General features: G+C 41.1%; 8 protein-coding genes and 1 long non-coding RNA gene across 20 annotated transcripts; 3 read left to right on the plus strand and 6 right to left on the minus strand.

Annotated features, from left to right (window-relative positions):
• Nucleotides 1-4,488: 4,488 nt before the first annotated feature.
• zbtb42 (zinc finger and BTB domain containing 42) lies at nucleotides 4,489-12,320 on the plus strand. Its single transcript, XM_044375728.1, has 2 exons — nucleotides 4,489-5,086; nucleotides 6,348-12,320. Exon 2 carries the CDS (start codon nucleotides 6,362-6,364, stop codon nucleotides 7,955-7,957), a length of 1,596 nt encoding a protein of 531 aa, XP_044231663.1. The 5' UTR covers nucleotides 4,489-5,086; nucleotides 6,348-6,361; the 3' UTR covers nucleotides 7,958-12,320.
• Nucleotides 12,321-16,858: 4,538 nt separating this feature from the next.
• Nucleotides 16,859-22,164, minus strand: siva1 (SIVA1, apoptosis-inducing factor). Its single transcript, XM_044374175.1, has 4 exons — nucleotides 21,944-22,164; nucleotides 21,384-21,572; nucleotides 18,154-18,307; nucleotides 16,859-17,095 (listed from the first exon to the last, which is right to left on the minus strand). The coding sequence occupies exons 1-4, from the start codon at nucleotides 22,062-22,064 to the stop codon at nucleotides 17,047-17,049; spliced, it is 513 nt and encodes a 170-aa protein (XP_044230110.1). The 5' UTR covers nucleotides 22,065-22,164; the 3' UTR covers nucleotides 16,859-17,046.
• Nucleotides 22,165-22,646: 482 nt separating this feature from the next.
• On the minus strand, nucleotides 22,647-27,021 carry adss1 (adenylosuccinate synthase 1). Its single transcript, XM_044374172.1, has 13 exons — nucleotides 26,730-27,021; nucleotides 25,687-25,789; nucleotides 25,538-25,600; nucleotides 25,399-25,449; nucleotides 25,209-25,275; nucleotides 24,933-25,040; nucleotides 24,774-24,855; nucleotides 24,557-24,683; nucleotides 24,292-24,446; nucleotides 23,575-23,699; nucleotides 23,310-23,407; nucleotides 23,037-23,186; nucleotides 22,647-22,805 (listed from the first exon to the last, which is right to left on the minus strand). The coding sequence occupies exons 1-13, from the start codon at nucleotides 26,916-26,918 to the stop codon at nucleotides 22,753-22,755; spliced, it is 1,371 nt and encodes a 456-aa protein (XP_044230107.1). The 5' UTR covers nucleotides 26,919-27,021; the 3' UTR covers nucleotides 22,647-22,752.
• Nucleotides 27,022-27,255: 234 nt separating this feature from the next.
• Nucleotides 27,256-35,077, minus strand: LOC122997863 (inverted formin-2-like). 3 transcript variants are annotated; one of them, XM_044374170.1, is made up of 19 exons: nucleotides 34,938-35,077; nucleotides 34,502-34,636; nucleotides 34,099-34,231; nucleotides 33,235-33,855; nucleotides 32,591-32,736; nucleotides 32,411-32,472; nucleotides 32,220-32,322; nucleotides 32,013-32,098; nucleotides 31,785-31,885; nucleotides 31,594-31,664; nucleotides 31,400-31,507; nucleotides 31,232-31,302; nucleotides 31,007-31,127; nucleotides 30,736-30,900; nucleotides 30,351-30,453; nucleotides 30,088-30,240; nucleotides 28,984-29,847; nucleotides 28,643-28,696; nucleotides 27,256-27,811 (listed from the first exon to the last, which is right to left on the minus strand). In XM_044374170.1, exons 2-18 carry the CDS (start codon nucleotides 34,589-34,591, stop codon nucleotides 28,644-28,646), a joined length of 3,051 nt encoding a protein of 1,016 aa, XP_044230105.1. In that variant the 5' UTR covers nucleotides 34,592-34,636; nucleotides 34,938-35,077; the 3' UTR covers nucleotides 27,256-27,811; nucleotide 28,643. The 3 variants fall into 3 exon arrangements, with proteins under 3 accessions (XP_044230105.1, XP_044230104.1, XP_044230106.1); XM_044374169.1 differs by having other exon boundaries at nucleotides 34,502-34,643; XM_044374171.1 differs by lacking the exons at nucleotides 34,502-34,636; nucleotides 34,938-35,077 and having other exon boundaries at nucleotides 33,235-33,850; nucleotides 34,099-34,175.
• On the minus strand, nucleotides 34,934-41,169 carry inf2 (inverted formin 2). The gene is made up of 5 exons (XM_044374173.1): nucleotides 40,525-41,169; nucleotides 36,959-37,369; nucleotides 36,168-36,283; nucleotides 35,794-35,953; nucleotides 34,934-34,971 (listed from the first exon to the last, which is right to left on the minus strand). Exons 2-5 carry the CDS (start codon nucleotides 37,353-37,355, stop codon nucleotides 34,934-34,936), a joined length of 711 nt encoding a protein of 236 aa, XP_044230108.1. The 5' UTR covers nucleotides 37,356-37,369; nucleotides 40,525-41,169.
• Nucleotides 35,206-43,784, plus strand: LOC122997867. Of its 2 annotated transcripts, XR_006407278.1 has the most exons (4): nucleotides 35,206-35,403; nucleotides 35,831-35,970; nucleotides 36,175-36,317; nucleotides 42,016-43,784. It is a non-coding gene; the product is annotated as an uncharacterized LOC122997867 (long non-coding RNA). The 2 variants fall into 2 exon arrangements; XR_006407279.1 differs by lacking the exon at nucleotides 35,831-35,970.
• A 2,301-nt stretch (nucleotides 43,785-46,085) lies between these two features.
• Nucleotides 46,086-99,356, plus strand: dnajc17 (DnaJ (Hsp40) homolog, subfamily C, member 17). Of its 8 annotated transcripts, none has more exons than XR_006407300.1 (16): nucleotides 46,086-46,317; nucleotides 53,679-53,748; nucleotides 55,345-55,403; nucleotides 55,498-55,585; nucleotides 55,787-55,863; nucleotides 56,560-56,683; nucleotides 57,489-57,538; nucleotides 59,682-59,759; nucleotides 61,748-61,828; nucleotides 62,555-62,674; nucleotides 80,151-80,286; nucleotides 80,475-80,562; nucleotides 89,228-94,031; nucleotides 94,460-94,620; nucleotides 94,836-94,942; nucleotides 95,055-99,356. XR_006407300.1 is itself a non-coding variant. In XM_044374468.1 (12 exons), the coding sequence occupies exons 1-11, from the start codon at nucleotides 46,237-46,239 to the stop codon at nucleotides 80,265-80,267; spliced, it is 945 nt and encodes a 314-aa protein (XP_044230403.1). In that variant the 5' UTR covers nucleotides 46,086-46,236; the 3' UTR covers nucleotides 80,268-80,286; nucleotides 80,475-83,911. The 8 variants fall into 8 exon arrangements, 2 of the variants coding, with proteins under 2 accessions (XP_044230403.1, XP_044230402.1); XR_006407301.1 differs by having other exon boundaries at nucleotides 94,460-94,568; XR_006407302.1 differs by having other exon boundaries at nucleotides 94,460-94,515.
• LOC122998006 (cdc42 effector protein 3) lies at nucleotides 66,764-74,827 on the minus strand. Of its 2 annotated transcripts, XM_044374471.1 has the most exons (3): nucleotides 71,348-74,827; nucleotides 71,064-71,222; nucleotides 66,764-69,689 (listed from the first exon to the last, which is right to left on the minus strand). In XM_044374471.1, the coding sequence occupies exon 3, from the start codon at nucleotides 69,552-69,554 to the stop codon at nucleotides 68,940-68,942; it is 615 nt and encodes a 204-aa protein (XP_044230406.1). In that variant the 5' UTR covers nucleotides 69,555-69,689; nucleotides 71,064-71,222; nucleotides 71,348-74,827; the 3' UTR covers nucleotides 66,764-68,939. The 2 variants fall into 2 exon arrangements, with proteins under 2 accessions (XP_044230406.1, XP_044230405.1); XM_044374470.1 differs by having other exon boundaries at nucleotides 71,064-74,827.
• On the minus strand, nucleotides 83,581-85,704 carry gchfr (GTP cyclohydrolase I feedback regulator). The gene is made up of 3 exons (XM_044374472.1): nucleotides 85,540-85,704; nucleotides 84,910-85,004; nucleotides 83,581-84,233 (listed from the first exon to the last, which is right to left on the minus strand). Exons 1-3 carry the CDS (start codon nucleotides 85,573-85,575, stop codon nucleotides 84,104-84,106), a joined length of 261 nt encoding a protein of 86 aa, XP_044230407.1. The 5' UTR covers nucleotides 85,576-85,704; the 3' UTR covers nucleotides 83,581-84,103.
• Nucleotides 99,357-109,679: the final 10,323 nt, after the last annotated feature.

Consider the following 109,679-nt stretch of genomic DNA (forward strand, 5'->3'; position numbering starts at 1 on the left):
CTGAAGATAAATGTAACGGAGAAAAAGTACATTTCCCTCAGAAATATAATAGAGTAAAAGTAAATAAGGTAAATGTGTTCAGTTCAATCATTCAGTCAAATTTGATTGATAAAGTACCTTTCATACAGGTCTACACAGTTCAAAGAGCTTTAAAGGAAAAGAAAAGTAACTGATACTAAATTATTTCAAGTAAGAACAGTAAATCAGTGCAGACTACAGTTTATTATAGAAGGCTAAATGACATGTGGTGAATAAAAATATCCACAATGAAACGGTGTACAAAGGGGGGTTTCCAAAAGGTAAAAAATATATCAATAAAGGAGAAGTGTGGTTTAACTGCTGCTGTACAGCCTGGATATAAAGTCATTTTTGTGTTCTATGCATAAAAACTTTATCCGTGAGATATCTGAGCAGTCAGAAATGTTTATCTTTGCTTATTCTTATCTATCTAAAAAATGCACAAGTATAAAATTTAAATATTAAAACTCAAAATAAAGAAGAAAACAGCAAAATAAGACATGCCAGATGAATGGCAGGCTTTCAGACATGCACTCTTTCATGCTCTAGTCAAATAATATTAAAAATCAATTTAAAAAACTTACGCGTAATCACTGTAAGCAGCGTAGGAATAGATGCGATGCTGCTCTCCTGTTGCTTTTTAAGCAGCAGTTTTGATTTGTCTGTTTATGACTTATTTCCGGGGTCACCTGATTGGAGAGAATTACAAAAATCTGCTCATGAAAAAAAAGAAAAAGAAAAGAAAAAAGCTCTCTCTCCAAGTTGCTGTGAGGTGGAAAGGGCTATTGACATTTCCAAGAAAAAGCCACCTAAACCATGAAGTAACCTAACCATAACCTTTAGTAGTGGCCAGATATGTCCCACATGTACTTTTGCAGCTTTGTTCTCTCTTTTTTAGCACTTCATTTTTCCTGGTTGAGATGTAGAAAAGTATTTTTCCCATGCTTATATTAATAACTTAAATACTGCTCATTTAAAAATGACATTAAGGGGTCTTGTGTCACCAGGAGATGCAGCAACCTTAAGTTACACAACATCAGGAGAGCTTTGTCCTGATAAAACTGCCACAGGAAATATAAAGGCCTTAAGAGTTATCCTTGCGGTTGTAACAGAATTTTATAGCTATAACAGTCATCTGCAGCCACAAAGAACTCCCTGCCGGAAAAGTAGGAGTTAAACCAGTTTAGGACAGGTACAGACAGGCCAGCTTAGTCTGTTCAAAGAAGTCATGGATCCTCTTTATCAAATGAAGCCCTCAGTTGACGCGGTTGACTTGGTCAAAGAGTCTCAACAGTAGTTTACAGGAAATTAGTTTATTTACTGTGATATTTGTGATCTTTTCTCACTTTTGAAGACACAACAATTATTCTTCTATCTGTGCGTATAACATAGCCTTGATTATCATGTTCAATTTTAAGTGGGGCAGTAAATTATAAATGCGTGTGATGTCAAAATGCAAAGCAGTGATTGTTGCGCAATATATGATAAAAAATTGTTGCAAGAACAGGATAGCAGGGACAGCTGGCAGCGCTCTCGCAGTGATGAAAAACTTATTGGCCTCTGCCCTCCGTCTCTCAGCCTCCTCTGTTGTCATTTCCCCTCTTTGTCACTTACACTGTAATGTGTTCCCCACTGCTACTATGCGTCAGCCTTGCCAAGCTGTTCCTGTCATACAAACAGAGCTGACTGAGGGTATCCCATATCTTCTGCTGTTATTCAGCCCTCCTCCTCCTCCTCCTCCTCCCCATCCTCCTTCGCCGCCGCCGCCTCCTCCTCGCCTGTCTCTGGTCTGGTGATGGGAATGCCTACCCTGTGGTTTTTGAAGGTTCAAAGCAACAAGTAACAAGATCAAAGTCCTGTCCAGAGTTGCTCTGTTTAGTTTGTGAGTTAATAATGTCTTTCCCATCAAAGACTCATCTGATCTCTTTTCTTGTCTTCTTGCAGTTTCACAGAATGTTACGAACCACAGACCTTAATGGGTTGTTGAAGGAGAATGGATGTTGTGCAGTAGCAACAATTAGACACAGAAGGGCAGGAGGGCCATAATAGGGAGGAGGCGGGGGGTCTTACCAGCACAGCATCTCCCGGCAACTGCAGTGCAATGTTGATAGTACTGTCACATTATTTTCCAGGATCTTTAATCCACCTGCAGCTTTGCCTACAGCACTGAAATTCCAAAGCTCTATTGTCATTTGCACAGGAATTAAGATGCATTGCACACTTAAATTCTTACCTTGCTGTCCTCTCTGATTTCCATATATAGAAAAAAATACTTAAAAGTCAAGTCAGTTGAATTTATATAGTTTAAAATCACCAATTTGCCTCAAAGGATTTTTCAGTCTGTAAAACACATCATATCCTCTATGTTTAGATCCCATATTTGGATGCGGAAAAAATTACACTGTACAGAGGAGTCGCATGTAAAAAAGTTGTGTCCGACAGTTGTGCAAATCTCTACCATAACCAGTGGTGGAAGATGTATTCAAATCCTTTACTTAAGTACAAGTCATACTATAGTATAAAAATTCTCTGCTACAAGTAAAAGTACACAAGCATTATCAGCCAGATGTACTCACAAAGTAAAAGTATTCATTATAAAGGCCCCTTTTTAAAAATTGTATCATTGTTGATGCATTAATGAGTGAGCAGGTCAAGGTGGAGCTAATTTCTACTAATTTGTTAGATAGTCTAATTTCTAAACTGCCATCATATCTAATAAGTAATGCAAATACAAAATGTGTTTTGTATTTCAAATGTTAATCTTGAAAGTAACTATTGTTGTCAGATGAATGTAGTGAAGTAAAAAGTACAATATTTGAAGTACCGTCCAATTAATTACAGTTAATACTTAATGTTAAAGCTTAATGACAGTGCTTGAGTAAACTTTCCACAACTCGGGTGTGCAACAGTAGAATGAGACTGTACAGTGTATTTAGACGTGTGTGTAAAAGAGTTCAAGAAAAACTACACAAACCAATATATTTCATTAATTGGTATAAATCAATCTTAACTTGCTGCAGGTGATTTTTTAATCAGGATGCATTACAAGCATCCTCAGACAAACACCTACAACGCAGCTGAATCTCACCCCTGTGATGAGACTTGGGTCCAGTGGGGAGAGGGATGTGGTTCAACTGTGTGGCTGGATGGCTGGCTGGTTGGCCGGTCAGGCTACACTGGAATGCGGGGTCTTTTGTTTGTCTGAGAGAGGAGTGGGTCAGGGGGAGAATGCCATTGATGATTGCAGAGAGGAAGAATGAACCTCCAGGAAGTGTTCTCTCTCTCTGCCCGCTCCCCCACTCTCCCACTCTCATTCTCTCTCCCTCTTTCTCTATCTTTTTCTGTGTGTGAGAACCTTCACCGTGCTGAGCCTCACTCTCTGAGGCCACGGTCCCCAGGCACAACCACTGCTTTGTCTTGCCCTGTGAACACACACCCCTCCTCTACTGGGCGCCTACGTTTGCCAGGGCCAGAGAAACACAGGGCCACTGCTCCTATTCTTATCCACATCGCTGCTCCTGCGTGGATGGTGTGTGTGTGTGCGTCAGCGCTGAATGGTAAATTGTTTTTCATGTGGCACACACATCAGTATAAACATTTAGTTTACTGGCATTTTGTGACAAGTAAGAAGTCATTTATCATTTTGTTTCTTGCTCTGTGCACCATAATTTACTAGCATCCAATTACGCTTTCAGACCAAATAAAAGGAAATGCCTAATTTTATTTAGAGAGCATGACACTGCCTTGCTTATGATCATCTGGACATGAACAGAGTGAAGATATCCACCCTCTGTAACATAACAGCCGGACTAAAAATGGAATAAAGCAGTAAGTGGATAAGAATCTAGCCAGTGGCCCCTTCCGACCAGTGGCTGCCGCCTCCCGTCACATTGCTCATTCCCCTCTGTGTCAGAAGGTTGTGAGGAGCTGCAAATGGCCCTTTCAAAACACACGACAGCTGGAACACAGGGCAAAGGTGACCGAGGCAGTTGGGGGAGCACAGTGAGGGACAGGATGAGGAGGAGGGGGTTGGGAGGTGGGGTATGGAGGGGGTGGGGGGGGGCACGAGATGAGCAGCTGCAACCTCGAGCCTGTTTCTCCACTGTGCCGCCACCTCTAGCGTTAACAATTACTGAACAGACTCTGCTGGTAAAAAAAAAAAAAAAAAAAAAAAAAAGTATCGATTTTTCAAACTTTCTCCACTTAAATCAGCATCATTCCTGTCCAATTTAGGCTAAATAAATCCCAGCCAGGACCTGGTGTGGTCTGGGAAAACAAAGGCGCTGGGTGGTTTGGTGCCAGGGAATTCCACAACTCAAAGAAGGATTAGAAAGCACAGACCTTTAAAGTTCCCAAAAGCACTGACACTCCAAATCACAATGCGTGATTTATAATTCTTTTATCAATTTAGATACTTTAGATACAAAAACGTGCTTCTTTCATCCACAGGCAACATTGTGGGAAGCTTGTTAGGTTAATCAAATTAACATTCTGGATTTGAACTTTATAAATCCCAGTATCTTCAAACAGGTCTGGATAACCCTGAGAAAAGGAAAAAGCAAACAGTTTCCTCAGTCAAAACAACACAATTTAGAGTTTTTTAATGATTAGAAAAGAGAGCAAAATAGCCAGACATATAACCACATCCATTTCTTAAAAATACATGACTAATCTTTAGTCTAAAACTCAGCAGTTGCTCCACTCGTCCGCTTCCTTCTCTTTGCCACACTTGAGGACTCTCTGCACTGAAATCCCTCCTCCCCCCCTCTGTTCATGGGACAGGTGTTGTAATTCGACAGCCAATTGATGTTCCCAATGTACACTGCTACTTGCTGCCGCTGTGTGAATTCACGGAGTAGTACAGAACTTATTGTGGCCGGGTGATATCGCGAGACTTGTGCCATTATCAACCTGCTTGACACACAGCAGCGCTGAGTGCAGCCTGCCTTGCCAGGGTCGGACTGTGAAGCTCAAGAAACGACAAGGAGAAGCGAACATCTGGCCGCACATCATGAAAGGACATCGGGGCTTCTAGGAAAAAAACACGACGAACTGGGGGGAAATAAATGTAAGTACTGCGTTTTTTGTGCTTTGAAACGGGGAAAGCGAAAGTTAAAGAGTGTCCCCCCTCGCCGCTTCGTTCAGCGCAATTGGCTTTGCTGTGAGTTCCTCTGCTGTTTAAAAGGCTCCCAGCAATGCGTTTCCCAACACGGACATGGAGCTCGGTTTACTGCGCCCTTGGCCCTGCTGTCTCTTACTTGCACTTTTCCTTTTCCTTTAAAATAATCTTAACTGCTGCGCGCAATAGTATTACGCTGCTGCACTGTGGGCTCGGCAGCATCAAACTTTAATATCTAATTGACTCGAGTTAAAAAAAAACAAAAAACATCTGCATTTTCTATTGTGAAATAACCCCTTTAAACAAATATTTCACAGTTGTGCGCGTGTGTCTGATGAGTGCGTAAAAGCGTTTTATTCTCATCCACGGTTGTCGGCTGCAGTTTTCTTTGGTGATACATTACTCGATTAAAAAAAAAAAGTTGGAGATGCCATGCAATCTTTTGACACTTATATATCTACCCTTTATCTATTTTTTTTTTTTTTTTTACTAGTTGTGTCTTTTTTGGACCGCGTCGCCCGGTGTTAACATATGGCATAAAGGGGAGCACAGCTGGAGGTAGCGTTTCCATTGCGGTGATGTCAGAGCAGCTGACTCCACAGCTTGCAGTGTAATTAGCAAACAGAGCACCAGTTTACTCACTCTGCACTGGTCTTATTTTTTCACGTTTAGCCTCCTTCCCTGATGGACGGCTGGTATCATTCCCAGTCTCACTTGCTTGTTCTGTAAACACCGCTGTTTTGTGTGCGCTTGGAAACGCGCCGGTGCGTCACTTTTCGCAAATTTTGGAAGCTCTAGAAGTAAGCTGCCCACTACAAACCGGAATACTTTGAGTAATTTGGAGAGTGGATCCCTTTACACCGTGATACATGGGTGGGTGAGCGCAGCGTAGCGTATCCTGCACCACTGGAAAGAATGTAAAACTAATGTTTTCAAGTTGGAGAAACTTATTATAAAAGACTATTAGATCATTTATAAATCTTTCAAAATTCAAATGTGAAAGTGAGAATTATCTTTAGGAACTTTAATTGAAAATATGAGAGTTTTAAGAGACGGTATGTTTGCTGACACTTTGAAATCATTTGCGCTATTTGGCTCAAGTTACTCCTCACGTTTTCTCTGGTTTTGGTGAGTTCGTGTTCGTGCTCCGCTTTACCCTCTAAATGGCATTTCGTTTATCCAGTATCCTGTTTTTCCTGTTTTTCATCAGGTTATGAAGGAAGAATGGAGTTTCCAGACCATAGCCGCCAGTTGCTGCAGTGTCTGAGTCAGCAGCGTCACCAAGGTTTCCTCTGTGACTGCACTGTTCTTGTCGGGGAGGCTCGATTCAAAGCGCACAGAGCAGTGCTGGCCTCCTGCAGCATGTACTTCCATCTCTTCTACAGGGACCAGCTAGACAAAAGGGACGTTGTGCATCTCAACAGTGACATTGTGACAGCCCCGGCTTTCAGTCTGCTCCTTGAATTTATGTATGAGGGGAAGTTGGAATTCAGCACTCTGCCGGTGGAGGATGTCCTAGCAGCAGCCAGTTACCTCCACATGTATGATATAGTCAAAGTGTGTAAAGGCAAGCTTAAAGATAAGGAACTTTCCTCCCTTGATGAAAAGATGGGTGAGGGTTTTGGACTCAGCTGTCTGGACAGGGAATATTCCTCGGATGGCGAGCTGCACAGTAAGCAGCTCGGCCGGCGACAGCCCCAGACACAGTCTCAGGGGCTTCACAGGCCCCCCCCAGCAGAGGAGTTTGACATGGACAACAGCGAAGTCAGGCTGGCTGTCACAAATTGTGATAGGTCTACACAGAGCAGGCAGAAGGCAAACGGTCACTCTGGCAGGTCCCCGGACCTTGTAGGTGTCAATTATGTGTCAGCAGAGGCCGAGCCCTGCGTCCAAACAGCTGGAAAAACAAAAGCTGATGTCAGTAGTTCCACCGTATCGCTGTCCCAGAGGTCCCGGGCTTCAGATGACATGGACTGTGCACTGGATTTGTCTTTCAAGCCTCTGTCTAGCAGAGATCCCTTACACCCCTCCTACGTCTCGGGACAGCTGGCCCTCGACAGCCAGCAGCAGGGCACTGAGCCACTTGTTAAAGACGAACACGACTTGCTGTCAGAGCAGGAGGACAGTGAGCCGATGAGCCCTGAGAGCCAGCGCTTTGGGAATAGTGCCAGGAGCTCAGTGGTGACAGGGTTCGCTGCCCTCTTCCCAGGCAACAACGGCTCCACAGCCGCCCTGCTCTCCCAGGAGGAGGACCTGATGGACGAGGAGGGGGAGGCCTGCAGAGGGAGGGAGGGCGCCCCGGGAAGGGAGGTAGAGGAGAGGAGGGGTAGGCTGCTGGGGGACAGCGAGGAGGAGGAGGAGGACGACTTGGCCTCTTCAGACATCTCCACCTCCAGCGGGGTGCTCCTGCCCCCGGGGCAACAGGTGTGTGTGTGCCCCCTTTGCAGTAAAGTCTTCCCCAGCCCCCATGTGCTGCAACTGCACCTCAGCTCACACTTCCGTGAGAAGGACAGCGCTCGCTCCAAGTTGTCCCCCGACGGCTCGGTTCCCACCTGCATGCAGTGCAACAAGACCTTCTCCTGCATGTATACCCTTAAGCGCCACGAGCGCACACACTCTGGCGAGAAGCCATACACCTGTGGCCAGTGTGGCAAGAGCTTCCAGTACTCCCATAACTTGAGTCGGCACGCTGTAGTTCACACACGTGAGAAGCCTCACGCTTGTAAGTGGTGCGAACGGCGTTTCACCCAGTCTGGGGACCTCTACCGCCACATCAGGAAGTTTCACTGTGGCCTTGTCAAGACTCTTGCCATTGGATAAAACACCTCTCACCAGTGCCATGACATTAGACAGAATGTCTTTTCATACACTGAATACTACTACTGAACAATCTTCCCATTAGTATACACATGTTGGCAGTCTGCTGGAGACATATCTTTTGGATTCTACCCCATGTGGTATTTCTCATGTTTTAAAGATGTAGCAACTTAAAAACTGGAGCTGTTTTCTGAGCTGGACTGTGTCATAGGTGTACATGATGGTCAGAGGCTGACAGTTGAAGGTGCACAGGCTGTTCAGATTAACATGGGTGCTGTGAAACTCAAGCTGGATCAGTGTCTGGAAGGTGAACAAATCAGATGATGCACTTGTTTGTTTCTGTCTTGTTTGTGTCAATCTGTTTGAGTTTATTTGAGGAGTATATTTGCTGAAAGAAAGGCATCTTATGTTCATACCCTATGGGGGATAGCTAATGCTAACATATGTTAATACAATCGTCAAGAGTGAGTGAGACTTTATTTGTGCACATGGGAGATCAGAACCGTCCATGAGTAGCAATATATGATTTTTTTTTTTTAACTCCTACATTATTATTATTATTATTTTATTATTATTATTATTATTATTATTTATTTTGGGATTTGTTTAGTCCTTAACAAGTAAACTATCATAAGGCAGCAAAACTAATGAAGTTTGACTACTGGAAGTATGATTATTTTTTCATGGAAGTAGAATTTTTTGTTCGGTTGAAATGAAGTTGGTTACAGTTTTATGTTCAATGAAAGGCAAGAAAACCATCATATCACCAACGTTTTTTTTTTGTTTTTGTTTTTTTTTTTTTGCCTTGGAGAGAATTACCAGCTCTTTGGTTGCTAATGTGAGCAGGCGCATATCAATGGAATGACCCTCTAATTGCTACTTTAAAAAGAAGTTGTATAATCAGAGGAGGGATGGAGAGTAGTGAAAAGCTACAGCTAATGCCTGTAACACTGGTGCCTACTGAAATTCTTAACACTTCACCTAGTGTACTTACTTAAACAAGATTGAGACATATTGCCATGCCTTCTTGTCATAATCAGTGAGTTTCCAAGGCCTTTTTTTAAAAAAAAAAAAAATCTGGATTAGACTGACTCCGCATACCAGGTGGTAACAAAGGTGATTGTCTACTCTGAAATGCCAATTGATCCATGAGTGCCCTTAATTAAATCATTTACAAGAATGTGGGGGAAAAAAAAATGTAAATCACGCTCCTGTCAATTAAATCTTTAGACTCATTTGGTTAAAAAAGGAAATAGGTGCCAGTAAATTACCTTGTTATTTCCTGGTATAAAGAAAAGGGTACACTGACACGGTGTTTTGGGCAAACCCTCAGGAGGCAGGGAGGGGACAGAGAGGAGACAGGTGGATATTCAGTGCTGTGTGCGAGTGTCTCAGCCAAGGATGTCTACGTCTGTTGGTTCATCAGAGCCGTGCTCCACGTGCCATTCTGCTCAACCTACTGACTTTCTTTCTTTCAATTAACCTTTTCACATTATCGACTCTTCTTACTGTATGCGTGTACGTTACTACTGATGAAGTTGGAGCCTTTAGTGATAGCTGTCCTCGGAAAAAAAAAAAAAAGAGTCTTTGGGCAGAGAGGAGCGTTTTGAAGAGCTCAGTCTGTTCAAGTAGTTGCTAAGTGGATTCTTAACAGGGGCGTAGCACTAAAAGTTTGTGATATTTGTCTAATCTGTCCTGAGAAGACTTGATCAGAATTTATTTATTAGTTTGACTTGGTTCAGGGTTTACTATAGGTGTAGTTCTTATTTCTATAAGCTTGAAAGATGTTGCGTCTTGCCTAGCGATCTTGGTACTCATTAACTGGTATTGGGGCTGTCTGTTCATTTTCTCTGTGCAAATCGAGTTACTGTAATTGTATGTAGAAAATCTCCACGGAGCATTCAAGATTTGTCACATGGAACATAGAGAAGCACTTGTTTTTAGCATGCATATAGTTTCAACACTATTGTCTAGGCTGCTATTTCTTACTATTTGTATATTTAATGTAAATATATATTCTATTTATCAAGCTGTTTTGTTTTCCGTGTTACAACACACGTAAGGTCGAGAGAGAGAGAGAGAGAGAGAGAGAGAGAGAGAGTCAGGTGTCTTATTAAGGCTGCGGTCCTCTTAAAGCGTCACGTCTTCCCAAGAGAGTTCTGGTTCCTTTTTCCATATCCAAGACTTGATTGAATTCCGCCTCACTACAAATCACAACAGTTAACACCGCCCCGACTGCTGTTCTGCCACAGGAAACAGTTGTTCACAAGCACAGCCGCTCTGATACGGCGTAGGCTACCTATAGAAATGAGACAATACAGGCATTGTCCCCCCACGCCCCAACACCCCCCCCCCCCCCCCCCCCCCAAGTCCCAGGTAGTTCTCAAGGGATCATTGTGTATCTCTCTCCTAGCTGTGGGGAGAAAACGCAACGCAAGTCTCTCTTTGCACTTTTCTGTATTGAATGGAGCTGTTGGAATGTGAGAAATGTATTTAGCAAAGGGAGACCAAGGAGACTGTAAACAGGTGTATTGTTTGGAGGCATCAAAGAACAGCCCCTCCCCTCTATCCCAGCATGCAGTAGATAAACGCCTCATTGTTCTTCTACATGGAGGAGATACCACGGTGATTTGATTGCACATCTATCACGAGAATATCATAATTATCACAGTATTGTTTTTCCAAGTGCTAGATTTAGAAATGTTGAGACTGACAATAACATATCTGGCAACTGTGATTTTATTAACAGTAGAAGTCAGATGTACAGTAGGTGTTGATTACCTGTTCATTTCAACATAGACACCTTAAGGTGTTTTTTTTTTTTCTTTCTTTTCATTCATTTTTTTTTCTTTTACATTCATCACCAAGACTTCTTTCAGGACACAGTAATGAATTCATTTGTGATTTCTCTGCATTTGCAGTGGTTTGTCAGCATTTTTTAATGGAGGAGCCCAAGTCAAGATTTCATTCTATTCCCTAAACCTGCTGTCAGCAATGAGGCTTGAATGATTGGGGCTTGCGTGTAATTCTACAAGAAATGTGATCCGGCTCCCTGTTTACTTGCACAAACACTCCGGTTGCAAAAAAAACATAACCGTGGTAGTTTAATCACTTCGGTTAGCCAACAAAACAACAGATTTATTTCAGATTCATAGTGGTCGTGTTGTGTTGATACTGTACATTTCAATCAGAACACACAGGAATGTAGTTTTTGTCACAATTTCAGTTGTTTTTTTTTTTTTGTTTTTTTTTAAAGGAACATTTCTAATGTGGCGCAAGTTACATTGCTTGATTCTCTAATGTACATGTGTACAAAGGTAGAAAAACTAACAATATGTAAAGAATTTGTTTTCTTTTTATTGTTTCAAGTCTTTATTTATACCTCCAGGATGATCACCAAATGTGCCTTGTAGACACACTAATAGGTGTTGCATCTGGAGAAGCCCTTTTTCTATATTGTACATTCTGCCCTCGACTGCGGTGGTAAAGTTCACATCACAGCAACAGTGGCCCACTGATACGAAACAATTCACATCTGTTGTTCCTGTTTTTTTTTGTTTTTTTTTATCCTATCAAAATGTTAAATCAGACAAACTAAAAGTTGGAAGTCCATTTATTTTTTGCTGCTTTGCGGGAGATTACATTGAGGTTTTGAGATTTATTTGACCATTTTTGTTTTTGTGAATAAATCAGTTTTGGACATGTTAAACTGAAGACAAGCATCTTTGTGTTTTGGCTTGTATTAGCCAATACAATTGGGAACTAACAGTCTGTTCCTTAGTTAATGTCACTGTTGAATGTGAAACACTGAGATTTTGATTGTTGACTTTTATGGAAACAGTGCTACTCTTGATTGAGGGCTATGTTTGCCTAACTCATGCTGTATGATCTTTAAGTCTAAAAATGACTTTATACTGATACTGGAATTTTGTCCTCTGCAGGTTACAACTGTGAAATTGTGTATAATCATGAGAAATATTTATTATTTGCTTCTTGTGCAACATTTGACGGTCTCAGTTTTAATTTGGTTAAAAAAAAAACAAACTTCTAAATGTCAAACGAAAATCTTTTTAATAGAATTTGTAGAAGTGCCATTAGAATTTAATATAATTTTTTAATAAGAAAGGTATATTTTATAGTAATCAATTGCTTCAGTGTTAGTGGTGTAGAGATTAGTGGACAATCTTTATGCAGAATTGACATTGCTTAGATATTGAGGCAATTTACTTTGATCTATAACTGTATGTGCATTTCATTTGTTTGCGCTTTTGGAGTGTGCTTGTGTGTGTGTGCTGTGGAAATGTGACAATCTTGATTTAGGTCTTTATTAAGATTATGCATAGAATTAAATGGAACAACTTTCTTCCTTTTGTGTGGATTTCATTCATTTCTGTCACACTGATTTCACACTTAAGTAGTTGATTTTTTTGTCATACTTGTGTGTGTATGTATATATATATCAGACAAAAAACCCAAACCTGATTAGAAGCACAAGATGAGTTTTTAATTTAATTGAAGTAGAGTCTGATATACTAACAACCTAAGAATATTATAGAAGAGCCTTCGTCTGAGACACAGCAGCAACAATCAGCCAGACGGTGTGTGTGGGCAGCGCTGCAATGTGTACAGAGACAACAGAATGTGATAATACTGCTGGTCTTACAGGCCCTATCCCTCTGAAACCATAAACTGAGCTCAAGGACAGAGTGATTTCAGGATGGGCCCCCATTGTTCCAGATCTGTTGCCAACACTATCTGAATGAGATAAACCTGGTATAACAAAGCCAGTTGACTTTGACATGTAATTATTACTAACACTCAGCTTGATTGTATCTGCTACAACAAACTAAACTGCATACACACACACACACACACATCTATTTAGAAATAAACAAATAGCAAATATGTGTGTCTAATTGAGGAACTTCATGCCAATTCCCTGGACATTTTCAATGGCGAGAACTTTTAATTATTTCCCCGCTGCACCATGAAAGAAATCCAGCTGCTCTGCTACGTGATCCCAATGGGGATGGACTCGGGTTCCCACCACCCTCCCCCCAATCCCAGTACACCCGTTCTGGGAACACCATATAGACAAGGGCCGCATCTAACTGCCCCTGCCCCCCATCTATCCTACCTCCACCCCCACGGCCCCCAAAACCACGGCCCCCAAACCTCGGCCTCATCCCACCACTCTATTGTGTGCGTGGGTAGTAGCTCAGCCAGGCTATTGTCTGGCCCAGCTCCCCAGCACGTACTTTATGCACAAACAGACGACACAGCGGCGCTAGCCAGGCAGCTCCAACATAAAGAAAACAATGTCCTCCCAAGATCATTCATAAACACCCTGAACAGCCCCAGCCAGCTCACAGTAAATAAGGTCCCTCTGCAATGCTGAGGCCGCCTCACACTGTAAACATCCACAGCAGCAGGCCTCAGCGCGCTCACTGGCACCAACATCTCACATCTGCCTAACGGGATACAGGGCTCGGGCTGCCTGGTGTGAGCGTTTTCTTATGGACCAAAACCTTCACATGGAAAGTAGGGACCATGTGATAGGGCTTAGCTGCAGGGTGACGAGCTGGGATATGTGCAGTGTAACTCGATGGTGTAATAAAACATTCCTCTCTCTGAGGCTCAAAGCCTGGCTCATTTAGCTGCAAGCGAGGGTTTTGTGTGTGTGTGTGTGTGTGTGTGTTTGTATGTGTGTGTTTAGAGGTACTTGAGAGAAGTTGAGAGGAAAGTTGTAAGTGTCCACCACCTCAACAAGGCCAGCGGTGGGAGCCCTTGACCTCTGAAGGGACGGACTGCCAGGGACAGCTGGTGTGGCCTGTGTTTATTTATTTATTTCTTAACAAAAGACAGGTGGTCACACTTGAAAAGGGCACACAAACACAGACACACAACGCGCTTGTGTACAGACACACACACACACACACACACACACACATGCTCTGGTAGCTTTCTTTTCCTCTCTCCATATTAACGCACACGCATATGGTTATCATCCACTTAATGTGTGAGGAGCCATTCTTTTGACTTTCAGAAAATCCAAATCACATTGCTCCCAAGAAGAAACAGTATTAATTGAATTCTTAATTAGTAATATAATAGTCTGATGTCAAAACCAAAACAAAAAAATCTCAAAAAGCAGCCATTATTGTCAGATTGTACAGCTACATCCACATTTCAACCAGTATTTAAGTTCTTAATCACAATCTACAACTTAAACCTGGTTTCCTATCAAGTGCTACAAGTGCATAAATACATATCAACTAGTGCTCTCACACTGGGTTTGCCTTTTTTGGAGTGGCTCGCCCTGACAGTGCCAAGACAGTGTGTCCTTGGTCCACTGTACAGCTGTCACTTACTCACACTCGTTGACGCATATTTATAGCAGCAGCATCATTGGGCTTGACGCTCGCCACACTCAGACCACAGCTGGTCCCCAAAAGAATGGGTGAAAGACAAAGCCACGTGCTCCCGCTGGCCGACTGCAGTTGGTCCTATCTGGAGCGCTGTGGGTGATTATGTGGCCCCTTCTCCCGTGCAGACACCCAGACGTACATGCACCAGGGAGAAGATGAGGACCATTCTTGGGGAGGTGGTGATGGTGGGGGGGTGGGGGGGTTGGTGGGAAGCACACTGTGACCATTTTTTTCCTTTTGGGTGTCACGGATGGGGATGTGCTGAAAACCTTGACAGCTGCGCTCTCCTGTTTTGAGCGGTACATAAACTCATCACATCATTATGGAGTTAACAGAGAGCGGAGCATCAGCATCCGCCCCTCTAATAAGTCTACAGTGAACATAGTAAATATTTTAGATGAGAGACAGACATGTCTGATACTTCTGAATAGGATTTGCTCATCATTTCTCAGGTTTAGGAAAGAAAAAATGACACCGGTAACCTCTATGACCAATACTTTCTGATTTAACTATCAAGACAATGACTGACATGATAAGAAGGAAATATCAGAGTGAATGAAAAGTGGCTGAAGAGGGTAGGAGATGGCTCATGAGATGCTGTTCTTTGTGGACATTCTTTTCTCCACTGTTACGCACTGAAATCCTACATTTCCCCCAGATACTAGGGTAATAAAGTAAAGTCTGATGCTATGATGGATCACAGGAAATTAGCTGCAACAACTGGATAGTGAAGTTACTTTAGGATATGTGAAACAAGGCTCCAGATATTTGTGGATTACTTTGATTCATAATTCCCCACAATGTTACTCATCTTATTACGACAAACTCATCTCCCAGGTCAAAAATCTGCCATCTGATATTAACAGACAGATTTGATATGATCAGGGTGAATGAGTTCTCTTTTGTGCTCTACCTGTAAACCGTTCCTGAGTTCAGAATACATTCAGTGGGCTCAACACAAAAAGTCTAGAGTGAGACTTCTTGTCATGTAAGAAGTTATCATTGGGCTGCACAGTTTAGAATTCTGGTATCATGGATTAAATCAGACATATGGGTACAGACAGGAGGGGTCATGAGTTATTTTAAAACTTCACTATTAAATTCAGTTTTTGACAATAAATATAATCAACTTTATTGGAGATGTTGTGGGCTATTTAAAAATAAGGGCCAGGGAAATAAGAGTTTTTAAAATGGACTTACTGTTTGAATCTTTTCATTTATGTATGTTCAGGGACATTTTAGAGAGCTCTAGTTCTAATAACTCATCAGGGCTGCAAGAAGATAATTTTCATTATTATTTAATCTGTCGATTATCTTTACAATAGTTCGTTTAATCGTAACATCTTCAAATGTCTTGTTTTGTCTGACCAACTGTCCACAAAGATATATTCACAATTCTTACATTCGAGAAGCAGGATATAACCAATATTTGGTATTTTTCCTTGATAAATGATGATCAACTATTAAAATTCTCTGCTAATGGACTAATCATTTCCATCCCATAACTCACAATATGCTAACTATTCATGGGCACAAACCACATCCACCTGTTTCAGAGTTATGGATGTGCAATTTCAAAAGTATGTCTTCCTTAAAAGTGTACATGTCCACCTCTGAGTTCCTTAAATCCTTATCAAGAAATGTGCAGACAACTTGACGCCTGGCTCGCCAGCAGCTGCCTGTTCACTCAGCCAGAAATCAAGCGGTGCCCTCGGACACCAACTGCAGAGCTCCCCAAAGACTGGAGCCACAACTGGCCCACTGAGCAGGGGATGTGACTCAACAGCTCATAGGCGCATTTGCAATAAGCTCCAGGAAGTGCACTCATCCAAGCTAATATCTATAACACCATGTCATGTGATTGATTTCTATAAAGCAGTGCTGAGGACTTGTGCCACCAAGAACAATTACTCACAGTGTACAATACCTGACCCTGAAACCAGTCATCATCAGTGATGAGCCAGAGCCAAGAGAAAGTGATGACTACACCTCAAGGTCATGTCCAGCAGGGATAATTGTAGCCAAACTGTCTGCTGCAAAGGCCTGGTTTTGTGTAACCTCTGGCTTTACTTGTTTTAATAAATAAATTTGATAGCGGATTCTCAAGGTCAGTCTAGACAAGCTGGATTGGAATTTCATTATCTTCAAGCAAAGACAAAACTTTCATACTTGTGCTAAAAAAAGGTTAAATTTGTGCTTTTTTGGCATAGTGAGATAAATGTGTTCTTCCACTGACAAGAGGAGGGTTTACTCTGAATACAGCCCAGTCTGAAAAAAACTCCTCTTTTCAACCGAGTCCTTGAAGTGTGCTGCCATCTGCTGATCTATGCATCTACAACACATGGAGACAGCTGGGTAACCTTTTAGGTAATTGGCAGATATTTGTTCAGACACTCAGTTTTCATTGCAGCTCCTCTTATTAGAATATATTCACTGTGAATGTACTAAAGCAAAAAATAAAAAATCTGTCACAATATTTAAGTTTATACAAAAGTGTTCAAGTTTATTTCAGTTACTTTTGGAATGAATTACATATATACAAGAAAACATTTGGATCACATAAAAAAACAACAACAACAACAACAACACAGGTATAAAATGCAGTCTTAGTATATCTCATGTGAGGCAACTATATAAATGTTCAAACTTCTGCATGAGCGTCCTTTACGTCGAACAACTGCAGCACAGTACTTCATCGTATCGTCCGCTGTAACTGTGGAAGAGAGAGAGAAAAGAGAATGTTAAAAAAAAACAAAAAAAACAACTTCTGCAGCAAAAATTGCAAAATTTGTATTCATTGGCAACGATTTCAACGCTCAAGTAAGCAACTCCCAAAATAGCTTGACAGTCATTTCCTCATCATTGTCTGCAGTGATAATAAATATATCCTGATCAGTCTGACAGAAACATACAGCATGTTTGCTAAAAAAAATGACTGTTGTGCTGAGATCCAAACTTCTTAATAAAAGAGACTCCAAAAATCTTTGTTTTGAGGATCAAATACTCACCCCCTGCTAGCTTGTGAGTAGTTTGCTTCTCTTCATACTCAAAAAGCTGAATAAGCAGCTAGTAATACTTCCTGCTTTCTGATGTTTTAACATTCAGCAGATTCATCTTAAGGAGGCCCGTTTGCAACTTGCTGGTATTTGCAGCCGACTAGAACATTTAGAGTTAAGTGGGGTCATGGTTTTGGCCTGCCTATCAGTTATGTAAGTGTCCAATTTCCTTTATGTCAAATGCAATAAATCTAAAAGGACGTTTTTTTGTCCTGTGACATTGATGCACACAACCCTACAGTACTGCAGTCTACAGTTCAGAGTGTCCCCATAGCACACTATTCAGAGTACAAGCACAAGAGGAATGCCTTTTACAGAACAGATGAAAAACAACCCCCCCCTCTTTCCTCCCCCATCTCACATAAACACATCTTTAATGCTAAAGCAAGTGATTTTCCAACTGGCACCTAATTAACCTCAGCATGCACACACACTCAGTTTAACAGGATCCATTGACATTTGAAGCTGGGACTAGTTGGGGGAGGAAAAACCCGCTGCAGCTGGATTCCAGCTAGGAAACACTGATATGTTTTGAGGCTAATATCTGCCTGTCTACATTAGCTGACAGGAATTTGCATTTTAATTAGTTGACACACAAATACAGGTGCAGGAGAGGTGAAGCTTTGCAGACACATGACTACTCTTTGAAGACCTTTGGGTTAAATTAAAAAAAAAAAAAAAAAAAAGCTGAAAGGGAAATCAGACTGTGACCTACTCTATGGTGGTACAGACAGAGCAGCAGAGGCTGGAACAGCTGGAGCACTGTCGGGTACAGGAGGAACAGGCTAGACGGTCACATTGGGAGCATGGTGTCCGGGACCCCAGGCTCTTCTGACACACGCAGCAGCCGGTAGGAGCTGTTGGTGCACCTAAAAAACAAAGCACACACCCGTACAGCACACTGGATGAGTATTTTCAAAAGCGCTTCGGTTTAAAAAGTAAACAAAGTGTACATCCAAACATGTGACAACGCTGACATCTGCTGGTGAAAGACATGAACTGAGCTAACCAAGCCACCTTTTGTATTTTTTTGTTGTATTCAGTTGCTGTGTTTCTATCCAGATGCTTGATGCCTCAACGTTTCTATTTCTTGTTGGCTGACTCGTCAACTTGTAAAGTCTGGATAATGTGACCACTTCATATCTACCATGCTTATGGGTTTAAGCCGGGGGTGTCAAACTCAATTTCATCCCAGGCCACATTAATAATAATAATAATAATAATAATAATAATAAAAAACTTTATTTATATAGTGCTTTTCAAAAACAAGTTTACAAAGTGCTTCACAGACATAAAAGAAAATACACAATGCAATTAGCTACATATCGAAAAGTTACAAGACAATAAGAAATGGAAAAAAAAGGTGAGACCATTAAAATAACTAACTAAATCAATCAATAAATAAAAAAGCAAAGTATTAGCATTATGGTTGCCCTCAAAGGGTCTGTTGTAGATATAAGACTATATAAATATATCTACTCATTATCATTTTACATAATTGCCTCTGCATTCAATTATTATTGGTTTTAGTAATAACTTAATTAATAATTAGCTCTAAAAGCAGAATTCTAGAAAAAAAATTATGGCAAGCAGACATTCAAGTGTACAACTATTATACAATATACTAAAAAAAAAAAAAAAAAATATACGGTAAGTATTGGTAAGTAATAAAGTCAAAATAACAATGGATAGTTTTGTTCAAAACAGGCATGTTTGGTGTCATGGTGGGGTTTTACATTCCTGCTCTTCATCACGACCACTGTTTGATTGCATTTCAAGCACAGTGGTCTCACACTTCCTTCAGGCAAAATGAACATGTATTTCTCAGTGCAGTCTTTTTCCACTGTCAACCTATTTTTTTTATATGATGACTAGTTTTGAACAAGACATTTTATTTTATCAACCGGGGCTCCTACATTCCTCAACAACCTTGCTAACCGTGGCGACTGGTGGCAGCTGAATGACGATAGCGATGTGTCTCTCAAAAGCGGTCCGGGTCAGGTTGCGGTTAAATTTTGTTCTCAGTCCGGATTTAATTGTTTTTCGTCCAGACCAGAGTCCATCTATTATTTATGTGTATATGATATAACCATTCTCCTAAATTGTGGACTCAATATCAACAAGTCAGTTTAGAGCTCGTAATTCCTGAACACCTGAGATGACATATACTCACACATTTATACACGTACATACCAACACATGTTGGGCAAATTATATTCTTTGCAAGCTCTCACGGGCAACATAAAATGAGGTGACATGTGGTTTAGGTGGTTATCGATCACTGGTAATGTATCACATTATAGGTTCACAGCTTTTCAAGTCTGTTCTAAAGCAACAGTCAGGTGCCCAAATGAACATTGACATGTTTTTCTTATTGTAATCATTCCTCTTGTTCATACAGACCATTAAGAGATCTCTTCATAATGCACTTATACTGGAAGCTTTCCTCCTCCTGTGCAAAAATATATTGAAAAGTTTATTTGAAGATAATTTGAGACTTCAGCCAGCCAAATTAGTCAAATCAAGTCAGTATCTTTCAAAAGTTTGTCTTTTTAGTGCCTAATTCCCCATTTTTGTTATGATCCTTCCACTGCAGCTGAACAGGAAAGCACTGTCCGTTGAGACAAACATGTTTGTACTGTAGAATATATCCACTTTATTTGATTCATTCAGATGGCTGAAGCTTTATATTATCTTCAGATTAACTCCTAAATACATTTTTGTTCAAAACAAGGGCTGGATTTTGTCCGCTATCACTTATGTTGAAAGCATATTATGAGGTGGATCTTTTAATAGCCGGTATGAACAGGAGGAATGATTACAGCGAGCAAAACCTCTTTCAGTGTTCATTGGGCACCTGACTGTTCTTTAAAGACAGAAACCTCTCATTTAACTACACTCATAAAAAAGCCACTTCAAGATGTACATAAAGTAAGCCAGGCAGAAGCTCCACCGCTTGTCTTTGTTAGCAGCCTGGATGTGTTACTATTGACAGTATGTACTAGATAAACACAAGTTATGTGGATATATTTATGATTAATCTGGTCCACTGTTTTCTATTATGTGTTACAGTGTAACTTAGTCTTAATTGGGGTGTAATGAAATTTCTTGAAGTAACACTGAAATGTTCCCTTTGTCAGCTGTTTAAGGGCAGCCACAACTTTTAATTTACATGGTTAACAATTTTTTTTAAAAAACATTATAGGTTCCTGAGGGCTGCTGAGCTACTTAGTTTTGGTCTTCAAGAGATCTTTTTTGGGAAGGAGATGCGTCAGTGTTTCCTTCAGGTCCTCCAAAGGAGCCACTTTCACATGCTGTGTCAGTGGACTTCACAGTACCAGCCCCTCATGAGATACAGCTTATATGATCTGAAACGTAAGATCAGCTACTTTTATTGTAGAGCTGCAATGATTAGTTGATCATCAAAAAATGTATTGCAACTATTTTGATAACTGATTAGTCGTTTCAGTCGTTTGTCAAGCAAAAATGCTGAACATCTGATGGTTCCAGCCTCTCAAATGTGAAGATTTGCTGTTTTTCCGAGTTAATTGAATACCTCAACATTTTAGACCATTAGTTATTCAAAACAAGAAAATTAAAAGACATCTGTGGCCTCTGAGAAATTGTGAATGGCATTTTGTTTCACAACTTTTTAACATTTCATAAACTAAATAATTAGCCTAATGAACTTATCGAAAAATTAATCCGCAAATTGATCGATAATGAAAATTAGTTGCAGCCCTATTTTAGTGCTCTGTTTGAATCAGTAGAGGTCCCCTATTTGGATTTATTTATTCAGTTACTGGCACTCCTATTGAGGTTTCAGCAACTGCTATCTATCCTGTCATCGACTCAGGACATATTCCAGGTGTACCTTGGATCTCGCCCAATGTGTTTTTTGGGGTGGGGGGGTTAGAGTAAACTTTAACGCTGGATTTGGCTCACCTGGTGCTCTGGTTGCTTTTGTCAGCCTGCCATCATAACCAATCAGTGTCTGTCCTCTCAGCAATGACTGGCCGCTCGCAGGTGTCTCAGCTGGTCTGGTGGGCTGCGGGTCTGCGCACTTCTCCTCCCCAGTCCATATTGTGCCCACCACTGCCTTGGCACCGTTGAAAAGTAGGCTCTTTGTCTTCTCTGTGAGGAGAATGATGCCAGTGATTAAACATGGAAATAATGTGAGGAAGCTGTTTCTTCGGTTCATAAAATGCAGTCTCTGATTTCACGCCAGCAGGCGCTGATGACAAACATGACTATTTAACTCAACAATCGCATTACTTATCGTTATTAAATAGGTAAGACGACCAAACTACTGAGATGACATGAACTGTATATGGCTAGTCCTTATCATTAGCGATCATTAACAAATGCGTCAAAACAACAAATGAAACTGTTTTATAGGTGTTTAAGGACTTGTTTGCATCGAAACACTGAAGCTGACTAACAAATGTCCGTATCGACGACGCTAACGCTGCAATGCAGCGATATATCCGCTAGCATGCACTTACCGTAGATTTCTTGTCTGTATTTGTTCCCAAACACGCTGTATTGATTCAACTCCTGCTGCCCGACATGTACTTTGTATTGTGAAGAGAACGTTTCCGAAAAAGGACACGCTCGTTTCGGCATTTTGGCTGTGAAAAAGTCCGAACTGCTCCCGCTGCTCGGCGTAGCAGTACACTTGTTTGTTGCGGGAAAAATGCAAGGGCGGAATCAAGGAGCCAATCACACGAGTCCTTTATTGTCACGTGAAAATCTGAAGCCAATCGACAACTGTTTCACTGTAACGTCACTCTTTAGTTCTATAACTTCGTCCACATGATGTTGCTTTCACGGACTGTCGGGAATATTGGAATTTACGCCTTTGAAATGTTAGAACTCAATAGCCGGAACCTCAAGGCTGGATGTTTAACTTGAACTAATGATCATTACACATCTCTCTAACGAGGCTTTATGGTTTCATGTGAAGTATTATCAGTTGATCATGTTCACTTGCATACAGTCAAGTTTGGCTTTACAAATCAAAACAATATGATGGATGATCTATGACCATTATGAATCTATTCTTTTTTATTTGTAAACATTTGTGCTGGTTTAATTAACAGATTTACAGCTTAAAATCAAACCTTATAATTTAACCAAAGAACAGAAACATTTAATTGCAAAAAAAAAAAAAAAAAGAAGAACACCCAAAGTCTTAGCCACCACTGCTAAGAAGTTACATAGTTGTATTGTTTATTAACTGATGGTCATTTTAGGTGATGAGAATATGCCACATCATCTGTGCTTCCATCAGTGTGGAGGTAAAGTTTCCCCTCTAGAACATCTGGATCATGCACTCTCTGGACTTTCCAACGCCGACCCACTTGACTAAAAAGACAAAGAGAAAGACATTAGAAAAGTTAAAAACTTTGCCATTAACCCACTGTAAAAGTCATAATAACCATCCAAAGATTCTGAGAAAGGAAACAGTGCCATCTAATGGAAATGTTCATTCTAGTTTGGGAATCGCTGACAATTGTTTGCTCCATTCTTGCATATTATGTTTGTGTGTTGTGCAAGGTAAACATGTGCGTGCTTGTTGTATTGTGTCAAACCTACTGGGAACTCCAATGTGGTTCTCAATGAAGCGGATGTAGTTTTGTGCCTTGGCTGGGAGGTCGTTCCACTTCCTGGCAGCAGATGTGTCCGTCTTCCAACCAGGGAAGGTCTCATACTCAACCTCCACTTTCTGCAAAACGTCCATGTTGGCTATGAGTAAAAGAAAATATTTCAATATTGGGTCTTGAATGCCATCCCCGCATACATCTACGTTATCTGCGATCCAACTAGGCAAACGGGCTTGTGAGTTATATTTTACCTATTGCTAGTTACCTGGGAAATGGGGAATTCTTTTTCCATTGAGTTTGTATGCGACTCCAACTTTAATTTCATCCAGCACATCCAGAATGTCAAGTTTTGTCAGAGCAATGCTGTCGGAAAGGTAACATGTTATAGGAGAACTGCTTAACATGTGCTGACTATCATTCTCATCATATGGTTTACTCTGTGATGGTGCAGATAAATGCTTCAATATTCAAACATAATAACCATAATACACCTGTTGATTTAATTTGGTTTAACTGTTCTAGACACTCACGCGGTGAAGCCATTGATCATGTGAGCGTATCTCACAATAACAAGATCCAACCACCCGCAACGCCGCTTCCTTCCTGTGGTTACACCCACCTCATGACCCCTCGTCTGCAGCAGTTCGCCTACTGCCTACAAACAAAAGGAAAACAAAGCTTACCTGTTACCTTGGTGCTCATGGACTCAAATTATATCAGACATTAAACAAGCCTATAAAAAAACTTCAAAACATGATACTAGTGCATTATTAATATACACAGCAGAGTACAATAAAACATCACAGGGGTTGGGGGACAAAGTTTGAACATCTTAACTTACATCACTATGGTCAGTTCTCGTGACAAGTAACATAACCCCGGCTCACACAGTAAATATATCCTGAACCCACACTCTGGCCCTAAATTTATCCCTGTGAACATGTGACCTGCATAAGAGGTAAAGAGTGTTTGACCCGTCTCTCGCAAAATTTGACAGCTGCACTCAGTCAGCAAACGCGCCCCCCTCCTCCTCCTCCTCCGCCAGCCCCTCTGCCTGTGTGTCAGCCACATGACCAGGAATAAAATATACATGTCAAGCTCAGTATCTGTGTGTTACATAACATGTCATGTGTTTCTTCCTCATACAATAAGACACGGCTGGCGAGGAAGACACGTGAGAACATCTAGTTTACACATCCCAAACACTATTGTTGATTTACTTAAGTGATGTGATACCAAGATCTTACATTGAGTTGTTCTGTGGGGAAGGCTCCAATTCCCACCCTGGTGGTGTAGGCCTTTGCTACACCAAACACATCACCAATATTCAGCGGAGGGATGCCAAGACCAGTGCATGCCCCTCCCACGGTGCAGTTTGATGATGTCACAAAAGGATATGTGCCTAAAGAGAAGAATTTAGCTCGTTACAATAGCTTGAACTACTTTGCAAATCCAAAATATCACATATACATGTCAAACTAAATCCATCTCATAATCCGCTGATAATCCTACCAAAGTCGATGTCGAGGAGAGCAGCATTGGCCCCTTCAACCAGAATTTTCTTTGCGGATCCATGAAGAGCTTCATACATGTAATAGACCCCATCTCTAACCATCGGCCGCAATCTCTCAGCATATTCCTGCACGAAACAAGGAAACAGAAATATGTTTTCCTGTCGGGAGCAGTGACAATAAATCACCTTTTAACAATCCCTTTCATCAGTGTCTACCTTGAGTTTTTTCAGTTGGTCCTCAACGTCAACTGTCAAGGATGGATACATGGACTGAAACTGATGGACAAGGTTCTTGAATCTGAAAGGATCCAAAAAGAAAACTCATCAATCACGTCACACGGCTGGGGCCGAATTAGTCAGAGGTTGTTTCCCTACTTGGTAGAGAAGTCCTTAAAGTCACCCAGGAGGTCACAAACACGTAGGCCAGTGCGAGATGCTTTGCTGGAGTATGCAGGGCCGACGCCCTTCTTGGTTGTTCCAATGCTGTCATAATAAAACAAGTGATTTGAAAACACATTTGGAGTTATCATAGATTTTGGTTATCATAGATTTGTATTCATTGTAAAAACACATTGGTGTATTTCGTAGCTTTGGGCAAAATTTTGGAAGGTCTGAACCTTCTCCTGCCCTCATCGCCATCCCCATACTTACTTCTTTCCCTCTTGTGCCTGTCTTTCAGTTTCCTGTAAGCCATCGACAACCTGGTGGAAATCAAACACTGTGGAGAGACATGAACAAAACATAACTTTCACAGACTCTTAGAAAATGATGATTTATGCAGGCTTTTCATATTTTAATGAAGTAAACCTCCATAAATAACTAACTACACAACTGTACGTACCAATGTGCGCTCTGTCTGAGACAATTAGTCTCTTCTCCCAGCCTTTCAGACCTGACCGAAGAATGCAAACAACATGAGTTTACACCAGTCTTTAACACCAATGTCATATGTGTTTAAGTGTATCTTTTACTCAAAATACCTTTCTTCTCATTTTTATCGCCCTCCTCAAACAAGCCAGGTAAATGTACGACCACACCGTTACCTACAAGAGCGAAAGGAGGAAATGTTAGTAAGAGTTGATGGTAGACTCATTTTCTTTAACACTACAGATGCTTCTCATTTTTTTACCGATGAGTGATGTGCTTTTGGGGTTGATGATTCCACTGGGGAGGAGGTGGAAGTCGTACTCCTTGCCATCTACTACCACTGTGTGTCCTGCATTGTTTCCCCCCTGTAAATCAAAGTGTATAGTCTAAATGTTGAACAAATACAGTATGACGTTAACTCCCAAGGGCGCCACAGGAGATGAAGCCACATGCATATTTCTCCTCTTATTTCTGTGAGGCGGTGACAAGCAATCCTCTTTCCAATTCACACAGCTTTTCCAGCACCTATTTTAACAGACTTGGCTGGTGCTGGTGGATCCTCTACTCTGTTCCCCCCTGGCTAAGACCTGGCCTTCTCACATATCAAGCCACCCTGAGAATGTGACCTCTCTCTAGCCGAGTGGGCGGGGCTCTCAAGCCTCCAGAACACAGGGTGCTAGTCCTGTCAGGGGAGAAAGTACAACACAGCAACTGTTGGCAGGTTTCACTGTGTCAAAGTCCCGGAGTGACGTCCGATTTCTGACCAGTATTATGTGTCTTGTGTAGCCTTGGCGGACAGCAGCTGACCTGTCTGGAGTTGTTTTTATTATGAATTTAATGCACCTCAGAGTCATGCTTTGCTTCTATAATCTGTTTGATCAGTTGCATAATTCAGTCAGAGATTTACACCTGTTTTAATAGTAGGTACAAGAATCAACAGATAATTCAGGCTTATAAATCGCACTTGCTCACGATAAATGATGAGATTGGCATTCTGGATATGCAAAATGTTTTTGGGCTCCCCATTTTACATAACTTAAATTATTTAGTGCACAATCACAAAACTACAGCACATACTACAGTACATGATTTCTTATAACAGTCAAAGAGGTCTGCAGATAATAAATACAGCATGCTGTTCAATATTTCACAAATCACAGAGGTAAAACAAGTGTTTTCACTCGGTGCACCTGTTGCCGTCGGTAAATGCTGATTCTCTTTAGACATTACGCATCATACAGAAAATGGATAACACGAGCACACGTCCGTGAATGCTTCTCTTAAATCACGAATCCATACATTTACCTGACATCTGCACACAACGTCGGCTTCAGTCGCCAGTAAATCGACGACTTTTCCTTTGCCCTCATCGCCCCATTGCGCACCAAGCACCACCGTCACTTTGTTCCCCACGTCGTTGCGCGCTCGCTTCAGTCCAGTCGCGGCGGGCTGATTCGTGTTTTTGTGGTCTTTAGCCGACCAGGTGACCGACATGATGGTGGTGGCTTTAGGCTGTCCGTCTCAAGAAAGACTAAACCCTCTCCAAGAGTGGCATTGCCATATCTGTAACTCCATAGCCGATGATGTCAGAGACACACGCACAGAAGTACGTAGCTGTGTTCAGGCGTGTTGTTTCCAAGGCAATTAAAGCACTGAGAAACTAGCTTTAATACAACAAACACTGAAGTTGTATCATTTATTTTAAATCACCCTTTAAAATCCCGTTTTAACATTTATTATATGTAGCCTGCGTCTAGGACTTTCCGAACTGATTTTGTTCGCCTCATTACTGCCACCCATCTGCGTGCATTGGTTAAAATAAGACACTTGATGTAAATTTACGTTTATTAAAATATATTTAACATTAAAAGATACAATCCGGTATACATTGTCATTATATTTCCCGTTAGAGATCATTTGAATATTACATAAAGAAATTAAGACATAAGATCCAAGCAGTTTTGTTTTGATAAGTGAAATTAAATTATTTTTTTGCAAACACTGCATCTCTTCTTTCTATAGGTGCTGCAAGATAAATAGCAAAACACATTCACTGCATATTACAACAATTATACAAAGCAAAGGTCTATTCAACTTTTTTTTTGAATAGTTCAGAATCAAAACCACTCATATAGACCTTACACAAACTACAATTCATTTACATAAAGTGACATGTTTACATCCATGCTGTGAAGATCCCAGCCAGCCTTAGATGCGTTTACTCTTCTTCTAGAAAAACAAATCATTGCAAAAGGAAGACTTCTGCGTCTTCCTGAAGGAGTCAATGTTCATGTGGTCTCACAAAATATACTGTAGTCCTTCCAGTTGACAACTCCCGTGAAATTAACATTTTCTTTTTCCTCTTGATTTCCTTTTTCTGGAGTCACCTAGGGAAACAAAGACTAAAGTGAATAAATAGAATCAAAATATATCTAAATAAGATACTTTAATACATTTTAAAGTAATTATATTTACAGCAGAATTTAAAAAAATAGCTCAAAGGCACTTGGTAAAGTCATTTACTCACGTACTTGCTTAGCACTGAGAGAGTTTTGTTTTGAAAATATGACTACATCTGCTTTAAAATGTTCATTATTTTTTAGTCGTAAAGACATTTTTAATGCATTTACATCATGTACAGTATCTTTCATCCAAGTCAGATTAACAAAGCACAGTTTACAGGAAGCACACATAGACTGTATTATTAGTAGATTAAAAAACAACAAACAACAATAACAGCCCCAGTTGCAGATCTGGGGAATGGACAAGAAAATATGGAGAGAGAGACACAAAAGTGACAGCTTTCATGAAATAACTCAGTCCACGATGACGTCACGATGACTTCACAAACTGCAAGGCTGTTTGAGATCAGAAAACTGTGGTGTTAGATTTCTTACACACTTATTAAATTAGAGAGAATTAATTGTTGTACATAAGTTATTTAGGATTAGTTTACCTCAGGTTTGATGGACATTAGAATCACCTCAAGACAAATATGCAATAGGTCAAATGCTGTTAAGATTTTGGCCTGACACCATTGGATTGGAAAATTGTTAAAGAGATAGAAAGTGTTAAAAGCTGGACAACACAGACAAATGAAACCCAGATTCCAGTTAGACCGACAAATGACGTGTTATTTGGAACAAAGCTTTGATGGTGATTGAGTTCAGTAGGATGACATTCCTGCTTACAGTTTGCCATCCCATCGATTGACCTACCTCACTGCAACACACAGCCTTTTTTATGTTTAGTGTGTCCTTTTCCACTGTTACCTTGTGTTTTAGAGAGTCAGAACGGAAAACAGAGGATTCAAATGAACCGGCCATAGATTTCAGTCCATTCAACATCAAATCTGAACACCAATTGCTGCACACTGCATCCATACTCTTTAATAAAAATGCATGTTATCATGCAAAATACTCATGAACATAAGCTAAAATAACCCATACATAAAATATAAAATGCAATAAAAACAAAAACAACAAGGATTTCCCTTTAAAACACGTCAAGAGACTAGCATTCCAAACACAATCTTTATTTAAGTTAATGTATAGGTTACCTTGGTTACTCTTCCTTTTGCTTCGTTTAAAGAGGCTCTGCTGTTTCTTTGGTTCGGGGTTAAGGGATGGAGGATCTGCTTCAGACACTGATGGCAGATCTTCTGACTCCAGTCCATCTGGGACGTCACATGCCTGGATGCCCTCACTGAGTGTTTTCTCATTGCTTTTAGGGTCCGACTGTTTGCAACTCACAACCTCATCTTGGTCGGACGTTTTTGCAATAACGCATTCTCGCACGTCTAGACCTACAGTCTCTTTTGAATGGCTTATTTTATTAGTAGTTTCACCTTTCCCACCTCCCATTATATTGCTTTCACTACTCTCTGTAACATTAATGTCTATATCAGGAACAGGGCTTTCCTTGAGCTCAACATTCACACTAACGTCTACTGGCTCCTCAGGAATCAACTTCTCAGGTCCTAGGCTGGAAGTGCCATTCAACACGGCCTCGAGCAGGTCAGAATCTGAGAGGGAGGATGGGCTCAGGATGCTGGTCTCAGTTGAATCTACTGAAAAACCATTTGTGGGGAGACATGGTTGATGTTCCCCTTCTGCCTGAGGGTTAGAATGCGTCATATCTGGGGACGATACTGCAGGTTTCTTTGGGTGTTGCTCCTCCTGCAGTGATGCAGGTCTTTCCAGGGGTGCGACAGTTGTTGTGGCTGGTTCTCCTGGGGGTGTGTTTGCGGGAACAGCTTGTCCTTGCGCCGCACTCTGAGGTGCTGACAGAGTCTCTTCTGTTGGGCTGATGAGGCCGTTCACCTCGCCTGTGCTGACTTGGTGACCCCCTGTCTGAGATTTGGTGGGAGCGGAAATGGTGGCTATTTCTGCGGCTTCTTCGCCTGCAGGCTTCACACTTGATCCTGAGGGGGAGAAGTAGGTAGTATCGGTTAAGACAATTATCTTTGAAATGGTGTGAAATTTCAGAGTGAGCAAAAATGCATGTAAACCAAGGCTAATGTAGCTTAGTGAGATGGGAGTGGTGTTAAAGCACAAATTAAAAAAAAGAGCCTAGAGAAAGCAGCAAAGCTGTGGCTGGCAGTGAAGTGGCTTAGGAGCGGAGCTAGGAACTGCGGATGGAGGCCACAGTCTCTTGTCCTTACCAGGTGGGCAGGTATCCCTACGCATTTCACCTGAAGGGAGGCTTTCCGAATCGCACCTTGGCCTGGTCTTTCTTAGGCTGAAACCTTTCCTGATATCCGCCAGGAGATGGTCGATGATGCAGCCGTCGCTCTGTGGCACAAAGCCTTTCTTGACTGGTGATAGAAGGGTAAAAAGAACAGCTGACAACACAGTCTATTCAAAAATCACATCATGGTTAGGGATTTCCAGCACAATGAAAGAAAGGGGTACCATCACAACTCACTTATTTTTCCATTCTCTCCCTTCTGTCTCTTGGACTCTTCCTCTGCCAGCTGCTTCTTTCTCTTTTCAGCCTTGGCTGCCTGCTCTTTTCTGGTTTTGTTTTCCTGTTATTGTGAAAGAAGGGTGTCACTCACTGCCAAGCACAAGACGTACATAGCAATTTGTCTTTGTATCATTTGGGCAGAGACATCTTAACATCTGAGTTTTTCAAAGTATATGCAAGCATGCACAGTCTAACAGCACAGCAGGTTTTAAAATTACACCTACAGTGTATAAAATGCTACAATAATCATTCTCAGCTTTCATCAAATATAACTGTGATGAATAGTGGATGATCATAGGGATAACCATACAATGACTAAAATCAATAAAGTATCCTCCCTGACCTTCAGTGCCTTGATGAAAAATCCTCGGAAAGTCTTGATGGTTCCGAAGAGTTCCTCAAGCGAAAGCTTATTAGCATCTTCACATAGGTAGACAGCCAGTTCACTCCTCTGCTTGTCAATGTCAGTGAACCTTTCATTTAGAGCTCGACATGCCTCCAGACTTTCCTGCAGCAGAGAAACGCAAGGCATTTGGTGGATGGATCCAGATTCGAACACAGTTTTTAGTCATCCATTTTTAAAATTGGAAGCAAAGCAGAGATCATCATCTTACCTCGAGCACTTTTCCATATTGCTCCTTCACCTCTTCCACAGAGTTGGAGACCTTCTTGGCCGTCTCATTCAGCCGTTTTAGTAAGGCACTGGCTTCTGACTGAACAGAGTCCAGATTCACTCTGAGGACAAAGCGGAAAACCTTTATGTGTGTGTTACAGATCCACTGAGAATTGTATAAAAAAGGAAGAGCATGAGCAAGAGCAGATGTGAAAGGTTGCTGTACCCTGCTGCTTTTTCACAGATCTCTATATCATCTGGCAGTGCCAACAACTCCGGGTGGTTTGCCTCTGCTTCCTTTGCAAAACAAGCCACACAGTGGGTAATTAAAAAGGTTCATGACTGAGGGAGGGAAAAAAAAAAAGTTATGGCAGCTGTGAGCCAGTCTGTGTACCTCCAGGATGTGATGAAGCAGTGTAATGCGGGTCTTGTTGGCTTTGGTCTCTGTAAGCTTGAGCAGAGAGCTGATCTTGAACCCCTCAGCGTTCCCTGTGTGACTTCCCTGGAAGTAGACCGATCATTAAAAATGCAGGTTCCCTTTAAATGTCAGTTCAAGTGAAATATAAATGAGACGGTGCAAGTTCTTACATAGTTGAGAAAATTTCCCACGTCAAGTATGAGCCTGCAGAAACTGGGCATGAGTGTGCTCACCCTGAGAGCTGAAAAAGTTGTTACAGCTTGTCAGTTTTATTGGAAAATTATCTTGAATTGGACAGCAGCTACGATCAGACCAATTTGATATTTCAGCAAACAAAGCTGAAGGCATAGAGTTTACTTACACTGGCAGGCCTCCTCCACCAGCTTGACTTTGGGTTTGAGCATTTCCAACACTGATGCAGTCTCCTCACACAACAACATGCACTCAATCCTTAACTGATAGCTGGAGACAAGCAAGAAAGCAGAGTAAATAAGGAGCCAAGTATTGCAATATACATTAAATTGGGAACAAAAAAGCATGCAACATGTACATAATTAATAGTTAAACCAGAATTCAAGAAGAAAATTACCATGGCACAGCGATGAGAGAGGTGTAGAAGCGATCCACATTCGCCAACTTCTCTTTTTCTCCTTGGAAGGATTTCAAATTTTCAATCTAAATGAAGACACAACACTGTGACTCAGATATGCAATGTTATTTTAAAGTGGCATTAAATAATAGATAAGCGCGCATAAACCTCTATAGAAAAAGATGCAAAAGTGCTGATAGTACAAACCTCATGCTTCTCTGGTAGGAGCTTTAGAAGCTGTTTTAACACCTCTACATCAAACCTAGTTCGATCCCCATTCTGAATCATGGCTACAAAGTCCTCATTTGTGCTGGACAGAGAAAATGAAAAATATTAAGCTGGAAAACGGACTAAAATATATATTAAAAAAAACATCAAAACAATGTGTAATATCTTACCATTTGAACTGCTTTAGAAATATGTTCAAATTCAAGTTTTTCTTTGGATCAATGAATGAAATCTGTAGAGCAAAAAGAGAACATTTAGAGGCGTGTTGATAATTCAGCTTTGATAATCAGGTGTGTTTGTTTTCAGTGCTACAGCTCTGAGGAGCTGTGTCGAGTGTTGACCAAGCACACCTCTTTAGGCTCCTTCTTGACAGGAGCAGCTGCCCCCTTGTCTTTGTGCTCGGTCACTGGGAGACAGAACAGCTGCTCAATACTGCTGTAGTCCGGCTCCAGAGTAGGAGGCTCTTTCTGAACCGACGCCCACATGGAGTGACCATCTGTGCGTGCACGGGGAGAGAGTAACCTGTCATGAGCTCGTGCGGCACCATTTTGCATCATCAAAAAAAATCCTGGCTGAAAAAAAAAAAAAAAATCACTTCAAAGTGAGGTTCTTTCCTCTCTGAACATGGGGAATCCCACACTGGTTAACACCCAATTTTGGAATAGCGTTCCGTTTCATTTTCAGTATGAGTGCTCTTCATATCAACTTTCCATCCCTATAAGCCATTTTCTACCCAGGTGCCTTCCATCAATGTCTTAATTTGTATTTCCCTAAGCTCTTTCCTATTTAAAATCATACAAAATGGCCTGAAAGGGTTAATATAGATGGAGGCAAAACATTCTAAAAAAAAGATTTTACTTTTAAGTCGTAGAATATATCAAAGTTGGCTTTGAAACTCTTGAAATTAGATTCAAAGTTTGCTGCCTTCACAAAATAAATGACAGATTGGAGCTGAAATAATTGGAGCCTTCAGAAGAAAGCTTTCCCCACTCACCAGTTACAGCACGGAGTTTCTGCCAGTTGAGCTTTTTCATCCTCAAAGTGGGGTATCGGTTTGCCTTTGTGGGAGCACCACACCCCAGGGTGTGGCTGCTCTGAGCCACTATCATGCCTGCAGGAGGAGGCGGCGGAGGCGGCATGCCAGGTAAGGGAGGTGGTGGTGGTGGTCCGCCTCCCATCCCTGGCAAGGGTGGCGGAGGTGGCGGCGGAGGCATGCCTGGACCGCAGGGCAGTGGTGGTGGTGGTGGTGGCGGTGGCATTCCAGGCAAGGGAGGAGGCGGTGGAGGTCCACCGAATCCTCCAGGTAGCGGTGGAGGAGGAGGTGGAGGAGGTGGAGGTGGGCACTGGTTAGCACCTTGGAGTTGGAGCCCAGTCATACTTGGGGGTAGAGGAGGAGCAGGTGGAGGTGGAGGTGGAGGAGGAGGAGAGGCACACAGTGGCATCTGAGAGGACGTTGTGCTTTTGAGTGGCTTCTCTTTGTCCTGATGATCCACATCAGTCTGCACAGCCTTGTCCACTCTGACCAGCTGTGTGTCCACTTCATCACGACCTTCACAGCTCTTGCCTTTGGAGAACATCAGACGCTGCATGATCTTCTCACAGGACTCCATCTGAGCTGGAGCACAAATCCAAACAAACAAACTGATAAACCCCATTTGAATTGACTCTCACTAAAACAAAAGCTTTCAGCCATTCTGTCGTTAGTGATCCACAGCAGCCTCTGTTTCTACACTATGATCTATTTAACTGGATAATCACTCCCGCTTCACACATTAATCACTGAGGAGACCATTAGCTAGCCATTTGGCTCTTCAGAGTGTTGACCTAAAGTGAATATATTGTTGCAGTGCTGACTCACAATCCTGGGCCAACAGTATTGCTCTGTTAGTGATGGACTCCAGAGCCAGCCAGATATCCGAGCGGCCTGGCCCCAGAACCAACAATGTCTGCAGGATGGAGAGCAGCTGGAGAGAGGCTGGAGAGCTGCTCACCTGCACACAAACACATGCATATGCACAAATTAAGAAGGAACGTCATGGTTACATACCTAAGTATAATAATAACGTGTGCCAGCACATCAAAAAGTTCATGCACAAAGCTGTATTAAACCAGAAAGATAATGAGGTATTTACTTTTTATTGTGCACAATTGCAACTAAATTTTCATTCATCCAGTATTCAGTTTACTGAACCGTCTTAGTTCTTAAAAGGCATCTACATAGTGGTAGTTGATAAAAAAGCAGTCAGACAATCGGCTCTCACCTTGTTGAAGAGTGTAGTGAAGACCTCCAGGTGATTACTCATATCAATGCCACCATACACTCGCAGCAGCTCCTCCTCATCTTCAGCCATTGCCTCTTCAAAAGCTTCACATTGAATAATCAAGTCTTCATCCTCCTGCTCCCTGCACACCACACACATACAGATCACTGACAGGCAGAGGTTCACTTCACATCTCTTCGCATTTTAATGCCATTTTAATTAAAAAACAGGCTTTATCCAGGACCTTTGTGCATAATTCTGTCATCAATGAACACAAATGGCATTAAGTCTTCTCCTAAAAGCTTAATTTTACTTGCAATGATTGTTAACTTTAAATTGAAATCTCTACAATTCAGATTTATCTTATTGTATAAAATCTGCTTCAGAACTTAAGAGACTGACTACATCAAATGTGAACAATAGAGAGAAGACTCACCTTAATTTTGGCAGAATATCAAGTAACTGAAGCCCTGGAAGACAACAACAAAACACAGACCTGGGTATCACAACACTCAATTATCAGTTTTTAAGAAAAGTACATGTTAAGAGGGGCCACTCATGTCATCACAGTGGTATATGTTAGTTAGTTTAGGAATTGGCAGGAAGCCACAGGTGACTAATCACAAAAGAGGAGTGGCTAATCAAATTGCTGATTGGTCGAAGGTGGTGGGTGGCATTTGAATGAATTTAGGGTGGGTTTATATAGCTGCAAATATGAAATCGCACCGGCCTTTTAGGCAGCTTGGTAGTGGTGAACACTGGTGCCACATAGAAAAAAAATTTGTATTGTGTTCAAATCTGTGTCGCTCCTTTCTCTGTGGATTTCTCTCATTAACACAATAGAAAGTCATTTTGTCCAGTACATCCTAGAACACCATGGAAAATGCCTCCATGGATGATGAGTGAGTTTCAGTTTCAGTTGGCCCATTTTGTCTTCCACATATCATCAAAATCTCATTAGGTCAATGTGCTGTAATCAGTGTAGTCATGACATTTTCCAGAGCTATAAAATGTGACAGTCAAATGCATTACTTATGATGTAAAATACATGAATTGGCAATGTTTTATACACTTGGTTTGCTTTGTTCTCAGGCGTTTTGTCAAAAGGAGGCCATTAGACCTATTTTTGGACAGACCCAGTGACAGAGTTATTTGTAATACAACTCCACTGATGGCCTGTTCTCCCCATTGTATTCACTTTCAGCACAGATGGGAAACACCTTGTGACCTTCCTCATGATGTGGTCCCAGCTAGACTCCTAATTAATTGTTGAATAGCAGCTGAGAACCTACCGATAAACTCCTTTCTCATCTTATCTCTCTGCCTGAGGTCATCTGTCCCAAAAATGAGTGCGTTGATGACACTGAGGAGTGTGACCATGTAAGGGACATTATCTGTGGCCTGCAGCTCGTTCATGATCACACTAAAGCGATACTGCTGTGTCTTCACGCCCTGAAGGAGAAATCAAAGTCAGTGCAAGTAATTAACTCAGTTATCATTGAGGATGACTTTTACCCTGCAATACTTGTGCACACAACACTCCACTAGAGGGCATTGTTAAGGTTAAGGGCTTTATTAAGGGTGATGATGTAGGATCATATGAGGAAAATCCCACAGCAACTAAACTTTTCCAAAAAAAAAAGACTCTAAGAGTTCATCTACTTGCCTTGTAGTGGTCCAGGGCATCCAGAGCCAGGCGATGGCCATCTGAAGAAAACATGCTGAGGGCTGCAAGTAGCTCAAACACCTGCTTCTTCACCATGGTGTTGGAAGTGTCCAAGGCTGTGGAGCATCATGATCACACACATCAATACAGGTAGAGCGCTCATATTTCCATATTATGTCTCTTATAGGAAGCTTTTCTCTCTACTCTCTTTCCTCTTGTGTCTAGATCCAAGCAGGATGATTTGTTTCGTTGCCTTTTAGGCAGCACAACTTGAACTTTGCTCTCTAAAGATGTGGCGTTGTACTGTAGATAAAGATGTTTGTGTTTGAAATCCAATATGTACTACACATTATGACAGTACATTTATATGGTTGACCCAAAGCAAGCCTTAATGATTCATCTCTGTATGAGAAGCTGAACACATGGTTGGAAATTTCAACACAGCAAAGTGAGTCACAGACAACCACTAAATCATGTGAATTATGACGGATATAATATATTACAAATGTTACATTATATATGAAATTAGTGTCCTTAAACATGGGATGGCTTTCTTTTAAATCTGATTTATTCAAATGTATTGACCAAAATAGCAGTTATATTAGTTATTGTTAAAATTAGTATACTTAAAATATTTTCTTAAGCATCTGGGCCACTCTTTTCATGTGTGAGGTTCATCTGAGACATAATCAGACAAACAATCTGAGACATAATTAGACAAATACTATATGGAGAAAGTGGTAGATGACAATGTTTCACAAAATTAAAAGCTTGAAGCTTGTATAGTCGACCTTGAGAGAGCTTCCGAATGTATCCCTCATTGTCTATAATGAAGTGGATCCCTGCTGAGGAGTTCATGACTGCCCGGACGCAGCTGACACAGGTGAGTTGCAGAAGGGCATCGGCAATACGAGAGCACCCTCGCCCTGAGAGCCGGTCCAATGCCTCCAGGAGGAGATCCAGCCCACTCAGCTCCAGGAACTGGACCATCCATGTCTGGTCGCTGCCTTCCAGGCGACGCTTCAGCCCAGAATAGTTAACCACAGTGGGAACCTGCAGCAGTCTGATGCACAGCTCTGGGTCAGCACTCTCAAGGTTGGCCTCCGGCTGAGTATCGGAGTCCTGCGAGGAGCCCAGGCGACCCCGGACCGCTGCCCACTTCTTTTTCCCGTCTGACTTCCCTGACATGACTGCTGGTAGGACTGCGGAGGAGAGAAGGAACAAGCGTTCACAGTTGTGTCAGTATTAGTGTGGGCAGATGAAAAGAGACATTTTTTTAGCAATTATTTTTCAGGACAAAATTCAGCTTGCTTCAGGCTGCAGATGGTGTCTGTTTTGCACAGATATGCAATGATTACATCCACTATACTATACAAAGTCGTCATGGCTATCCAGAGCAGAGGAAGCAGGCCAAAACAAGGCCTTATCAGAAAAGGAAAAGTGAATAGGAAACGATAGCTCTGCACTTTGTCAGACGAGTAAAAGATATGTCAGCAGTCCAGTCATCACCAGCTCTGCCAAACATTCCAACTTAATCCTGCATGAAAAAGAAAGAGAGTCAATGTCAGCTCGTCAAAACTCCACAAAGGTAGGCTCAACGCTGTCTGGACAGTGCATATAGCAATTTACAGTATGAATAAATGCATTTTCAAGTTCATCATGGATTCTATCACCGATAACATGCACATTCACAAGGAACACTTGTGAAAACTACAACATAGAAACTACTGTGGACGAAGACCGCTTCACAAACATCATACCAACATATCTGACACTGACATGAATGCACACATTGATCCGACAAGTACCCTTTTCTGGCATTACCCCAGAGCACAGTCCCTTCTTTTAACCAACCTGACTCACCCCCACAGCTTCTAAGGAACATCCACCGCAAGTATAAGCACGTTCCCACACTCTAATAAAATCAACAGGATAAGAGTTCAGCCCAAAAAAGGGGAAAACCTTCTACAAAAGTCTAAAAATACTTCCTCTGCACTGGATTTGTGATATTAGGTGGCCCAACATAAAGGAACACAGTGTGAGTCGTTTGGTTCTTCTATCTCTTGTTGTTGATTTCCCGCTTGGCAAGGATAAGATTCACAGATGAGACATTGAGTGATGAGACTGAATAAACACAATGCTTGGCAAAAAGGTCACTCTCAGGCTTCGGCAAGCCTAATAATAATTATAGCTATTGCATTTCCCTTGTCCTTGATATGTAGACAACACAAAGCCCTACTAAGGATTCTTGCTTTTTCACACTGTTTCTTTTTGGAGATATATGTTAAGAGCTCAGTAAACTAAACACCACTACAAATCCATTTGCAAATTTCTTGGATGTCTCTCTTTTCAAAAGGCAATTTGCAGCGAACAGAAGTAATGACTTGTGAAAAATCTGATAAAATGGATTTCTATTCTCGCCGCAGAGTCGAGGTAAACTGATGTTCTTTTTTTCTGCCACATTCTGGCAAGGCATTTGTCGACTCTAGCTGCAGCATGAGTCCTGCTGCCAGTGTGAGAGTGTTACCGTGGCAGCAAGCAGAGAGACAATGCTGTTTTACAATAGGCCTTCTCAATACTCTTCAAAAGAGCAGTGTTCATTAGCCACGAAATGGATGGAATGCTCCCTGCCCCCTTTCAGACCAATAAGACTTATGCTCAACAACCATTGCAACACTTTCTGTCTCAGACTTACATTGTAATTTCATGTTCAGTGTGAGAAAGGAACAAAATGTTGCAAGTTTATACTTGTAATCTGGAGAATTTCACAGTCGCAGAGCACTTGTGAAGCTATTAGAGTTCATTAAAATGCACTGAGAGTTTTGTTGAATTCATTCTACTTAGAGGGAAGCCATAGTTATGACTAATACTTCGAAGAAGATGGCGTGTGTGTCGTGGGTGCTCAGGAACTTTTCGGGAGGAAGGAAAGGACTTTCCCGGGACAGGAAATTCAAGATAAACATGCTATTGTGACAGCTTATGTTCCTCTTTTGAAATTTCAGTTTCATTCCAAAGGATGTTCATTTGATTCCCATGAAAAGGGATATTCTGACAAATAGAAACAGCTGTACATGTCAAGCAAAAGTCAAAGATTAACTGTAATGGAAAAACAACATTTGCATATTTTTCTGTGCGCTGGTGTCTAAGCAACTTTCAATTTTTCGACCTTGTCTGCCAGAGCACCCACATGTACCGCTAATAGCAAGCTGATTCACTGCACACAGGACAAGCCCACTCATCTGTCCTCTGGTTCAGCCGCCCACACAGCAGCCCACTGTACTGTACAGCATCAACACTTATGAATACGCAGAAACATCTCCACTGATTTACTTCCTCTGAAACATATGCAAAGCTTGTGCAGGAGAACACATAATCCTCTCATCATCATCATCATCATAACTGAGTAATTCACTATAGATTTAGGAGATATGAATTCAATCTCATGGATCAGTTTAAACATTTTTCAAATCAATTTGTTTTCCTTCCACTGAAATGCCATATTTAGCAAGGAAATAAAAGATAGGGATACTAACTGTGAAAATAGATGGTACCTTTTGAGCACTGACACGATAATTGTCTTGATACACCTTAAAAATATGTTAACATGGATCATGTTGTGTAGAGATTGAATGATTATATATTATTAAAAAGACAGGATTCAAGTTATATCAAAGCCTCAAAATCTTGTACAGTATCACAACATCTGGGACTCATTGAAATGCCATCCTAACCTCCTCTTCCTCCCTTCTCTGCTATTTAAGGGAGTGATCGACATGCCTGTAAAGTCTACACAAGCACATTTTGGAGTTGCGATGTACTCTAATTTCCCGAAGAAGTTTAGTTCCAGGACTATTTGGGGATTTCTTCAGCATTATTGCCAGATTGATTCAACATCTGCACAGTGACAACAAACATAAGTGACAACCCATATGATCCAATTGCAGCCTTATAACTGTAAACCGCAGTTAAAGTGGGTTTTGGGAACACTGTTTATTTTTCCCATTACAGCCTTTTTCCCTTCATACTGTCTAAGACAAGAATATTTCGAGGGAACAGTCGATTACCACCTCAAGGATGCATCGACAAGGCTCTGACACCAGAATACAATTGCCACTTTGTCAATCTGCATCACCACTATGATTAAAAAGAATCAAATTGCGACATTACATCGTTACTTTGCGCTGCGATTTTTTCCACGTACCAGGGGATAAAACGGGACTCGTCTCCTTTACTGTGGCTTGAGGACATCAGAAAAAACACAACGACAACGCTTATTACTGTCGCTATTGGATGTGTTACATCTTAATGCACTGTTGCGCCGTTATTGATCACCTACCGGCTGAGTATGATACCTTACCTGGTTTTATTCCATAAAAATTCACTTGAAGAATCGCGTCCTCTTGTGTTTTTTAGATGGGAGAGCACTCAGCAGTCATCCAGGCGACGTTTTCTTTCTCAAAAAAGATGGAACATGAACCAATGAAAAATTCGGCACTATGTGGCAGGTCAAACCCTGTATGGTATGCGTATGGTACCGCTCTCAAAACGCTACGGCCCCTGAGCTTTCACTCACTTACTAATGAAAGACAGACAGTGTTAAGGCAGCAGCAACACTGAGCCAAAGCATCCGCTCACAGCTTTCACAATAATAAAACTCATGTTGGCGGAAAAGATGTTGCGCAATAAACAAAAGTTAACTTAAAGGTTAACAAAGTTCGTGTTTTTGTTACATTGTATACATTTGATCCTGTTAGTTTTGGTTTCACATTGCAATTATGTAAGCCATGCATGTATTATAAGAGCTGGTTACCCGACCAAAAATGGCACCCATACAGTTCAATAAGAATTGCTCAGCTGGCGCATACGCCAGCATTGTGATGAAGTCATATATGTTAAAAACGCTTTTCTTTACAAATGTAAAACCTCCGTGGATCAAAAATTCACGTCATAATTCATAGTCATAATTGACCTTGTTTGCAGTTTGAGGTGTCTTGTCAACAGTTTTACAATGGTGGTCTATAGGAAAAATGCGTTTCAGGCCGCAGGGGGATTTTTCGCTGTAATACCGTGTGTGACCACTGGGAAAAACTAGCTGCAAAGCTGAGCAGCGGAGCCGTATTCAGCTCTTACAATCATAGACTGTATGGTGCTACTGCAGATTGTTTTTCCTTTCTCCGGTACAGACAATAGTCTGCTGGAACTTTCTGTAATTGGTCCGAAAGTCCGAACTATCCAAAAAGTGTTTTCTCATTGGAAGCAAACCAAACCATGGTTCAGTTTGATCTAGACCTGGACCATCTCATTTGATTGGACAAAGATTTGGCTGTTTGGTTTGGACTGTGGTCCGGGGGAGGTTTTACACCTGTAATTTTGGTTTGAATCAAACTGAAAAGTTGGAAAGTCTGGACCAAACGAGGTAGGTGTGATACTGCCCTTAAACCAAAGGAATAGAGTTATAAACCTACTGTAGCAATGAAGCTAAATTGTAGCTAGAAGCTACATTTCAATGCTTTTTTAAAAAAATTTATTAACTCATTCATGAAGATGGCTACCTGGAAGAGGACTCGCTCTCTATGTAGTTATAAAGGGTTAAAAAGGTAACGAAAACACAACGATTCTTATTTGCAGGTGATTTTACTTAAATTAAAACATACTTATGAATATTATATTCAAATTCTGCCATGTCCATTCCACTAGATGACACTAAATTCTACACACTGCACCTAAATCAGCTGATTTATTCAAATAATTTTCATACCGAAAGGGGTTTCTATGCTCAATGTTTTATTTTGAAGGCATAATTGCCTAATTTCCGGTCTCGATGTGACTGTCGTTGTCTGACTTGCAGCTGGCTGTGATGCTGAATGCAGCCAGTGGTTGGGGCCTCCTCCCACACTCCCCATCCCATCAGCTGGACAAGACCTCAGGCTGGCAGCCGCTGTTGAAGGAAATTCTTCATGTCAATTAGTGACTCACAAGATTCCAGTCACAGTTTCAGATTATAGTTCTGAGTTAATGTGGCTTTATCTATAGCTGAAGACCCAATGCCTATAACCCTAAAGCATTTGTATGGGTCTGACTGCCCTGCAGAGGATTGTGGGACATTGGAACATACTCCAACAATTTTATTTTTTTTTATTATCATGTATTCATGTTATCTTTTATCTCTTAGGAGGGGCATGGGTCTACACTGTCATTCCTTCCATATCTACTAAATTCAAATTTGCCCTTTGAATGATTTAGATCACAACCCAGCATCCAGAAATAACCCGCAGACACCTAGATGTAATCTTTCCTCTATGATTTGTTTACATCGCTCCAGGGGTAATGAATTTAAAATCGTACACAAAGCACATTCGACGCACTACATTACTGATTAAAAAAATGGGGGATAAAGAGGCATGAGACAACTTGTAGTCTGTACCAACAGAACATGAAGATAATTCAGTCATTTTTTTAATGATCTTGGAATTTACGGTCAAAATGTCCCTAAATGAACAAAATTTTCCAGGAAATAAAAACACTTAAAGAATACAAAGTTAATGGAATTCATAACTGTCTTGAGTGTGTTTGCATTTTTCCTTAAGGACAGCGAAAATAAGCAAGTTGGGATGAAGCAACAGTGAACCTTTTGGTTATTGTGGCTTTTAATTATATAACGTTTCTGAGCTTGTCTTAACATGTTGTATGTTTGGTACATGCGTTGTTCTGCAAAATACAAAGGGATTGTTAAAATACTTTTTCATTTAGTATTTGAATCAGAATCAGTCATAGTGACTGAGGCTTTTGTTTGGATCTTGACTGGATTTTGTTGAAAAATTGTGGTACTGTATATCATTCCCCCTGTGACTTGGGGCTATTTAGCTTGCTAGAGTTTCACTGCCTCAGAGAAAGGTGGCTATTCTTTAGGTCCCCTGAGCCAAAGTGTTATCACCATAAAGTGTATTGTTAATCTAGAAGGAAATGGGGCAGCTATCAGAGAGACCACTGAGAAATCAACAGCATGAATTCGAGTTACAACAGAGTATATGCAGGACAGCTGCATTTCCAGCCTGTCACAGTGAAAACAATGGTTATACCTGAGACTGCTTTGTTTAAACTGAGCATCAAAAGCTACTGAGCAAATATTATCAGGTTATCATGATAATCCATAACCATCTAGCTGAGCTAGTTGAACAGGATCATGAAAGGATCATGAGAATTAAAAAAAAGACAACTGGGACACTTTATGTTCAAATGACTGTCACTATAAGAAACATGTATAGGATAAATAAGTAAGGTAAATTTACACTTAGGTGTAAACTAAGGTATCTGGTGACAGAAACTGATCCTGAACCTTAAAAAACTTCAAAAGCTGCTGCAAAACCTTTCACCTATGGTAAACAATAAGGGTGTGCCTTGGGTCAGTGATTATAGGATTTGCCACATACTGCACTAAATGTCCTGGAAGGAAAGAAAGATCACAAGTGACATGACGGGCTGAGCATACTCTCTATATGAGGCAGTAACACAGCCATTCTGGATGAACATCCGTCCTGAGATTATCTTAATATTTCAGTTTGCAAATAACAAATAACATCTAGCTTTTTCATAACCTTTAATTTCCCCACTAACTTTTATTTTTTCCCCTTCTTTTTTTTATCCAGGCCCCCCTCCCAAAAAATGGTGAAAAAAGAGGAAGAAAAAAAGGACAAAAACAATAACAATAAAAAAGGAAGAAAGAAATTTTAGTGATGAGGTCATGGGGTAAAGAAACTAAAGACTGAAGTGATCTTCAACATGTTCCAGGAAAGAGGGGCAAATGCGGTCAAATTAAGCAACTGTTCCTTGCGGATGATAATTTATCTTTTCTAACCTAACCTTTTCTAAAATACAATATATCTTGAATCCAGCAAGGGTGAGAGGGAGGATCAGAACTCTTCCAATGAAACAATATCAGACGTCTTGCAATAAAGGTCTGGAAAACAATAAAATCTAATTTGTGTCTGGGTACACCTTTTGCCTCAGGGAGGACCCCAGAAAGAGCAGTTAGTGACTGATGATATATAGATTGAGAATCCCACCTTCTCACCAAGTGATTCGAAAACAGACTTGCAATGCAAAGTTATGGAAGGACATTACCAGGGCAAGTGGTAAAGGTCAACTGGGCTCTGATGGTATCTGCTACATGTATGGTCAACTTCTGGATGTATTTACAAATGTCCACTGCACCTTGAGTACTATTTTGAGTACTATTTTGAGTACTATTTTGAGTACTATTTTGCACTGAATCCAACAATGTCTGGCACAGAGCGGAGAGTGTCAGACACAAGCAAGAACTGCAACCCAGTAGATAAGTAGATAGTAGTAGACAGTTGGATTAAAATCAAGAATCTGGTTGATGGAGGAGCCTTTAGAAAATGAGAGCTACTCCAACACATGTCAGGACATGTTCCTGATTCTGCATCACCATGGCTCTAAATGCTTACAGGAAATGTTGCAACAATACATTATCTTGGTGAAAAAGCTGGCTGGCTAATCATTAAGCCACAGATAGACCTATATCCGGAAAACCAAAAGACCACTTTATCTCTCTCTCTTTTTTTTTGCAATTTCATTAGCTTATTAAATACAAATGACTTCTAGACAAATCATACAATTTTTGCCCCAAGGGCCCTTATGTGAGATTCCATTTGTTGCTATGGTTTTGTACAGGATAGCTGAATGGCAAGAAACAGCTATTCTGATCTTTTTCACTGTTGTGTAGAGATAACAATATTTCATTTTGATATGTTTTCCCAAATAAAAGCAATATAATCTTTACTATTGAACTAAATGATTCCTCAACTTACTAGAGGTCCTCTGGAGCCTATCAAGGACCCCTCAAGAGTCTATAGAGACCAGTTTGTACATTGCACTGTCCTGCAACCTGATGCAAGCCTGAGAGGCCATAATTAAAAATCATCAAAATATTGCTAAAACTAGCTTAAAACAAACCACATGGAATCATGAATCAAAGGGGAAAATGTCCAAGTGGAAGTACTGCATTTTCAGTTGACATTTAACAATTAGTATAAGGTGTCAGCAAGTTTAACTGATGACTTACAGGCTTTACCATGATCCAAATGTAAACACAGGTGGAACCCTGCCCTTTGAAATAAAAACACAACATATACACTGTTATAATTCCTGTAGAGCCTGACTGATACATTGGTAGGTTGATATTATCAGCTGATATTGGCTTATCACAGATAGATCAGTATTGGTGTATATGTTGACGGCTATATACAAAGTAAATGCAATGTATAACTGCTGAAAATGTGCTTGAGGTGATTTAGAGACATGTCACAATTACATAATTTGTCCAGCAGAGAGCACCATGGACTGGTTACGACAATCTGATGTAGGAGAGTTGGCTGAGTACATTTCAGTTGGGCAGATAAGTTTATTATTCAAATATAAAATATGTTGCCTCAGACGAAGATATGTCACAACTCTTTAATAAGCAGGTTTGAAGGAGTCTTAACCTAACAAATATGTTTGTCTATGAGTATGTGTTGATGTGAAAAAATGATTTAAACCAATACATATTTTAGTTTCCTTTTTACTTTCACGTATGATATTTTTTATCAGCTTCAAAAATCAAGTAGCCTATTGTTGGGCTTAGTCTGATACTCTGAAAAGTTTGGTGACATGATAAAACAAGCCTATGTTTTTGAAAATTACATTTGTTTGAGAAACACAAAATATTATTTTTTCATCTAAAAAAAATCAATCTGTTCAATTATGCCATGAATATTCCTGAAACCACAATGTTTAAGATGTATAATTTCTACATTTAGATGCAGATACTACAGTAAAATGTTCAAAAGCTATCTAAGACAATCATTGTATAGCAACCGAGGACAAGCAGCACAGCAAAAACTACATTTCCCAGGTTGCAGTGCACATCCAAGGTGAAAGGTCGAGGAGCAGACGTCAAACTCATGCTGCCAACAACAACAAACAGTTGAATAAGCCAAACGCTAACGTTGTATTTGTTGAATTTGTTTTTTTTTCGTGTTAGTTCCAAGGCTCGTCGTCGACAGAAATGTCCGGAAAGGCAAAGGATATCTTACAGCTGGACCTGTATGGTCTACTTGGTATTGAAAGCACTGCTACAACGAAAGAGGTGTGTATATGCTAGCTGTGAAGATAGCTAGATAAAAACCTTTCACCACTGTTTAGTAACCTCTTTACATGCTTGTTGATGTTTTATTGACAGTTTAAAATTTAAAATGCAGTTGTGTTTGAACAGGGAGATGCTGTAAGCGCGTAAGGGACGTTTTAGCAAAGCAGGAGGCTAAATAGCTTGCTACCATGGAGCTAGTAGTAGTATGTGTGTTAGTATGTTTGTGTCGAGTGTGCGTGTAACGTTACACGAGATGTTTTTTTGGTTCAGAGCAACGTAAGTAAAGCGAGCAACGGGTTTTAGGACCAGTGACACCTAAGTTAGCAAAACACAGACAAACCGGCTAATGGCTATATCATGAAGGTGTGATGCATCGAAATGGACACTAGGTGGCGACGTTGCATCAGTTCAGTCTTTGGTCCACAAGAAGGACATTGAATTAGAGGTGATTTCAGGTAGTATGGATGTGATAGGAACCTAGGGCAAAATTGAAACAACCAACATAACTAATCACATAAGCAAAGAGTGGTAATACAATTATATTAGAGTATATATACAGTACCAATCAAGAGTTGGGACACACCTTCCCATTCACTTGAATGAGAGAATGAGTCAAATTTTGACAGGTACTATTTGTATATATATATATGAGATGAGGCCTGGAAAGTAATTTGGGTCAAAAATGTCATCTATTTATAAAAGGTCACATTTGTTTGCTCACCTCTGAATATTGCAGACATCAGAGCCAGAATGTGTTCATTGGCACAGTCTGCAAGCATACAAAGAATGTGTCTTGGCGTTTGCTCCCACAAATGCAACATAGAAGAAAAATATATCAAGAGTAAGCTAATAATAATAATGAAATAATAAAATAAATGAAGTAGTACTAAAATTAAATTAAATATTAAAATTTAAAATCTATTTACAGAATAGAATGATAATAGTTTTGAAATGGGATACAAAACTTGAAATGAAATATTGACTTTACAAAGGAAATATGGACTGTGCTACAGCCCAAGAAATGGTGACAAGTGCAAAACAATCAAAATTTTGCCCGAATAACACTTTGTGCTTGTATGGACTCTGAATTTTCTCTGGGAAGTTTCCTCCATTCTCCTCTCCATCTCGCTCCCCAGCCCAGAGCGGTTCACCATGATGTGCTGAATCTAGCCTTTTCCCCATGACCACCTCTCCCCACAGTTTCCAGCATCTAAAATCCACAGGCCAGAAGGGAAATTAAAATCGCTGCCAAAACGAGGGAAGAAGTTAATTTCTTAATTGGATTTCAAAGTCCTGTCTTCCCCAGAGGATTATGCTGCAGGAAGTTAGCGGTTGTGGCTTGGGCAGAAATGAGTCCCCAAGTGCAGAAGGTTGGTTCTGTGAGGTCTGTTGATGGTCGAGAGAGATAGCGAGGGTTTGTGTGTGTATTGCATTGAGTCCTGAGGGGCTCGGAAATCAATCAAGTGTGTGAAGACAGATGTCAGCAGATGGGCTACTTATCCCAGTTGTTTGGCCCGCTGCTCCACCACCACTATCAGGCACGTTGTTTATCACAGAGAAGGGAAGAGGCTCATCCCAGAGCCTGTTTATGTGGGCTTTGCCACAGCTTGTAAAACACTGCCTTGACGTAGTGGATCTGAGTTCTGCATCTCCTCCTGGTTCTATTTAGCATCTCTTTCTATTATCACCACTGTTGACCTTCCTCTGAGCATGGCTGGCTGATAAATGCTGGGGAAGCTGGGTATGTCAGAGCCTATGATTTAATGACAATGGATGACTGGGGTTTGCTTTATCCTTGTACTGCTAAGGGAGGCTGCTGTTGAAGGCTAGCTGCCCATTTAAAGAGCTGTGCTCATGCATATCAGTGGGGCTTGGGTAATAATTGCCTAAGTGAGTCTTCTACCTACCACAGATTGCTTGGTGAAACAATGTCAACAGCTGAGACCACACAAAATGTCTTGTGGTTTATTCAGCTTCTTAAATAGGGGTGTACCTGATGTGTTGCAGTTAATGCACCATGCCTGGATGATTTACTTGCAGACAGAAAGCATCCAAGGACAGGTGATCTTATTACAAAGTTACAGTGCATTTTGAATTGCTTGCAATGACAAGTAACTTCTTTACCTGCTTGAGCAGGGCACTTAGTTTGCAGTAAAGTTACTCTGTGCTGGCTGGCTGTAATTCTTTCTGCAGGTGCAGGCAGTTTAAGCGACCCATTGCAGGTGCTGCTTACAATGTGTTACCGTACCAAACAAATGTTATGGATGCCCAATATTCCTTTCAGAGAAGGCAGTGCCACTGGGTATACATCCTGGATCTTAAGGCTTGGTGATGTGGCTGAAATAAGTATCACAATATTCATGAGAATATTTTCCTCATATCAATACAAGTGTTCAAATTCACAAGTAAAAGCATCAGATTTTTGTTAACTGCAGTGATCTGTGTTTCACAGTTCTGAGAATTCCCCCTCTGTGCGCTGGGGCACATCATCAGTGATGTAATCTGGGGTCATGAGATGTTTCTGGTCTTTCAACACCAGACACCCTCATCCAGCTGATTTATGTTAAGTGCAATGATCTGTCTTCGACTGATATTTATTACACCAGACAAACCTCTTCCCATATGATGTAAGAATAAGAATGTTTGGTAGTTTTTAATTTCAAATTTCTTGTAATTTTGATCAACAGAATTTCGTAAAATGCTTAAAAAATATGGTCATCCCATTTCAATACAATCTAGTTAAAAGTTAACATAGGGAAATTATTGAAATAAATGCCCAGCCATAGTGGAAGTTTGGCCAGGTCACTAAACACACAAACATATGGAAAGTCGAACGCAGGTTAGCGGCAACGGTGTTTCATTGTGTCTCTTCATTAGAACAAAATTTTCTTCTCTTTTTTCACTGCCTTCTTCTATTGTCATGTCCTCTTTTCCCGTGTCCTTGCTCTTCTCTTTACCTCTCCCTGTTGTGCCTGTTAATATTTTCCTCCAGCTGATAATGTCCCATAAATGGCAGAGCATTGTAATTAAGGAGGATGGGCCCATGGCAGATCAGGCAGCTAATCAGCCACACAGGCTATAGGCCCTAATGGGGCAGTGCTGTGGCTGCACCAGGACTAGTTTGTCAACTATAATTGGCACCAAAGACTGGTGTAATGAGGACAAGATGTGGGCATGCAGTTACGACTGAAGCAGACAGTGATCAGGGCGTCACAGAGAGGCTGTTTTTCACCAGGCACTAACCATTAGGCTACTGTTGTCCTGCTGCTGCAAGATCGGAGGTTTTTCTTGATTCCTTTGGTTCCTCCCTCAGCAAACAAAAGCGTGGGAAATAGTTGAGATTTCCGCCATTCACTCACTGTCGTGTATGAGACAAGGAAAGCATGTGAAAATCTAGAATAATTCAAATAGCAAGAGATGGATAATTAGACCCTAACATTTCTGGTCATCTGTAAGCACAAGGACAAACACTTGGTTTTAGCCAAGGAGTTCGTATGGTTTTCTTTTCACATGGTCTTACTCATAATTGATTCAAGAGCCTATCCCAAAAGGTCATGGTGAACCGCACCAAGATAATTGCTACAGTAATTGACTGGATTAGTGTGTCCTCTAGGAAGATGTCACTCGATCTGAGAGCTCTTATCCACACATGTACTAACCTCTTCAAAAGTTGGCCTGCTTCGACTTCTAACATGTAGACCAAGGGGTTTCAAGGTCTTCTAGCATCAATTAAAGCTTGCGTGTTACGGCATTGACAGGAATAATCATGTATTAATTTAACAAAACAGCATCGGAGGCACGGTAGAGACAAGAATGGTGAAGGATGGAGTGAAAAGGAAAAGAAGGGACTGAAAAGGAAAATAAAGGAGGGAGGGGGGGATAAAAGGCAAAGCATGAGAGAAAATGAGGTAGGATAATGAACTGATATGCAGACAAGTGCGTGTGTTAAGTGGATCTTTAAACTGAAGCCAGTGAGACAAATATGATGATGTGCATTATGGCTGTGCTCCACCAGAGCAGCATCAATGATGACAGCTTGTACTTGTCAAACAGCTCAGCTGGCCAGACTTTTGTCCTGACAATGTCAAACATCTGCTGTGTTTATAACAGATGTGGAGACATGTTTATCTTGTCAGCTGGCTGCAGGTGATGAAGAACATGAGAAGTAGAGTGAGTGTGATCTGAGGACACAGGATGAGTTCTTTAAGGACCATACTGGTGGTTTTGCACGTTTTAGCCCAGTTACTATAAATCATGTGCACTTCATGTAACACAGTTAGAGAGATTTTTTTTAAACACTTGAGGCATCCATAGATTTTCAATGGTTTTGTACAGCATAAAAATCTGTTACTACACAAATATTGTGTGTTGCATTACAGTGAACAACAAGTTAGCATTAATTTTTTGTCAAAATTAAAGTCAAGTCTGTCTTAAAAAAAACAGTCAGGTGCCCAAATGAACATTGGTACAGTTTTTTCTTGCTGTAATCATTCCTCCTGTTCATACAGGCCATTAGAAGATCCCCTTCAAATATGCTTACAATATAAGTGATGGGGGTCAAAGTCCGCAGTCCTCGTTTTGAACAAAACGAAGGTAGTATGAGGCTTCAGCCATGAGAGTTAGTCATATAAAGTGGATATGTTCTACAGTTACAGTCTTTTATTAAAAATTTCTCTTTTTATGCCTCAACAGTGTTTTCCTGTTGAGCTACAGTGGAGGGATTGTAACAAAAAGAGGGAATCTGGCACTAAAACTGAGACTAAGACTGTAACTTTGAAATATGTTGACTCAATTTTGAAATTAGCTTCAGCTAAACTCTTAAATACATTTTTGAACAGGGGGAGGACTGTGGATTTTGTCCCCATCATTTACATTGAAAGTGCATTATGAAGGGATCTCTTAATGTCCCGTATGAACAGGAGGAACGATTATTACAAGAAAAAGCTGTGTCAGTGTTCATTTGGACACGTGACTATCATTTTAGGACAGACTTGAAAAATTGTGAACCTATCCTCTAAATTATTGTTGTGACTTGAATCAATCTGCTACACCATTACCAAGATTAATGCAAAACCGATGACAGAGGGCTCCATACTAATCAGAAGGTTGGTGTTTCGATCCCTGACTCTTCCTGTCCACATGTTGAGGTGTCCTTGGGCAGGATACCGCCATCAATGTATGAGAGTGAGTGTGGATGGGTGAATGAGTAGCACAAACATTGTAAAGTGCTTCGGATAAATGCCGTCACTTACCATTTACCAGAATTGATTTTCATACAGCATTGAAATGAATAGAAACTGCTAGAAACGAAAGGAAAAAAACATCCATAAATAAAAAACTAAAACTGTATAGTGTGCATTTGTAAATGGTTTGCAAAAACACTAAAGAATGCAAAATTTGTAGTCAAAGAGAACTAAAACAAAAACACCACTATAGTCCTTTAAAAAAAGGCTCCCTGTGTGTTTTTGAGGCACTTATTGGGTTGTTTAAGTCTGGAAGCTCTCAAACTGTTATCGCTGCCTCTGCATTGCACAGCGGTTTCCATAATGCTTCTCTGCTTCACCTTGGTCCTAGAGAGGAATGACGTTGCGGTTATTTTTTTATATCTGTACATGGATGAAAGACAATAAATTTGAACTTGAATTTGAGTTTTATTTCCTTTTTTTTGTCCCTCATTCAAAATATTTGCAGAGATTGTAGAAAGCCATAATACGAAGAACAGAGGAAAGAAAAGGGAGAAACAGACAGAGGGAGGCTAAAAAGGGGAAGTAGGCTCAGGCCAACAGTAAGCATATGTGTTTGGCGCCAGTCCACAGCCCTGCGTGTCAGTCTCGATCTGTAAGAAGGCTGTGTGTGCCAAGCAGCAAGACTAAATAGCCCTTAATGATGTCTAGTCTCTCAAAGCCCTCTCAACGAACCAAGTTCTCATTTGTTATTGGAACTATAAAGGAAAAAAAATCGGATGTTAACCAAGAGATAGAATAAAGGACTTGTGACATTTAGGAGTTGTCTGAGCCATGATAATCTCTAGAGGCTTCATTGGAGGCTTGTTATGCTTTTGTATAATCCTGCACATTGTACTTTTGACAATGGGCATACAGCCTAATGTATCTAAATTGACTGTCATGGAGACTTATTGGAGTTGCTGATAAAAAGGCTTAGACACTGATGGTTTACACCATTCTGCTCAGTTCCCTCACAGTTGAGTTTTGTCCCCCCCACCCCCAGTAAAGTCAGCTCTGTATGCTTTGGCGTGCATTCTAGAGATACAATTGTGCAAAACAACACACAGAGAAGTGGTACATATGCCAGAGGACAAGGCGTCCAATGCAAACATTTCCCAGGCAGGAAAAGAGGAGCTCCCACCTTCTGTGGCTTGTAGCATACTGGCAGGAGATTGATTAGCGCTACAGGGAGGGTGTGTGAAAACATGCACAATAGTGGCATGGATGATTAAGGTTGGTGAGAAAGTATATGTCTGTATGTTTTTGAAGTTGTGTGCAGACAGCTCCAGCGCTGCGCTCTACAGCCCCCTCTGGTCTCCACGGAAAGTTTCTCTGCTTGCTTCCCTTCTTTCTCCAAAGGAGCAGAGATCTAATGAAAACCACCTTGTCATTAACTGGTCCCTAGAAGGACCAATGAATGGTTAACATTCCAAGCAGTGACCCAGAGTTAAAAAAAATCAGCTATAACTAAAACCTCATATGACATTACAATACTCAAAAGTATTGTTTAGTTTTTCCATTTTGGCTGTCTGAACCCCCCCAAAAGTCTTGGCTACCAGCCTAAGATATTAATGGCGGCCTTCTCAGATTTATTATAGACAATGGCACTCTGTTTGTTGTGTTATTGTAACATTTTTTTCAAGGTTTGAATAAAGATGGACTAATACTAGGCTCCAACTCAGGACACATTTATCTTGCAACCTGGCAACGGTCCTTGGAATAGTTTGGAATTCTTGTGCGGATAATTCACTGTGCAGTATGTGCTGCGGTGGATAGATTCCATTAACAACGTGTCAAAAGGACACGAAGCAGAGGATCGGCTCAGGTGTTGATTCGATCCAAACAACACAGTCCCAAATTTTTATTTAAATGCAGACCACATTTCACCCCCAGTACTTTCATGTCAGACTTTTACCATTTGTGCCATTATTTTTATGGGACCATCATTTTTTATTCAGACTTTGGTTTTCTGGGCCAAGGACGACAGGATACAGATAATTGGTACCGAGAGTAATAATTTAACTTTCATATGGCCAAAATCTGTGCTTAAGTGGATGATTCATTCTTTTTGTATCCTAATCAACATTTCCCACTCTACAGTACATACCTTCAGGTGTTTTTCTCTTTTTCTCTCAGATCAAGAAAGCTTATCGACAGAAAGCCTTGACATGCCATCCGGACAAGAACCCAGACAACCCAAAAGCAGGTGAGTGAACAAATGAATGTGTTTGTTTCTCCTGACCTTGTCTCCCATTTTGAGCCATAAAGCACTGTCAGTCACTCGGCAGAGCTGCAGTATTTATGATTTGTTTATGCAATTTCTGCAATATTTTTGAAAAATTAGAGTTAATCATCTGACCAAATAGCCATCAAGCTCTAGAACCAAAGTACTTCAGTGTAGCGCTCTCAGTAAGTTAAACCCTGCCAGACAGTTGAGCCGCAGCACTCTGTAGGAAGTCTAGCCAACGCCTGTCTTTCCCACCCAGCTTTCTAGCCAGACAGAACCAGCCAAACACCAGCATCACCACTAGCACTTCCACACTCCATCCCTCCTTGGCTTTCTGAGTCCTTCCGCGGCCTATTGCCAACCAGCATGTCTACAATTAGACCGGAAAATCTCAATGTAGCATTTTGTTGGGAGGGGGGAAAAAAAAGGCACCTTGGACAAAAGGCTGGTCATGAGGCATGTTTTCAAGTGAGGTTTATGTGGTTTCTGGTTGGTTCAGACAATTCCTGATTATGTCAGGAAAAAAAAAACTTGGGAAATTGGTGGAGTTGGGGGGTTGAGAGGGATAATACAAAAGCAGGGGGTCGGTTTCCCAGAAATGGAAAAGAAGTGGTTTGGAGGGCCTCAACACTTGAACCCGCACATGGACAGACTTGGTCTCTATCGCACGAGAGCGGAGCAAGTCTTGGGACTTGCAGCTCCTCAGGGGAAGGTTGTATGCATGTAATAGGTGAATTGGGGGTCATGATTCTTCACTTGAAGACACAGCCCACTATCCCTCTTTTTCCTCAACCCCCCATGTTGTGACACTCTGAGCTGCCTAGTAGGCATGGCAGGTCTCCCCCCAGTTGGATTTCATTCCAGCCCATTATATGTGTGGAGGTAACCTGACCACCTCTGCTGGCAGCATGATCTCCAGAGCCTCCTGTTAGTGTGCACTGCCAGTCCCCACAGGGAGTAACAGTATCGGCCCGTTAGGCCTCCCATAAGTGAATGATTAAGCCTGGCTAGTATAGTGCAGTAGTGTGGCGGTTGTATGATTGGGAGTGGGATTGTGGTCTCCCTGTGTACTTTTGTGTGTGTGTGTTAGATGACAACTGGGGAGGTGGAGTCTTGCGTGGTAGTGGTGATTGCGGCAGCGGCCCCTCGAGGTGCTCTAATGGAAGATAGATGGGGAGGCCAAGGGTTTGTATGGGAATGCAGGGCTGTGTCACTGGAGGAAATAGGTTTCGTGAGACTTACGGCACCTTTTAAAACTTATAATGTCTCTGTTTTTCTCAACTCTGTGTCCCAGTGTCAGTTTGAAGATGTCATGCTGAGTGCATAATGCCTCTTTTGGCATAAACCCCCCTGTGGATGTCATGTTCTCCGTCTCTTCACATCAGCATCAACTTCTCCTCTATTTCCTGTGTAAAAGGATTATAATCTACAAATTTATCAGTGAAATTAACAGTGAATTGTTAACTTTTTTTTAAAAGCTCCTATAGCAAGTGTTCCTTACACAAAAACCTAAAAGCTTGTGTGTTTTTGTGTGTTGTCAGTTCGTATCACTTCTCTCGTCTCACTTTGTTCTAGCTGAGCTCTTCCACCAGCTGTCCCAGGCTCTTGAGGTGCTTACCGATGCTGCTGCCAAGGTAAGGCCACTCATGCCTTTAAGCCTGTTATAAAGATGCTGATACACACTCACACAGAGACGCAATTCATCCTGGTGTCTAATGCTGTTTTCAGGCTGCCTATGACAAGATTTGTGCTGCCAAGAAACAAGCAGAGGAAAGAAACCGGAGACTAGATGACAAGAGGAAAAAAATTAAGCTAGGTGAGTTCCTTTTCAAATTTCAAGGCATATCAAGGCTCTTGATTTACTCATTATAGTGTAACTGGCTAGTGTATCGACATCGTAAATGGTTATATTTATATTTAATAGGTTTAGTTGTGAAAGATATTCCAGGGTTAACACACCAGTGCTAACACTCTTTTCTCTTAAATTTGTCTGTGTGTGTGTGTGTTACTATGACAGACCTGGAAACCAGAGAGCGACAAGCGGAAACTCAGAGCCAAGAGGAGGTGCAAATAACTAGAACACTCGAAGAAGAGGTAAGAATTTATAAAAAACATATGAGAGATGATGCTGCACCAAACGCTGTCCTGGAGAAGATGCAAAAAGTTGAAGATAAAATTTCACTATACTACAGGCCTCAGGCATGCGCTGAGAACAAGGTATTCCAGTGCATCCAGGAAACTGAAACACACCCAGGTGCTTTTATTCTGTTTTTCATCAAATGCTCTCTTCTGATTGAGTCGAAATCTTCCAAAGACTTGGGTCAGGAACAAAGGCGCTATCTGAGTGAGGCTTTTTTCACTGCCATATCATAATGATCAGTAAACCCATTAGGTGATATTGCATGACTTGATGCACTTTGTTCAGGAAGCCAATGATAAATAAAAATGGTGCGCATGCTTCCAAAGTGAGTCATGGCAGTTGCTCGATGTGCTGCTTTAATGCATGTAAATACTTATGTGGCCATGTGCGTTTGGGAAGGAGGAGGTAACCAGTAGGTGGCACTGTTCCATTTTCAGTCTCATCTCAAGGTGTTGTTGCCTTCACTGATGAAATGAGGTGGTCTGCACACTCTCTCCTAGAAACACGGACTAGCAGATAGAGTATCTATCAATGAGAGAGCAATACGAACGATGAATCAGTGCTAAATGAAAAGTCAAGGTGCATACTTTTGTTGTCACTCAAAACTTAATTCACATACTTATATTGTATGTGTCTCTTTCCCCCCCCAGATTGCTCGTTTGAGGGAGGAGGGATCCAGGCAGCTTGAGGAGGAACAGAGGCTCATCAGAGAGCAGATCCAGCGAGAGAGAGAAGCACAGCAGCAGCAGCAAACAGGGGACTACGCTCAAAGAAGTACTTTGATTTTTGATTTAACCTAGTCCAGTCTGCTTCACTCCAGGTTAAGCAAAGCAGTTCAGCACAGTCCAGTCCTGCCTGGATAAGTCCAGTTTGATCCAGTGAAGTCTTTTTACTATCCAGAAAGCCTCAGTTGAGTGAACCCCCATCATCTCGTCATTCCAACCACAGCAGTCAGCAGGCAGCCTGTGGTTCACCAAATATTATTCACATAAACACAATAACAATAATTGAATGTATATTTGAATTTATTTGAGCTTTAAAACACTTTGAAGAGGACTATTTTAGTTTCTTGGCAGCAAGACAACTTGGCACATTAACATAGAAATGCCAAGCATCCTGCACACACGAAGCTTTAACATCAAACTTTTAACCTCTTGATAATCTTTTTGCATTAAAGCCTCTGTGTCTCCATGCTGGAGACATGAGGGAATTAAGAGTCTAGTAAACCAATTCTATGGACGTGTGGGTATTTAAGGGAAGTACTGAGTCTTGGCCCTAGACTAAACCTCTTTTTGTGGCTGGACAATTACAGTTGCTCATGCATAGTCAGCACATCATTTCAGTCTCTTCCTTTTGCATGCAGTCAGGCCTCCCCAGCCCTCCCCCGGATTATTGCTCTGTCTGTTCCATCTTGGGGGTCACTCAGTGGATCATAAGACTCTAGCAAGAGCCATACATTCACCATGTGACAGACAATTGCAAAATAGCTGTCCATCTTGAATCCCATATTTCTTCCAACAGTTGTTTCTTTGTCTTCTCACATAACTGTCTCATCTCTCTGTTACTCATATTTTCTCAGACTCAGGAGTGGGGAGATGTTCCAAGAGCAATGTGACCCCCAAATTGAAGGTAAGGTTTTCGACTGTGGGGTTTTGGTCAGAAGACAAAACTGGGAAGAGGGGTCAGGATGAGGGTTGTAATTCTTGGAGAATAACGCAGGAACATGTAAAAGGTATACTCAGGAGGAACCGCTCCATCTGAGTGAAAGTACAGACAGAACCTCAGTGGGGATTTTGATGGAACCTTAGACATTTGTAATTCATTATTTAGAGACCACATACGCTGTCTCACTACTGCGCGCACAGGCTGTTCTAACGCCTGTTCTTCCAGAGTTGGCCCGTCGTCGTCAGGAGACCTGTAACTATGCCAAAAGAGGGCTTATTATATTTCCTCCTGGAAACGGCCTAGCCTGCGCATATTAACGGACACTGGGGATGTTAGCTAATGTGTTTAGACATTAAATCTGGTTTTAAAATTTGATAGCCATCCAGTGCAGCAGTATATTCCCTGACGTTTGTGTGTTCAGTTAGAAAAACAAACAGCAGCCATAAGACTGATAGCATCACGGGTCACGTTCATGGACATGGGAACATTACTGCATAGATGATCTTAGTGGCTGTTGAATACTGCCTATGGTTTGAAAAAATATATAAAATTGATTCAATTTCAGGTTTTTAATATTGTTGTAAAGCACAATCAACAACAAATTTAATTGCATTTGATTTTTTTTTTTTTTTAAAAAAGGAATTAATTTTGTTTTTAGGCACAAATATAGAACTTTTTCTTTGGTTTTCCTTATTGATTATGAGTCATAATATACCTTTTAACTTGGTTTCAAAATGATCAATAATTCAGAGTTAAACCAGATTTTTAGATTTAGAAAAAATATTTAGGAAGGTTATATAAGTGAGGTTCAGTAAAATTATTAACAGCCTTGTTGCATCGCAGAATGATATAATATGAAGTCAACCATGAACCAAATTTTACCTCTCACAACTCTTTGAAATCACATTGTCAGTTTTTATTCCTTTTGATATGTCATGTTGTGCATTTTAGTGTGCACGAGGTATATGAATATCAAACGCAGAAAGAGACAATTTGGGTTGGTTTCACTACCCTATCTGTATATTAATTTAAATAAAGAGCAGTAGACCACAGCAATGTATCAGTGTTGTGAGCTGAAACCGTAGACATCACGTCATGCAAATACCTTAACATCTTATTCAAAGATTAATGGGTAAGAAGGTTATCAGTGGTTAAAGGAGACGGATCTTGGATGGAGAATGTACTTTTTTACCGTAATTCTTGGTAAAAGAGCCTATGTAGACATTCCCAGAAATCTTCTGTTTCTTCTCTGACAGTGAGCAGAATGCTGGAGCTGAATCAACACTTAGTGCCTGCCAATTATAATACTATTTTAAGCAGTTAGTGTGATATTGGCTAGGCACTGCTGTGCTTTGTAAATGGATATGGGTATAAAATTGCACAATATCTCATTTTAGGAGTACAGGAACTCACATCAGCGTTTAGTGAGACAACTCCAAGCAAATAAAAAAAAAAAAAAAAAATCATAAATTGTCTTGTTGCCTTTTGTGGATGGTGCTTCTATGCAGAAAATAGTTGAGCGGTAATCTCTAAAATACCATTTACATAGTGCAATATGGAAAGCATCAAGACTGAAGTAAAGACCCAGAAACACTGTTTCACAAGCAAATAAGTTAACCACAGTTCAAACAAAAAGTCAGCACACACCAGAGGGGGGGCTTTCTCTCTTTTGGCCCTCAATTGAGCACTTTGGGCATTGACCTGCTTTGGATTACTTAGTCATTATTACTGTGTCTGGTATTGTGCCTTAATACTGAGAAGCAATAGTTAAGCAGGTGACTCACCATGTATTCTCTGGTGCAGGGATCCAAGTGTTGATTTTCACCCTTTCTAGCTGTCCTGCACCCTTGGTATGAATGGAAATTGACTGCAGGTCTCACAGGTGGTGCCAGGGTGATGTTCCAAGAGCTCAACAATGTCTTTCTCCCATAGCTCCAGTCTGTCCTGGTGTTTATAGTAATCTGTGTGTCATCAGAGAGAAACCTGCCTGGCATGCTTTGCCTTCTCGTCATAGCTGACTACTGATTAGATATTATCATGCATTTCTCGTATTTTTCAGTCCTCCAGATTGATTGACCTCTCTCCTCTGTTTTCTTTGTCTTTTCAGTTGAAGTGGAAGTGTAAAAAAGATGACGACACGAATGGAGGCTACGGTCAAGACACTCTTTTCAGACTTCTACAAAAGGTTTTTCCTGATTTCCAGAATTCCTGAAAATTTAAACCAAGCTTCAAGGGTTACTAATGACACAACACACCTGCTCACCTTAGGACAAAGTTACCATCCAGGGTTGGGGGATATAATAATATCCAGTATATGCTATAAGATGATTTTTCGCTATCACTCATATGGAGGTAGTTATGGCTTTAATATCTCTGCTTGCATTAGGAGATTGCAGGCAGTGTTGCAAATTATTGAGCAGGGCTGCATTATGGTAACTACAGTTACACAATTTTGCATCAATGAAATGAAGTGCCTTCATTATTCAATTCACTGGTTTAACCAAAACCCACATTCCCATTTGGTGATTTTATCTATAAATGGATTCTGAATTGACAATCCACAAAATTTGTTATATCCATTGTATGTATTTTTTTTTTCCCTGTGCCAAAGCAGAGCTCCAAACCTGCCTGCAGAGTCCATCCGTATTTGAGGTCTGCATGACATCAGCGCTGTAGATTGTTTTATTCTTCCCCTTAAATAAGGCCCATTAAGTTTTGTTGCAGTGAAAGTGCTGAAGGCAATGTTGTAGTGCCCTTTTAAAGCCATGCACGCCATTGTTTGTGCCCCTCTTACCAGGTGATTAAGCAGTACCAAGGGAGGCATTAGGAAATGTGCTCTTCTCATGCAACCCAGTACCACCTTATGCTGTGATCCGTCACGAGGGCTTTTGGTGTGGCATAGGTTGGCGTGAAATGAGGATAGGGCAAGTGTCACTGACGTCAAGCTGCCCGGAAAAAGGCGTTTGGATTTCTCCTCCGCACGCACTCAATCAATATGATCCCAGGCAGGAGGGCTGTGTTGGAGGCAAGACTGTGGAAAAAAAACAACTGTTGCTGCCTTTAAATTCTTAAGCAAAGGGAGTGAATTTGAGAAAAATATTTTGTTTGACATGGCAAGCTCTAATGAGTGACAGTTAATGGTTTGGGCAAGTAGAAATAGCCACCACTGTGTGGGAAAGCGAGTATGGTATGTGTATACTCGTGCATGCGTACGTGCGCGGACTTGTGTACTTTGGCCGATTAAAGTAATACATCTTCGTTTAAGGGTGGAAAAAACATGTTAAGATATTTATATTTTCTGAAACAGAGGCCTTTTGAGAGTCTCCTTTGTCACTGTTGGCTTGCTCCACAGTGTCCTTACTAAGCATTAGCATTCCTGGACTTTCCCGTTCCCAGAAAGCTACATTTTCACAGAATGAGATTCTCAAAGGCCATGTCCTTCCTCCTCTTTGCTCCCAAAGCCCTGCTTTTGGCGAGGAGAGGTTAACGACAGAGGGCCTCGGTCACAGGTGATATAAACCCTGAATAACTAAAAAAAAACAAAACAAACCCTTTGCTCTGCTAATGACCGCATTCAATAGGGATCCAGTTTTAATATCGCCTTCTAAGAGCTGCTTTTAGCCTGCCTTCCCGTCTTTCCATCTCTCTCAGAGGTCAGGGAATGGCTGAGATGCTCTTTCCCCCACTCTCCTTTTTGGCCAACCATTCCTTCTTGTTCTTAGTTTTTGTGGAAGGGAGCTGGATGAGAGATGCATCTAATTTCAGCCTCCATGCTAAAATATTGTTTATCAAATGCTGTCTCTGCACCAGGAGTAGCTAGAATTATGACATCCAGTATTGCTTCTTTTCGCTGATATCATAGAGGTCTCACTTAAGTACATGATGTGCCTTGAACGTTCTTTGCAGTTTTACTGGCTCAGTCCCAAACATACGAACCCGATCATTAGAGATTAGGTTTAATAACCAAACAAATATTGAATCCTAACTTCTATTCCAGAAGTCTGTTATAATCACCAGCGTTTTTTGAGCCTTTGAGAATTTTTGAGTCTGCATATGCTTTGTGTTTTCCTGGTTATGGGTTGTGCTGTGAAAGGAAATACTAATTTGAATGTTTTGCATCTTTCCTCTCCCTCCATTTGACTTTTGTTTTTTTTTACCATCTCTTACTTCTAGTACGGGGATGTTTTGAATGTGATTGTATCGAGCAAGAAGAAAGGAAGCGCTGTAGTTGAATTTGCAACTGTGAGAGCAGCTGTAAGTACCTAACTCTTCCTCACTCAATGCTCTTATTTCATTTGTTCAATAATGAAAATCTTTTCCAAAGCAGATTTTTTCATAGAACCACATTTCTTTACCACTCATTCGCCTCGAAGTCCCAGGTCACCTGCTGAGTTTGATTATTACTAAGAATGACACCTGTCCTAGACTTCCCAGTCCCAGGGCTGTCTCTGCAACCTAAACTGATGATTTAGTCATCCTGTATAGTTGAGATCTCTGCGCTGATGGGAACCAGCAGACGGAAGGACTTGAGCCACCTCATTGTTCCACACTGTCTGGATCCTCAGGCCCTCTGTTGTGATGGTGTACTTTGTTGTTGTGGTTTCCTGACCACGGCGTGTGGTTTTCCTCCAGAAAACATGTCTGCCAGTCTGCTGGGATCTGGGCACAGGTTCTGTGGTCTCCGCCTGCCCATCTCCATGTCCCTGCCAGTTACAATCCACCTTTGTCCTTCTCTGCATGTGGTTTTCATATGTAAATTATACAAATTATCCCTGCACGCAGGTGAAAGATGGATATAATACTTTTACATACAATATGTCAGGATAAGGAGGATTAGCTTTCCTATCCCAATATATCCCTAATTCTTTATTAAGCAAGCTTTATCAAGAAAAGATCTCGCCACAAAATATGTTTGTGGACATGACCTGTTCTCTCTTGATGTCTATCATACCTATTATACCTATTATTTTGTGTCTTTAGGAGCTGGCAGTTAAGAATGAATGTGGCCTGAGTGACAACCCATTGAAGATTTCATGGCTTGAAGGACAACCAGAAGTTGTTGCTCCAGCGTCACAGCCTGGCCAGTTCATGTCTACACAGGTACTGGTATAACCTGAAAATACATTGTTGGAATTCCCTCTCATTAAGCACATCAGCCCTATGTTACAAAATCTTCCCGCGTACACTGCTTCCAACATAAATACTATTTCCTAAACACTGTCCCACAAAGAGAGGTATGTAAACCCTCTGAGGTTTTATTTTTGTATCAGTGGTGCAAATATTGCACCAGTGCTTGCACTCCTCCTTTTTAGTCTAGAACAATGTGTTTGGTTAAATGGGCCTCAGTTTATTTTCTTTGGAGTGGCGAGGCGCTGGCCCGGCACTGGCCCAAAGCCCCCAGTCGGCCGCTCATTAGTGGGTCTGACTTGGAGGACCCCAGGAATGCTGTGTTACACATAGCAACCAGGAGAAGCAGTGCGCTATAATGGTGGCCTGGCACGTGAGAGTGACTAAATGCCAGCACTGGTGCCAAGTGAGCTTGTGTCCCCATAGCTCCTGAAAATAAAACAAAATGTTTTGTCTCTGATTTTCTTTTCTTTTTGGTTATTTATATTTTAGTATTTATAGGCTGTAAGATTCCTGCACGAAACTAGTATGTTTTATTGTGAAAAACTATTTCTTACCTAGATGGAAATATGTTGCCTCCTGTGATTTGGAAATCACAGTAGTCCATATTGTAATCTTTTTAAAATTTATTTTGCATGGCTAATATTTTGTCTTTCGCTGCCAACACATATGCAGACACCAAAGGCACATTAACTCCTTTCCTGTCCAACGATAATCTCATTTTGGCTATATCTACTGAGAATATACAGATTTTCTGTCTTGTCATTGGATTAGTATGTAGTGTTTTTTTTCTTTTGCCATGTACATTTTGATACTCCGATGTTGTAATCTTAACCTGTGTGAGATTGCAGATCAATAGACTTGTATGACCTGTACTTGTGTCTCCAGAGCTGCCATTGAACTGGGTTTCTCCCATCAACCAGCGCAATGTGTCAGACCCCCCTGTTGGGCTGTGAGACTCAGCCTTCACACTGGGCCTTGTCACACAAATCTCTTTAAATGTTATTATGATAACCCAGTTTGCCTTACAGATATCCAAAGCTGATTGCTTCATTTTTTTTGCCCTGCATCCAAGAATGAAAACATTCCTATGGCAGGGTAATTTTCAAATTAGCCCTCAGCTAATACTTCTCACTAAAGAGGCACCATGACATAATGGGTGAACCGGTGTGGATAGTAATGTTGATCCACATCTGGCCTGGGGTCAGTGGACATGGGGGGCATTTGAGAAAGAGAGATAGAGGTAATAAGAAGCCAGAGCCTTGGAGGTCCTTCTCCTTGGACTCTATGTGAAATCGAAAAATCAGATCACTCTCCTGTCATCTACCCCTCCATCACGCCTCCACACCAGCCAGCTGCAATCACATAGGAGAAACTTGGGCGAGGACTTGCTTCTTTAACCTCATCAATCCAAACACAGTGCTCAGAGAGTCAGGGTCACAGGGGAGCCCAGAGAGACACACATATGACTTCAGCCTCAGCTTCAGTTCCAACTCTGTGGGGCTTAATAAATGACTCTGGGGCCAATGTGAGGGACCTAATAGAGTGGGGGCCGCAAATTCCCCTTGAAGCCCCCCCCCCTCAGGGTCCAGAGACCTTGAACATTACTTAGTTATACTTTGGTGTGTTAGATTCTCGCTGCTCCCACACAGAGACACCGAGGAGACCTGATAAGTCTGTTATTATTTTGCTTATCCAGAGAGCAGATATGACATGATTTATAATGGGCCCTACTGCAGTCACCCAGTTTTTCTCACCGTGGATATTAAAAATTTCAAAATAGGGAAGGGCCACATCTTCCACACCATGTGGAATTGCTCCCTATGCTCTTGACTTAATTCAGACCTGTCTTTTGGGATAAGATCTAGTTTCATCTCTGTTATTTGTTGTGTCTTTACATCTTGACATAATAAATTATCAGAGTGAGAGATTGGGAAATGGGCAGGCTTATTAAAGAAGTGTTTAAGTTAAGTGCAAGCATTTGTTTTAGCATTGTAGTGTACACAGTTGCAAATTTCAGGGAATCCTGAATGAGTCATGATGCCTGAATGAGCCTGAAGTAAAATAATAAACAGTTGTTTTATATCAGTTGTGGCCTGTGTTTGATAACAAAGCCCACGCATGGCTCAGACACTGTACATGTACAGTAATTGCTGTGGTTTTCTGAGGGCTGTAAATAGTTGATGCATCAAAATATGATTTCACATGTGTGGCCAACTATATGGATTCCACAGAGTATGACTTGTAATTCATATCTCACCTCCCAGACTGCTGCGGATATGGAATCGCTATCTAAACATCTGCTTTGTCACTGCCAGATGTAATGTCTTTGTCTCTGGAGATGTGATGCCATCATTAATCACTATGAACCTTGATTCACGGTTTATTGTGTAGTTTAGCATATCATATTATTTTAAGTGAATCTATCATAAAGGTTTTAAATTTGAGCTCTCTATGCCTGCTTCTTCCATCGAGAGCCAGAGTTCAGGCTTGTCACGACACAAACCAGATGCAGCAGATCAGCTATTCTGGGATTGTTTTTCCAGCCCGCCAGTTTGCAAGTGCTTGAAAAGAGCACTCTCACCTAAAATAGCCCCCGAGTCTGGAAGAGATGCACTGGATGTGGCCATGTAGTTGGCATATTCAACCCTGGCCTGACCTCTCTCTGAATGGAGATAATGGACATCTAGGAAGTAGATCAGCATGCTGTTTTATCCAAAGGCAGCATATAATGTTATGATTGGTTTGTACCTGATGTTATTTTTGCGTTCCAGGTTAGTATAGAGTAGAGAGAGACAAGTAATGAGTTTGGGGTGATGAATTGTGTATAACAGGACCCTCAAGGAACAAAAGCAGAGACCTCACAGTTTATAGAAAGGATACACTGGTTTAGGAAACCTCGGAGTATAAAGACGTGTTTGCGTTTTCTCATTAGACATGGAATGAATTGCTTGGTGTGGTCAGAATGTCAAAATGATTGTGTTACGCCCAAGTACGCCCACTTCATCATCCGTATCATGAGAAGGGATAGCTGTTGTGTATTGGCTTGGCACTAACTGTCCTATAGCATGATACAGACAGCATAAACAATATCAGTTTCACAAAATCCCCTTTTGTGTGAGAATCCATGTGAAACCATGCTGCATATTTCAGTAGCATCAGGTTGTACTGGGAGATGCAATTATAGTCCAAGGATTTGCCAAAACAATATTTTTAGTTTTTTAGTTAGTGCCTGACAAAATAAATAAATCATAAGAGCTACATTTTAGTGAGATGACAGGGTTTCTAGCTATTCTCTATGACAGCAAGTTTAGACTTTTGGAGGGAGAGAAGTGGTACCAGATGTGATTGGGATACTTCACAGCTCGGCCAGTTTGTGCAGCGCAGACAAGATAATTTGTCTTCAATTACAGGCCCTTTCTTCTCACATCAGTCATGTGGCTGAACACTTGCTGAGCTCAAGTTTATGTAATTCCTCACATTAAGGGCTCTTGTGCAAGCAATGTAGTCATTGCGGCCAAGGACTTGTGCGATTGCAAGAAGGCTTTTTTCAGAAAAAGCAGTCTTTGAATATGCTAATTACTGAAAGTGATAATGAATAAGGATAATATGTGTTTTCACAAAATTTGTTTGGGGTTTTCTTTATCAAATCAGGTTGAAGTACATGAAATACCAAGATTTGATATTTATTGTGGTACTTGTATGGTATTTGTTTTTTAAATATTGTTTTTAAAGGGGACCTATTATGCTAATTTCCAGCTCTATATTTTTATTTCTGGACTGCACTAGAGTAGCTTTGCATGATTCACAGTTTCAAAAAATTACTTATCTTATACTGGCCCTTAATGCAACCCCTCAGTTCAGCCTCTGTCTCTAACAGGCAGTCTTAGCTCCTGTCTCTTCAAGGCCCCCCTCCTGATCAGCTCACTCTGCTCTGAATGGTGAGGGGCAGCTGTATCAGTTGTGTTATATATATATATATATACACACACACATATGTATATGTATATGTATATATATATATATATGACTGAAAATAAGGAAAAACATAATGGGTCTCCTTTAATTGATTAAAGTTGTCTACCCATGTTCTTGCTTAATAATTTGTTTGCACAATATCTGTCCGACATTGCACAATTCTTCCTTCTCTTGTGAACAAATTAGCCTTTGGTCATTAAGGTGGGGAAATGCTGTCTCATGTTAAGTCTGTATTACTTAAAGGCTCTCTCTCCTGCTTATCATAAAAAAGTAGCCTCTATAGATAAGACTGCCAAATTGCCGGCACACCCTGGTTACCCATTGAATGTCACTGCCTTGTGACACAGGTGTGCCTCAGAGCAGTGCATGCCTAACAGCCCAGCAGTAGCTTCAAAGTCCAGTTTACTGTAATACAGTATTTGTGGCTCTACACAAAACCTTGCTTGACATGCCTGTGTAATTTAGGCTTTTGTGTCTCTCCACCTTGAAATAATATTGTTCTGTTTGTTGTGTTGGATACTTCAAGGCTATAATTTCTCTAGAAACTGTCAGGTATAAGTGACAGACAAGGCTTATTGCTCCACAGTGGCTTTTGACGGTTAAAAACGCCAAATAAACGTCAGTCTATCAGAGTGTGTAAACAATCTCATACAAACACTCTAAAATGTTGGCATGAGCAGTTCTATTCACAAAACCATCAATCTTGGAATTTGAAATACATTTTTCTTTACTTCCCCAAAATACAATACAATAGAACAGAGTACATTTTTCAAAGCAGTTTTTCACAATCTGTTATTTTCATGAAATATACAAGAAACAGGGGAAATGACATCCAGTTTAAAATGGGACATGTCAGAACAGATATACAGTGCAGACGTACCCACAAACATGGCTGTATCTGTTTGGACATGCATAGAATTTCTAAATCCATTGCTAGAAGCGGGACACTTGTGGTTCGTTTATTTTGCAGCGTGACCCGTGGGGCTCTTAGGAATTTGACTGGTTCTGGGTTTGCCTCACAGCCTTTCCTGGCAACCCCCCACTAAGACACAGACTGAGGCCCTGTCCTCTCTTCTCCTTAGACCTGAGGAAAATGAACCTGGACTGTCAGGAGTAGTATGCACAAATCTCTCATTAACCATGCATGCTTACTTGTGCATGCGTGTGTTTCTCTTTACTTGTGGGCAAGTGTATGTGGGATGCAAGTATGTATTTTTCACGTGTCGGGGGTCTGTTTGGTCAGAAGGTAGTGTTTAAACCCTCATCAGGACTTTTGCTGCAGTAATGGATGTCTCTGGTCCTCCTCCCTCGACACCCCCTGCATATGTGGAAGTATCGTGTTACCCTTTACCACTTTCCTTCTCGTGCGCCACTCACCAGAGTATTGGACTCTGATTTGCAGCTAAGAAAACAGCCTGTTCTGGCATTTTTTTTTTTTCTACTGAGGTCTTGGACCTGTGGCCTGGCTTGGTCTGCAGCCCAACCTGCCACCACTGGCTGGCTTTTATTGGAAGCAGAGCTAAGTGTTTGTTTTTACTGCATTGTTGGGAATGAGAGATGGGGGGTACCTTGGTCTACCTTTGAGTGGGGCCTCTGGGATGCGTGCGGAGGAAAAATTGCCCTCTGCACACAATAGATTGGCAAGCACACCAAGAGCCAAGACATCACAGCTCGAGGACCTTGGATTCCAGCCGCAGCTTTCCTTTTCTTAAACACAACACTCTTAAGTCTTAACAGCCGTCTTCAGTGCTGTGCTGTGTGGTTAGGGGAATTACAATAGCAAAGGAGGAAAGTAAAAGAAGGTTAAAATGTCCAGCTTCAAGTTTGACATCAGACAGAGTTCAGTCATTAACTTAATCGTGTCTATCTCTTCAAGGGGTGAATCTACGGAGAATCATAACTTTGGGATCATGCTCGCTGGTCATCTTAGAAGTTTTCAATGGTATCTGATTAAATAAAAGTAACATTTTTTTACTGAAATGCTGAAGAAAGGCAACATTTTTCATCCTGTATATCAGTCTTTCCAGTATAGTACTTTACCTCCGTTAAAACTTAGGTGTTACAAGATCTCTCCACAGGTCACTTGTAACTGCTTGGTACCCAGGAATCATAGGAACCGATATCTCCAGATTTATTTGAACCATGACCTCTTTAGGATACTGGTTTGTCCATAAAATCAGAAGTGTGTCCCTCAGAAGGGTTAGAGTTAGACCCCTCCTCCATATTCCAATCTCATAGTAACGCTCAGTAACTATATTATTTATTGTTGGAGTTTGTCCATCACCTGGAGAACATCATCCAGGATTGAAGGACCCAGGTCAAGGCTAAAGGAAAAGCCACTGTCCTCCTCCTTCTGCTGTCCAGCAGGTTTGTCACAGGTCACTGTGGAGTCTCCATCCTTGTCTGAACTCAGGCTGCCCTGTCCAAAGCTGTGAGTCTGATTTGGAGCAACATTCCCTCTTTGGTACTCATCCTCTTTTTCCATCTCTCCTTCCTCACTATCCAGCAGTGGCATAGAGCTGCATTTCTTCCTCTTATGGGAGGCATTGTGCTGATGGCCCACGGACCAGTCAGGGCTCTCTGAACCCTCTGCCTCATCCAAATTCAGACGAGGGGGTTTTGGCGGTGGAGAGCATGCCAGAAAGAGGTTCTGCTCACTCTGGGAGCTTTGTAGAAGCAGGCTGTGGCCCATCTGTAGGAAGGACAGGTCTCCAAAGCTGTCTGTATGGGCATCGTTTCCAATATGTGAGATGTGGCGGAAATCAGCCAGTGGTAGGCTGATCATGTTGACAGACAGCACCTCCCTGCGTTTTGAGTTTCTGCCGGACCAACGACCAGAGGATGGCTTTCTGTACAAGGATGTTCTAAGTGGCATCTTGGCAGATCTTTTTAATATAGGCTTGAATGTCCTTTTGTTATATCCTCAACAGTCTTTGTGTCCTTTTTTATTTCCTCCTTTGCTTGATAATGAATTCTTAAGAAGTGGTGAGGCTTAAAAACATAATGCCATCTGCAACAAAACACAAGAAAAGAGGATTATAATTAAACAAATGTACGTCAGATACCAAGTTTCCTTTGAAAATTTTTGATAAATCCATTTTTGTTTACTCAGGTTTCACTCTCATCATGTTAGAATACAAAGCAGGTCTGTGCGTGGGCTTGTCATGTAAGTCAGCACCAGATGTAAGTGTTGGACTGTATCAGTCGGCCTTATGTGAATCAGCAGCTATTGTTCAGAGATTGCACCTGCTCCACTTGATTTTGGTTTAATGAAATTCAGTATTATTTGGCAACAGAGGGATGTTCCAAAATTGCTTTGAAGCTTTCATCTCTAAATATTTACTTTTCAAATCCCAGTTTTTTCCCATAAATGCAGGTGTGGTCTGCTGTCTATCTTCCAAAGGAAGTTTATTAGACTACTTAAGACTTCCAGTAAGCAAAGCAACAAAAATGCAGATTCCCCAGTGGGAATTGTTATCCTGCATGTAAGTACATAGCATCTCTTCACATTTTGTTTTGGTGAAATGTAAGTTTTTATGGTAATTTCTGTAATAGCTGAGATGCAGTCTGTTTATTTTATAGTGATGTGAGAGTTATGTAATGACTCTGGATGTAACAATTAATAAAATTTTTATTCCATAAAAACAATATGACTTTAGGCATTATATTTAAAAAAATAGGCTATCCATTTTCTAATGTAGTTTGTGGATTTTATATTATTAAAAATTCACCTCCACCAACAAAACTTAAAAAGAAACATCTTGGTTCAAATGAAGCAATACTATAACACTTGTCAAACTTTGTTTTAAAAAAACAACCATTTTTGCATTCTGGGACCTGTAATCATCATCATCATTTATTGACTAACTCAGTTCATCAACGTTGGCATGCCGATTAGATAATCAGTGTCTGTGATTTTACAGTCTCCCCAACAGCTTTGCCCACATTAGATCTGTGTTCGTGACTTGAAACACTCACTCTGTAAATTTGTAAGCCACTACAGCAAACAGGTTTTGTTGGCCTGTAAAGGTTTTATCGGCACTTAAGTAGCAGCGGGAGATTGGAGAGCGTGGACACAACAGCATTCCTTTCCAAACATGTCAGTTTGGCCAAGGAGGAGTCTTAGGATTTCAGCCATGAGTATCCAGTTCAGAAAACACTTCATGGCCAAGTAAAAATTCAAGAAGCCCATGAAAACAGATTGGTCAAGAAACACTTGTGAAATTATCTTTCTAAATGCTGCCATAAATGATCGATCTGTCTAATGGAAACACTAACCTAGATTTAAAAGTAATTGATTTGAAGATTTGTCTTTTCATGCAGTTGTCTGTTTAGTAGTACAGTTAACAATATAACAGGTAAAGATTGATTAGTTAGTTCTTACCTGTCTTCCTGAGAAAATACAAGATATTTGAATCCCACGCATGCACACACGTCTCTGTCAGGAAACTAGGCTGCGTCTCATACCTGCACACACTCACAAACTCTTCTTTGACATGATGGGGCTTGTTCAGCCGTTACAGAGAAGACCTTGTTGTACAACCTTGAGACAGAAACAGAGTGAGTTAAAATAGTGTTTTCCTCAATGACATAACCAAATCAACTTACACACCAATATGTTGCATTTAAGACACAATATCCTTACTGCAAAGAGATTGTCTCTCTTACCTTTGTCTTTACTGCTGCCTAGGTGACTGTTCTCAGTCCTTGGACATTTGATCCTTATTTTGCTAATCCTTCCAAGTGTAAACTCCCCTTTGCATTGCAGAACACTCCAGGTGTGTTGTCGGTGAAAGTCTTCTTTGCCAAAGAGATAAGCCAGGTGAGGTCAGAGTACAAGAGTGTCAAGGCATCCAGGTGGACGTTTTCTTTATTTTTTTTTCCTAAGGCTTTGCGTAGTTTATATTTGCACTTATTCCACTTTAGAATGGTTGCCAGCCATCAGATGATATCATCCTGATTGTGATGTGAATTGGCCTTTTAGTTATAAGTGTTAAAGTAAATCCTGCTGATTGGTTGGCTGCACCCATTACCAGAGGGAGAGTGGACGCAGGGTAGGAGCTGCTGATTTAATTCCTGTGATACTGAGAAAGATTGAACTGCAGGAGAAACTACAGCACACAACTCATTTTAACTGCTGTATGGTGTGTGAATGTGTTTGAGAGAAGGGAAGCGTGAGAGAGGTTGAGTTTGAATAGGTTAGTGAGTGTTCAACAGGTTGTGTTTGTGTCTGAGAGTGGGTGTGTTTCATCGTGTGTGTGCTTATGTAAAAAAAGGAAGTCTTAGTCGGTGAACAAACAGGTCAGCTACCCAGAGGTGGGGGTTAACTGGTCTCTAATCTCCATGTCATTGTCCCCCTACTCTGCTGATTTCCTGATTTCCTGCCTGCTGTTGGCTTGTCTAAAGCCCCTGAGTCCAGCCCACTCTACAGACCCTTCTGCCTGACTGGAGGCTTACAGCTTCTCTATATAATCAAAGCACACTATCGCACACAGACATGTATGTACAGGCACGCTGGGTTGCACAAGAGAGATAAGTTGTTGCATTTCTAATTCTCATGCCTCCAGCATGTTGTCTTTGCCTTTGGAATGCTATAGCAATACAGGAATGGAAATTGTATTGGAGCAGCAACTTTTTTCTGCTGTATGGAATTTGTCTTTGTTAAAAATAGTGGGGTCAAAGCATTTTTTTGTGTTTTCACAGGCAGTAACTGGGATCACATATTTTCTGTTGTCTTTTGGTTCGCAAAGATTATTTTTTGGAATACAACTATTTAATCTTCAACAACTTGTGTCCCTGTGTCACACAGAGAGTAAATTAAAATCACCAACACACCATCATGCTTTGATATTACAGCCAAGTCTTATGTTCCAGCAAAAAGGAGGACGTGGCCCTGGATCCTTTTGTCTCAATGCTTTCCTCTTGTTTGCTAAACTTAAACATGCAGGGTGTGAAGGAAATGGACAAATGGTATCTTTCACTACTCATCCAGTCCTTTCAAATTGATCCAATAAACAATAGGCGTGCCGCCTGATCCTCTCTTGTACTCTGGCCCTGCACTCCAATGCCAGAACAGTCTGAAAGACCAGACACAATTACTCACGCAAATGAAATTATCATAACATTTACTCAAGACTGAAACAGAACATTTTTGAACATCTCTGTTCTGAGAACCCCCCTCCTTCCACCTTCAACCACAAAACTGCTTTCATGCTAGTAGACAATCAGGGTGAAGAGCTTGTGTTATCTACGGTATTTGGGAATGACCTCACAAGACCTGCTGTCTGACCAAGGTTGGGCTTACTCTGCTAGTTGTGTTGTCATGCTATGTAGCCTCTGGGCTGATGCGTTTAGCCATAGCTGGATTTCTGTATAAGCCTCTTCTCTAAGGCCTGACCATAGCGGGCAGTGTGGTTGATGCAACTATGCTGGGCCTGAAATCTGGGATGCTGCGTGTTTTTGTTGTTGCAGGATAAAAAGTGTTTCCAGATATTGCTTTGACTGGCGCTAGAAGCCCAAACTGAGGCTTTGGTGGATATTCTTCTGGCCCTTTGTTGTGTGTTCTCCAGCTTCCGCTGTATCAAGGCCCTAAAACAGACAGCGTTTAGGCAAGATTTACAACAAGCACTCTGTCTGATTCTTTCATATGAAAAACATTGTTCAATGACAACAAACATAGGACATACTGTACTTTGATAAAATTCTGCCTGTGGTACGTCCATGAATTAGCCTACTCAGAGTACGATAGGCATGATAATAGACAGACAATTTTCTTTGCTGTGGTAGAGTACTGGACTACCAAATTTCTGTATTGATCTCTAAAGCAGTTCTTTTTTCTAGTAGCCACTCTTTGTAATTTCCTTTCATCAATTTTGGCAAGAAACATCCCAGTGTGCATTTGTCAGCATCCTAACCCTTGTCATCACTGTTTGTCTTCAAAGTGATGACTCAGTGATGAGGTTTTTTTGACAATGCTCCAACAGAGCAGCAGTCTCAGCAGTCTGGCTGCTAAGAGGAAGTGCAGAGACTCAGTCGCATGATTGCCACATGACAGAGAGATCTGACACCAGTCAAAGTCCAGGTGTTACATTATTTAATCTCAAGTTCAGACTTATCAACACATGACAAAGCTTACAGTAGCCTCTAATCGACTCAGTCAGGTCAGGGACAACATAGGAAGAGGATGAATAGGCTAGATAATGAATGGAGAGATAAAGCAGGTATTTCAGATGAGGTAATGTATATCGATGACAAATACTATAACAATATAAAACAGCTGAATGATGAATAAAAGCAAAACATCTCAGAATTTGTCATACTCTGAGATACTGTATATTATGGATATTTAGAGCTATTTGGGTTTGAGTCTGGCGTTGCACATTTGCTTCATGCTGTCCCCTCTTGTATAAACAACTGTCCATTAAAGATAAAAAATAATCTACCAGAAAACAGTAACATAATAGTAATGTTTTGCTATGATAGAGAAAAATATTGGATTTGCTCTCCTTGTTGTTTTTCCTGGATGGAGTTTAAAGGGGACCTATTATGGTCATTTTCTGCTCTATATTTTTATTTTATATATTTAAGGCCCCCCTCCTGATGAGCCCACTCTGTTCTGACTAGCCAGCTTTCCGGAAATTAAAAGCTTTTAAATGACTACATAACGGGAGACTTTTGTTTTGAAGAATTTACAGGAAATGAAACATGTTCTTCACCATGTTAGCAGTGCTAAAAACCAGTCAACACAAGAAGATTATTCAGCAGATCAGTTAGAAATAATGCAAGGAGGAATAGCACAAACAGAAACAGCCACAGTGATGATGATGTTTGATGAAGAGCTGCAGATGACCAGCACACCTCCAACAGGTAAACACCTTATTCTACTTTGCCGTGCTGTGCAATGGAAAAACACCAACAGCATTCCAGCTCGACTCGAGTCATGGCTCGGCGTGACTACCCCCAAAACCACGGAAAAACACCACAATGTCAGCAGAGTGGAGTAGTGAACTTGTGCGCTGTGCATGGAGCAGATGACCATATACAGAAATCCGTCACAAGCCGACGTCGGCTCGGGCTGAAAGAAGAAAAACCTGTTGGAAACCAAGTGTTCAGAGCAGTCTGAATCCGGTGCTTTTTGCTCACAGGGATTACTTCTACATACGTTTACCTCATTATTTGATTTTGGCCACATTTAATATGAACATCCAACATTGTAACATTATATATACATGACTAAAAATAAGGAAAAGCATAATAAGTCCCCTTTCAAAAAAAAACATACATATACATATGCATAATTCACAACATACTGTTTTTTTCCTGTAAATGTGGGTGGTCAGTGTAGGCTGAGAATGTACTGCCGTGTCTCTTGGCACCGAATCATTAGTAATTATTAAATCATGGCTGTGATATTTAGATTACTTTGCAGACTGGAGATTTGAAGTAAACAGTATGCAGCAGGATACATTCCTCTAGTTGTTTGTTCTGTACATTAAATAGATAAGGAGGCCTCGTTAACATGGGAACACAGATATACGCAGAGTAAACAGACATTTCAAGTTTGTGTATTTGGAACCGTCATTTGATTTTCATTTTTTCCCTCCCCTCACAATGCCCAAGCTCTTTTTTGACGTCTCCAAAGTTCAGACTGCATTCTTACCAGTCTCATGGCCCCTTTTGTTTTAATGGGAACTCTGCTGCAATCAGAGGGCTTTTCCTGGAAGGCTAGGATGTGAAAGACATAATTTTGCTTTTACAACGATGTATTGTTGGATATTAAAGAGGCCAAACTCCCACATCTCCCTATTCTAGGATCCCTGGGCTCATCCATCATAAAGAGAAATGCCAGGGCACCAGGAGTTCAGGTCTTTGCTGCCATTTCTCTTTTCACTGTTTATTTCCTTTGCTTTAACAGTTTCCAAAGGCACTCTTCATCTCTGTCCAACAGACCTCTATTCTGTCCAATACCGTGACTATGTACGATCACATGCATACACGTCCACACATATACACACCTACTGACATAGCACCTCACACCCTCTCCTGCCTTTTTCCTTCATTCTGAATGTAATTGGCTAAATCTGCAGTCCTCACGCAACTACAACTACCTACTATACACAGTATTCATTCAGGTACTGTACTGTACTTTTGGGTAAACAGAGCAATACACAGTGTCTCTTTTCTATTGCAGCCTGACTTTGAGATTTAGATTTTTTAAATATCTGTATTTTTTCATATGGTAAATATATTTTCTAGTGTATTTTCAAGGATGTAATTTCTGCAGTTTGCATATGAAATAATTGACATGTATAACTGTGGTTGTCACAGTCGATGTATTAGTATAATAGATGTATTGTAGATGCAGAACACTGCATCTGCAGACGTTTTCTATTCAGACATATCGGCTTTTGCTGTCCAATCAAAGGATGTGTTGTACTAGAGTTCCATTCAGAAACCAGATGTTCGCAGGACACGCGCATGTAAAGGGTTAAATACAGGAAGTAGATTTGGGCCTTAATCTCTGTGTAGTGTTTGTTCTTCACTAACAAAAACATTATAATAGACCAGACCTTTGGGGTTTCATGTCTGCTGAGTCTTATAATGAATGATGATTAATCCTCTACCATTTACAAAGCTTAGGTTTTGTCTGCATAGGAATTTCACCTTGGCTCCAGTGTTACATGTGCAGCACCTCTGTTTGTTTGAGTTAGCAGGAGTGCTTGGGCACACAAACACAGACAGACAGACAGACACACACACACACACACACACACACATACACACATACACATACACATACTTGCACACAAATGATCTCTAAATCTCTAAGTGTTCACCTCTCATAAATCACCTACTCCAAACCTCAGTGACGCACACACACATAGAAACCCACACTACGCCACCACACCACACACATACACACACACACCAGATGAATAGTTCCTTGATTAACTTCACCAGAGTGCATTAGAGGCAGAAGTGTTAGTCTTGACCACAGACCAGGCTTGTTAGAGAAAAAAGATATTTCCTATTTCTATTTTTTTTGGCATTTTTGCCCTCATTGGACAGTGGGCAGTGAAGAGGCAGACAGGAAACAAGGGGAGACAGAGAGATGGGCATGACATGCAACAAAGGTGCCTGGCTGGAATCAAACCACGGACGTTGCGGTTATGTGGCATGTGCAGCAACTGTTTGGCTACCGGGGTGCGCTGCAATTTCTTCATTTGGCAATAAAGCCTGTAAAATTCCTTCTTGGCTCAGTGACTGTCTAGTTAGAGATATCTTATGACGTAAATGAATAATCCAGTTATCATATCTGAACTTGTAACCTCTCAGGCTGCAAGGTTAAGAGACAATAAGCATCTAATGGCAAATATACAATCTAAAAATGTTCTAAAAGTCATCACAGCTTAGTTTCAGTTTGTTAAGTACGAGATTAATCATGAGGCATTAAACAGTTAAAACAAATGTCCTGTGAGAGGTGTTAACATCAGGCTTTTAATGTCCAGTTTAATATTTTGATGGCTTCAATGTTTATCAGGTTGCTGCACAAGCATGTGTTCTCTGTTTGTCAGGTGTCTCTTTTTGTGTCTTTCCCTTATGTTCATTTACATTCACATTTTAGACATTGAGTTGTTTCCAGGCTGAAAAAGATAAGATACAAAAGTAGAATAAACTTTAGTTCCGAGGGACAGTGTCACAGCATCCTTTACTGACAGAATGAAATGTTTATTAGATTGGTATAATCTTATTTGATAGAGAATACTAAATGAGCTGCAGAGAGATGTCAGAAGGGAGTTTTGCTCTGTTTCTTTCATGTCTGTCCCAGTCACCACATCTCAACCCAACTTAACTTTTATAGATTTTGGACCAACGTGTTACAGCGCTCTGGAATAATGATGTTCATCCATCCAGTTGAGTTCCGGAAATTTATGTCGGTTTGACTTAAATTCGTCACCCATCTGTGTTTGTGAAATATAATAGGCAGTCATACCAGTTCATATCAGCTTTCTTGAGAGGTTTTTGTGTGTTTCTCACAAAATGGCTGAGTATGCATTTGTGTCCGAACATTTTTTTTTAGAGGAAGAAGCCCCTGTCTTTAGCTTTTGATAATATGTGAAAAGATTCTTTTCTTGTTTCCATTTTGTCTAGATAATGGCAGTCTCTTCTTAAAGCAGCACTAGTCTACACTCTTTCTTCTTCATACAATTACTTCCTCACTCAGTCACTCAGTCACTCATGCTCACATGCTTGCATACTCACACAAATCTCACACATACAGGAATGGTGTAATGTGCAGCTGATCTGACCACTTGTGCTGGGAGAACAGTGGCCACCTGCGCTGCAAGATACCTCCTGTTGTGTGTGGGAAAGAGTCTGAGAGTGTGTGTGTGTGTGTGTGTGTGTACGCGGCCTGACTCACAGCACTGGTGGTATTCATGATGTCATTACTGGCCTGGGGTCAGACTGGGGTGTGCTGTTTGGAGGCCTAGCCGTGTGCTGATGTCACATTGCTAATCCTCAGCTTGTTTGTGTGTGTGCATGCGTGCGTGCGTGTGTGTGTTTTACTACCATCCTACCTCCACAGTGGCCTCGCACCCTCCTCTCTTGGCTTTGCACGGGGGCCCGTTGTTTGTGTTCTGCGGTTTCCTACTCACCCTGGGCCCCAGTGTTACTGCAACACACACACACACACACTTGTGTATGTAGACACAAAGTGTTAAGTTACAGAGTGATGCACTGGCTAAACATGTACATTGTAAGTTAGCACCCCAGGCAAGGAAACATCTCTCATCCTGAGAAGAAATGCGTCACACTGCCCATAAAGCACCTGTTAATGCTCATAATTACCATCCATCATTAGCCCAGAACTGTGCACCAGTGACCACACCGGGTATAGAATAGGTTATATTAATTCTGACTGATTTTTCAGTTGTACTTGAGTTTTGTGACCAGTAGAGGGCAGGGCAGAGTGGACATATATTTGCTGAAGTGGAGGGAGCATTTTCACCAGGCTGCCTGTATACATGCTTGTATTTTGTTTAATTTGAAGATGCAAGAGTTGTTTATTTACCTAATGGCGTTTGCGTGATATTTCATAGTTACGTGTCAGACGAGGGCTTGAGCTCACATTACTGGAATGATAATAGCAGCTTTCCTCAATCCAGGGGCGGGGTGGTGAGGGGAGCAGGGGGTAACTTCCCCTTCGCCGACCCTCTCTTCTTCCTCCACACTTACCCTCTTTCTCTCAGCACATGGATGCTGGAGTCCCCGTGATGTTTTCCAGATGCCTTAGCTCAGCGAGCACACTGACAAAACCTACCTCTCCTCTTCAAATAGCTCTCGCTCTCTCCCAGTCCTTCATGCACACACTCACTCGCTCTCTCCTGCAGCTCACTGTCTTGTTAAAGAGACACTTCCTTGGCCCAGCAGACTTCCTGGATATAATCTTATAAAACAATGGCTTGCTCTGTGGACACATGGCTGTCCTCCCCCTTAAAAATGGGATGATGGTGTTTGTAAGTGCATGTGCATGCTTTAAATAAATGCATATTTATGCACATATAAACATTATCCTACTCTCCTACCTACTATATTTAAATATTTGTAGTGTCTCCTCATTCCTCTTTAGAGTGCCCCGTCTTCTGCCTGGATGTGTGTGTGTGTGTGTGTGTGCTGGCCTGTGTGTGGCATTTGTGACCGCACAGATTGTGGCCTGTGTGTGTAAGACGTCTGGCCTGTGTTCCACCCTGCTTGATTAGCCATTAGCCAGTGGCTGCCCTCTCCGATTCCCCCACAGTAAGAGAATCTCTCGCCATCGTCGTCCAAGCCCAAGCCCTTCAAAGCAATCTCACACACACACACGCAGTGAGAGCCGGGCGACTGCCAGGCCTAATCCCAGCTCTCATTTTAGGGTTTAATGACCTCAGGCAGCGGAATTACCCTGTCACAGTTGCTCTGCGGGCTGCTGTCTCATGCATGTTCACCCTGCCATCATACTCATGGTAACTGAGATGAGAGCATCCTTCTGAGTCCGCCTCTCATCTTCTCTGTACCCGCAGGCCCCGTCGTGAAAGCAAACAGAGAGTGAATGGTGACAGCGGTGTCATTCGCTCCATGTGTTGCCCTGTGTCACTGTTGTCATGATATGAAATACTGACGTTTGACTTTATATGACTTCCTGCCAGTGTAATGGCTTGATGATTGCATATATGCTGATACATCTTTTATGTATGTAATAAAGAGAGGTAAAACTATAAAGACAAGTAGAATAAAGAATCTTGATTGAAGATTGTTAATCTCTAAGAAATTACATAAGGCTCAAATAACATAGAAACTTTACAAAATAGCTTTGAAGAAATACAGATTGACACTAAAGATTGTAATATGTGCAGTTTTTGTCTTACCATTTTCCATGTTAAATTACTTTCTGTGTTACCTTTTTGACATTTTTTGTCTGTCCCATCTCCAGGGCGCCCTGACAAATGAACGTGACTACGAGAGCTTGGTGATGATGAAGATGAGGCAGGCCGCAGAGCGACAGAGACTCATAGAACAAATGCAGCAGGAGGACGAGGATGAACCATAGCACGGGAGGATCCAGCTCGGTACCAGCCCGCAGCCATTAACTGAATACCTGTGTTAGGCTTTAGTTTCATAAAGCCTCTTATTTGTTTTGTTATTATTTTTGTATGTGACACACTGTGTACTAAAATAAATCTTTAATAACTAAAGTGAGACATTTTTTTCAAATCTGTTATTTTAATCAGTGTGTTGTGTCTTTCCCTTCATGAAGAACATAGGATGACTGAGGGAGATACAGAGTAGAGAAGAAGTGAGGGCTTCTGAAGGATTCAGTGTTAAAGCCTGAGGTGGTCCCAAAGGTAGGAGTCCTAATACTCAGGGTGCAGGGATGAATAAATACAGCTTTCTTTTTTTTTTTTTTTGGACCATATTCTATGGATGCCAAATGCATGTTTGCATTTAGCTGGACTGTGTTGTCCTTTTAGCAAACCGTGCAGTCTGTTTCATATGCATATAAAATTTAACACAGTTAAGTTTTAGTATTGTTAATCTGTTTTAGTCTGAACTGAGATGAACACATATTACATGTTACTTTATTATGGATATTTATGGAGGAAAATGTAACAAATTTGTAGCTCATTCATCGTTATATTATTGTACTGTAGTGCCTTGATTGTTACATCTAATCAATGCACTACTGAGCACTACTACATTCGTTGGTAAATTCTTATAAGACCTTTAGAGATTGAAGGCATCCAGTGACAACTTAGTCTTTGTTCATAGTGTTGTAAAAGAGCCAGAGGAGATTGGCCGTCCAACACCACACGTAATCAGAGCGGTATAATGATGTAATTTTCATCTGTCAGCCATTGTCTGGTTAGCTATGACAACTCATTACCTCATTACTGTAGCCAACCGTGTGTAATGTAAAAATCACTCTTTGTTGTCTACATACTCGATCAGTGAAATGAGTAGAGCATTGTAGCAATCCAAACCGCAGACCGTGCGATGTGACTACGTGGAAATCATTTCTCCCCCATGTTAAACCAGTAATCAGGCCGAGATCGGAGCACTAGGTAGGCTTTTATGGGAATTCTTGTGGGCTCACGTGATGAAAAGTGAACATACTCTGGAGGCCCTCTATTATAGATCTAGTGGTTTAGATGATTGTTCCCTGGGCTTTGTATACTATACTTTGTCTAATATATCTAAAGCTCTCCTCCTGACTGAAGAGGCCTTGTGGACTGCACAGTTTTAAGGCTGCACAATGCTGTTCGTTCAGCTCATGGTTTCTGTTCTGAGGTCGATGTGTGACTGAATATTTGTATGTAATCCAAGCTGCCCTATACAACCCATTTATTTTACAATACTATGCAAAATAATGTAGATCAGTGATTCCCAATCTTTGGGTCAAGTCACTCCCATTCCAAGGGGTCACTAGGCAATTTAAGGGATAGAAAGACAAAATTATGGATGAATTATGTTTATTTTTTCTGCCTTTTTTTCCAATACTTGTGAAGTACTGGACACTACCTTTTCAGGCCTCTAAAAATCCTTCAAATGAAACAATCTGAGGAGGAAAAATCATTCTTTGTTTGAACTGCTCATAACCGATAATCACACTAAGTCCATAACTTGTGATGAGGACAAATAGACATGGATTCGCTTTAAGGAGTTACAAGCCAAAAAGGTTCAGAACAACTGATATAGATCATCAGTATCTGATCTGATCTGGAAAGGCCCTCATAAGTGACTAAATACTGTAACATGTTAACAAATTTTCAAATTGAGTCCAGTCCATTTAGCATAGCTTATAAAGCTTGGAGACAGGGAATAACAGCTGGCCTGGCTCAAAGAAAAAAAATCCCCCTGCTAGCAGTTCTAAAGCTCATGAATTAAGATGTTTCATCTCAGTTAATTTGTACGAAAAAACGAAGTGTAAAGACGACAAGTTGCGGTTTACGAGTGATTTTGACGCAATGGATCTGCTTGTTTTGGAATCCGGTCAACTTCTTCACTTCAGTGTTTCCATTTCACACACTTCATGGGCCATGAACCAGCTTGAATAGAAGTACATGCCACACTTCAGAAAATGTCTGTGTTCTGTCCTATGATACTGACCTCAAATTTCCTCTTAAGTTATTTTCTATTACTGTTCTAGGCTATTTCACAATATGCTTATGTAACAGATACCTAGAAGATACATTGTATTCCTTATTTATGTTCTCTGAAGTGACATGCTACCGCTCTGTGACCCACATTGAGTCAGACCTTACATTGCCAGACTGTTGCGGTCACCCCGCGTTTTGTAATAAGGTCCTCTCACTGTGGAACATCTATCCATCTAAATAGTTTTATTTTTCCTGTCCCTTGAGGGACTATGGCGTAATGGTGTGTCTGTATTTTTAGGGCTGTGTAGCAGTGCTTTCTCCTGCCATTGTGTTATTCAGGAGCCACATGGCAGCTTTGCAACATCCAACCCAGTCATCCATCTCCCTGCCACTCCTGCGTTGCCCTGCCATGGCTCTGTTACACAATGTCCAGCTGTGGAGTGTAGTGGTGTGGTGGGAGACATCTGCTCCTCTCCTCCTGCAAAATCCCCTCATCACATGGTTTTGTTTATGCATAGTCTTTTTCATATCCCGGCAATGTGAAAAAAATCCCAGAAACACACAAAATCTGTCCAAATGACAACAGAGGAAATACAATTACAGGAAACACATTCACCACCAACCCTGCCCTGAGCCCACAGTGGCTTGTGCTGCATGCGAACCAGGATGGGAGGATGAGCCTGTTGTACAGTCTGTGCTATCAACAATTACAGCAGAACCTTGGAATCTTCATAGCACCTTCTTCCTCTCTTTCTTCCTCACATTGTCTGCACTGAGGGTGTCATGTCAGTGAATGCAAACAGTATCTGGAGCTTCCACGGTCACAGGACTAGGAAGCACCAGCACCTTTTGATCTTTAGTGCGGAGGTGGAAGCTAAGTCATGTGTGAGGCAGCAGGTCTGGTAAGAGTTTGGCTGTGAGCTGGCTGGCAAAGGCTCTAGTTTGCGGATTAGTGATGCAGGCTGGCCCCAGACATGCGCTGGCAGACCTGGGGCTGTAATGAAACCACCCAGTGTTTTTTGGCTCTCACAGGCAGACTCCTGCACTGTGTGCCTGCAGTGCTAGTGCCTCATCTTGGGGCATGCAGCATCCCTGTAAGGTGCCACAGAGCTAGCACTCATAATGATTTTTTTTTTTATGTGTCATGTTTGTTTAGTGTCTATTCGATTGATTATCAGAAGACAAATACATGTGTTCCATTTTGTCTGCGGTAAATCTTACAAAAGATTGCAAATTGTTTTCTTTTATTAATAAGTACACAAGCAATTCACATCATTACATCATTTAATCATAAGCATATGATACACTAACAAAAACATCTTTACACAAATATATCTAGCATAGTTGTTTATAGGGAGCAGGGTGAGGCTTTTTGTATGAGATGAAATCTTTTATATTTGTCTTTAATCAAGTCCTACTGCCAAATTACATATTAACAGTAAAACAGGCCATCACTTGTACGCTTGTTCACCACTAGTAAACAAACAGTAAACAAACAATATTGGCAATGGGTCTTACAAAAGCTCTGAAATGTGGTTTGGAAATTGGTGACCTATAACCTAAACAATATAATCTGAAACCTTACGTCTCGGATAATCTCAATTTTTAAAAAACATTTTCATTTGACAATAGGCTGATTTTTAACAGCCTATACATTGAATATACAGGAAAGAACCTAAGTTAAAAAAAAAAAAAAAAAAAAGTCGATTAAGTTCTTCAGCATGTTTCATTCACCTTTTAAAGGCTTATAGAGGTATTTGTATACAGTCAACACTCGCTCCATGATCAATCAGTCTGTCTCCTTGTGAAGGCACCACACCAGCGTCTGTCCCACTCCCGTCATTGTCATTACGCGGAAGCCAATCTTCTCCAGCTTGTCCAACACCAACCGAGGTGGGTCGTCCACATGGTACTCGGAACTAAATGAGCATAAACACAAAGTTATTCCACTTTCCACAGATGTGGGATTTCTCTGTCTTTCGGTAAACTTTGCTCGGAGAGTAGAATGCTGTTAATTGTTCTGGTGCTTGTTCACTTCCTTCCACACCTTGGTTCATTTCCCAGCAGCATTTGAATCAGATTGCCAATGACAACACTTCCCTGATCTGTATTCCATCAGCTTGAATGGTTTATTCTAAATCTGCAATGCAGCAGGCTTCCTCAACCACATTGAGAGTTTTTTTTCCCTCTATGTGACCTGATCTCAGATCTGTTGTCAATATGTACACGTTAACTGCCAAAATGAAAGAAACACCACTGTTAAGCTCCTAAATATGTAAACAAGGCCCAGTGTAGGCACATTTACAGTTCACCTGGGAGTCCAGGGGATTTCAGCATTGGACAAGTGCCATTACAGTTTACTTGTTTACTATTCCCTGGTTGGGCAGTGGTGGTGGAGATGGTTTCCCAAATATCAAACCAGGAGTGAAAGTCTTCATCTTATGAGAGACATTAAAGTCTTCTTTTGTGGATGGATCTGTGTGTCAAACTATACCTACAAATCTCTCAGGTATTTGACTAGCTACTTTCTGCAAGTACAATACTTTTTATGTCCACCCGCAACAATAACTAACCCTTCATATTGTCAATACTCACAAATTGTTTCCCAGCATAGTTGTTTTCCTTGCTCCCAAGTAATTCATGAGTGCTGGATCAGAATATTCATCTCCCACATTTGTTGGACCACTCTCCTGAAAAACAGCAATTATGTAGGCTACATTACATGTGACAACTGACCTAGACTAAGAAAGGATGTCTTTGCTAAAACAATATTTGCTGCCTGTTATTTGTGCGTCTCAAGCTGCATGTCACTGAATACACTTGCAGCCCTCTGGCAGGTGCGGATCATAATCTCCAATAACTGGACAGCCTAAAAATAGATCATCCAATACTCAAAGACTATAGAATTAGGTGTCGTGAGTCTTGCAGACAACAAAATGATCATGCGCAGTAAGAGGCCGACGACTGAGTAACATGTGTTTTTAATTTAGGGCACCAAAAAACACAACCATAGGCACGCTGCTCTGTCTGTAGCCTTAACTGTTTACTATTGCCAGCATGCAGAATATTATAGGCCGCTGCATAACTGTAATCTGCGAGTGACAACCTTGAGTGATTAGCAGCATGCGCACTGTTGCGCAGCCAAATAAATAAATCACTGACGCTCTAACTCGAGCGCGCCTGCCTTAAAAGCATAACACTCGTTTACGGATGCAAGATACACACCAGTCTTATCTGCGTGCTGATGAGCATGTAAGGCATCCCTCCTCCCTGGCTGTGGACCGTTATTCCCCTGGGTATGACTGAAGAGGTTTCTTCTCAGACGCGACAGTCCCCTCTCCAACTTGCGCTTCTGCTGACAGCTCTTTGCGGAATGCGGAAACACCCACCGCCACGGACCAATCACAACTCCTCTCCCAGCATCTGTCAACAGTGCTGCCTGCTCAATACAGAGTCTTGCTCAACTGATGTAGACTAACCAGTAGTTTGTTGACATGTTGGTCAGTGTTCATGTACCAGAGGGAAATGGTTTTATTGCAGAGTTCACAGACATTATTTATCAGACAGTTTAATTAACCTGCAATGTTTGTTGTTTTTTTTTTTAGATTTATATCTTCAGTACAAAAGCCCACTGTAAATTATCTGTCGCTGGGAAAGTGTAGATGTTTTTTCCAGTTTTGTTTAGTTAAGCTTATAAGATTCAAGTTTATAAAATGGCAACAATAGCCAATTGCAATGAGAATTTTACCTCTATTCTTTCTTTATGCAACAAAATTTTGCTCATGCTGCCCCCTTCACAAGTCCACAAGGATTCAGCTTACGTGATGCATCTGCTAAAAAAAGGATATAAATGTGCATGCATGTATTACATTGGACCTACACTGTCTGGAACTCTAATTTCCTCCTCAGGGATTTATTAATTTCCTCCTCAGTGCAGCAGTAATAATTTTGGATCAGCCTTGTGACTCAGAGGGAAATGAAAGACATAGACCGTAGGCAATCAACAATGGCGGGGACTCTGATAAAATCAGTAATATGAATGTAATGTCCCACTGATGCCAGAAGAGCCCATCGGACATTCAGTTAGGCTTTTGCATGTTACGCTCGGTGGGAAGAGTAATTTAAAGCCTGATCACAGCTTGATATTGTGATGGTAGGCAGACATGAATCTGAGCAAACCACAGGTCATTCAGACATGCCCTGTACTGCAATCAATAATACTTACCAACAAACTTTATTTACATTAAAGTTTTTTTTAGTTTTTATCATATATTTTATCTTACACTTGATACAGCTCTGTTATTCTGTATTGTGAGTTTGAATAGTGACTGTTTGTTTACTGCTAAAAGGATCCAACATAACAGTGTCATTACCACCTCCAGAAATTATCCAGAGCCTGTAATCTGTAGCCCCTTCATTCAGTGGGACACAGGTGCTTGTTGAGCCTTGCTGAGAAGATTGCCACCTACTGGCATCCAAAATCATTGAAATCCACAGTTTGTGTTTCTTGCCTTTTGAATTTATCCACCACATCTTTCACATTGATCACAAATTTTCACATACTGTGCGTCGCTATTGATATTGCATCCCCCTTTGGAAAACAACCACTTGTCAAATGACGAATTTGTATTTTGGCTTTCAGTAGTCTGTAAAATTAATGACCCTCCATCTGAATCATTTTCCAAAGAAAGGAGTGTTCCTGAGGAATGTGTCTTTTTTTGCGTTTTATCTGTCCCTGTTAACCTGAGACCTAGTTCAGGAAAGAAAACAGGAAAGCAGCAGGGTTGTCACTGAGGCCCCCCAAAACAAACCTGAGACCCCCCTCTTGCCGAAAGAACACTCTCTCCAAACATGTTCCTACCCGAGCCACTTCCTGTACTCCCGCTGTGTCTTCCTGCGCTGGCTCATCTGCTGCTGGTTATTGGAGTCCAAGGTCACCTCTTCTGTGACCTGCGGTGACAGTGGAGCGCGTCCCTGGTGGGTCCACAGGAAACAGTTTGATCTTTTGATGAGGCCTTTGCCTTCACCTTCTCAGCTTAAGTGTGATGGCTTGTTGCAGGAAGGCTTCCGTTAAATGATCTACTAGTATCATAAAATAGTCATCTGCAATTAAAAAAAAGAGTTCAACATGTATAAGTGAATGCATTTAGTCGTTCCCTTTTTCAGCATCTCTATACACATAAAAAGAACATCATAAGAATTGTTTATCTGGCTCTACTTTGCAGAGCTCTTATAAATTAAAAAATAAAAAGCAATGTCTACTGCAATTATAGCAAAATAAATCATGTATTGTAATATAATCATTAAAAGTTTTTTTCCTCTAGCAGATTTAGAAGCCAATCTGGGTCTCAGAACAAAAATGATCCCTCCCTTTTCTCACATACCCTACAAGGAAATGCAAGTTTGTAAGTGAAAAAACTGAAATATTTAATTGTATTCCATGCAGGACCACATATTTAACATGTGGCAATCAAACTAGAAGCAATCATTCTTAAAAAAAACTTTCTGTCTCATAATTTCTACTGCCTCAGACATCCCACACACAACATCCAGCTTCCTATGATAACTGATTTACTTGCTGTGAATATGTGTGGGTGAAGACATGCACTGGATAGCTTCACTGCTAAAGCAATCGCTTTAAATCACTGAGTGGGGACTGAACCGGGGATGGATTATACAGCAGGCAGTGTGAGTATATGATTTACTGTAGGTGTATGTCAGAGTGATATTCCAATATTCAGGAGACAGATTTAAACTGTGGGAGACCAGAGGCAACAGGCAGCTCTCTGATAGATTGGGTGTTAGGGTTATACACCATATAGGTTTACATCTGCTTAATTGTGATGAATTGCTGCATTGTTGAGCCGTGTATTTCCTCTTGAGACTTTCATACTTGTGCGTTTATTCTTGTGCGTGTGTGTCTGCATCTGCCTGTGTTCCCCTCCGAGGAGCTTCACAGTCCCTACTCTGCGAGGAGATACATCTCTGACCTCCTTTGCTGTTTTCCAGATTACACCGAGCATCTTACATAAAATGTCTCCAAGCCGCAGATATTACCCAGCAGCCTTAGCAAAGTTAAATTCTCCTTTCCTCCTCCTCCCTTTGTTTCTTCTTTTCACCTTAGCTCACCTCTCCTCCTACTTTTTTCATGCTGCGCTCACTGATAGATGATACCTCTGGTTTTAGGAATTACACAACACATCATGACTGTACGTACAACGCTGTGAAACATTTCAAATGCTGTCACCACGTTAGCATTTTGTTGAAAAACACCAGGATGCGGTTTCAGTGGTTGTGCATACTGGAGAGATTTGTTTAGGGAGACTTTCTCTCAGTGATTAAGAATAATGTCATCAGAAAATTGGAAAGACACGTTCTTACACACTGCACCTTTTCTCTCATCACCTCAGCTCAGAGCTTGATTTTGTGCGAGTAGCATGTCCCTATGGGCTACGACAAATGGGATCGATTGGACCATTAGTAACAGGAAACAACATGATGCGTAATAAACACAGAGGCGCAGAGGAGAGATTTAAGAGGGCTTGGATATATCAGATATATTGCCTGTCTCTTATCCTTGCCTTAACTTGCATCCCACTGACCACAGCACTAATGTGCATTCGTAGGACGAATTATCACTTCTTAGACTAAGTTGCTTCTGGATGCTTTACAGAGAGAAAAAGAGAAAGAGACAGAATTGTTCCTGTCTTTATTTAACAGAAATGATCTTGAACAGGAGTCCTTTCAGCCCATCTAAAAAGGTCCAGGAACACTTTTAGATTTGAGCCTCTCAAAGTAGAAATCCTGTGCATATCATTTCACAGTGTGGTTAATTAAATAGATTTTTTGTGAAGACATAAAGAATTAAGTCTCCTTTCTGCTTTCTTCCCCATGTTTTTGGATGGACTGAAAGGACTCTCCATCCTTGGGAAATCAGGTAGACTTCCTAAAAATCTGAACTATCTCTCTTTAAAGACCCCAGCCTGACCACCACTTTTCAGCTCATTCATTAACTTTTATTTCCTCTCATTGCCAGATCATAAAAGTGTTTATTGCCATATATTTCCCCCCTAAAGTCGACCGTTTGTCTGAATATATTATACTGAAATGAGGTGAAATCCAAAGAAAACTAAGTGGACAATAATGATGCAGCTAAACACTATAATTTTGTTACTACTGAGGGTTGATAAAAAACAGTACATTACTATGACTAAGGTTGAAATTTAGCGATTAAAAACACTCCTGAAGAATGACTTTTTACATACAGTCAGCTTTTGGTTTGATATAGTTATTAGATTTAAAATGTAATAATTTTGATTAACCTAGTTAATTGGTGTTCAATAGACTTATATTGGTAGAGGTGAAGTTAAAGTTCAAGGCAATGACTGAAGATATTATATGATATTCTTCCAAAAAATAGTAGTTTGATTACTTGAAAGGTGTGTTATTTAAAAAGTCCAGAAAGTTCAACACCTAATATGATTGTCAGTATTCACATCATGTCAATATTTCTGGAAGGTACTGTATGTAGGGACAGGGAGGTGGATAAAAAGTCAAAAGGATGGATAATTGGACAGAGAGAGAGGAATGACAACATGGATACATACCGCAGGGACGGAGTCACATCATGATTCCCATCAGGCCTGCGGTTATTATCATGTTTTCTATTATATGTTGCAGCATGTGGTTGTTGTTTATGAACAAGTCCAGCAGAGGTAATCTGCTCAGTGTATCACCGCAGCTTCACTGAAAAAGGAATGGCTGCTCTTAGAGAAACAACTACAGCAATGAACTTGGCAAGACCGAAGGGACAGCTTGACTTTGTTTAATGCATAACGGTAAGACAGCACAATAACTGCCCTGGCTGTTGCCCCTCAACATACTGGAGGAAGCTCTGAGAGGTTTCGTTGGTTTACACTGAAACATGTCTTAGCATCTGTACCACACTGCATGATGTGTCTCATGATGACATTTTGAATAGCAGCTGCTTTATTGTAGCTCTTGATGTCATCAGCGGACAGGATTCAGATATTTCTCCTCACCTACTTACTGTTGACAATTTCTGGTGATCACTTGTTGCCATGGTTACTTGCTATCTAATGCAGAACTCTCAACCCAGTATGAGGGCCGAAGTGTTTTGTGATTTATTAGGACTATTAAATCCTTAACGAGCGTGCGTCAGCTACAGAAGCAGACATTACATTGTCCCATTCAAGGCCCTACATGTTTTTCCATTAATAAATCAGCAAATCCTTGAAAGGAAGAGCCCAACTGTCTGCTAAATATCCGGCTGGGAAAGATCTGTATGAGTAGGATATCCAGATGCATAGCAGTCTTTAATATTGTAGCCCACAGTCAACAGTATAATCACGTGAAAGAGGAAAACTTCAATAGCTGCAGCCTTGCCTTGCCCTGACAACAAAGGAGGAAAGAGAGTGACGGACGATGAGAGTCAATTATGTGACAGTGATGTCATAGGACTACTGGCTCTGATCAACGCCATATGTCTCATGCGGTTCCCTTGCTGTGCTTGGTGCCCCACATCCTTCACATCAGAGTCGGGATTTTCTGTCTGAGAGCAATTGGAAGTACAGGTGACACATACAAATTGTGTACACGCAATGATACAAACCTCAGACATATCAGTGAGAACAAGTTGTACATGAAACAAGTTATCACCAGAATCATTGCAAAACACCACTTCAACATAGGAAGACAATAAATTACCATCTGCTAGTGTGATTTTATTGTGTTGTTGTGACAAATAAGTAAATTACCATCTCGGGTCTGAATTCATTGAAGGGAATGCATCCGGAATCTGACCATTTAACACGTTTTCGGGGTTTTGAGGTATGTTAAGACTGGCCTGACTGTCGTGAGTAACTCAGTGGAAATTCTTGGAAGCACACATTTGTGCTCATACACACACACGCAGGCTGTTATCGTTTTACAAGATGATAGATGAAGTTGAGGGCAGAAAGTCACATTCTTAAATGTAGTGTGGTGGGCATGGTTGCTGTGTTCCCAGACCAATAGCTCACTGACACTTATTTAATTCATAATTTGCTGCTTTATTACAAGCTTCTACTATAGCACAAGGTCACAGGGGAGACATGGACACCCACACTGCTACACACACACATACACACACACACTATTACAGTACATGCTGTGCACTATTTCTGTTTGCATTTTCACTCTATTTCTCTGTCCTTCTCTCTATCTCTCACTTTATTAAACTGAGTGGGAGGTTGAGTAATGAGGCTTAACATATAATCCAGACCTCCCTTACTTATCTTTGCTTGTTCTCTTCTTCGTTTTCACTCTCACTCTTTCCCCCCACGTCTATCTGCTTCTGGGAAAAGCCTGGTTTATCTTCAATACTCCTCTCATAGTTTAAACTGCATTGCATTCCTCATAGCAGTAAGTCAGATCCTCCTTATCTTGTATCAGCACTCATGTTGGTGGGTCACTTTAGGATGTTGTGGTGTCACAGAAAGTCTGCCCCATTTCACAGGAACTGGAGTTTAGAGATATACATATGTAAGGATATAAATAAGGATTGTAAATTTTGCTTTCGGGTGAAGAGCAGTAAATTAGTTGACTATTGGAACATTTTCCTTGATTTGGCTTCCCAGGACTGTAAAATGAACTTGTGTTCCAGACAACCTGGACAGATAAAGTGTCTATCCTCCTACTAAGAAAAGGGCAATGAAACACCATTTAGTGTTAAATCAACAACAAAAACTTCACTGAAAGGCCTAACATCACACAGCTGTGGACACACTGAGTTTAAAGAGTTCCATTGCTAGAATAAATTATGCAAAATTACCATGATATTGCTTTCTTAGATGTTCCTAAAGATCTGATTAGGTAGAAGGAGGTGAAGGTAGGTGTATGTATATATATATATTGCACCATTTGTCCCTTACATGTTCATCTTATACATCACACCATATTATTTTCTAAATGTGTTCATTTTGCTATAATTTACCATTGCTATTGTAACATTGCATCACCTACTCTCCTGGGTCTGGTTTGTTTTAGCATTATGTTACAGTTTACATCAAAGCTTAAAGGGGAGGTATTATGCTTTTCCTTATTTTCAGGCATATATATAATGTCACAATGTCGGATGTTCATCTTAAAAGTGGCCGACGTGTCAATTAACGAGGTAAATGTATGTACCAGTAATCCCTGTGAGCAAAAAGCAGCAGCTTCAAACTGCTCTGAACACTCGGTTTCCAACGGTTTTTTCTACTTTCAGCCCAAGCTGACGCCAGTTCGTGATGGATTTCTTTATATGGACATCTGCTACATGCACAGCGCGCAAGTTCAGTGCTCCGCTCCCGGAGTAGTTATGCCAAGCCATGACACCATTCATCTTAAAAGTGGTAAAGTTTAAGTTTGGTGTTTTCACAGTGACAATGTAGACTACCCCATAGCCAGTGTCAATATTCAAGTTGAGGGCCAGCAGTATTTACTGTCAGTGGGAGTAATGAGTAAATGTCCTTACCAAGTGGCGTTAGGTAGGGATCTGAGCCAGGGTAGAGGGAAAGGATCCCAGTGTTTCATGTGAGGGTATGATTGCAGTCACCAGGTCTAAACACAATGAGCACCAGTCAGAGCCACATCTAGGCTGGAGTGAGTTACTTTTTGCAGGCAGTAAAGTTCCTGAGGTTGAGGGATCCAGCCAGGGTTGTGCAAAGAAGCAGACAGTAGAGGAGACAGGATAAAGTGAGGGGAACAAAGATTGTTGAGCTAGCTCCAGAGCCAGAATGTGAGGAGCTAATGGTTATACTTGGTGATATAGCCCAGCTTCAAAAGCAGGACCTCTCTCTAGCAACCCTATTTTCAAAGTGTGTCCCTAACTCAACTGAGATCACAGAGAGTCAGGGAGGTATTTCTCCTAAAGGGTGAGCAACTGTATCATCGCAGCATGGTGGGAGACCATTTGGTTGTTACGAAGAGCTTGAGGCCCACAGTCTTGCAGCTAGCTCATTCTATACCTTGGACAGGTCACTTATGTCATCTCAAAACATTCTCCAGAATGACAACTTGTTTTCATTAGCCACAGCAGTTTGCTGACACAGTTCAGTTTTGCAAATCATGTTCACAGTGCCAGTTAACAGCAACAAGCAGGAAGGGTGACAGGGCTCCACTATCATCATGCCAGTTATAGACATCCCTTTCTCCTGCATCTCCATGGATATTGTAGGCCCACTGGAGAGGAACAGCACAAGTCACAGGTATATTTTAGTGGTGTGTGACTATGCTACAAGATATCCTGAGGCATTGCCCCTAAGAAAGGTCAAGGCTGCCAGATTGCAAAATTCAGGTTACAGGTATTTCATGTTATCTTGTTGAAGGAATGGCGTGACAGACCTGCATCATCACTACAGTTGTGAGCTTGCATTGTGGTTGGAGAAGAGGAACCACAGGAGCAGTTCTTTCCTTCTGCAGGTGAAGAGCAGTCACTCCCAGTTCTAAGTCAGCTTGCAGCAGACTAGCAGGATGAACTAGAGGCCATCATGTCTGTTGAGCTCTTTAGCACCAAGCCCAGTTGCACAGACTTCATCCAACATGACATACAGCTCCATTGTCCCAACCAACAGCCCATTAGGGACACCACCTCCAGAGTTCCAGCTAATTTGGTGCCTGCACTGAAGCAGGAGGTGGAAGACATGCTTGCCATGGGGGTCATGAGCCATGTAGAGGTGAGTGGTGTAGTCCAGGGGTGTTGGTCCCCAAGAAAGATGACACAAAACAGAGATTTTGTATCCATTTCTCTAAACTGAATGCTGTTTCTGCTTTTGATGCCTACCCAATGCCAAGAGTAGAGAGGTTGATTGAACGCTTGGGAAATGCCAAGTATCTTACAACACTTGACCTTTGTAAAGGGTATTGGCAAGTGCCTTTGACTGAGTCTTCTAAAGACTTAACAATATTTAGGGTCCCTAGTGGACTTAATCATTTCAGAACAATGGCTTATGGTCTGCATGGAGCTCCAGCTATGTTTCAGAGGCTGGTGGATGAAGTACTGAGAGGAGCTGATAGCTACACTGTGCTATACATTGATGACATTGTGGTGTTCAGTGTGACATTGGAGGATCAAATTCAACACCTCTCTGATGTCCCTCAACAGATCCTCTAACTGGACTGGTCATCAACGCATGCAAATGTCACATCGCCAAGACAGAGGTGGAGTACCTATGATACATCATTGGGGGTAAGGTCGGGTCATCCACCCTCAAGTGAGTAAGATTGAAGCCCTTGCTGCCTATCCTCCAACCACCCAAGAGGAAGGTAAAATTGTTCCTGGGCTTGGCTGGTTGGTACCGTTGCTTTATTCCCAATTTCTCTGCTAGGTCAGCTGTTCTTAGCGACCTGACCTGTAAATCCAGCCTTAACAAGGTCAAATGGACTCCAGAGTTTGATAATGCTTTTGTGGACCTGAAAAACTGTTTGTGTAATGAGCCTGTGTTGCAGTGTCAGATTTCAACTGTCCATTTACGGTGCAGACAGATGCTTCTGGGGGAGAACTTGGAGCGGTGTTGCTGCAGGGTGGAGGAGAGGACCAAAGGCCAGTACAGGACACAGACTGCAAGCTCTTCACAAGGGAAATGAGGTATTCTACTATTGAGAAAGAAATGTTGGCGGTGAAATGGGCTCTAGACACTTTGAAGTATTATTTAATTGGTGACGAATTTGTGCTGGAGGCTGACCCTCGTGCATTGCAGGGGATGAAAAGAATGAAAGATTCCAATGCAAGGATTACCAGGTGGTATCTGTCTCTACAGCCAAATCATTCCAGTACCGACCAGGACACAAGAATGTTGTGGCTGACTTCCTGTCTCGTTCCTTTGAGGAGTGACTGTCTTAAAGGGGTCACTTACTATCACACGTCTTGTCTGTATTAGCGTTATATTACAGTTTACATCAAAGGTTAAAGCAAACACACAGCCATAAGTTAGTTTCAGTTTTTTTTTATTATGTTGCATGTTTTACAATTTTGTAATTGTTTGTTCCTTTGTTCATACTTGCTATTGTGTTTTCCTTTGTTCAGATCCACCATGTAGGACTACTATTTGGTAGGGGCCAGCCTGGCAGTTCCTGAATTTATGGTATTGATGATGTCATGGTGACATCACTGGGCCAAACCATGTGGAGGGGTTTTCTTTTTTGTAGGAATGTTTCTTTTGTTTGTTTAAGTATTAGGAAAACTTACTTTTTATTAAGCCATTTAGTAATGTAAATGAGCACGTAAATGAGTCAAAGCATGTTATCTGATTTCTTTGTATTAACGTCACTGTGTAGGCCCCCCTTATTTGTTATGGTGCTGGCTGAATGGGTCTATGTGTGAACTGAACACCTTATGTAGTCAGTTGGGGTTTTTACTCCTGTGAAGGAGAGTTGAGGCTGTGCTCCCGCAAATACATGCCTTTTGTTTGATTTACTATGAATTAATTTTCTGAGTTATTTTTCCTTGTGTTTTTTTTTGTTATTTTGCCTGAGTTACAGGCACTGTAAATAAATATTCATATTCTGCTGAGTCTGCCTACCTACCACCTTCCTTGACATTCGAGCTAGACTACTTTACCAAATATATATATATATATATATATATATATATATATATATATATATATATAAAATACTAAAATACATGATTATATACTGTATCAAAAATCCTTCCTGTACCAAAAATGTAATATTGGTCCAATGGTTCAGCTGGAGTGGTTCGGTAGGGGGCTCTCTATTGGGTGGAAGGCATGGCTGTCTCCCTATCTGCTCTTTTTTGTTCAAGTTTAAGAATTGTTTTGGTCATACACTGTACATGTCACACATTTTAAGTAAAAACAGTTAAAAGTTCTGTGACACAAACAAACAAGGTAGAAAAAAAGTAGTGTATAAAAGAAGTGACACCTTATTGCAGTCAGTAGTTCCATTTCTGTCCAGTTTCTGATTTAATCTTCCATCACTCATATAAAGTATAATGTGCTGGCACAAGTTTCCCAAATGTTGCAGTGCTGAGGCAGGACAGTAAAACTCTTGACGAATATGTGTGCAAGTTGATCTCAGAAAGATTAGTACATTGCATTATTCTCTTTCGTGCTGAGTGGTCCTGTGGTGTTCCAGGAAAGACGAGCTTGTCTGGGAGCTGTTGTATCGTTGACTCAAAGCCACAGAGGCTCCCCTTTCCCCCTCTCTGTCCTTCCATCTCTTCCCCTCCCATCTTCATTCCAACCTTCCTCTCCTCCAGCTCTGCCTCCCATTTCTATGCTTGCATCCATCCCTGCCATTTCAAACCCTCCCGTCATGGCCTTCGTGGCTGCTTCCCATCTTCCTTTTCGTCTCGGTGCACACTCCAAATGCACCAGCCTGGGGTGAGTGGCTGCTTCTTATTCCATGTCAGAGTGATCCCAACTGGGCCACAGCCTAATGAATCATTTCCTCGAAGATACGGTGAGAAAATCACTTTCAGAGTTTAGAGCGAGAAATCGATGCAGCATGAAGCTCATATGCCCTCTCCTCTCTTCTCCTGACTCTGTGGTGGAGCCAAGAACAGTTTGTATACACGTGTGCATACAACCAGTCACACACACACAAACCAACACAGAGAGGGCTGATGTTGTGTGCCTCTTGTTGCACTCTTTATTTTACAGGCAGCTACTTAGGCTTCATAAAGCCACAAACTTGATTTTAAAATGGTTTTAGCCAAGTGAACATACTGTATGGATATCAGATGTTGTGCCCTCTGTCTTATTGTACTGTCTTTCCTGTCCTTTCCCTTCCACAAAGACAAACTTTGGCACATACGTAATTGTCAAAACACACTGCCACTCATCATATATAGTATCTATACCTTCCTGCAAGCGCACAGACTTTTTCAAGAGTGTACATATCCACTTTGGCCCCTTCAACCTGACACACACACATTCATGCACAGCCTGTTCTCTGTCACGTACCATCTCCCTCTGGGTTTCTGGACCTCCCTGCTTCTCAAGCTGTGTGACTTGGCAGTACATACCGTTGCGCAGAAAGCACAGCACCCAGGAGGTCATTGAGTGTGTGTGTATATATGTGAGAAAGAGGGGAAAGGCAGCGGTAGAGATACTGCATGCACTGTGCGGTGTATAATATGTGTTCACATGAAGGCAAGCGCATTCATGTGTGCACTGTGTTTGTGTTTTTGTACTGCATGTTAAGCACCATTTAACAGGTGGCTCCGTATTGCTGTGCAAACCAGACCCTGATCCCTTCCTCAGAGGAAACACTCCTACAACTTCCAGGTTCACTCTTGGCTTGTCAGTTTTTCATTTTTGTACTGTAATGGCATTTGTCTCGCCTTGTCCCTTCCACCCTATATATACTTTATGTGTACTCCCCCTATTCCTGGCTTTGGCTTCCCCCTTGCCCCCTTGGGCTGTTTGGCTTGGCCACTTGCCCAGATCAGTACACATTCTGTCCCCCAGTTATCATGGTCATTTGGGAGGACTATTTTCCTTCAGTGTTCCCTTGAAGGTCCTCCATTTACTCCCTCTTGTTCTCCTTGTACCACTCCATTAAACAGAGGTCTCTGGCAGCTGGGTGAAGGAATGAGCCAGAAAAAGAACATGCCACATGGAAAGCTTTATCTGTTTCCTCCCAACACTTATCTGAAAGAGATGTCACAAGCTTATCCAGAAAATTGGTGTTGCAGAGTTGCTGCTCTCCTTCCCACATCAGTGAGACTTTAGATAAAGTAATTTTCTAAAGATATGGTTCTGTTTTGTTATGCCTCAAAATACCCCATACAACACAAGGTAATGTCAGATAATCACACACAATGTTTTCATTGCTAGCCATTTGACCACATCAGATGGCATGTAGTGGCTAAGAGCGATATCTAAGGGATTTTGAATTTCGGTCCAAATACGAAGAAAATGCCAACAAAAATCCTTGTTGGCCTTGTTGCTAGATTCTTGAAAACCATGCATATTTCTTCTGCTGGTTCAGTATTCCCATATTACCAAGGTGAGGACCTGCCAAAATGGAATACGCATCAAGAATGTCTCTTTCCTTTACCCTTTCAAGTGAGTTACTTCCTTGTCCTGTTCCACAAACCCCTGTCTACTCAATCAACAGTTCTGGCTGCACAGATTCTTGTGTTTAGCTATTTCTACATCCAGTGATAAATGTTCTTGGCTTTTATGGAATTCCATTAATCCAGTGCAGTCATTTCCTCAGTGTGAGTGTACCGTTTCCCATGTATGTTATAGTTGGCATGCTGAGCAACAAGGTCTACTTACATCTAATTAGCACTCTGACAAATTAACACTCCTTGTGCTAAACAAATGCCTGCCTTATTTCCAATCACAGCATGAATGCGCACAATTCCCAGAAATGTGCTCTGCTCAGGATAGTGCTGGCTCCCCTAATACATCACTCTTTTTCTGGCTCATTTTCAGATATCATTTTCTTTCGATTCTTCTTTTGAGTCTGCTATTCCTTAAACCCTCCACTTTTGATAAATTCTCTAGAGAACAAATGGCATTATCTTCACCCCACCGATTAAGCTGTGGCAGGTGTCAGATGTTAAATCCAAGAGTTTGCTTGTAAGGTCAGGATGTAACGGGTGAGTCACAGAAAATGCTTTTGCTTTCTCTCTCCAGTTCTCCTGTACTGTATCACTCTCATTTAGCTACTAATGCTTCCTAAATAGGCTAAATCGACACAAGTCTAAATATTAGACTGTGAGAAAAATAAACAATCTGTGATAATGCTTCCCTCTGCAATCATGGCCCAATTTTTTTCATAACTTAAATTTGTTGTTGAATCTATTTTCCGTTGCTACATTTCTACATTTTGTACTGTAAGTATTATTTTGAACTGAAGCTGGTACTGTTTGTACAATAAGTAATGTTTAACTCCTAGTATGTTTGTTCATTGAATTTGATGTGTAAGTGATTAGACTTTGCTACATGAGATAATAATTAGCTCGTTCTTCTTGAACTTGTATGTTGTGGTGGCACTTTGTAATAAAGACTCACAACAGAGAAGACGTCTTTCTGTGTTTTATTCTCACACTTGCATGTGGGCATAAAAACCTTCAACAGTTACAGGAGCTGTCAATGAACAAGATGTCACTCTTAGCAATCAAATTTTATACACTCAGCAATCAAATCTGCTTGTTTGTTAGAACATTCTGATTGGTTATGACAAGTCATACCAACAGATAAACACATTGCATATTTCTTTCTTGGAAAACACCTAACAGGCCACTGTCCACGCACCTGTCTGGGCACTTGCACTAGAATACCCTTTAATGTCTGTGCAACCTATTTTCAGTTCAATTCAGTTTACACAGCCTCCACTTGATGTCAACATGTCCTGACAAGTCGGTGTGTTCTGTCCTTTTTTCCCACAACACGTGTTAAAATACATGTCAAGTTGAGTCAGTTTTATTTAGAAAGTGCCAAATCACAACAGAAGTTGTCTCAGGGCACTTTTCACATAGAGCAGGTCAAGACTGTACTCTTTAATTTACAGAGACCCAACAGCCGCAAAGAAATACTCCCCTTTAAACAAGAAGAAACCTTGAGCAGAACTGGGTACAGAGAAGCACAACAACAATGATAATAATGATAAAAATATGACTACTAATTATCGGTCTGCAACCGAAGGTCACCTGCAAGACGAGAAAGCACAAAACTCCGGGGTCAGTAACATGCAATAATGGGGCATGAATCCGTACAGATGGAGAGGGAAAGGAGGAGAGAGGAGCTCAGTGCATAATGGGACGTACTCTTAAATGTGGAGAGGGTGTCTGCCTCCCAGACCCAAACAGGAAGATGGTTCCACTGGAGAGGAGCCTGATAGCTGAAGGCTCTGTCTCTCATTCTACTTTTGGAGACTCTATGAACCACAAATAAGCCTGCATTCTGGGAGCACAGTGTTCTAGTGGGGTAATAGGGTACTATGAGTTCTTTAAAATATGATGGTGCCAGACCATTAAGGGCTTTGTAGGTGGGGACAAGGATTTTAAATTATATTCTGGATTTTACAGGAAGCCAGTGCAGGGAAGCTAAAATGGGAGAAATATGATCTCTACATGATGGAGTGTTTCATAAAATCTAAAATGATCAAATCATGTCCATTTTTTAATAAGGCCAATGGATAATGGTTAACATCATTGTCATACTATTACAACCACTGTGTGACCACACAAGCTTTATGACTAGGGATATGGTCATCCACAAGTCACCACAACGATTAGGAAAACAGATGCATTATGGGATGAAATGTTGTGTGATTAACATATGAAGTCCTCTTAGGCATGATTGCAATATGTTGTTTCAGTTGCAGTGTTCACTGAGCTAGGAACAACAACAACAACCCAACTCGCATCACACATATTAATTATATTATAAAATATTAATTAGTGCAGCTGTAATATTGACTTTAAATATAAAAAGTAAATATTTAATTTTAATGTAAAACTCTGCCCTATTTGTATATCAGACAAGACAACCCCATGTGGGGTCCTGTCTCAAAGGTTGGGAGAGGATGAATTACTCATTTGGGGCCCTGAGTTTTTCCTGTCATGTGTTGCTGAGTTTTCCAAAACCCATGTTGGTTGTACTCCCATGTTGGATGTCATCCACCTTACATGATGGAATTGGATATGACTGAACTGCAGTGTTAAGTATATTTTTCCTGTGAAATCAACTGGCGACCTTTTTATTCTCACTCAAACCTCATATGCTACACCAGGATTGGTACTACCTTTTATGACTCGTCATAAATCAGCCCGTGATGTACTACATGTTAAACTCTTCTCTTGCAGTCTGTTATGAAATGAGGAGTAAGTGTGATGTCAGCTCCAGTCCAGACCAAATGGGTGCCATGGGATGTGAGCGATGGAATTCAATTTTTTTTTTATATTTTTTTTTGAGTTTTTAAGTTGCAGAGTGTGTAGAGGAGTGTTTTCTCAGCTGGTTGACTCAGGAGGACGCAAGCAGCCGTCCCTTTGCACTCAAATGTCCACATGTTCACACTGGACCTAAAATACAGATGTATCCATTACGTAAGTGAACATTCACGCTTTGATACATTCATGTTGGTCTGCCTCAATATTAGTGACCTACCACAAGTACTAAGACAGATGTCAAATACACATACATGTCCGTTAGCTGGTACCGAGTTGCTTTATAGTCTGTCATGGCTGAACTTGTCAGATATATGTGCTTTTAGATCTTTTATAGGGAAGTTACTCACTGGATGTTAAAGTCTGTAAAATTTGCAGACATTAAAAGATATGATGCTGAACTAATTATAGGTTAGAGCTGGTTGTTAAGACTATTTAAAGGCAAAAGTGATAAACTGTCGGGGTTGCAGGATGTCCGGATTTCTCCTTACAACAAATGTTATTGCATTTGTTGTAAGGACTTTTTTCTTCTTTTTCAATCCATGTGATGATTAAATTTCCCAAGAAGAATGTGACTAATATTCCCTAAAATTAGAAGAGTCTTGTCATTATTTTGGAAAGGGACTGCTCAGGCATTAGGCCCGGGTTAAAGTTAGGGTAAGGATTAGGATTAGTGCCTGGGGTTACAGCTTGACCATGAGTCAATTACATGTCCCCGCAACTGAGTTTGTGTGTTCAAGTGTGTCTCTGTTTGTCTCAAGTGTGTTTCCGCACGCCAATATTTGTATTTGTTTTACTCATATCTTTGTTCTAAAGACATTGGCTAAGCTCTTTTTTTAAACGCTGTCTTGGACTGATTCTGTCTGTTTTCAAACAAGGCCAAGTCCAGATACTCTACAGCCCATGTAATTCCCAATTTCCAACCTAACAACAATAAACGCAACAAGTGGTCTGCTCCACTGTGTACATAGTAACTTATCTCAGAAAACACACATTGCTTCTCACACTGGCAGGCCCCTATCTACATAAATTTTTCTTGGGCAAAGTAAATTTCTCTCAGAACCAGAGGGAAAAAAGGGGGGCAGAGTAGAGTGTAGCTGTTGGCCGCAGCTTCTGGCAGCTCTCTGGCCACTGTGATGCAGAGGGACTTGTGTTGCTGAGAAGGGATGGGGAGGTGGGAGGGAGGCAGAGAAGGCGAGAGAGAGAGCAGAATGTCTTATTTTTGCTGGCAGAGGAGAGAAGTGCTACCTTGGAGGCGGTTCTCTGCAGAGGCCTATACATCTTAGTTCCTGGCAGCCAAGCCGGCAGGGGGTGGGAGTGCGCGTGGGAGGAGTAAAAGGAAGAGAGAGGGAGAGGAGGGTTGGAGGGGCGTATGCGGAGAAGCCTATGCTGCTGGGGAGTCAGCCAAAGTCCAGGGCTTGCTTAATGGGTTCTCCTCTGCTATGTGATCACAGTTTGGAGAATTGGAGTAGACACCCTGACTCCTGTGTCCCCTGCTCTGCCTACGGAGATGGGGTTGGCTCTAGATAGTTGCGGCGGGGATGAGATGAGCGGTTGTGGACGCCTCTCTCACTTCTAGTATCTCCCAGTCACAGGAAAGCAAAACCAAAGCCACCTGTGTGCGTGCGCAGCAATCTGAGTCACTGGTTGTCATTCATTCCTGAGCTCCCCCTTCCTCTGAGTCATCAAGTGGTGCTTTACAGATTTAAGCTATACACATCCTGAGTGAAACTGCATGAGAACACATTTCTTCTAGATTAATTTAATAGAATGCTGTCTCCACATCTAGTCAGGTGCTGTTTATGGCATGGAAGTCCGACTGTTCATAGTACTTATGAAACATTTTGATCATAAATTTCCTGTCACTTGTTCCAAATCTTGTTCAAGAGGCTTATTGGACTCCCTGTCTAAATGTGCCTGGGTGTAAGCTTTCTCTTTCACCAGATGACTCACTTTATATTCATAAATGATGCCTTTTCCACTCTCTAGTTGACACTGTGGGACCACCAGAGTAAAAAGAGGAAAATTATAATTAATCCTCCATCACGTTATTATGATTCAGAATCAAGTCATTTATCTTCACCTAAAGAAGTCAGTATCAGATACTTTTCAAGTGATTTTACTGTGTAAGAGTTTGGGCAAGTGGGTACAATTTGCACGAACATGTAATTGTATTTGAAAGCTGAGCTGCAGCCCCATGTGAGAGGTCCCACATACACTATGGTTCAGACAGAGGTAGCTCGCCGCAGATGTGTTAACTCCTTCTCTGCCTGAAGTGAATTATGTAATCACCGGGTGCTACTGTACTGATGCAGAGTCATTTGGATAGTTTAGTGATTTAAATGGTTTAAGTTTATGTTTTAATGTAAACATGAAAGCCATAATTATTTCAAAAACATATTTTATTACCCACTCACTTTTAAAGCCTTGGCTTAGGATTATTATTGGGGTAATCAAGTTGAGCAAGCTCAACCAACTATTTCCAAGTATGGCAGGCAAAGAAGGGAGCTGTGTGTTCTGCGGCATGCACCTGAATGTCTCCTCTGCACTCTGTCTGAGGGTCTGGCACAGGCACAGCTGTCTTACATAATGCTATGAGATCACCCACCAAAGATTAAATGCTGTAATACGTATTTGTTGTCATCAGTCACATTGCATGGCTTTACACCCCAGTTAACAGCTTTCTCCAAGTATCCATTCAAGTGTGAGCTAATGTACTGGTGTGCAGAAAATGCCCCTATTTTTACAAATCTAAAATATTGCCAACCCAGGACTTTGACATGTCAGATTAATTTCTCTCTGGAATACTCAGTGGACACGATGCCACTGCACAAACAGTCTGAACACGATCGGCTTCTGTGTCCTCTTAGTTTTTCCCTCTGTGGATTCGAGCTCGGCTCCTCGTGCTGGAGGAGGAGAGGAACTGCTGGCCAAGTCCTCTAATGCTGGCAGGCTGAGTAAACGGTGTCTCCGGAACCTTATGTTAGCCCCAGCATTTCCATAAGCACCCTTCATCCCCACTGTGTTATTCTTTATGATCCATACCTCCGCTCCAGCTCAAGGGGTCTTCCAGGACCTCTTTCCCTCTCTGTGTCCCGAGCGGCCCCCTGCACCCTCTCAGGTGCCTGTTTACAGCGTGGAGTCCCACACAAGGGCCCACCGGACACATTGTCCTACAAACCAGCTGATGGTTAGTGTAATTAAACAACACAAGGCACTAACACACACACATTTGACATACTGTTGACATCTGTTTTGAAAGAATTGCTGGATGCTTGTCTAACTGTGTGGAGCCTGTGTGTGCCCTCTAAAAAACAGGCTGTTAAATTATTGGACTCTGGTTGCCCCTGATGAAAGTGCTATGCTCAATTTCCATTTTCTGCTCTGTATTGCTGTTTATGTAACGTGTGGCCTATCAACACTCACATAACCTCATGATCTGCAGGAAAAGAACAGCTTCAGAGAGAACTGAGCTGGTTATGACACACGGATAGTTGGAAAAAGACAAACTGATGTTGACCTCCCCTGGTGCATGTGAACCCGTTAGCATTATGTCCCGCTGGTACCTTGTGTGCTGTCATGAAGCTAATGAGTGTTGAATAAAGCATAGGGTACATAGTGTCTTAGCAGGTCTATGTGTACGTGTGTGGGTGTGCTGAACTCCAGGAACCGGCTCCTACAGATGTGACAATCTGTACGCAGCACTATTAAAGTCTTGCTGCTTTTATCAGATGTTTGCAAAAACAGAGTGTTATAATATGTGGAGTAAGTATAGCCTGAAATTTATGAGTAGAATTCCTAAAAAGTCAAGTTGAAATAAACTTTCCATTGTTTGTGCTGTCCACATTTTCATTTTTTCTTTTCAGAGAAAGCGAAGCCTCTCAAAATAGGCAATATGAACTGAAATTTAATATCACGCACTGTCAACAAGCATACATGTTCCAAGCATGGATGGTTCCAAGTCTTAACAGAGCGGCGTATTTTCAGTAGAGTGGTCAGCTCCAGCAAAACCGTTATTCTCTCATTGAGTGGAGAAATTCTGACAGGCAATCAAAGCCCACTACAAAAGGAGAATGTAAAAAAACTGAAAATGAATCCTTACGAATGCAAATAGCTCATTGCTAAATTGTTTTGGTCTGGCTTTAAGCATTGCCAAGAAGAGGGCTTGAAGTGGGATGGCGTGAAAGCGAGAGATGGAAGGAGAGGGGTTCTGCAGCAGCAGAGAGATGAATTATGGGTAGCTTGTTTGAATAGGGAGCATGTGGCATTTTTTTGTCAGGCAGACGGTTACAAGATATTTCATACCCAAATACATCCGCTAGAAATTCATCTCTAGACACCATAAAACTAAAGCAGGTCATGACAGATCCAGGAAAATTACTCTTTCTTCATTCACCATTGTGATCATGAGTAATGACAATTACACAATGACAATTGAGCCTCACTTTTCAGTTATTCCTCTGAAACATTGGATATGAAAGACCACATCTTGATTGGCCTTGATGTCTATGATAACAACATGTTGCTCTCTCATTCTTACCAATGATTATAAAATATTACATATTCATTGTGGATTCAGATGATTACACTAACTGTACTGTGCCAAGGCCACTGTTTCAGACCACAGGCACAGACTCTTGGCATAGACACTGAATAGAGCCACAGACTGGCATAGACTCATTCTGTTTAGACTGAATTTAACCATTTGTTGTCATACAGTATATGACAAAAACATTCTTGTCTACATATTTTTGTGTATATTTGCTCTGGGGCTATTTTTCATGGTTTGGGTTAGGTGCCTTAGCTCTAATCAAGGCTAATCTTAATGCTACAGTATACAATTATATTTTAGACAGAAGTGTGCTTTCAAATTTATATCCGTATTGGGAAGCCCCTTTCCTGTTTCACCATCTCAATGCCCCTGTGAGCAAAGTCATAAAGTCCATAAAGAAATGTTTGCGAGTTTGGTTTGGAAAGAACTTGACTGGCATGCAGAGAACTCACATCTCAGTTCCATCAATCACCATCACTAACCTGAATGAATTGGCATGCTGACTGTGAACCAGGCCTTATCGCCCTACATCAGTGCTCAATCCCATGCACCTGAGGCTGAAAGGGAACAAATCCCTGCAACCAGGTTCCAAAATCTTGCAGAAAAATCTTCCTATTATGTATTTATTTAAACTTTATTTAACTAGGCAAGTCATTAAGAACAAATTCTTATTTACAATGGCGGCCTGGCAAATGGTAAAAGCCTCTTGAGGGAAGGGGGTAGGAGCTAAAAAGAAAAGTCAAAAGTTAAAAAGACAGCAGTACAGATCCAAACATTTCCAACACACCCACTACTTACATACAGGCACAACAAGCATTACATGTGACAACAAGCATTACATAAATGACATGCAGTCCAGTACACAAGCATTGGGCAGGTAGCTAGCAGACAACAGCATCAGGTAATACAACAACAGAACAAGAGTAGCATACACAAACAGGCAAAGCAAAACAGCAGCAGCATGAGAACAAGAATATGAATGGGACAACAATAAGCAGCAGACAGACAAGGATTAGGGTATATTAGTGGGTCAGGAAACAGCTGCATGCATCAGTGAGAATGTCCATAATAAAGTCCTTGAAAGCTGACATGGGGATAAAATTGTCCAGTTTTAGTGTTTTTAGCAGATTGTTCCAGTCTTTGGCTGCTGTAGACGGGAATGATGGCCAACCGAAGACGATACTTGTTTTGGGAAATTTCAACAAAATATGGTGAGCAGAACAGGTGTTGTAGACAGCAGATGTAGTTTGTGACACAGGGAGGGGGGGTTTGTGAATAAGTATGAACCAATGAATATTATAACGGGTGTGTAAGGATGGCCAGTTGATAGAGAAATAAAAAGTGCAGTGGTGTGTTTTCAAAGGGGCATTTGTAGAAAACCAGATAGCTTCTGGAGTGTGCCCTTGCATGCCAACCTATATATAACGTCACCATGGTTTAAGTGCTCAAAATAAAGTGAAATACTCTTGTAAATACTAAACTGAAATACTCTTTAATCAAGTTTGGACTCATTGATGCTTCCAGCACCTTATAAAGATTTAGAGCTGGTTGTCTCAATTGCTGCTGCCTGTTACGATCATGTTCTCCTCCTGGATTGAAAAAAAGATGAAGAACAATTTTAATGTTAAAAGTTTCACTTAACAAGGAAAGCAACTGATGTCAAATGCCCCTGTACAGCATGACACTCTTTTACATACTGTATGTACGTTCATTGTAACTTTAAAAGTCAAAGGATGATAAATGATTTTCTCCCTCAGTTGAAATATGCTCTCTGGTGCCTCAGTATTTATTTTGTTGTCATGTTTCATGCCAGTTTGTCCGCAAGGTCTAATTTGATGATGAGCTGTGGTACATGCTAAAGAGTGTGTGTCTTGCCAAGAGGACATGGTTAAGACTTTGTCTGGCATATGCCATGTCTTGCTTTCTGTCTCTTTATCTATAGAGCACAATATGGTATAAATGTCAATTCACTTAGCAAAGCAAGTCAAATTCAGCATCAAATAATAGTACCAGGTACTTTTTTCATTTTTTTGTTTTGTACAAAGACTTACATCCTTTAAAGTTATTGCCTTTTTATAAAGTTAACAGTAGCACTTATCTACATGTCTTCTAGTTATCTTCAAGATTCTCTCACACTCATGCATGAGATACCCCTCCATTGAGCTTTTCAAACATAATCATGTTACTTGAGAAAATACACAGAGCAATAATCTGATTTATTTCCTCCCTTTTCAAAACAAATCAGATAGGTCTGCTCCTCTGAGACACTTCTATGTGCCTCTTGAAGAGGTTCCAGTCTGGGTTGCACAAGAGTGGTACCAATGGTTCGTTATTGTCTGAGCAGACACTGCTATCTCTGACACTGCCAAAGATTGATGGCATCTTGAAGGTGCTGGACCTACAGGGAAGCACCAGATACTCACTCTTTAAAGATCCACCAGGACTGATTTATGATGAGATAAATGAGATCATGAATTATTTGTAGGAGACATACTATAGTAATCTAATTTGTTTTCTAGGTTTGGCAAGTAAAGAGGGAGTTTTTGTGTTTGCTTGACTTGAATCCTGCCAGGGCATGTTGTTCTTAATAGAAAATAAGGAAGTACAGCTGTTTAGACAAAGACACTAGAGAATGTGAATGAATGTGGTTTGTTAGCTTTCTTAGCCACATCACAATGGTGTAGTGCACACAGGAAAAAATGGAGAATCTATGTTGTAAATCCTGACACGACCTCAGCCTCTGTGGGTCTCAGTGATGGAAAGAAAGTCTGCAGGAAGAGGAGAGGAGGTGCAAACTTCTCCACCACCATAGCCTCCACACCCTTTGATTTCACTCCGCTCTATGAACATCACACTACAGCGCTTCCTGCATTGGCAATCAAAATTGCCATTTAGCATAAGTCACAGGAGACAGGGTTTCTCATTTTCCATATCAAACAACACTGTCTGCTTAAACACAGTTAAAATGAGTGACTGTGTCAGACCGTGATGTAAACTCCCATCCATGAACAAAAACCACATGTTAGCTGTTTGCTCATACTGACCGACACAGATCACTTCCTCCTGCACTTCCTGAAAATAATTGTTTGTTTTATGGAAAGAAATGTGGCAAATGGAACTGCACAATGTGTTATTTTATATCAAAGGTCCTCTCCTTGCCACCACTCCAAAACACAATCCTAACATGGACAAAACAGCAAGCACTAACTGTCCCACCCTATAATAATGAGTTGGGTAATTGTATATTTAAAAGGGTCGCTTCACATATCTTTATGATGGTTGTGTGAGGTTGTATTCCAAAACATGAACTGAAGGTTCACTAATTCTTTGTCAGTGATGTGTTAGAATACAGATTGTGTATAGCAGGACATACAAAACTAAGGTGGCACAAATTGATTATGATGTCAACTGGAACAATATTATAAGTCCTGCTCAATGTTTATATCTATGACATAATTCCACAGGGGGGTTTCAAAAGAGTGGAAACATTATTCTGAGCTAACCAGTGGAACATCACACAAAAACTGTGGAATATATTACATGCAAATTACATCTTTTTCCATTTTGTTTTGGACACAATTAAGTTCTTTGTGCATTGCAAAGTTCTCTGATGACAGCCTTGTAAAACGTGGAGCATCAGTTTAGGAAGGGATCAGGATTATTAAAATGTTAAGCAGAAACTGTCAATTTCCTTTTAGGGTCAAATGACCACAGCCACAGGGTTTCTGTAAACTTAGACAAAATATCTTCTAGTGTAAATACTCTACTGTGAATAGAGAGATGTGAGGCAGATTATGTGTTGACCACAAAGATGGTTCCTTGACTTGTTGGAAATGTCACCTTTGTCCACTGTGTTCTCTCGGAAAAAAGTTGATTTATAGTTACTTTGCATGAGTTTTTTCC

The sequence above is a fragment of the Thunnus albacares genome, chromosome 15 (assembly GCF_914725855.1).
Source record: "Thunnus albacares chromosome 15, fThuAlb1.1, whole genome shotgun sequence".
NCBI classification, from domain to species: Eukaryota; Metazoa; Chordata; class Actinopteri; order Scombriformes; family Scombridae; genus Thunnus; species Thunnus albacares.

Coding starts and splice junctions, on each gene's coding strand:
- adss1 (XM_044374172.1), bottom strand. CDS start 26,918: ATGTCGGTCACCTGGTCGGCTAAAGACCACAAAAACACGAATCAGCCC. Junction 25,790..26,729: donor ACGTTGTGTGCAGATGTCAG/GTAAATGTATGG, acceptor TTTGATTTACAG/GGGGGAAACAATGCAGGACA. Junction 23,408..23,574: donor ATGATCAATGGCTTCACCGC/GTGAGTGTCTAG, acceptor CCTTTCCGACAG/CATTGCTCTGACAAAACTTG.
- gchfr (XM_044374472.1), bottom strand. CDS start 85,575: ATGCCTTACATGCTCATCAGCACGCAGATAAGACTG. Junction 85,005..85,539: donor TCAGCACGCAGATAAGACTG/GTGTGTATCTTG, acceptor GCTGTTTTTCAG/GAGAGTGGTCCAACAAATGT. Junction 84,234..84,909: donor ACTATGCTGGGAAACAATTT/GTGAGTATTGAC, acceptor ATGCTCATTTAG/TTCCGAGTACCATGTGGACG.
- zbtb42 (XM_044375728.1), top strand. CDS start 6,362: ATGGAGTTTCCAGACCATAGCCGCCAGTTGCTGCAGTGTCTGAGTCAG.
- dnajc17 (XM_044374468.1), top strand. CDS start 46,237: ATGTCCGGAAAGGCAAAGGATATCTTACAGCTGGACCTGTATGGTCTA. Junction 55,864..56,559: donor CTAGAACACTCGAAGAAGAG/GTAAGAATTTAT, acceptor TTCCCCCCCCAG/ATTGCTCGTTTGAGGGAGGA. Junction 57,539..59,681: donor ATGTGACCCCCAAATTGAAG/GTAAGGTTTTCG, acceptor TTGTCTTTTCAG/TTGAAGTGGAAGTGTAAAAA.
- LOC122997863 (XM_044374170.1), bottom strand. CDS start 34,591: ATGGCTGAAGATGAGGAGGAGCTGCTGCGAGTGTATGGTGGCATTGAT. Junction 31,303..31,399: donor TGCTTCATCACATCCTGGAG/GTACACAGACTG, acceptor TGTTTTGCAAAG/GAAGCAGAGGCAAACCACCC. Junction 30,454..30,735: donor TTTTCATCAAGGCACTGAAG/GTCAGGGAGGAT, acceptor TCACAATAACAG/GAAAACAAAACCAGAAAAGA.
- LOC122998006 (XM_044374471.1), bottom strand. CDS start 69,554: ATGCCACTTAGAACATCCTTGTACAGAAAGCCATCCTCTGGTCGTTGG.
- siva1 (XM_044374175.1), bottom strand. CDS start 22,064: ATGCCGAAACGAGCGTGTCCTTTTTCGGAAACGTTCTCTTCACAATAC. Junction 21,573..21,943: donor ATACAGACAAGAAATCTACG/GTAAGTGCATGC, acceptor TTCTCCTCACAG/AGAAGACAAAGAGCCTACTT. Junction 18,308..21,383: donor AAAAGCAACCAGAGCACCAG/GTGAGCCAAATC, acceptor TTTGTTTTTTAG/GTGCACCAACAGCTCCTACC.
- inf2 (XM_044374173.1), bottom strand. CDS start 37,355: ATGTCAGGGAAGTCAGACGGGAAAAAGAAGTGGGCAGCGGTCCGGGGT. Junction 35,954..36,167: donor ATGCCCTGGACCACTACAAG/GCAAGTAGATGA, acceptor TTTCTCCTTCAG/GGCGTGAAGACACAGCAGTA. Junction 34,972..35,793: donor GATGAGAAAGGAGTTTATCG/GTAGGTTCTCAG, acceptor GTTGTCTTCCAG/GGCTTCAGTTACTTGATATT.